At 38.7% G+C, this 144,179-nt stretch overlaps 3 protein-coding genes and 2 long non-coding RNA genes across 5 annotated transcripts; 1 reads left to right on the top strand and 4 right to left on the bottom strand.

Annotated features, from left to right (window-relative positions):
- The first annotated feature begins 901 nt into the window (after positions 1 to 901).
- Positions 902 to 2,796, top strand: LOC119265288. The gene is made up of 2 exons (XR_005131564.1): positions 902 to 1,679; positions 2,076 to 2,796. It is a non-coding gene; the product is annotated as an uncharacterized LOC119265288 (long non-coding RNA).
- A 4,571-nt stretch (positions 2,797 to 7,367) lies between these two features.
- On the bottom strand, positions 7,368 to 19,929 carry LOC108444465 (complement factor H-related protein 1-like). The gene is made up of 9 exons (XM_017725659.1): positions 19,902 to 19,929; positions 19,440 to 19,586; positions 17,619 to 17,774; positions 15,872 to 16,048; positions 13,119 to 13,292; positions 12,858 to 13,025; positions 11,628 to 11,813; positions 9,563 to 9,733; positions 7,368 to 8,013 (listed from the first exon to the last, which is right to left on the bottom strand). The coding sequence occupies exons 2-9, from the start codon at positions 19,582 to 19,584 to the stop codon at positions 7,796 to 7,798; spliced, it is 1,395 nt and encodes a 464-aa protein (XP_017581148.1). The 5' UTR covers positions 19,585 to 19,586; positions 19,902 to 19,929; the 3' UTR covers positions 7,368 to 7,795.
- A 6,804-nt stretch (positions 19,930 to 26,733) lies between these two features.
- On the bottom strand, positions 26,734 to 45,554 carry LOC108444467 (complement factor H-like). Its single transcript, XM_037545080.1, has 11 exons — positions 45,515 to 45,554; positions 44,777 to 44,923; positions 42,961 to 43,116; positions 41,305 to 41,481; positions 38,549 to 38,740; positions 38,286 to 38,459; positions 38,027 to 38,194; positions 32,501 to 32,680; positions 29,732 to 29,764; positions 29,018 to 29,176; positions 26,734 to 27,387 (listed from the first exon to the last, which is right to left on the bottom strand). The coding sequence occupies exons 2-11, from the start codon at positions 44,919 to 44,921 to the stop codon at positions 27,191 to 27,193; spliced, it is 1,581 nt and encodes a 526-aa protein (XP_037400977.1). The 5' UTR covers positions 44,922 to 44,923; positions 45,515 to 45,554; the 3' UTR covers positions 26,734 to 27,190.
- A 6,736-nt stretch (positions 45,555 to 52,290) lies between these two features.
- Positions 52,291 to 89,619, bottom strand: LOC108438779 (complement factor H). The gene is made up of 20 exons (XM_037545079.1): positions 89,412 to 89,619; positions 88,717 to 88,887; positions 88,499 to 88,604; positions 80,116 to 80,192; positions 78,864 to 79,046; positions 76,429 to 76,596; positions 75,991 to 76,182; positions 75,728 to 75,901; positions 75,466 to 75,636; positions 72,848 to 73,033; positions 68,414 to 68,602; positions 68,149 to 68,313; positions 67,522 to 67,701; positions 67,195 to 67,383; positions 60,902 to 61,081; positions 59,493 to 59,672; positions 58,040 to 58,219; positions 55,269 to 55,301; positions 54,585 to 54,743; positions 52,291 to 52,947 (listed from the first exon to the last, which is right to left on the bottom strand). The coding sequence occupies exons 1-20, from the start codon at positions 89,473 to 89,475 to the stop codon at positions 52,751 to 52,753; spliced, it is 3,144 nt and encodes a 1,047-aa protein (XP_037400976.1). The 5' UTR covers positions 89,476 to 89,619; the 3' UTR covers positions 52,291 to 52,750.
- Positions 89,620 to 90,568: 949 nt separating this feature from the next.
- On the bottom strand, positions 90,569 to 99,516 carry LOC108438786. The gene is made up of 4 exons (XR_001858717.2): positions 99,376 to 99,516; positions 96,314 to 96,361; positions 92,755 to 92,831; positions 90,569 to 91,744 (listed from the first exon to the last, which is right to left on the bottom strand). It is a non-coding gene; the product is annotated as an uncharacterized LOC108438786 (long non-coding RNA).
- Between the last annotated feature and the right edge of the window lie 44,663 nt (positions 99,517 to 144,179).

The following is a 144,179-nucleotide window of genomic DNA, read 5'->3' on the forward strand; positions in this document are numbered from 1 at the left end:
ATACACTGCATGTGTGATCGATGGGGGTTTGTCATATTCGAGTGTATTTGCTGTGATTGTCGAACCATGAAGCTGAACCACGGTATGACTGCAGATTTACTAACATCTCACGCCGTCCCAAACCCATTTTGGTGTTGAAAAGTGACCGTCGCAATCAGAATTGGGTAGAATAGTTTGAAAAGTAGTGTTGGTTAAACACAATACACTCTCCTACATGTCTTAATGTGATGTATTTCATTACAATACATAAAGTGAAAAAGAAATTTAACAGTAACTGTATTGTAAATATCGCCTTTACAAGTGGACTCGATATAAACACTTAATTTCTTTATTTTGAATATATGTTGTGTTACATCCTAACGTTGATCCTGATTGATAAAATGCAAAACCAGGATTATGCCAGTTATAGAACTAATGACTGGAAGAATGTAAAATTATCAAAACAAGGCACTAAATGCACAGGGGTAAACATGTCTCTGGCCATATTTAGATGTTTATAAGGTAGAGATGGGGGCAGCAACACTAAAACCTGGCTGCTTCAGCTTAAACTGAGCCATGGTTGGACCTTAAAGTTAGACAGTGATGGCTGTATATAGATTGGGTAGCTGTGTATAGTTGGGCTACATGTAGTTTGGATAACATGAATACCAGGTAGGGCAACAGCTAATTTTGTGTTTTAGTGTGTTACATATCATGTTAATTCAAAATGTAGACACTCTACCTTTAGCTGGATTAGCTTTTATGCTAGCTAATAAGCTATTATGCTAGCTAGAACTGCCCTCCACAAATATTGGCACCCTAGTAAACATGATCAAAGCGTCACGTGACCCAGTGGAAAATGGCAGCTTGAGCTTTCGCTCTGCCCCGTTCACTTTTCTTTCTCAGCGCTATCCTCCCTAAAATGATTTTGAACACCATTTGATTGACGTTAAACATGACTTAAAATGTCTGAGAATCAAGAGTCACGAGCCTTTCCGCTGTTTTCGTCTTCTCGGCCGCCCAGAGGAGCGAGGAAAAAACACATGATCAACACGAGGAACCACCGCGGCCATTAACGTCTCACGAGGTCTTGCTGACTGTGTTTCGTGCGATCGGCTCTCGGCTTCATGCACGTCTGGATATCACTGATGGTTGTCTGGACACTTTAACCTCTAACCTTTCTTCACTGTATGCGGCCCTCAGTGATTTATCTGGAAAAGTTGTCCTAAACGAGTGTAGATTAACCGAGGCAGAGAACTGGGTCTCAGCCATGGAAGACTCCACGGGCGCACATGGCAATCAACTGAACGCGGTCGACAAGAGGTTAGAGCAGCTTCAGGCTAAAGTTGATGACTTGGAGAACCACGGACAGCGAAAAAAACCTTAAAATCGTCGGCCACCCTGAAAGAGTGGAGGGCCCTATGCCTCTCGTCCAATTTCTCTGTGAGATTCTTCCGAAGTGGCTCGACGGTCCGGATTTCGCTCCCAAAATAGAGCGCGCTCACAGATCCCTCGCGCCGGCTCTGCCTGAGAGCAGTCCATCTCAGAGTGTACCGGTTCGCTTCCTTCACTATTCGGATAAAGGGGCAGTTCTCCGAGCTGCACTGCAGAAACGCCAGGTGATGCACGAAGGGAAGCAGCTCCGATTCTACCAAGATCTATCTGCTGAGGTCCTCAGGAGATGGCGCGAATTTAGCGAGGTGAGGAAAGAGTTTTCTGATGGCCAGATGTTCCAAGGATTTGCTTATCCCACGAAACTTCGGTGTATTCATAACGGGAAGATCCGCCTGTTTTCATGGACTGGAGCAGCCAAGGGTTTTTTGATCAACATGGACAAAGATACGTGGATTTTTTGGAAACGCAGCTAATTTGGTGTTCGTCTTTATAGATGATGTTGGAGGAAGCCTTTCCTCCAGATGTCTTATTTGTCTGTAAGGTGACAGAGACTATGTTGCCTGACGTTGTTTTGTTTTAATTCAATAAGCAGCAATTTTATTATTATTATTATTATTATTATTATTATTATTGTTACATGTGAGTGCCTTGTGAATGTTTTCTCTCTCTCTCTCTCTCTCTCTCTCATGCTCCCTCTTTAGCTCTCTTTTCTTTCCTCTTTTCTGTGCCAGTCGGTCTATCTTTCACTTTATAGGTGGATCAGGTGTCATTCATCATCCTCGTTGCGTTCGTCACTTACTGGCCAATCAGAGGGCGCGTCCGTACCAAGAGAGGGGTGGGACTTCGTGTTCAAAAGCTGCGTGGTTTCACTTGCTAGGAAGCCTTCGGCTCGCTTGTTATGTTCACACTATGCTCCTTGATGAGAGAACGCTGTTCTGTGAAGTCTTTTGTGTCTCAGTTGAGCTCTTTACTGTTATATGTATTGCTGTTGTCATTGCTATCTGTTTGGTGCTAGTTGTTTCTGGTTGTTGTTACTGTCTCCCCTGTGTCCGCTGTGTTTGAGCTAGTTTTCACCTGGAAGAACAGTTTAGAACGTGCGCGCACTTACACTGCCACACGCAGGTAGTCTAAGTGTCTAGACACACAAGTTTAGAGGTGGGTACCACCCCCTGTACTTTTGGTCTACTTTAGCTTATAGTAGCAGTCAGCTCTTTTATTTCTGCCAGTTAGACAAGATACACAAATACAGGCTAGTGTAGTTCTTTTGTTATTTTCTTTTCTTTGGTGCTGTCTGTGTTCTCCCCCAGGCTGGTCCAGTTCTTCAATGGCATAGTTTGTTGTCTTGGTGTTTTGTATACGTTTGTGTCCATTGTATAGTGTTGTGTATGACTGTGGATATCCTTGAATTAAATCTGTTTTCTATATACTGTGGTTTCCACACTGGTTGGCCATCTCCACCTGCTCACACCACACATGTTACTGTCCCCACATTCTCTTTTTGGACGACCTTTTGAGGGAATGTAACAATTATTATTATTTCTTTTTCTATCTTTCTTTCAAGATCTGGGTAAATAATGCTTTAATGTACAGTTCCAGAGCAATGCTCATCTTGTTTCATAATTATTTTATGCTGAGTGTGGGGTTTCTTTTTTTCTCAGTTTTTTTGCAGTTGTTGTTGCATGGGTCTGGAGACCAAGTTTCATTTGATGTGTCCTGTCGTTTGGGGACGGAGCCGGTAGAGGCTGGAAAGGGGTTGTAACCTCTCCTACCTTATGTTGGAGGCTAGGTGCTTCGTGGTTGGGGTTAGAGAGTGGTGTGTAGTTAGTCATTAGCACACAGGTGGCAGCACAGACACGGGTGTGGGCTATTATGAAGAACTCGTTTGTTTACTACACAGACTATATTAAGCCAGGTCGCACAGCTGCAAACAATCCATTTATACATAAAAGGAGAAGTAGCACAAAGCTCCTTAGCAGGGTTACTGGAGGACTGAGGCGTATATTTTCCACTGCAGCCTGCGCTCTTCTCAACTCCCCCAACTCTCTCTCTACTCTCGCGAGAGAGGCTCTGCTATACACAAACATGAAAAAGAATTAGCTTCTCTTAAAGGCACAGCACTGTATCTGTTACATTTCTCCCCGGGTTAGAAAAAGGCTGACCCCAGCCGTACACAGTAAGGGACAGACTAGACTCACCACTTGCCACACATGGACAAAAAGAAAAGCTGCTAGAACCACATAGAGATTACATACAGGACATAATGCTGGGAACTGGCATACATGTCGGTATGGCGCCCATAGAAAACTTACAATTATACACCTACAGGTATATAAATAAAAACAAAAAATGCAAGACCTCCAAAGAACCTAAACAGAGTCCTTTCCTGCAACCAAACTTTTAGAGCAGCCCAGAAATTAAACAGCAACATAGACCAGTTATTTGCCCTTGCTCTAAACATTTTTAAACCCTCGAGCACACATTGGAAAGTAGAAAAAAATTCAATGGCTATTCTTCTTTCCCCCTGGTATGAAATTAGAGTTACACTGATTAAAGGTTCTTTCTGTCATTATGATAAGGGTTGGTCCACCAAGACATTGACCAGCCTGATGTGACTCTGGGAACCCATCAGATACAAACTCACAATCAGTCAGGGGACCTTGTATAAGGTGTGGGGTATCAGGCTCAATGACTGGGTCAGTTAAAGTCAAATCAGCAGTGGCAGAGTCAGGGTCGGGTAAATCTTGTCCATGGTCGCCGAATGAGCCAGAGAGGTTACTTGGAGATTCAGCAGGTACATCATCAGAAAAAACAAAATCAACTCCAACATAATCCTAAGGTCTCTCAGGATTAATGGGGACCATGAGGCCTGCAGGCTTTCTCTGACTAGGCTTTGTAAATTGGCAGACAGAACTAGAAAACACATACTTCTTCACATCTGAGGCCATCTTCAGCCAAAAGAATCTGATCCTCAGTCGTGCCAAAATCTTGGTGACTCCCAAGTGCCCAGCCGTGGGATGGTCATGATAATATCTGAGCAATTTGCCCGTCATGGTCGTAGGTGCATATAACTTGAACTGTTTCAGAGGATGTAGACTGCAGTGTGATTTAGGGTCAAGGAAATACAACAGCCCGTCCTGTTCAATGTACTGTGCATCCAACTTGTTTGTCCCACCTTCAGGGGTGTTCTTCAAGTCACGCAATAGGGTGCCAGTCTCGTGGTCATTCAACTGTATCTGCATCAAGTGGGAGCGGTCTTGGAGCAGCACTTGAGCCCAAAGGTCAAGGCCTGCTATGGTGGAATAGTGTGGGAGGATGTCTAAGGGTGCATCGTTCCCCGGCAGAGGGTTGCAAGAGAGCGCATCAGGAACCTTATTCTGAACTCCTGGCTTGTGGACAATGTGAAAATCAAAGTCTTGAAGCCGAAGGGACCATCTTGCCAGTTGGCCAGAAGGGTTAGGGTGAGACATCAGCCATTTCAGGCTACTTTGATCTGTGAATACTGTCACATGGAGACCTTTGACATAGGGCCTAAAGTGTTCAAGAGCCCAAATGCCCCCCAGACATTCTTTTTCTGGTGTTAAATATGGTTTCTCTGCCTTGTGCAATGTATGGTTCGCAAAAGCCACAGCTATGTCCCAACCATCCTGATCTCTCTGCATCAAGGCGACACCCAACCCGGCGTCACAAGCATCAGTGTGTATGAAAAATGGGCGTGAAAAGTCAGGGAATCTCAGGACGTGTGGATGTTAGGCAGTTTTTTAGGGTATTCATGGCAGTTTGACAGTTGCAGTCCCAAACGAAAGGCACATCATTCCTTGTGAGTGTGAACAGCAGGTCGGCAAGCTAAGCATAACCAGAGATAAATTGTCTATAGTAGCTTGTCAAGCCCAAGAACTGTCTAACCTCTTTCACATTCTTTGATGTCTTGAAGTCCATTACGGCGCTCACCTTGGATGGATCTGGCAGAATTCCATCAGGTGTGACATGGTAGCAAAGAAAGACGAGCTCACTAAGGCAAAACTGACACTTGTTCAGTTTTAGGGACAATCCCACTGATTAGAGTCGAGTAAAGACTTCCCTCAGGTCTTTTAGATGCTGTTTGAATGTTGGGGAAGCCACAACAATGTCGTCAAGATACACTGCACAAACTTTGTAAGTAAGGCTGGCGAGGACTGTTGCATAAGCCTCTGAAATGTTGCTGGCGCATTGATGAGACCAAAAGGAAGCACCCTGAACTGGGATAGCCCACAGTGTGAAATGAAAGCAGTTTTGGGCCTTGAATTTTCCTCAACTGCCACCTGCCAGTATCCTTGTTCCAGGTCAATAGTAGAGAGAAAATTTCCTCGAGCCAAGAAATCCAAAGATTCATCAACCCTAGGGAGGGGGTAGAAGTCCCGTACTGTGTGCTGATTAAGTCCGCTGTAGTCCACACAAAATCTTGGTTCACCACAAGACTTTTTCACAATGACCACTGGGGTGGCCCATGGGCTGGAAGAAGGCTCAATAAGCCTCATGCATCTTTTTATCTGGTCCCCAATGAGTTTTTTCTTTGCTGGTGATGTGCGATAAGGTGGGAGGCTAATAGGCCTAGCATCACCTATGTCAATGAAATGCTTAGCCAATGATGTGTGAACAAAATGATTTTTGTTCCAGATTTAGGGAGGCTTTTTCCACCTTGTCGTGAAGAGCGGAAGCTGGAGCCTCGAGACACATTACGCAATCCTCTCGGTCAGCTGAGCTACATGGGTCATCTGACTCAGAAGTTGGGTCTAGGTCATGGTCACAGTACGTTACAGTCCTGGATGAGATATGGATACTCAGCGAAGCATGTTGCATAAAATCCATACCCAAAATCATTGGTGAAGACAAGTGGAAAATGATGACAAACCTGTGGTCGAAATGCTTGCCTTGGAAACCTATGGAGAGCCATATTATTCCTGAGGGTTCACAATATGCACTGCCTGCTAACTGTATAGGTGGGGCAGTCCAAAATTAAGTTTTGGATGCGCCTGGGCTGTCTTGTGTTCCAGAAAGCTTCTGAGGTGAACTCCACATGTCCTAAATAGGGCTGAGTTGAGAAGGTAGCCAATTCTGGGTGAGCCCCCCTCATGGACAGTCATCCACATTCATTTGTTGATGAGTTAAATGATACAGAATCCGACTCCCTTTCATGTGCATATACATCACACAGGCATATTGACATTAAAGATTACACTCACAATTTCTATTTTTGTATGTGTAAGTAACCACAATTGCTAGTGAAATCTGCAGCATCTGTATGCCTGCATGATGTACGTTCAAGTGAAAGGGAGTTGGATTCTGCCGGTGAGATTGAATTCCAGAGTTTGGCACAACAACAGAACAGAAAGAGCCGTGTCAACTTACAAGGTAGAGTAATATTACAGGATTTTAGTACTTATTTATTTGGAGATTGACAAAGACTGACCAAACTTTTTAGTGAAAGATGAATTCATGTCTTTGCATGCTGAATTAGCCTGAAACGAGACAGAGGTTAGATGACTGTTGGCATCTGGAAAAACAACGTCAGGTGTGATACCCGTCCTCGCCACCTGAGGTCAATCTCACCCGAATACTGACATTCTCTCTCGTTGCACCCTGACCCCTCACCTGCAGCTCATTTCACCTGACTATTTAAGGACCTTCAATACACTAACTCAGTGCGAGGTATTGCCAATCTATCTGCATACCAAGCCTTGTCTCCTCATTGTTTATGTTTTTGGATTGCCTTGGCCCTTTTCTGTACCCTTTGATGCTTCTTCTGGATCTCCCTTTGGTGCTTTTGCTGGTTTAAAATGGGAATATGGATTCTAATCAGTCTGGAGAGTCTGCCTCACAAACAAATCTCTGTAAGACAGGAATGACACAGATAAGGTTTCAGCATAGGTCTCTTTTTCGATAAGTTGCTGTGAGTTTCTGTTTATTAACAAAAATGAATTAACTTCTGTAAAGACAAAGATGAAAAGAAACAGGAAACATTCTTAAATGCTTTATTAATTTTGCAGAAAAACAAATATTGAACAACAAAGCAAGCAAAGCTTATGAATAGTTCAAAGAGCTTCTTCTTTAATGCCACTTAAGATGCTAAGTTTGTAAATGATATTTCTCAGGAGATGGATTTGGGATCTTAATTATATCAAACACTGTGTTTTACAATCTTCATTTAATTGGTTTATTTAGCTCATGAAAGTGAGTGAAGATCTCTGGTCATCATCATTTGTTGTGTTTGACTGCACACAATCCATTCTTCTATTAACTGAATGGAAGTTTATCTGAATGTAGTTTGAATGGCAGCCTCCTCAGTTATTTATCACTACACAAACATCTAAACATTAACACAGCAGGTTAAAATGACTGATTCTTCTTTAAGCAGTGAAGAGCACAATTAAATCCCCACAGCACTTTAATGGGAACCTGTGACCCAATATTCACAAACAGGCAAGTCAATGTGTCCATTAGTGCAGCGCTGACGGAAAGGAACACTGTCTTTCCCTCGTCTATATCCTCTTTTACAAGAAAACTCAATAACATCTCCATGAGTTGAATAGATTTTTTCTGTGTCTGTATGCCTCAGCTGTAAATGATGGTCACCCATAGCTTTAAGATCCACAGTGCAGGGTCCTGAAATCAAAGATACATGTTCTAATTAGTAAATTCATGGTTGTGTTTATGTTCAGTGATATAACTGTGACAGTACATAGTGCAGATTAAGACATGGAAAACATACAGATGGAAATAAGAGCATCTGCTTATTATAATACAGTTACTCCTCTGTGTATCACTCTGCTCTATGTGGTTTGTGTAACTCTGGAGTTCCTCTTCCTCATTTTAATTCCTGGATTCCCTGAACTGCACACTTTTTGTGTTCTTCTGGCTCTAATGTGCTTGAGTGAACCTAATGAAGCTCAGTAATGAGACGATGTGTGGAGTCAAGTGTGCTGTCAGAAGATTAAGCACTAAAATGTGCAGAGAAGGAGAACATCAGGACCAGGACTGTGAATCACTGATCTACTTTATAAATTGAGGAATGTTGTATTCTACACCAGGGGACTAGTTGTTGTTGTTGTTGTTGTTCATGACGTCCCTTAAGGGCTGACGTCTAACTACAACTGCCCAGATATACTTTTGTATACATTTATAAAGCTCCACACTAATTGGTCAAGTAATCAGTCAACCATAGAAGTGCACATTATGGGTACAGGATTATTGACTGTAGCTCATCTGTCACGCGGTGCTCAGACGCTCTCCTGAACCCAACAGTGACCCTGAGGTTCCATTTTGTTCATAAACTCATTTTTAACATTTGCTGAAATTGTGTTTATCTTCTCATCCGCAGGTCTTTGGAAGGAAATAAGTCTATGATATTAATAATCACTGAGCAGTAAATGTTTAGATTAATTTGGTTTAGTTACACCTGAAAATGTGTTTTTAAATGGTAATAATTAGTTTTCTAATGCTTAATGTACAAAGTGTCTAATGTTTGAAATACATTCTTTGATTGAAGATGAAAAAATACACGCCCATGAATTTTTCCATATGTTTTTTTGTAATTTGTAATTAATTAATTCATTTATTTAAGCAGTCTCATTTCCTCACTGATGTCATTTTTTTTAAAGTGAGCGAACATGATCACTGGAGCGAAGCATCACAGGAACTACACATTTAATTTTTCTCCTCGGTCTTGAAAATGAGTAAATTAATTTTTGTGGGATGAGACAAACTTTCATTTTTCTACATTCTCTCACAAATTGTGGGTTGGAGTGTCAATTTTTTTTGTTTGTGTTGATGTTATTTGTTTATGTTGACGGGTGATTAGTTACAAAACTAGAGCTGTACTTTTGACATTTTAGTATGTGCTTAGTTTTGTGCGCTTTTTAGTAAATATGCTTCTAATATATTGTATCACTATTACAGTAGAATTGTATGGAACAGTGGGGCACCCATGGCTAAAAGACATCTTCTGTTAATTTATGAAGTTAAAAGATGTAAACACGTCCTCTTCAGCACAATAATAATAATAATAATAATAACAATAATAATAATAATTATTATTATACTACTACTACTAATAATAGTTAAAATAACAAAAAATATTTTAAGTTGTTATTGCACAGTTACATTTTATATTTGACTCACATAAAACAGAAAAGAGTAAAACAGTAGTACTCACTCCAGCACTTCCCACTTCCTGTCCATCTGCCTCGTGTGCAGGTCAGATCACCTTCCTTAACGTAGAATGCAGGACAGGCATAAGCAGCTTTTTCACCGTCCTCATATCGATCCTTAAAATCCTGTACAGCATCTTCAATCTGTGGCGGCTGGCCACAGTCCTGTCTTGTTGCTGTTCACACACACACACACACACACACACACACACACACACACACACACACACACACACACACACACACACACATTATATAAAGGGTTGTAGGTACTTTGTCATGTCCTTTCATGCCCAGTCAAGCAACACACTAAAATTAGGCCTGTTATCCCATGGATTTCATTGGGCTTCAGAACAAACACTGGTTTAGTCTGGACACAACTTTCTTGCAGTTCAGCAGCAACATCCCCAAAGTAGCAAACTGTAGAGGAATGCTTTACCCCTCTGCACTAAAATGTAACTTTATTCTTTTCCTTTTTCTAAGCCGTGTTTGTGTCTTAGTAGTCTTCTGTGTGCAAGTCTGAGACTTATATATGGGCACCTGATTATACACAAATTGTATTTTGATACGTTTAGATTGCCACAAGCCAAGCACTGTACATCTTGGTCGACAGGGCAGAAAATACTTTGTACTTTGTTACTATAATTGCATATTATTACTTATCTATTATTTCAAAATTTTGTCCTGTTATTCCATTGAAACAGAATAGTTGTACTTTTACCTTTAGCTAAAAAAAAAACAACATACTTTTTATACCCTTTATATTTAGATCTTCACAGTATTTGTTACGGACCTCCACAACCCAGAACTTTTAGTTTTTTGTTTGTTTCCAATCAAATTACTGCACATCTTAAGTTGTTTTTATTAAAATTTGAAACCAAATTTATATCACTGTAAAATAAAAAGGCCTACAAATTTGCTCGTTTGTCTTAATGCAAGGACTAGCACTGCCCATTTGTGACTTCACAGTCAAAACATAACACTTTTTATTTTTATAAGTCTGAGGAGGTTTAAACAATACATTTTATTGTTTTTTTAACTTGTACTCAAGTACATTTTTGGCTCCAAGATTTTACAGGTGTCTTGTTTTCATTACATTGATTGATTGTAATGTTTTATCTGGCATTGAAAACATACTCGGTTTCAGAAATAACTCCGCCATGCACAGGTGATCTGAGCAGTTTTCCACATTGTTTTCTGGGTCACCTCAAACATGCTTTGAGCTCCAGTTCTCTGCAATTTCGCAAGTGGTTACTTTCACCATTCCTTCGCACTCATTTCATTTGTCTGTTGTCTCAGTGACCAGGGCAGTTTTAATTCAGTCTTGAGGACCAGGCCCCAGTTGCATAAGACACATTAACCTGTTTTATACTCCTATAAAAATATAACCTTTGTATTCAATGTTTTTCCCCCTTTGAATATTACACCAATTGAGTTTTATGTCTTTTATGTGTTTATGTAAGACTAAGTAAAATGTATAATTTATACATCAAATCATTCCTGGTCCTTGCAATTTTCAGAAATTGTGTTATAAAATTAAATCCATATTGTATTTTAAAATTGAGACTTCCCTCTTCTGTCATATTCAGGTATATGTCTTGTTTTTTAACATTTTGTTAACATTATAAACATACACACATGGCGTCATATTTGAGATTTTACGTCCATTTTATTTCTTTTAATACCTTGAGAGACTAAGATGCAAATGTTAGCTACTTATGAATTACCAGGCTATTGTTTAAAAAAGCAAACTGGGTATCAACTTAGCAGCCAAGCTAGTGCCAAGTTTTCACATCGTTGGTACCACTGTGGTGGTGGGGCTGAGTATGATATCTTTATATGTGCCTGAAAACCCTGGTGGTGCCCCTGCTGACCAGAAAAGGTTAACTGCTTTCTGTTGAAATAAGTAAGCTAATAAATAATAAAAATGCTGTGTGCTGTGGCATTACTTGTTACTACAAACATTTAATTAAAATCCATAGCTCCACTTCAGTGAGACAACAGCTAGGACTATGATGATAATTTTTTTATGTAAAGGCATTATGATTATAATAAGAAGAATCTACTTACATATACATTTTGGGTACGTCCAGTCACTCCCAGTACAGCGGGCAATGTTTTCGTTCTCAAACACAAATCCCTCAGAACATTTATATTCCACAGTTTCTCCTCCTGTGTAGCTGCTCTTGACCTTTTGAGGTTCATTAATGGCGGCATTGTTTATCACCGTATGAGGTTCTGGACATGAAGCTGGCCCTGACATGTAAAGGCATTATGATTATAATAAGAAGAACAAATAAATCAGACTGAGCAGTTGTAATATAATGTAATGTGCAGTACAGTGGGCAGGATGTGGGCAGTTATTTCTCTTTGCCTGCCTCTGACCATGGTAGTAGTAGTTAAATGAAAGTTATTTATGTAGTCAGAGACTTAAAAATGACTTTCAAACTTTAGTCACATTTAATAGCAAAATGATGGAATGTATGTGAGAAGAACATGTACATGAAAGCTACCTGCAAAAGTAGCCAAACGTACTTAGAAATGACCTGTCCTTCACCACTTCTGTTCTCCCATTTTAAGAAGCTGCATTACATACAGAGTTGCACTGTAGAGTCCTTTATCAACAGACTCTCACAACTGTTTTAAAGCCATAGGGGTGTAATAATTAATCATACACATATTTTCAGGCTCAAGATTCAGTTAGTTTATTCGTGTTCAAGTGGCCTGAACGTTTTTTGGGATTAAAGTGTGCAGGGTTGCACAACATATACCCCTCCTTCAGCGGACGCATGTGCGGAGGTAAGCGACTTTTATTGAGGGCAAATCCAAGTCGTAACAGTCCAGGGTCATTGAGCCAACACGGAGAGATTGGGTTTCAGACATGACAAATAACAGACTCAAACCAGCACAGAGCTTCCAACAGCACAAACACAACGAGCAACAACGACCAACGAAGACAAAGGGCAAACACAGGGCTTAAATACACAGGGATAACAAGGGACAGGTGCAAACAGTCAGGGGCGGAGTTACAAAACCAAAACAAACGCACATGGACAGGACTGGGAGGGGCCAATCGTGACAGTAAACAGTGTGTTTTCTGACATTTAAATCATTGATTGGCAATCGCGACAGACAGAATGAATCAGCAATTCATGATACTGTAATTAAAACAAGTAAATAAACAATGCATGACTACACAGAGTGGCCAAAGATGCTGATAGTGCTGTGATCACTTTGCTCATCTTTGGTCTGAATGTTTGGCTGTTAGTCTCTCCAAATGATTAACAAATGGATACTTGCCAGGGCAGGACTGCATATCCTTCCATTTTCCCAGCCAATCACAGGTGATCTCAAACGTTCTAGATAAATGCAGACACTGGTACCGAATACGTGCACCTGGTTTATAAGTTTGGAGTGGATTGTCCAGCTGTCTTGCATGGTCAATTCTTGGCTCAGGACACGCAATCTCTGAAAAACAGGCAAAACTTTTTTTCATATTTTTCTGCTTTGAAATAAGGAAGCTAATTAACCACATGCTTCCACCCACAGACAGAGACTTACCAGTACACAGTGGATTTGGAATCCAGCCGTTCTCTGTACACGTGGCAGTTCCAGTTTGTGAGACATACCCACTTTCACACCGGAATGATTTTTTCACCCCCAATTTTCTGTCCCCACCAAAGTAGTAATCAGGGTAAGACACATGCTGGCCAAAGGGAATATCACAAGTAATTTCTGCAAAGATGTTTAGATGTTAATTACTGTATGTTACAACTGAAGCACCCAGAATGTTTTTGCAGTTTTTATATTTTTGTTTTCTTTACCCTCACACACAGGCAAGCGTTCCCATTCACCACTTTCCTTGCATAGAATGCTCTGTTTGGTCTGTTTTGTTCCAAACAACCAGCGTGTTTCAAGTGTGTTCAAGTAATGATGCTCATTACTAAATCTGCCAACTAAATTAAATATTTTAAAGGTATTTTTTTTTTACGAAAATGACTGAATAACAGGGTTAAAACCTCGTTAATATTCCCTATTAAATTGATATTAATGAAGTAACACATCATATACATATATGACTTAGAGCAGCAGGGAGAGCTGAGAAATTGTTTTAATCAAAATGTTTTCATTCCATTTTCACTAACCTAAAATCTTAAAATCTACTCTAAACATCACTTAAATTGAACCTGCCTGGCTGAGGTCTGTCTGTCACAGTTGAAGAAGTCAGGTGTGTTGTCACTGTTTGTCTCCCATCAGCTCATGTAAATGTAATTATAATTATACACTCTCATATTTGTTAGTTCTGGCCTGCATTATAATTCCTGGCTTATCTTACTTTAGCTACATGTGTGTTTTTTGTCCATCAGCTCTAATCAGTTGTTAGTACTGCAAGGTACTCTATGCAGGAGAATCAGGTGCAGGGCACAGTGAATGAGGCATTCTAGCAAGATTGCAGTCCAGGACCAGTCAAGCAGATGTCACAGCTGTTGTCTCATGGATGTTAATGGCCAGGTGAAACTCAGGGAGCCATTTTCCCTAATCTGGCTGTCTGCTTCCCAAAAATGAGAATTGTTATTGTCTCATGTGTCTTGTTCACCCTTTCAGTCAGGTTTGCCTGTGGATGGTATGCTGTGGATAGCTTCTGAACCACACTCCACGATTTGCACAAGGTGAAAGCCTACAGTCTCAAAGACCACATCCACCCCCCACCCCCCGCAAGTTATGGGAAATATAGGATCTCTTACCAATAACACGTCTGTTAGCTGTTAGCATGAACCCAACCTCCAGTGAGACCAGTAGTCATTAACATACAAAATCAACGCCCAGAAAATGATCTTTCCATCATAGAGGTGTAAATGACAGTAGCAGAAGCACAGGGAACTATATTTCACAAAGAGTATTTAAAAAAAATTATATTATTAATACCAGGTACTATTTAGATGTTTTTCATTATTGTAAAGATTTTCTTTAGTAATTGCAATGCAACCAAACCCAGTCAAGATTATAATGGACTATTCCATGTGCCTACATCATGACTCAAGACGGACTGATATGACGATGGCGATGAAGTGACAAAAGAATCCCATTTCCAAAAAAGTTGGGTTGCTGTACAGAATGTAAATAAAAATAGAATGCAATATATGCAAACCATATATGCAAATACATATGCAAATATGTATGTCCTCTGTTTAAATTAAAATACTACAAATACAACATTTGGAGACTGAGAAGACCAATAGCTGCGATTTTGAAAGTGAAATGTTTTCCCATTTTTGCTTAATATAGAATTTCAGCTGCTTAACTGTTCAGGGTCTCCTTTGTTTTATTTTTCCTTTCAAACTGTGCTGAATGTTTTCAGTAGTCTGGACTGCTTACGGGCCAGTTTAGTACGCCATACAGCTGAAATACATGTAGAATTTTGATTGACATTGTCTTGCTGAAATAAACAAGGCCTTCCCTGACAAAGATGATGGCAGCATATGTTGCCAAAACCTGCATATATTGTTCAGCATATATAATGTGCAGCAGGGAAACCCAAAAATATGGAGGAAAGCAGAGTCAGAACAGAGTACTTCATAGGCCCAGCAGACCCTATATATTCATAGCATTAATGTTAGTATAGATTGATCCTGTGTTGGGTAAGTAATCAAAAAATAATCCACTACAGATTAATTTTTTCCCAATTAATTAAAAAAAGATACTGAAAGTTACTTATTTAAAAACTTTCTTATAACCTTTTTAAACTTTTTCGATTGTTACTTATTACTTACTTATTACTCTCTACTCATGAAATCAAATCAAATCAAATTTATTTGTATAGCGCTTTTTACAATGGATGTTGTCACAAAGCAGCTTTACAGAATTCCAGAAAAGACAAAGTTTTAAGAAGAATGTAAAAAATGTAAAAAACATTTTTCATTAGTTCTTCCTTACCAAATTATCTCTATATTTGCGATATATTTGCTTGTTTCAAGCATATTTTCTTAAAATAATAATCTGAATTATCTGCCACTTTAGTGAGATCATTTCATTTAGTAAGAGAAAAATGTGTAAAATGAAACAATCAGAGAATATTCTTAAAGCATTGTTAAAATGAGAAATATTGGCAATATTGACTTTAAGATTAGTTAATTTTGTTGCAATGTAGACTCCATTAATCCACTAAAAGTGTACATATCGGGGGCCACAGTATCACTAAATCTGCCCCTGCCTTTAAGCACAAACTACTTTATGTTCATTTACTAGAAACAAAACTACTGACAGTGTACAAACAGAGTGGAGTAAGAACAAAGAGACAGTGCTTCTGTACTTACGCAAGCATTTCCCTTTTCCTATCCATCTGCCTCGTGAGCAGATCATGTATGGATCACCATCCTTAATGTAGTTTGAAGGACAGACATAAGTAGCGGTTTCTCCATCCTTATATTGTTCCTTAAAATCCTGTACTGCATGTTCGATTGATGGGGGTGGGCCACAGTACAGTGTTTTTGCTGTTAACAGATAAACACAAGAATTTTATATAAAAGACAGAGAGTAGGTGCATTTGTGATCTTAATAAGTTGACACTGGCAATTATGATGTTTTGTAAAGAAAAATTAGGGTATTTATGAGTAACTAGTTGACAAAATGGAGAACCTGGAACTCTACACAAATCACCAGAAGCCATAAATTCACGCATATTTGTTTATAAATGCCAAATGCTCATTAAGTAAATAAGTAGAAACAATATTCACTTAGTATTATTAATGTCTTTACATTACTCTGCAGACATATCGCCCAATGAATGATAAGCGGGTGTTTCTGATATAGGTGCTTTTGTTTTATGGAAACTTTTATTGCAGTTCAACACAGTGGGAACGTGAGTACTGGAATGAGAGCTTCTCCAATAGCAGTGGCCTTGTTCAGCCTTGTTCCTCATTATCATCTTGGTCCAACTGTTTTGGAACACAATGCAGGCACCAGATTTGGCATGAGTGTATATTCACAAAAAACAAAAACAAAACAAAAATTTTTTTATTGCCGTTTGGTTTGTATAGGCATTTGCCTATTATGACAAAGGGCAGATCCTGCCTTCCGCCCGATGACTGCAGGTATAGGCTCCAGCACCCCCCATGACCCTGACGGAGAAGCGGCTAAGAAAATGGATGGATGGATGGATGGATGGATGGACGGAGAAAGGGCAGGGGCTCAGACATATGCCAGACACCGGTGTATTTAAGTATCATGTTGAATTTTTAAGAGTAAAGACATAAACTGCTTCTGCAGCAATTCTATTTTTTAAATGAATATAAAACAAATATCACAAAAAATATCACAACATTTACAAAAATGTAGACATGCTTCAAGGCCTTTACTGACTTATTAGAACTGGTTGGGCAGGTCAAGAACTGTCCTTTGGATTTTGACTTTGGATTTTGACTTTTCAAACCTTGAACTAGCACTCCACAACTATGAGTTCCTCAGAGCAGCTGGCTGAGGTTCTGAAAATTAAGCTAACTGCTGATGTCTACAAAGCAGAGGATAGCCATGGAATATCTGGAATGTCATTAGAAATGGTAGTTAAGGGAAATTATGGAAGGAACTTGTGTATTGGCCAGAAAGGCAAAGCAAAACCCCCATATAACCGCAAAGGTCCTGCAGGAAGGTTTAGTTGAGACAGAAGTGGTGGTGCACCATTCTGTGCAGCAAACATGATAAGATGATACAGTTACGTATGACTTCATCACAAAAGCCAGAGGTACTTTGGAAACAAGATCCACCTACTTCAAGAAACACAAGCTGAAGCTTTTGGGATGGCTCCCACAGTCCGGTATTAAATTTGTATGCAAGAGGGCCCAAGGATATCATAGAACTAAAAGCGTTCTGCTTAGAAGAGTGGGTGAAAATTCCTGAAACTCCAAGCTGACAACAAAATAATTTGCAAATGTGATACTAAGAGTGTGTTACTAAGTGCTGGCTTAGTTAATGCCCAAACTCATACACTTGTACACATATTGCTGTGATAATCTTGCTCATCTGTGGTCTGAATATTTTGTTTAGTCTCTTCAAATGAATACTTGCCAGTGCAGTGGCGCATGTTGTCCCAGTCTCCCTGCTCATTACAGGTGATGGTAAACCTGTCGGGTTCATATCCATGTAGGCACTCGTACTCAATATGTGTGCCTGGTTTCTTCAGTGTCTTTGCATTTTCGATTGTGGGCACGGGACACATCACCTCTAAAAGACAGACAACAATTATAGTTCTTCTCCACTTCAAAACATAGACATAAGCGCATAGCTTCAAAGATACACTAAGTACACAGTGGTTTTGGAGACCAGCCGTTCTCTGTACATGTGGCAGTTCTAGCTGTTGCCTGATAGCCACTTTCACACTGGTATGATTTACTGACTCCCAATCTTCTGTCCTCACCAAAGTAGAAAAAAGGAGACTGGACATGCTCCCCAGAAGGAATATCACAAGTAATTTCTGCAAAGATATTTGTTTTTATTATTGTGGTGTAGCTGAAGTATCTGAAGGGCTGTTATCTTCACATTCTGCCTTTATACCCCAGCTCTTTCTAAGGCATTAAAGGTTTTGTGCCTGACCGCCATGTCTGTTTCCTTCTTCACATTTGATTTCACAAGAAATCCAAGAATTTAGTGTCTCCCAAATACATGTCAGCAAAATGTTGCTCAAGAACTCAAGAATTTACTAAGATGTAGGTGGATGAGGCCAATTATTCACTAGAACTGCTTTTAGCATAGAATTAATTTACAGCTTTTTCACAACAAGGATTAATTGTTAAAGAACATTTATGACAATGATAACAGGTTTTTTACATTTACTTTTATAAAACAGGCAAGGCTCACTGAAAGAGAAGCCAAAAACTCAGCCTAATGGAACCTAATAGAATATGTTAATGGCTGCAAAGTTAGAAGCACTTGGTTGTTGTTTGGAAATATGTGTACTAACACAGGATAAAACAGCAGAATGTTACTGCTCACGCTACACGTAAACCACAAATGATTTTAATCTAGCAGGATCTCAGAATGAGAATGTGTAAGGACAACCATGAGAAAATGGACTGAATGTGAGTGGGAGATCATAGACATATTAGGATGGGAACAATCTGGGACTGGGTACTGTATTCATGATACAATATGCATCACGAAACAAGCAGCAAGATTATGAAATAACGTGGTAACAAAACACACCATGTACAACAGCCATATTTGGTCAATATTCACTAGTGTGGTCAAGACCATTAGAGGCCCAGTCCAAGTCAGGACCAAAACCGGAGTAAAATTTAAATATTCATTCATTATGCAAAATATATACAACATTATTTTAATATTAATTAAATTTATTACTAAGTTTACACTGCAACTCTGGGAAGTACATGATGTTGAGGCTATTCTATCTTTTTTTTTCAGGGGAGGGGGTGTAATTATCCTGTTTTAGGTCAGATTAAAGAACAGATATTAAGTCTAGAACCTGTACTACACAGCATGCTGAATAAAATTTCTTCATTGAAATAAAAAAAGTTTAATAAAAAGTGAAATAAAAATGTTTTTGTTCTTAGTCCCTGTCCAGGAAACTGACCCCAAATGCCCCGTGTAACCACACGATCATAGCACTTAACTATTAATGATTTAACAAAACAAACAGAATCTGAAGAATTCAGTCTTAAAAACCGAGGAGTACCAAGACTGCTATGAACATCCTCCATATATTAATATCAAATAAAATTTTTGAAATATGCAGGTTATTAAATAAAAACAAAATGTAAATAAAATTCCTCTTTTTTTTGTTATTTAAACGTTGACAATGATATTCTTTCTCTCTGCACTCCTTATTTGATTAAAAACAGTCTGCAGATTACGACAGAAAAAAAGCCTTACCTCTTTGTATTGAGGTATGAACACAGAAAAAGAAGGAAAGGCATTGTACGACTAGACTCCACTTCATTTTGCCAAAGTCAGCCAGTAAGACTGGGCAAGCTCTGCTTTTAGCAAGGTTAATATTTCTCAGTGATGTCCCACCCATTCCTGTAAATCCAACCAGCTCAAAAGTAAACTACAAAAAAAATTTTATCAGCTCCACTTACTGTATAGGTGAACTTTATAGTTCTACACTTACAGACTGTAGTCCATCTGTTTCTCTGCACACTTTGTTAGCCCCTTTTAACCCTGTTCTTCAGTGGTCAGGACCCCCATGGACCCTCACAAAGCAGGTACTACGTGGGTGGTGGATCATTCTCAGCACTGCAGTAACACTGACTGTGCGTGGATCAGACACAGCAGTGCTGCTGGAGTTTTTAAACACTGTGTCCACTCACCGTCCACTCTATTAGACAGTCTTACCTTGTCAGTCCACCTTGTAGATGTAAAGTCAGAGATGAAAGCTGCTGCACAGTTCGTGTTGGTCATCCTCTAGTCCTTCATCAGTGGTCACAGGACGCTGCCCACAGGACGCTATTGGCTGAATATTTTTGGATGGTGGAATACTCTCAGTCCAGCAGTGCCACTGAGGTGTTTATCAGCATGTTAAATTTAGGCTGCCCATTTCTGTATGTATACAAAATGGTTCCGATGTGGTTGGTTGGGAGTCAACATGCAATTTTCCCCTGGGATCAATAAAGGAATCTGAATCTGAATCTGAACATGCACAGTCAAAACCAATTTATAGTTTTCACAAAGTTTTACTCAACATTCATTCTTGTTTCCTTATGTGGGATCTGCTCTTGGGTAAGAACAAAAGGTGTGAACAGTTCTGGAGTTTAAGAACACGCCATTAATGTGATGTAGATTATTTTTGGGGGGCTTTATTGATGAATGAGGCACAATGACACTTGACCATCTCCAGTCACCCTCTAACTAAATTCCTTCTTGCTAAATTTCCTTCAGGATCAATTAAGGATCTGTCTGTCTGTCTGTCTGTCTATCTATCTATCTATCTATCTATCTATCTATCTATCTATCTATCTATCTATCTATCTATCTATCTATCTATCTATCTATCTATCTATCTATCTATCTATCTATCTATCTATCTATCTATCTATCTATCTATCTATCTATCTATCTAACGAGAGCTGCACAAGCAGTAGCTCATGTGGAATATTTGGTCTATGACCAAGTCTGAGTGACCCAGCAGATGATATCGGTCTGTCCAAACTTACGCAATTATGTAATTTCCCTTGTACACTACAGTTCAAAAGTGTGGAATCAATGTTTTCAGTAAATGATACTAATACAGTTGCAGTGAATTGTATAAAATGATTTAAATACAGGAGTTCTGTGTTACACGTTTCAAATAATTTGTAGGACACAGACAATCAAAAAAGTGAATCTTTAATTTTGTCCAGAGTGACAGAAAGACTGTAGGTGGGTCTAAAATGAAATAAAAAACTGTATAACATCAAGTCATAATAAAACGACCATCTACACTGTCTGGCGTTTTATAAGTAATGATCAAATTCCAAAGCTTACATGACAATATATTATTGCAAATAGACTTTTACTGTTCTATTATGGTGTAGAGAGGAAGAAAAATGGAGTAGGGATAATCCTAAAGGAACAGCTTGTGAAAAGTGTTCTGGATGTAAAGAGAGTGTCAGACAGGATCATGAGCCTGAAGTTGGAGGTTGATGGTGTGATTTTGAATGTAGTCAGTTCATATGCACCAGAGGTTGGTTATCAGTTAGAGGATAAAGAGGAATTTTGGAGTAAGATGGATGAAGTGGTAGATTGTTTCCCTAGAGAGGAGAGATTAGTGATTGGTGCAGACATGTTGGTGAAGGGAACAGAGGGGATGAAGAGGTGCTGGGTATGTATGGTGTGAAAGACAGAAATGCAGAAGGTCAGATGGTTGTAGATTTTCCAAAGAGAATGGAAATGGCTGTGGTGAACACGTATTTTCAGAAGCGGGAAGAACACAGGATGACATACAAGAGTGGAGGGAGGTGCACACAGGTGGATTATATCCTTAGCAGGAGATGCCACCTAAAGGAGATTGCAGATTGTAAAGTGGTACCAGGGGAAAGTGTAGCAAGGCAGCATAGGGTGGTTGTCTGTAGAAGGAGATTAGAAACAAAAAAGAGGAAGAGAGTGAAGACAGAGCCAAAGATTAGATGGTGGAAGCTGAAGGAGGAGGATGGTTGCAGGCAGTTCAGGGAAAAATTGCAACAGGCCCTTGGGGCAGTGAGGAGGTACCTGAGGACTGGGAAACAACAGCTAAGGTGGTGAGAGAAACTGGCAAGAATGTGTTGGGTGTTTTGTCTGGTCAGAGTAAAGAAGACAAGGAAAGTTGGTGGTGGGATGAGGAAGTCCAGGAGAGTATTCAGAAGAAGAAGGCAGCTAAGAAAAAGTGGGATAACCAGAGAGATGAAGGAAATAGGCAGGAGTACTGTGAGGCTAGTCGCATAGCAAAAAGAAAGGTGGCAAAGGCAAAGGCTCAGGCCTATGATGAGCTGTATGAGAGGCTGGACAGTAAAGAAGGAGTAAAGGACTTGTATCGTTTGGCTAAACAGAGAGATAGAGCTGGAAAGGATGTACAGCAGGTTAGGCTGATAAAGGATAGAGAGGGAAATGTACTAGTGAGTGAACAGAGAGTGTTGAGTAGATGGAAGGAGTACTTTGAAGAACTAATGAATGAGGAAAACGAGAGAGAGGAGGACAAAAGGGGGGAGAGATAGTGGATCAGGAAGTGCAGAGAATTGGTAAGGTGGAAGTGAGGGCAGCTTTAAAAAGGATGAAGAAGGGAAAGGCAGTTGGTCCAGATGACATACCTGTGGAGGTATGGAGATGTTTAGGAGAGAAGGCAGTGGACTTTTTAACCAGGTTGTTTAACAAAATCCTGGAGAGTGAGAGGATGCCTGATGAGTGGAGAGGTAGTGTACTGGTCCCCATTTTTAAGAACAAGGGTAAACAATAGTAAACAAGACTTTTCTGGTTATCCAGCTCTAACAATGCTTGTGTCTTCAGTTGCTGTAGTTGTTCTGACATGGTCTGATCGTTGTAACCTTCTTGAACCTCCAGCAGTATCTTTTTCAAAATATTCCGTACTGTTGTTTTCGGAGCACCCAGTTGGTCTGCGATGGTTCTGAATGGCGTTTACTTTAATCTCATGTTTAGAACTACTTGCTTTTCCATTGTCAATTCTCTAGATTTTGTCTTCTTTTGTACTTTTTACACTAAAAAAAGACTCAAATGGAAAATCTAGTAACTGCAACCAATCCTACATTCATAGCTCTGTTATGTGTTTACAGTATAGGGAACATGGAACTCCTGAGCAGCCAGAACCACCTGTCATTCATTTGTACCATACACTCAGCTGCAGCGGTAAGTTTAAAAAACATTTATGATTTTGTATCATAGCAGTGATTACAATGGCCAAGATAGTAACATGAATTCACTCCAATACCCAAAATACAATACTTCAAAACTAGATACAACCACAGTTAAACTGGAAGTCAAAAATCACACACCCAAGGCTGGGAACAGGGGTGTAGCTAGAACTTTTAAAATGTGGTGGCCAGGTAAGACCCAAAGATTTTTATATGGTGACACACTGCTAAGAAAAATAAATACTGTATTAAAATGACATAGAGAAGTGATGCATTTGTTTTTCTTCATACATAATTGTACTTGTCCATTATTTGAAATTCAGTTATTGCTGAAAGTAAACCTGAAGACAAAACTCAGTACAGGTTATACATGAGTCTAATGATTAGAAAGCCAGTAATGCATCCCTGTATAAAGGTAACCTGTAACGCATGTATACATTCATGTATATAACATTATATTAGGCTAAAGAAAGTTTGTATTACACCAGAACCCAGGCCGAGTGATAGTAAATAAAGCAGAACGTTTCTACAACCCCAATTCCAATGAAGTTGGGACGTTGTGTAAAACATAAATAAAAACAGAATACGATGATTTTCAAATCCTTTTCAACCTATATTAAGTTGAATACACTACAAAGACAAGATATTTAATGTTCAAACAGATAAACTTTATTGTTTTTTGCAAATATTCACTCATTTTGAATTTGATGCCTGCAACACGTTCCAAAGACGTTGGGACAGGGGCATGTTTACCACTGTGTTACATCACCTTTCCTTTTAACAAGACTCAATAACTGTTTGGGAACTGAGGACACTAATTGTTGAAGGTTTATAGGTGGAAATCTTTCCCATTCTTGCTTCAACTTCAGTTTCTCAACAGTACGGGGTCTCCGTTGTCGTATTTTGTGCTTCATAATGTGCCACAAATTTTCAATGGGAGACACGTCTGGACTGCAGGCAGGCCAGTCTAGTACCCGCACTCTTTTACTACGAAGCCACGCTGTTGTAACACGTGCAGAATGCAGCTTCGCATTGTCTTGCTGAAATAAGCAGGATGTCCCTGAAAAAGACGTTGCTTGGATGGCAGCATATGTTGCTCCAAAACCTGTATATACCTTTCAGCAATTAATGGTGCCTTCACAGATGTGTCGGTTACCCCACGCAATTGGCACTAACACACCCCCATACCATCAGAGATGCTGGCTTTTGAACTGAACCGATAACAATCCGAACAGTCCTTTTCCTCTTTGGCCCGGAGGACACGACATCCACGATTCCTAAAAACAGTTTGAAATGTGGACTCGTCAGACCACAGGACACTTTTCCACTTTGTGTCAGTCCATCTCAGATGAGCTCGGGCCCAGAGCAGCCGGTGGCGTTTCTGGGTGTTGTTGATATATGGCTTTCGCTTTGCATGGCAGAGTTTTAACTTGCACTTGTAGATGGAGTGACGAACTGTGTTCACTGACAATGGTTTTCTGAAGTGTTCCTGAGCCCATGTGGTAATATCCGTTACAGAATGATGTCGGTTTTTAATGCAGCGCCGCCTCAGAGATCGAAGGTCACGTGCATTCAATGTTGGTTTTCTGCCTTGCCGCTTACTTGCAGAGATTTCTCCAGATTCTCTGAATCTTTTGATGATATTATGGACTGTAGATGATGAAATCCCTAAATTCCTTGCAATTGCACATTGAGAAACGTTCTTAATCCTCATTCTTGAACCTCGCCCCATCCTTGGCTTTTCAGGGATGCTCCCTTTATACCCAATCATGACACTCACCTGTTTCCAATTAACCTGTTCACCTGTGGAATGTTCCAAACAGGTGTTTTTTGAGCATTCCTCAATTTTCCCAGTCTTTTGTTGCCCCTGTCCCAACTTCTTTGGAATGTGTTGCAGGCATCAAATTCCAAATGAGTGAATATTTGCAAAAAACAATGAAGTTTATCTGTTTGAACATTAAATATCTTGTCTTTGTAGTGTATTCAATTGAAAATAGATTTTTTTTTATTTATGTTTTACACAACGTACCAACTGCATTGGAATTGGGGTTGTAGAAACGTTCTGCTTTATTTACTATCACTCGGCCTGAGTTCTGGTGTAATACAAACTTTAGCCTAATATAGTGAATTGGGGTTGTATAATACTTTGTGAATTCAAAAGTAATTTTTTATCTGTTTCTGCACATGAAGCCGTCATTTGTACACAAACGTTAGTGAATGAGAAATGTCACTGTTTCAGTTCAGTCAGCAAAGATGCGCATGTAGGTCCATCATGAGCTTTAAGATGACATCTGCAACAGTCAGTCAAGGGTCTCTACATAATCTCCACAGAATGACCTTTCACACAAAGGTCAAAGAAATACATTCTTAGGTGGAAGAAATATATAATTGTTGTCAGAAGAAAAGCTTGTATCTCCATTTTTGACATTTTTCAGTTTTTGACAGAATTTGAAAACATTACAAGGTACGTAAATTTCATGATGAATGGACTGAAAGAAACAGCCCAAAATAAATTGGAAAGACTTCTGGTTCCATTGACTTGAATGAAAAGTATGTTTTTTCCTTCTCCTGTAAAGTTACCATTTTGGAGATACGAGATTCCGACAACAGCGATATATAAAATTCTATATTATAACCTCATTTCCAAAAACGTTGGGACACTGTGAATGTAATGTAAATAAAAACAGAATGCAATGATGTGCAAATCATGTAAACCATATTTTTAAAGTAAAATACTGCAAAGACAACAAATCAAATGTTGAAACTGAGAATTTTTTTTTTCTTTGGAAAATATATGCCCGTTTTGAATTTGATGCCAACAACACGCTCCAAAAAAGTTGGGATGGGGGCATGTTTACCACTGTTTCATCACCTTTTTTTAACAACACTTTGTAAGCGTTTGGGAACTGAGGAGACACAGCTATAGTTTTGAAAGTATTTGAAAGAATGCTTTCTCGTTCTTGTTTGATACAGGATTTCAGCTGCTCAGCAGTTTGGGGTCTCCTTTGTCTGATTTTTTATTTCATAATGCAGCAAATGTTTCTAGTGGTAAAAAGTCTGGACTGCAGGCAGGTCAGTTTAGCACCTGGATTCTTTTAATACAGAGCAATGTATTTGTGTGTGTGTGTGTGTGTGTGTGTGTGTGTGTAAAATACACTGTTTTATATAATATATGGCTTCTCATTTGCATTTAAGAGTTTCATTTAGCACTTGTAGATGCAGTGATGAACTGTTTTCATAGACAGTGTTCCTGAGCCTATGCACTGATTTTTTTTGGCCATGTCCCTTTTAAACAGAGTTTTCTCCAGATTCTGTGAGCTCTTTGATGTTATTATGTATTGTAGGCAATAAAAAGCAAAAGGTCTTTACTATTTTACGTTGAGAAACATTATTCTTGAATTGTTGCACTGTTTGCCTGCTCAGTCTTTCACAGAGTAGTGAATCCCTCCTCAGTCTCTGTGAGATGCTCTTTCATACCCAGTCATGTTACTGACCTGTTGTCAATCAACCACCAGGTGTTTTTTTGCACTACACAACTTTACCAGCCTTTTGTTACTCCTGTCCCAACTTTTTTGGAATGTGTTGTTGGCATCAAATTCAAAATTGGCAAATATTTTTCAAAAAACAACAAAGTTTTGTTTTTACTTACATTTTGAACTGCGCCAATTTTTTTAGTTTGTGATAGGATGGAAATTTAATTACAGGAGATAATCACCCCCCTTCATTATTCTGTCTGATGATACTACATGAAGAGAGCTATAGGCTAGTCGAATGCACCATGGTAGCATTACTAGAAGAGATTTGAGAAATAAAAGTTTAAGCCTAAAAATATTAGTCTGTAACTCAAATCACAAGTCAAATGCTTTATTAATTTTGCTGGAAAACCAATAATAAACAACATACAGCAAGCAAAGCTTATGAATAGTTCAAAGAGCTTCTTCTTTAATGCCACTTAAGATGTTAAGTTTGTAAATGATATTTCTCAGGAGATGGATTTTGGTTGATATCTTAATTATATCAAACACTGTGTTTTACAGTCTTCATTTAATTGGTTTATTTAGCTCATGAAAGTGAGTGAAGCTCTCTGGTCATCATCATTTGTTGTGTTTGACTGCACACAATCCATTCTTCTGTTAACTGAATGGAAGTTTATCTGAATGTAGTCTGAATGGCAGCCTCCTCAGTTATTTATCACTACACAAACATCTAAATATTAACACAGCAGTTTAAAACGACTGATTCTTCTTTAAGCAGTGAAGAGCACAATTAAATCCCCACAGCACTTTAATGGGAACCTGTGACCCACTATACACAAACAGGCAAGTCAATGTGTCCATTAGTGCAGCGCTGACGGAAAGGAACACTGTCTTTCGCTCGTCTATATCCTCTTTTACAAGAAAACTCAATAACATCTTCATGAGTTAAATAGATTTTTTCTGTGTCTTTATGCGTCAGCTGTAATTTACGGTCATCCATAGCTTTAAGATCCACAGTGCAGGGTCCTGAAATCAAAGATACATGTTCTGATTAGTAAATTCATGGTTGTGTTTATGTTCAGTGATATAACTGTGACAGTACATAGTGCGGATTAAGACATGGAAAACATACAGATGGAAATAAGAACATCTCCTTATTATAATACAGTTACTCCTCTGTGTATCACTCTGCTCTATGTGGTTTGTGTAACTCTGGAGTTCCTCTTCCTCATTTTAATTCCTGGATTCCCTGAACTGCACACTTTTTGTGTTCTTCCAGCTCTAATGTGCTTGAGTGAACCTAATGAAGCTCAGTAATGAGACGATGTGTGGAGTCAAGTGTGCTGTCAGAAGATTAAGCACTAAAATGTGCAGAGAAGGAGAACATCAGGACCAGGACTGTGAATCACTGATCTACTTTATAATTTGAGGAATGTTGCATTCTCCACCAGGGGACTAGTTGTTGTTGTTGTTGTTGTTCATGACATCCCTTAAGGGCTGACGTCTAACTACAACTGCCCAGATACACCTTGGTATACATTTATAAAGCTCCACAATAATTGGTCAATTAATCAGTCGACCATAGAGGTGCACATTATAGGTACATGATTACTGACTGTAGCTCATCTGTCACGCGGTACTTAGCCGCTCTCCTGAACCCAGCAGTGACCCTCAGATAAACTCATTTTTAACATTTGCTGAAATTAATTAGCTGAAATCAGCTTCTGTCACTGAGCAGTAAACGTTTAGAATATTTTGTTTGGTTACACCTGAAAATGTGTTTTTAAATGATATTAAGCTCCAAATCTGAGCTATAAACTGGATCTGGATGGTGTCTCTTCCGTAAATTATTTTTATAAAAAATACAAAGAGCCTCTAAGATTTTCGTCTTTCAGCAATAAAAAGCATATGTTTTTAATCATAAAATACATTTTCTGTTCATTTAAAGGGAACATTTACAAATTTACATTTATTTCATGCAGCTACTAAACAATTTGCCTTGTGATTTGGGCATTTAAATTCAGACTGAAAAACCAAAATATACCCACAAGCATAAGAGGTTAAATAACAGCGTTTTTCTAATGTTTGAAGTGTTTACATGTGGAATGGAGGATAAAACCCCAGAGAAATCCAGAAAAAAAAGAAAAGTATCCGAGCTAGTCTGTGTGCATTAGCCTACAAGCAAGCATGATAACTGTGTAGCGTAACAATTTTAAAAGACTGTGATGTGCTGTGTTTTACTGTTGACCGTGTTTTTTAAAGGTATTAGTATCTCATTAGGTTTAGCTTCTGCTGTGGATGCAGTGGATTTTCTCTGGGTTACTTGCGCCTCATGATTACACTGCCTTTGGAACCTTCGGGAACAGTCAACACTGAAGTAAAATGTCTTTATAGTTTTTGATTTCTTTGGTTCATGCAGGATTCTTTGCTGCAGTCTCTGCTATTTGTATTTCTCTCTCAGTCACATGATATAAATGGGACCTGTAAAGTTTCAACCTAACCAATCAATATAACTACATGACATTATCAGTAGCTACAGCAGTCCTAATGTACATCTCTATATATGTAGAAATAACATTTTATGCAGGTGCTAATGCATAGTTACTGTATATTTGTTGAACTTAAAAATAGAAAAGAATAAAATACAACTACTCACTCCAGCACTTCCCACTTCCTGTCCATCTGCCTCGGGTGCAGGTCAGATCACCTTCCTTAATGTAGAATGCAGGACAGGCATAATCAGCTTTTTCACCGTCCTCATATCGATCCTTAAAATCCTGTACAGCATCTTCAATCTGTGGGGGCTGGCCGCAGTCTAGTGTGGTTGTTTGCACACACACACACACACACACACACACACACACACACACACACACACACACACACACACACACACACACACACAAACACACACACACGAAAATGTTATAGAAAAGAACTGTAATTTACTTTGCCATGGCAAGTTTTTTTGGCCTTTGTCAAATTCTTGACAAATTGTTGTTGCCTTAGCTTGTATTTATCACAGATCAGGAGAACTGATGCTGTTACAAAGCCATAAATACATTAGAACAAGTTTAAAACACTGATCTTAAAGGTTTTTATAAAATATCAAAACTAGTTTAAGAAATATTTTCTTGCAGAATTGTACACTAGGATTCATACAGCTTCCAAATAACATCATTTAAACAGTTAATAATATTGTTTAACAACAAAATAATGTGTGTGTAAAATGTTTAATGTAACAGGATAGTGGTGTAGGACTTATCTGAGCTGCTGACCCTGTAAAGCAACACATTTAAAATAACCTTACTAGAAATATTTTACTGATACAGGCTAAAATCTAAGCCCAAAACTGTGAAGAGCTTCTTACCTCCCCCAGAGGGCTTTGCTGTAGTAGCCTTTCCTGAAGATGGTACAATGAAAACAACAATAGGTCAGTGTGAAAATCAAATTGATGTGTGCTTTAAAACACACAATCTAAGACAGTTGTGATTTAGAGTAAGCATGTACCTGAACTTTAATGATTAAACACATCTAATGCCTAAAAAATGAAAATCTAGAAATCAGTAAATGGATGGGGGTATTTTCTGTTACAAGCAATGTTTTTTGTTTCTTTTCCTTTTCCTTTTGTTAATGTGTACTTCCTAACATTACACTGAAAAAAGAAAAATTCAGTTAACATTTTACAGGTTAATTAAAACATCCTCAGTCAGGAAAGCCCAAAATAATCCTACAGTAAACTGGGCTGAGTGGCGAATCTTTACCTGTCCAGCCAATGGTCCTGGAAATAACAATAGTGAGAGTGAGGAACTGACCTGCCAGTGTATTACGTACACACACCTCGTACCTCTCTGTACCTCTCATGTGAGAAACATGCAGACCCTGCAAGATTCTCACGTCAGCTTATAACAGCGTCACATATTTACGTTACACTGGAGACCACAATGCCACTTATTTCTATAAACAATGTGAAATGTTGACTCATCAGGTGATCATACATATTTCCACTAGACATAGGACTATTTCAGATAAGCTTGAGCCCAGTGAATTCTAACACAGTTCTCAACGTTACTGACATATGACCTCTGCTGTGCATAGTACTGTTTCAACCTGCATTTGTGGACGCAGTGACAAACTGTGTTTACTGGCAGCAGATTTGTCAAAGTATTTCTGCAGCTTCATTTAGTGAATGACATTTAGTCAACACTACAGACATAAAGCTGAATCTAAATACTGAAAACTGCCAATATTGATGAGAGGGATCATTTTTTTTGTCCATTTATCTCTAAATTATCAATGTTTTAAAACTTTCTTTGCCTTTTAGAGAAAAGATCTTTTGCTAGGCAACATTGTCCATGTTGCTGTGTGACCAGCAGTCTGCATGCTAATGTTCAGGTTTAAAGGCTGGTAAGCAGTTATGCCTTAATTGTGGCTATTATTACCATTTATAATTAAAGCTGTGTTAGAATTGGGCGTTAGAAAGCACAGTGAAGCTTTATTTTACTGCAAAGGAGGATTATTTATTATTGCCAAAAATCTAATTCTGCTGAGGAACTGTAAGAGAGCAGTAAAAGAGCTGCATGTGGCTCCGGAGCAGCATGCTGGACTAGGGCTTTCTTCAATGCTCACTTTATATCCAAGCGTGTTTGCATCACCTGATGTTGTCTGAACATTTCACAATATTTCTAGTCTTAAATGGCCCTGTGCCAACTTTTTTGGAACATGTTGCAGGTATCAGTTTCAGAAAGATTCAGTTAATGTGGTAAAACATATCTTGTCTGTACTGTTTTTGTTCAAGTACAGGTCAAAGTAGATTTATAAATCACTACTTTCTGTTTTTATTTGTATTTTACCTAGTGTAAGTTTTTTTAACTGGGTTTATAAGATCAAGCTTGTAAAACAGTGTCAGTGATCACAAAAGCCTTCTTAAATGTCAAAATTTGTTCTTATTGAACTTTTTTCAGTTGTAAAAAAAATAATAAAAAATTCTAGGGCCAAATCTTATGGCTGTAAATGATATTTCTGCATTTTTCACCCCAAGCAGTCACATACCTTCTATGTAGATTTTAGAAAACAATTTGAAATACTGAATAAGTGCATATATGGCACCTTAAAAATCGGGAAATTGATGGAGGCAGGTGGAGTCAATAGTAATAACCCTCTGTCACGATTGGCCCCTCCCAGTCCTGTCCTTGTGTTTGTGTTTTGGTTTAGCCCACATGTATTTGTTTTGGTTTTTCTAGTCCTGCCCCCTCGTTTCATGTCTCCGCCCATGATTGTCTCCACCTGTTTTCCAACTGTCCCTCGTTTACCCTTTGTTATTTAAGCCCTGTGTTTGCCCTTAGTGTTCGCTGGTCTTTGTATCGGTCTTTGTTTGATGTGTTGGTCTTTGTAACTCTTTGGTTGTTTGTGTTGCTCGTCATGTCTGCCCCCTGTTCTGTATGTATTGGCTCTTTGACCCTGGACCGTTATGACCCTGATTCTGGATTTGCCCTCAAGAAAAGTCGCTTACCTCTGCACATGCATCCGCTACCTTGCTCCTTGTTACACCCACAAAAAAAACACACTCATTCATTAGTGAAATGTGTGAGATTAAAAGTCCCCAAATTGCATATATTATGTGTTGATATTACTCTCATATTATTTTTTGGAAAAAGATAAAAATGAAGCAAACCTTTGGTTGTAAAAGTATTGTTAGACATTAAGATGTACTCTAGTGGCAAATCCATGAATCACTGACGTCACATGACAAAATATAAATTTTAGACAGACGTGCTGATGAACAGCAGTGTGGGAGATCTTTCCTCACCTGATTCTTCTACTATATAACAGCAGGAGAGAACTTAATGCTGCATGTACAAGTCTGTGCTGTACGTGTTTGAGTCTATGGAGCCCCGAGTTCAAAAGAAAAAGCGGAAGTGCAGCTGCTAATGGGAAAGCATGAACATAACAGTAAGTACATTCCAGCCATTTCACAAACTCCTTGGTTTTGTTTGTCTTTGTGAACACTTGAAAAAGCCAGTGTTGTGCTGGTAGTGGAAAAGGCCAGCTACTGAATGATGCCCCCATGAAATGGCAGTGAAACTAAAAACAGCACACAATAAATAAAATCTCCATAGTCACTATTAAATGTACTTACGTCTGCATTGTGGGTAAATCCAACCTTGCGCAGTACAGCGGGCATGGCTTTCCTCCTCAAACATGTATCCCTCAGAACACTCATATTCCACAGTATCTTTTTCTGCGTAATAGTCCTTAACATTCTGAGGATCCTTCAAGGAGCCGCTGCGTATTCTTTCAGGTTTTAGACATGGTGACCCTGGCATGTAAAGGCATTATGATTAAAATGATGAGAACAAATGAATTAAACTGACGGTTTGTGTTTTTGTGGTTTACAGCAATTGTAACATGCAGCCCAGGGGACACTCAGTAGCAGTGTTACTTTTCAACCATGATGGTGTTTGCTGAAAAATACAGAATTATCATTATTATGATTATCATTAATAATAATAATCAGGCCTGGGCGATATGGCTTAAAATGCAATCAAATTTTTAAAAATCATGTTAGTTGATATCAATAATTATCATGATGAATGTCAAATAATTATTTCTTTCATGTTTAAAGGCTGATTCTTACTCCTGAGTGAAAGTTGAAGAAACCAGACTGCAATTGTGGTTTTGAATTCTGCTTTATGGTCAGAACATGACAAACACTGGCCAATCAGCAGAACATTTTATAAATGGGTCATGGAATAGTGGGACAAATCTACTTTCCTAGGTTAGCAGTTTATACCAGCTGGTTAAAGCAACAGTCTCAGCCATGATTTCTGTAATATTCAAAATTTAAAAAGAAAAATTTATTTTTTGCTGTCTGATCACAACTGCTGGCTATTTGATCACAGGTGCTAAACTTTTAGTTTCACAACAGCATTAACTTAGTACGACCGACAAACATTAGCTGGTTTGGCACTTTAATGATGGATCACTTCGTCTATCACTCCTACCACATTCATGTCAGAGCAACAGTACTCAAACACAAGCTAGCAGACAGGAATTCATTGCGCTGTTGTAATTGTCTGAGTGGTGGAACAACCGCAATACATCTGTCGCTAAAACACAGGCAATAGCTGCAGTTTGATTCTCGTCTCCAACTCTATTTCGTATGTTATCTAATACTAAAATAAGACTGTTTGAGTCCTGCAACACACAGACCACTTTGGCTGTAGTTGTATGGCGCAGATGTGATTTAAAGCTGCTAAAGCTTGTGAGGATGTTAGGAAAGAAGTGAGTTCACTGTTGGCCAGTACAGTTACAAGCCACTTATGTTGTCACTTACGCTTGTTCACAGGAAAACAAATCAACTTTGCCCCTCAAAACTGTAAAACACTGGCCATTGTTTCCCTCACATGAACATCACATTATATATATATAAAGTGAGCCCTTTGTTGTTGACAAGTGTCGCTTTTCTTGCAGTTGAAATGTCACCAGGGCTGTTGTAACAATGGACAAGTGTAAGAATGGCCTATAATTTCAAACATGTATTGAACAGTTCTTATATTAAAGAAAGTGATCATTATTATTATCATTATCGCTCAGCCCTAATAATAACAATAATAGTACTACTACTACTAATAATAATAATAAGTACTTGTATTCACACGTAGGTGCTGTATCCCAGCCTTTGCTTCTGAAGTAAATTGTGCCCCTTCAGTTCAAAATGTTCTTTACATTCATATATCACTGCTTTTTGTGGCTCTCTACTGTAAGATATGATATTCACATTTTCTACTTGTGGAAGAGGCCCATAGACGTCACCTATTAGGCAGAATAATGCAGACATTTTTTCATATTTTGTGGTGAACCAAGGAAGAGAATACAATAATTCTTTCTTAAGCAACTCAAATGTATTTCTCATGTATTTACCATAAAAAATCTCTTCCAACTTTTGCCCTTACATCTTCCATTCTTTTAGAGAAACTTGCTTTCAGTTTTTCAAAGAAATCTTAAGTTCAGTCTTGAAAGTTGGTTGTATTTTCTGCTTCTTGTAATTAAATCATCCTAAACATACACTAAGTACATGAAATCTATCAGTATTTAATTCATCCTCATTTTACTTTTGCATTTGTGTGCCAATTTAACTCTTTCAACTTTCCAAAAACATAAAAAACAACCAGTAGCAGCTGTGTCCTCCCAACACATCTTTAGACATAACAGAAAGCAGTATGTACACTGTAATGAAAAACTCATTGTCTGTAACCAACAGTCAAACATGGTGGAGGATCAATGTTTGGGGATGTATAACATTTGGAATTAATTTAATTTTAATTAATAAAGGCATCATGAATATGGATAATCACCACACAATATTTAAGCTACCGTTACTGTAATTTGGTCAGTATTCAATGTCAACAATTACACAGGCATCAACTCTTATGGTTCACCTACATAAAATGTGGTTTTGTTGCTATGAGGTACACAGCCATTTGTAACTCTGACACAGTCTAATGACACTGTCTAAATACAGTCTAATGTAGTCACCCCAGAGACCAGACATTCAATATCATTGAATACTTTTGGTATAACCTGAATCATGCAGAAAATGCAACCAACTTTTAAGACTGAACTTTGAGGGTCTTTAAAAGAAGCTGGAAAATATCCCTGCAGATTTCTTTGAGAAACTAAAAGCAAGTCTCCTGAAGAGAAAGGAAGCTGTAGCAAAGGAAAATGGTGGGCACATTAAATGCATAATAATGTATTTATGTTTATTTGTCAAGGCTTTTGTGTCATTTTCTGTTAAATCCATGATGCCTAAAATAAAAAAAAAAAACATAATAAAATAAATAAAAAGCTGGGGCTGTGATGGACCTGTAGGATTTGATATAAATATAAATTGTGTCACACACATCTTCTTTTCAGTGTTTATTCCCAGGTGTCATTACTGCTCTTATGATCATCAATATCAGTATGAAGCAGCACTCTACACTTAGAAAAGCCAGGGCTGCAGCGGCTTAACAAAAATATTTGACTTTGTCAAAAGCTGAGAACTTCTCACATGTAGAACTGTAAATGGTAAAAATTAATGCTGAAAACACTGACACTGTACAAATGTTTATTCAACGCTGTGGTATTTGCTTTACTGCATTTAGCAAAGCAACCTAATATTCACCATGGCAACAGTGTTTAAAATTAAGATTAAAGATTAAGTGACCCTTATTAGTCCCACAACGGGGAAATTTCACCTCCACATTTGACACATCCGTGAAGTGAAACACCACATACACACTAGTGAGCATGAGCACACACACACACACTAGGGGGCAATGAGCACACTTGCCCAGAGCAGTGGGCAGCCCAATCCGCAGCGCCCAGGGAGGAGCTGTGAGTTAGGTGTCTTGCTCAAGGACACCTCAGTCATGTGCTGTCAGCATTTAGTTTGCGTAGAAGATAAAATGGTGAACAGACGTACAAGGCAGGCATACTTAATAAACTAGCAGCACAGTGTCTTCTGTACTCCTGCTAACATTACTACAAAATGCGAGCGCCTTAATGTGCAACAGACACAACTGAGACGTCTAAGTAACTCAGTTAGGCTAACCATAATAACTGAAGTTAGAAATGATATATACCTTGAAAGACTTTTTGTGGGAGGAACTGTGTGATGCTTATCGGGACACTGACAGTCTCATACGTTGCATAACGGACCACATACATTTTTGTGTGGACTGTTCAGTGTTTCCCTGACAACAAACCATGGAGTAACCCTGCTATAAAGGCTCTTGTGAAGCAGAAAAACAGGGCCTTTAGATCAGGTACCAAGAAGGAACTGCAAGCTGTCCAGGGGAAACTGAGAAGGAAAATCAGGGAGGGAAAAGTCAGCTACAGAAAGAAAATCGAGGAACAGCTACAGTATAACAACATCAGTGGTGTCTGGAAAAACATTCTCTGAGCACAAGATACCAGGCTGTATGAGACCAAAAGACAAACACACAATTACCCCTGCTGCAATCCACCTTTTGTGTACTCTGGAGGCACTGCCCAGCCCCCTCTCCCACAATTACCCACCTCTTCACAACTCTCACCTCACAGCCACCCACAACTGGTCTCTTTGCTGCCAGATAAACCCCCTACCCACTCCAGCACCCAGCCCCGATCTGTGCCTTACAGCAGCCCAGGTAAGAAAGGATCTCAGAAAGATCTAAGTGAGGAAAGCTGCCAGTCCAGATGGCATCAGCACCAGGCTCCTGCACAGATCAGTTGTGTGGGATAGTTGAACACATGTTCAACATGAGCCTTAAACTCAGGAGAGAACCACAACTATGGAAAACATCTTGTATGGTACCAGTGCCAAAGATGCAGCAACCAAAGGACCTCAACAGCTGCAGGCCGGTGGCACTGACATGAACACTGATTAAGATGCTAGATAGGCTGGTCCTTCTCTGGCCCATCTCTGCCATCTGGAGAGCTCATCTATGGACCCTCTCCAGTTTGCCTATCAACCTGGTATTGGACTGAATGATGCAGTCCTCTACCTGCTACCCAGAGCTTTTTCTAACCTGGAGAAGCCTGGGAGCGCTGAGAGAATCATATTCTTTGATTTCTCTAGTGCTTTTAACACCATACATTCTGGGCTCCTGAGGGACAAGAAGAACAAATAAATCAGACTGAGCAGTTGTAATATAATGTAATGTGCAGTACAGTGGGCAGGATGTGGGCAGTTATTTCTCTTTGCCTGTCTCTGACCATGGTAGTAGTAGTTAAATGAAAGTTATTTATGTAGTCAGAGACTTAAAAATGACTTTCAAACTTTAGTCCCATTTAATAACAAAATGATGGAAGGTATGTGAGAAGAACATGTACATGAAATCTACCTGCAAAAGTAGCCAAACGTACTTAGAAATGACCTGTCCTTCACCACTTCTGTTCTCCCATTTTAAGAAGCTGCATTACATACAGAGTTGCACTGTAGAGTCCTTTATCAACAGACTCTCACAACTGTTTTAAAGCCATAGGGGTGTAATAATTAATCATACACATATTTTCAGGCTCAAGATTCAGTTAGGTTTGTACGTGTTCAAGTGGCCTGAACGTTTTTTTTGGGATTAAAGTGTGCAGGGTTGCACAACATATACCCCTCCTTCAGCGGACGCATGTGCGGAGGTAAGCGACTTTTATTGAGGGCAAATCCAAAATCAGGGTCGTAACGGTCCAGGGTCATTGAGCCAACACGGAGAGATTGGGGTTCAGACATGACAAATAACAGACTCAAACCAGCACAGAGCTTCCAACAGCACAAACACGACGAGCAACAACGACCAGCGAAGACAAAGGGCAAACACAGGGCTTAAATACACAGGGATAACAAGGGACAGGTGCAAACAGTCAGGGGCGGAGTTACAAAACCAAAACAAACGCATATGGACAGGACTGGGAGGGGCCAATCGTGACAGTAAACAGTGTGTTTTCTGACATTTAAATCATTGATTGGCAATCGCGACAGACAGAATGAATCAGCAATTCATGATACTGTAATTAAAACAAGTAAATAAACAATGCATGACTACACAGAGTGGCCAAAGATGCTGATAGTGCTGTGATCACTTTGCTCATCTTTGGTCTGAATGTTTGGCTGTTAGTCTCTCCAAATGATTAACAAATGGATACTTGCCAGGGCAGGACTGCATATCCTTCCATTTTCCCAGCCAATCACAGGTGATCTCAAACGTTCTAGATAAATGCAGACACTGGTACTGAATACGTGCACCTGGTTTATATGTTTGGAGTGGATTGTCCAGCTGTCTTGCATGGTCAATTCTTGGCTCAGGACACGCAATCTCTGAAAAACAGGCAAAACTTTTTCATATTTTTCTGCTTTGAAATAAGGAAGCTAATTAACCACATGCTTCCACCCACAGACAGAGACTTACCAGTACACAGTGGATTTGGAATCCAGCCGTTCTCTGTACACGTGGCAGTTCCAGCTGCTGCATGATACCCACTTTCACACCGGAATGATTTTTTCACCCCCAATTTTCTGTCCCCACCAAAGTAGTAATCAGGGTAAGACACATGCTGGCCAAAGGGAATATCACAAATAATTTCTGCAAAGATGTTTAGATGTTAATTACTGTATGTTACAACTGAAGCACCCAGAATGTTTTTGCAGTTTTGATTGTTTTGTATTCTTTACCCTCACACACAGGCAAGCGTTCCCATTCACCACTTTCCTTGCATAGAATGCTCTGTTTGGTCTGTTTTGTTCCAAACAACCAGTGTGTTTTTGAGCAGGTGATCTCTACACTCTCTCCAGCCCTGAATACATTTTTCCCTGTTGGGCTTGTGCTTGTTCCAGGTGTGGGCGGCCCAAGCAGACAGTTCATTTCTGTGGTAGACAAAATGCAGCAGATTGAAAACCGAATTCATTCATTTCTAGCAAGTAATACAAATATTTATGAAATGTTTTTTTGAACTTTTTAAAAAAATATATTTGAACTTTTCAAATATGTAATAAATATCCAAAGTTTTTTGTTTAGTTTTCCTCCCAGTTTTTCTTCTTTTAGTAATTTCAAGTAATGATGCTCATTACTAAATCTGCCAACTAAATTAAATATTTTAAAGGTTTTTTTTTTTTTTACGAAAATGACTGAATAACAGGGTTAAAACCTCGTTAATATTCCCTATTAAATTGATATTAATGAAGTAACACATCATATACATATATGACTTAGAGCAGCAGGGAGAGCTGAGAAATTGTTTTAATCAAAATGTTTTCATTCCATTTTCACTAACCTAAAATCTTAAAATCTACTCTAAACATCACTTAAATTGAACCTGCCTGGCTGAGGTCTGTCTGTCACAGTTGAAGAAGTCAGGTGTGTTGTCACTGTTTGTCTCCCATCAGCTCATGTAAATGTAATTATAATTATACACTCTCATAGTTGTTAGTTCTGGCCTGCATTATAATTCCTGGCTTATCTTACTTTAGCTACATGTGTGTTTTTTGTCCATCAGCTCTAATCAGTTGTTGGTACTGCAAGGTACTCTATGCAGTAGAATCAGGTGCAGGGTACAGTGAATGAGGCATTCTAGCAAGATTGCAGTCCAGGACCAGTCAAGCAGATGTCACAGCTGTTGTCTCATGGATGTTAATAGCCAGGTGAAACTCAGGGAGCCATTTTCCCTAATCTGGCTGTCTGCTTCCCAAAAATGAGAATTGCTATTGTCTCATGTGTCTTGTTCACCCTTTCAGTCAGGTTTGCCTGTGGATGGTATGCTGTGGATAGCTTCTGAACCACACTCCACGATTTGCACAAGGTGAAAGCCTACAGTCTCAAAGACCACATCCACCCCCCATCCCCCGCAAGTTATGGGAAATATAGGATCTCTTACCAATAACACGTCTGTTAGCTGTTAGCATGAACCCAACCTCCAGTGAGACCAGTAGTCATTAATATACAAAATCGACGCCCAGAAAATGATCTTTCCATCATAGAGGTGTAAATGACAGTAGCAGAAGCACAGGGAACTATATTTCACAAAGAGTATTTAAAAAAATTATATTATTAATACCAGGTACTATTTTGATGTTTTTCATTATTGTATAGATTTTCTTTAGTAATTGCAATGCAACCAAACCCAGTCAAGATTATAATGGACTATTCCATTTGCCTACATCATGACGCAAGACGGACTGATATGACGATGGTGATGAAGTGACAAAAGAATCCCATTTCCAAAAAAGTTGGGTTGCTGTACAGAATGTAAATAAAAGTAGAATGCAATATATGCAAACCATATATTTGCATATGTACGCCCTTTGTTTAAATTAAAATACTACAAATACAACATTTGGAGACTGAGAAGACCAATAGCTGCGAATTTTGAAAGTGAAATGTTTTCCCATTTTTGCTTAATATAGAATTTCAGCTGCTCAACAGTTCAGGGTCTCCTTTGTTTTATTTTTCCTTTCAAACTGTGCTGAATGTTTTCAGTAGTCTGGACTGCTTGCGGGCCAGTTTAGTACGCCATACAGCTGAAATACATGAAGAATTTTGATTGACATTGTCTTGCTGAAATAAGCAAGGCCTTCCCTGAAAAAGATGATGGCAGCATATGTTGCCAAAACCTACATATATTGTTCAGCATATATAATGTGCAGCAGGGAAACCCAAAAATATGGAGGAAAGCAGAGTCAGAACAGAGTACTTCATAGGCCCAGCAGACCCTATATATTCATAGCATTAATGTTAGTATAGATTGATCCTCTGTTGAGTAAATAATCAAAAAATAATCCACTACAGATGAATTTTTTCCCAACTAATTAAAAAAAGATACTAAAAGTTACTTATTTAAAAACTTTCTTATAACCTTTTCAAACTTTTTCAAATGTTACTTATTACTTACTTATTACTCTCTACTCATCAAATCGAATCAAATAAAATTTATTTGTATAGCGCTTTTTACAACGGATGTTGTCACAAAGCAGCTTCACAGAATTCCAGAAAAGACAAAGTTTTAACAAGAATGTAAAAAATGTAAAAAACATTTTTCATTAGTTCTTCCTTACCAAATTATCTCTATATTTGTGATATATTTGCTTGTTTCAAGCATATTTTCTTAAAATAATAATCTGAATTATCTGCCACTTTAGTGAGATCATTTCATTTAGTAAGTGAAAAATGTGTAAAATGAAATAATCAGAGAATATTCTTAAAGCATTGTTAAAATGAGAAATATTGGCAATATTGACTTTAAGATTAGTTAATTTTGTTGCAATGTAGACTCCATTAATCCACTGAAAGTGTACATGTAGGGGGCCACAGTATCACTAAATCTGCCCCTGCCTTTAAGCACAAACTACTTTATGTTCATTTACTAGAAACAAAACTACTGACAGTGTACAAACAGAGTGGAGTAAGAACAAAGAGACAGTGCTTCTGTACTTACGCAAGCATTTCCCTTTTCCTATCCATCTGCCTCGTGAGCAGATCATGTATGGATCACCATCCTTAATGTAGTTTGAAGGACAGACATAAGTAGCGGTTTCTCCATCCTTATATTGTTCCTTAAAATCCTGTACTGCATGTTCGATTGATGGGGGTGGGCCACAGTACAGTGTTTTTGCTGTTAACAGATACAAACAAGAATTTTATATAAAAGACAGAGAGTAGGTGCATTTGTGATCTTAATAGGTTGACACTGGCAATTATGATGTTTTGTAAAGAAAAATTTGGTTATTTATGAGTAACTAGTTGACAAAATGGAGAACCTGGAACTCTACACAAATCACCAGAAGCCATAAATTCACGCATATTTGTTTATAAATGCCAAATGCTCATTAAGTAAATAAGTAGAAACAATATTCACTTTGTATTATTAATGTCTTTACATTATTCTGCAGACATATCGCCCAATGAATGATAAGCGGGTGTTTCTGATATAGGTGCTTTTGTTTTAAGGAAACTTTGATTGCAGTTCAACACAGTGGGAACGTGAGTACTGGAATGAGAGCTTCTCCAATAGCAGTGGCCTTGTTCAGCCTTGTTCCTCATTATCATCTTGGTCCAACTGTTTTGGAACACAATGCAGGCACCAAATTTGGCATGAGCGTATATTCACAAAAAACAAAAACAAAACAAAATTTTTTTTATTGCTGTTTGGTTTGTATAGGCATTTGCCTATTATGAGAAAGGGCAGGGGCTCAGACATATGCCCGACACCGGTGTATTTAAGTATTATGTTGAATTTTTAAGAGTAAAGACATAAACAGCTTCTGCAGGAATTCTTTTTTTTAATTAATATAAAACAAATATCACAAAAAAATAATCACAACATTTGCAAAAATGTAGACACGCTTCAAGGCCTTTAGTGACTCATTAGAACTGGTTGGGCAGGTCAAGAACTGTCCTTTGGATTTGTCAGCTGACGTAATAAATAATAAATTCGTAATAAATTCTCTGACTTTTCAAACCTTGAACTAGCACTCCACAACTATGAGTTCCTCAGAGCAGCTGGCTGAGGTTCTGAAAATTAAGCTAACTGCTGATGTCTACAAAGCAGAGGATAGCCATGGAATATCTGGAATGTCATTAGAAATGGTAGTTAAGGGAAATTATGGAAGGAACTTGTGTATTGGCCAGAAAGGCAAAGCAAAACCCCCATATAACCGCAAAGGTCCTGCAGGAAGGTTTAGTTGAGACAGAAGTGGTGGTGCACCATTCTGTGCAGCAAACATGATAAGATGATACAGTTACGTATGACTTCATCACAAAAGCCAGAGGTACTTTGGAAACAAGATCCACCTACTTCAAGAAACACAAGCTGAAGCTTTTGGGATGGCTCCCACAGTCCGGTATTAAATTTGTATGCAAGAGGGCCCAAGGATATCATAGAACTAAAAGCGTTCTGCTTAGAAGAGTGGGTGAAAATTCCTGAAACTCCAAGCTGACAACAAAATAATTTGCAAATGTGATACTAAGAGTGTGTTACTAAGTGCTGGCTTAGTTAATGCCCAAACTCATACACTTGTACACATATTGCTGTGATAATCTTGCTCATCTGTGGTCTGAATATTTTGTTTAGTCTCTTCAAATGAATACTTGCCAGTGCAGTGGCGCATGTTGTCCCAGTCTCCCTGCTCATTACAGGTGATGGTAAACCTGTCGGGTTCATATCCATGTAGGCACTCGTACTCAATATGTGTGCCTGGTTTCTTCAGTGTCTTTGCATTTTCGATTGTGGGCACGGGACACATCACCTCTAAAAGACAGACAACAATTATAGTTCTTCTCCACTTCAAAACATAGACATAAGCGCATAGCTTCAAAGATACACTAAGTACACAGTGGTTTTGGAGACCAGCCGTTCTCTGTACATGTGGCAGTTCTAGCTGTTGCCTGATAGCCACTTTCACACTGGTATGATTTACTGACTCCCAATCTTCTGTCCTCACCAAAGTAGAAAAAAGGAGACTGGACATGCTCCCCAGAAGGAATATCACAAGTAATTTCTGCAAAGATATTTGTTTTTATTATTGTGGTGTAGCTGAAGTATCTGAAGGGCTGTTATCTTCACATTCTGCCTTTATACCCCAGCTCTTTCTAAGGCATTAAGGTTTTGTGCCTGACCGCCATGTCTGTTTCCTTCTTCACATTTGATTTCACAAGAAATCCAAGAATTTAGTGTCTCCCAAATACATGTCAGCAAAATGTTGCTCAAGAACTCAAGAATTTACTAAGATGTAGGTGGATGAGGCCAATTATTCACTAGAACTGCTTTTAGCATAGAATTAATTTACAGCTTTTTCACAACAAGGATTAATTGTTAAAGAACATTTATGACAATGATAACAGGTTTTTTACATTTACTTTTATAAAACAGGCAAGGCTCACTGAAAGAGAAGCCAAAAACTCAGCCTAATGGAACCTAATAGAATATGTTAATGGCTGCAAAGTTAGAAGCACTTGGTTGTTGTTTGGAAATATGTGTACTAACACAGGATAAAACAGCAGAATGTTACTGCTCACGCTACACGTAAACCACAAATGATTTTAATCTAGCAGGATCTCAGAATGAGAATGTGTAAGGACAACCATGAGAAAATGGACTGAATGTGAGTGGGAGATCATAGACATATTAGGATGGGAACAATCTGGGACTGGGTACTGTTTTCATGATACAATATGCATCACGAAACAAGCAGCAAGATTATGAAATAACGTGGTAACAAAACACACCATGTACAACAGCCATATTTGGTCAATATTCACTAGTGTGGTCAAGACCATTAGAGGCCCAGTCCAAGTCAGGACCAAAACCGGAGTAAAATTTAAATATTCATTCATTATGCAAAATATATACAACATTATTTTAATATTCTAGTGTTAGTCTAAGTTTACACTGCAACTCTGGGAAGTAAATGATGTTGAGGCTATTCTATCTTTTTTTTCAGGGGAGGGGGTGTAATTATCCTGTTTTAGGTCAGATTAAAGAACAGATATTAAGTCTAGAACCTGTACTACACAGCATGCTGAATAAAATTTCTTCATTGAAATAAAAAAAGTTTAATAAAAAGTGAAATAAAAATGTTTTTGTTCTTAGTCCCTGTCCAGGAAACTGACCCCAAATGCCCCGTGTAACCACACGATCATAGCACTTAACTATTAATGATTTAACAAAACAAACAGAATCTGAAGAATTCAGTCTTAAAAACCGAGGAGTACCAAGACTGCTATGAACATCCTCCATATATTAATATCAAATAAAATTTTTGAAATATGCAGGTTATTAAATAAAAACAAAATGTAAATAAAATTCCTCTTTTTTTTGTTATTTAAACGTTGACAATGATATTCTTTCTCTCTGCACTCCTTATTTGATTAAAAACAGTCTGCAGATTACGACAGAAAAAAAGCCTTACCTCTTTGTATTGAGGTATGAACACAGAAAAAGAAGGAAAGGCATCGTACGACTAGACTCCACTTCATTTTGCCAAAGTCAGCCAGTAAGACTGGGCAAGCTCTGCTTTTAGCAAGGTTAATATTTCTCAGTGATGTCCCACCCATTCCTGTAAATCCAGAATTATAATTTTTTAAAAATACAAACAGACAAGTATTGAGGCTATAACACCATATTAGTTCCCTTTGTAGAAAAGCTTCTCATCCAAGAATTTGCAGGAGGTAAGAGGGAAAAAGTAGCTGATTAAATCAAAATGAAGTAAAGGTTCTCAAATTCACTGCATTGCCTGATCAGTTATTCTAAAGTGCTGCTAGATTGTTTCTATGAGACAGTTGTTTTATTTGCAGTCTTTAATCGTATCACATATATATTTACACCAGTGAGACGTAACATTATGACCACCTTGTTTCTATGCTCATTGACCATTTTATCAGCTCCACTTACTGTATAGGTGAACTTTATAGTTCTACATTTACAGACTGTAGTCCATCTGTTTCTCTGCACACTTTGTTAGCCCCTTTTAACCCTGTTCTTCAGTGGTCAGGACCCCCATGGACCCTCACAAAGCAGGTACTACGTGGGTGGTGGATCATTCTCAGCACTGCAGTAACACTGACTGTGCGTGGATCAGACACAGCAGTGCTGCTGGAGTTTTTAAACACTGTGTCCACTCACCGTCCACTCTATTAGACAGTCTTACCTTGTCAGTCCACCTTGTAGATGCAAATTCAGAGATGATAGCTGCTGCACAGTTCGTGTTGGTCATCCTCTAGTCCTTCATCAGTGGTCACAGGACGCTGCCCACAGGACGCTATTGGCTGAATATTTTTGGATGGTGGAATATTCTCAGTCCAGCAGTGCCACTGAGGTGTTTATCAGCATGTTAAATTTAGGCTGCCCATTTCTGTATGTATACAAAATGGTTCCGATGTGGTTGGTTGGGAGTCAACATGCAATTTTCCCCTGGGATCAATAAAGGAATCTGAATCTGAATCTGAACATGCACAGTCAAAACCAATTTATAGTTTTCACAAAGTTTTACTCAACATTCATTCTTGTTTCCTTATGTGGGATCTGCTCTTGGGTAAGAACAAAAGGTGTGAACAGTTCTGGAGTTTAAGAACACGCCATTAATGTGATGTAGATTATTTTTGGGGGGCTTTATTGATGAATGAGGCACAATGACACTTGACCATCTCCAGTCACCCTCTAACTAAATTCCTTCTTGCTAAATTTCCTTCAGGATCAATTAAGGATCTGTCTGTCTGTCTGTCTGTCTGTCTGTCTGTCTGTCTGTCTGTCTGTCTATCTATCTATCTATCTATCTATCTATCTATCTATCTATCTATCTATCTATCTATCGAGAGCTGCACAAGCAGTAGCTCATGGGGAATATTTGGTCTATGACCAACTCTCAGTGACCCTGCAGATGATATCGGTCTGTCCAGACTTACGCAATTATGTAATTTCCCTTGTACACTACAGTTCAAAAGTGTGGAATCAATGTTTTCAGTGAATGATACTAATACAGTTGCAGTGAATTGTATAAAATGATTTAAATACAGGAGTTCTGTGTCACACGTTTCAAATAATTTGCAGGACACAGACAATCAAAAAAAGTGAATCTTTAATTTTGTCCAGAGTGACAGAAAGACTGTAGGTGGGTCTAAAATGAAATAAAAAACAGTATAACATCAAGTCATAATAAAACGACCATCTACACTGTCTGGCGTTTTATAAGTAATGATCAAATTCCAAAGCTTACATGACAATAAATTATTGCAAATAGACTTTTACTGTTCTATCATTGTGTAGAGAGGAAGAGAAATGGAGTAGGGATAATCCTAAAGGAACATCTTGTGAAAAGTGTTCTGGATGTAAAGAGAGTGTCAGACAGGATCATCAGCCTGAAGTTGAAGGTTTTTTGAGAGGAATTTTGGAGTAAGATGGATGAAGTGGTAGATGGTGTCCCTAGAGAGGAGAGATTAGTGATTGGTGCAGACTTCAATGGACATGTTGGTGAAGGGAACAGAGGGGATGAAGAGGTGCTGGGTATGTATGGTGTGAAAGCCAGAAATGCGGAAGGTCAGATGGTTGTAGATTTTCCAAAGAGAATGGAAATGGCTGTGGTGAACACGTATTTTCAGAAGAAGGAAGAACACAGGGTGACATACAAGAGTGGAGGGAGGTGCACACAGGTGGATTATATCCTTAGCAGGAGATGCCACCTAAAGGAGATTGGAGATTGTAAAGTGGTACCAGGGGAAAGTGTAGCAAGGCAGCATAGGGTGGTTGTCTGTAGAATGAGATTAGAAACAAAGAAGAGGAAGAGAGTGAAGACAGAGCCAAAGATTAGATGGTGGAAGCTGAAGGAGGAGGACGGTTGCAGGCAGTTCAGGGAAAAATTGCAACAGACCCTTGGGGGCAGTGAGGAGGTACCTGAGGACTGGGAAACTACAGGTAAGGTGGTGAGAGAAACTGGCAAGAATGTGTTGGGTGTTTCGTCTGGTCAGAGGAAAGAAGACAAGGAAAGTTGGTGGTGGGATGAGGAAGTCCAGGAGAGTATTCAGAAGAAGAAGGCAGCTAAGAAAAAGTGGGATAACCAGGGAGATGAAGGAAGTAGGCAGGAGTACTGTGAGGCTAGTCGCATAGCAAAAAGAAAGGTGGCAAAGGCAAAGGCTCAGGCCTATGATGAGCTGTATGAGAGGCTGGACAGTAAAGAAGGAGTAAAGGACTTGTATCGTTTGGCTAAACAGAGAGATAGAGCTGGAAAGGATGTACAGCAGGTTAGGCTGATAAAGGATAGAGAGGGAAATGTACTAGTGAGTGAACAGAGAGTGTTGAGTAGATGGAAGGGGTACTTTGAAGAACTAATGAATGAGGAAAACGAGAGAGAGAGAGGAAGACAACGGGGGGAGAGATAGTGGATCAGGAAGTGCAGAGAATTCGTAAGGTGGAAGTGAGGGCAGCTTTAAAAAGGATGAAGAAGGGAAAGGCAGTTGGTCCAGATGACATACCTGTGGAGGTATGGAGATGTTTAGGAGAGAAGGCAGTGGACTTTTTAATCAGGTTGTTTAACAAAATCCTGGAGAGTGAGAGGATGCCTGATGAGTGGAGAGGTAATGTACTGGTCCCCATTTTTAAGAACAAGGGTGATGTGCAGAGCTGCAGTGACTACAGAGGTATAAAGTTGATGAGCCACACCATGAAGGTATGGGAAAGAGTTGTTGAAGCAAGGCTAAGGCGAGAGGTTCAGATCAGTGAGCAGCAGTTTGGTTTCATGCCCAGAAAGAGGACCACAGATGCAATTTTTGCGTTGAGAGTGTTGGTAGAGAAGTACAGAGAAGGTCAGAAGGAGCTGCATTGTGTCTTTGTGGATCTAGAGAAGGCATATGATAGGGTGCCAAGAGAGGAACTGTGGTACTGTATGAGGGAGTCAGGTGTAGCTGAAAAGTATGTTAGGGTGGTGTAGGACATGTATGAGGATAGTGAGACAGTGGTGAGGTTGACAGATGAGGTCAGGCAGGAGGCTTCATGGACCATGATGTTTGCAGATGACATTGTAATTTGTGGTGAGAGTAGAGAGCAGGTGGAAGAGAATCCTGAGAGGTGGAGGTTTGCACTGGAGAGGAGATGAATGAAGGTCAGTAGAGACAAGATGGAATACATGTGTGTGAATGAGAGGGAGGCAGGTGGAAAAGTGAAGATGCAAGGAGCAGAGGTCGTAAAGGTGGTTGACTTCAAATATCTTGGGTCAACCTTCCAGAGCAATGGACAGTGTAGAAAAGAGGTGAAGAAGAGGGTGCAGGCAGGATGGAGTGGGTGGAGACAGGTGTCAGGCCTGATGTGTGACAGAAGGATAGCAGCAAGAGTGAAAGGGAAGGTTTACAAGACAGTAGTGCGTCCTGCTATGATGTATGGTTTGGAGACTGTGGCTCTGTCTAAAAGACAGGAGGCTGAGCTGGAGGTGGCAAAGATGAAGATGCTGAGATTTTCGTTGGGAGTGATAAGGATGGACAAGATTAGAAATGAGCAGATCAGAGGGACAGTGAAGGTGGAGCAGTTTGGAGATAAAGCCAGAGAGGCCAGGTTGAGATGGTTTGGACATGTGTTGAGAAGGAATAGTGGATATATTGGTCAAAGAATGTTGGAGACTTTTACATTATATTCTTTGTCATTTAATATTTTCTTTTTGTTCCCAAAATACTAGAAATATTGAGGAACATTCTAAAATACCTTTAGGGCTGTTGATGGTATTAAAATATACTCTATATAAGTCATTACTGTATATAATAAATATTAAATAATAAAACACAAATTAAATACAAAACAAAAGTCTTCTTAAATGCATTTGCAAAAGCCTCAACTGTCCCAAATGTCCAAAAAGAAGTGCCGTATTGTCAGTTACAGGTCAGGTGTATGATTTATTTGCTGAACTTGTCATGTTATTTCCACATTTGGGGAGACTGCACTTGGACTCTCCCTGACTCCACCCACTTACACCTGCATGAGATTGTGGGGCTCATTATGTGTTTTACCTGTGTGTTGCGACATGTCTGTGTGCTGTACTTCAGTTCTGGGAATTTTGTGTTTGTATAGTTCTCCTGCTTGTTTTTTGGACTGTGGACCTGTCTCTCATGTTGCCTGCTGGTCTTTTGACCCCTGCCTGTTTTGACAGTACTGGACTGCCCCAAATAAGACCACTCTGTGTTGCAACTGGCTTACAAGCATTTCTCAAGTTAATCAAGTCAGTCCATATACTTTGATTCTGTGTTTGGTGTAGGAGGCTCTAAATAATCTGTACACAACTGTGTACGTAAACAAACAACTATTTTTTTTTCCCTTGCTCTTTCTTGCTCTCTCTCTCTAGACCAGATTCATAAAGCGCACAAATTTACAGGGGCATTTAGAGCAAACAGAGAACAGACAGCATGTTTTCACATTCGTGTGATATGTAGCACTGCTGTGTAGCATTTTCCCTGACTACAGTGCAATAACAGAGCGATGATGTTTCCTTACACAGGCAGGTCATCAATACATTCTGTAACTAAACCCACTTTTCTGGTTATCCAGCTCTAACAATGCTTGTGTCTTCAGTTGCTGTAGTTGTTCTGACATGGTCTGATCGTTGTAACCTTCTTAAACCTCCAGCAGTTTCTTTTTCAAAATTGTTCTTTTCGGAGCACCCAGTTAGTCTGAGACGGTTCTGACTGGCGTTTACTTTAATCTCATGTTTAGAACTACTTGCTTTTCCATTGTCAATTCTCTAGATTTTGTCTTCTTTTGTACTTTTTACACCAAAAAAAGACTCGAATTGAAAGTCTAATAACTGCACCCAGTTATTCATAGCTCTGTTATGTGTTTACAGTATAGGGAACATGGAACTCCTGAGCAGCCAGAACCACCTGTCATTCATTTGTACCATACACACAGCTGCAACGGTAAGTTTAAAAAACATTTATGATTTTGTATCATAGCAGATTACAATGGCCAAGATAGTAACATGAATTCACTCCAATACCCAAAATGCAATACTTTAAAACTAGATTCAACACCCAAGGCTGGGAACAGGGGTGTAGCTAGAACTTTTAAAATGTGGTGGCCAGGTAAGACCCAGAGATTTTAATATGGTAAGAACACTGCTAAGAAAAAAAATACTGTATTAAAATGACATAGAGAAGTGATGCATTTGTTTTTCTTCATACATAATTGTACTTGTCTATTATTTGAAATTCAGTTATTGCTGAAAGTAAACCTGAAGACAAAACTCAGTACAGGTTATACATGAGTCTAATGATTAGAAAGCCAGTAATGCATCCCTGTATAAAGGTAACCTGTAACGCATGTATACATTCATGTATATAACATTATATTAGGCTAAAGAAAGTTTGTATTACACCAGAACTCAGGCTTAGTGATAGTAAATAAAGCAGAACGTTTCTATAATACTTTGTGAATTCAGCAGTCATTTTTTATCTGTTTCTGCACATGAAGCCGTCATTTGTACACAAACGTTAGTGAATGAGAAATGTCACTGTTTCAGTTCAGTCAGCAAAGATGCGCATGTAGGTCCATCATGAGCTTTAAGATGACATCTGCAACAGTCAGTCAAGGGTCTCTACATAATCTCCACAGAATGACCTTTCACACAAAGGTCAAAGAAATACGTTCTTAGGTGTAAGAAATATATAATTGTTGTCAGAAGAAAAGCTTGTATCTCCATTTTTGACATTTTTCAGTTTTTGACAGAATTTGAAAACACTCGTGGCCTTTTACAATGTACGTAAATTTCATGATGAATGGACTGAAAGAAACAGCCCAAAATAAATTGGAAAGACTTCTGGTTCCATTGACTTGCATGAAAAGTAAAGTATGTTTTTTCCTTCTCCTGTAAAGTTACCATTTTGGAGATACAAGGTTTTCTTCCGACAACAGCGCTACATCACATTCTATATTATAGCCTCATTTCCAAAAACGTCGGGACACTGTGAATGTAATGTAAATAAAAACAGAATGCAATGATGTGCAAATCATGTAAACCATATTTTTAAAGTAAAATACTGCAAAGACAACAAATCAAAGGTTGAAAATGAGAAATTTTATTGTTTTTTTTTCTTTGGAAAATATATGCCCATTTTGAATTTGATGCCAACAACACGCTCCAAAAAAGTTGGGAAGGGGGCATGTTTACCACTGTTTCATCACATTTTTTTAACAACACTTTGTAAGCGTTTGGGAACTGAGGAGACACAGCTATAGTTTTGAAAGTATTTGGAAGAATGCTTTCTCGTTCTTGTTTGATACAGGATTTCAGCTGCTCAGCAGTTTTGGGGTGTTAACAGGTCTGGACTGCAGGCAGGTCAGTTTAGCACCTGGATTCGTTTAATACAGAGCAATGTATTCATGGATTAATGGAGCCTTCACAAATGTACAAATCACCCATACCATGTGCACGAATGCCCCCTAGACCATTGTTAACACTGGCTTTTGAACTGTGCACTAATAACAAGCTGATTGATCTTCAGCCCGGAGGACACAATATGTCCATAGAAAAATGGCATAGAAAAAGAAAACACTGTACAATGAAATTTTCCTCCAACAAAAAAGCAAACATATATATATATATATATATATATATATATATATATATATATATGTACACATGTGTTTGTGTGTGTGTGTGTTTTATATAATATATGGCTTTACCAGCCCGAAATGTGTTGTTGGCATTAAATTCAAAATTGGTAAATATTTTTCAAAAAACAAGAAAGTTTTGTTTTTATTTACATTTTGGACTGCGCCAAATTTTTTAGTTTTTGAGAGGATGGAAATTACAGGAGATAATCACCCCCCTTCATTATTCTGTCTGATGATACTACATGAAGAGAGCTATAGGCCAGTCGAATGCACCATAGTAGCATTACTAGAAGAGATTTGAGAAATAAAAGTTTAAGCATAAAAATATTAGTCCGTAACTCAAATCACAAGTCAAATGCTTTATTAATTTTGCTGGAAAACAATAATAAACAACATACAGCAAGCAAAGCCATGAATAGTTCAAAGAGCTTCTTCTTTAATGCTACTTCAGATGTTAGGTTTGTAAATGATATTTCTCAGGAGATGGATTTTGGTTGAAATCTTAATTATATCAAACACTGTGTTTTACAGTCTTCATTTAATTGGTTTATTTAGCTCATGAAAGTGAGTGAAGCTCTCTGGTCATCATCATTTGTTGTGTTTGACTGCACACAATCCATTCTTCTGTTAACTGAATGGAAGTTTATCTGAATGTAGTCTGAATGGCAGCCTCCTCAGTTATTTATCACTACACAAACATCTAAATATTAACACAGCAGGTTAAAACGACTGATTCTTCTTTAAGCAGTGAAGAGCACAATTAAATCCCCACAGCACTTTAATGGGAACCTGTGACCCACTATACACAAACAGGCAAGTCAATGTGTCCATTAGTGCAGCGCTGACGGAAAGGAACACTGTCTTTCCCTTGTCTATATCCTCTTTTACAAGAAAACTCAATATTATCTCCATGAGTTGAATAGATTTTTTCTGTGTCTATATGCCTCAGCTGTAATTTACGGTCATCCATAGCTTTAAGATCCACAGTGCAGGGTTCTGAAATCAAAGAAACATGTTCTAATTATTAAATTCATGGTTGTGTTTATGTTCAGTGATATAACTGTGACAGTACATAGTGCAGATTAAGACACGAAAACATACAGATGGAAATAAGAGCATCTGCTTATTATTAATACAGTTACTCCTCTGTGTATCACTCTGCTCTATGTGGTTTGTGTAACTCTGGAGTTCCTCTTCCTCATTTTAATTCCTGGATTCCCTGAACTGCACACTTTTTGTGTTCTTCTGGCTCTAATGTGCTTGAGTGCACCTAATGAAGTGATGTGTGGAGTCAAGTGTGCTGTTAGCAGAATAAACACTAAAATGTGCAGAGAAGGAGAACATGAGGACCAGGACTGTGAATCACTGATCTACTTTATAAATTGAGGAATGTTGTTTTCTACACCAGGGGACTTAGTGTAGTGACTAATTACAGTTCATGACATCCCTTAAGGGCTCACGTCTAACTACAACTGCCCAGATACACCTTTGTATACATTTATAAAGCTCCACAATAATTGGTCAATTAATCAGTCGACCATAGAGGTGCACATTATAGGCACATGATTACTGACTGTAACTCATCTGTCACGCGGTGCTCAGCCGCTCTGCTGAACCCAGCAGTGACCCTGAGATTCCATTTTGTTCATAAACTCATTTTTAACATTTGCTGAAATTAATTAGCTGAAATCAGCTTCTGTCACTGAGCAGTAAACATTTACAATATTTTGTTTGGTTACACCTGAAAATGTGTTTTTAAATGATATTAAGCTCCAAATCTGAGCTATAAACTGGATCTGGATGGTGTCTCTTCCGTAAATTTTTTTTTATAAAAAATACAAAGAGCCTCTAAGATTTTCGTCTTTCAGCAATAAATTGTAAGCATATGTTTTTAATCATAAAATACATTTTCTGTTCATTTAAAGGGAACATTTACAAATTTACATTTATTTCATGCAGCTACTAAACAATTTGCCTTGTGATTTGGGCATTTAAATTCAGACTGAAAAACCAAAATATACCCACAAGCATAAGAGGTTTAATAACAGCGTTTTTCTAATGTTTGAAGTGTTTACATGTGGAATGGAGGATAAAACCCCAGAGAAATCCAGAAAAAAAAGAAAAGTATCCGAGCTAGTCTGTGTGCATTAGCCTACAAGCAAGCATGATAACTGTGTAGCGTAACAATTTTAAAAGACTGTGATGTGCTGTGTTTTACTGTTGACCGTGTTTTTTAAAGGTATTAGTATCTCATTAGGTTTAGCTTCTGCTGTGGATGCAGTGGATTTTCTCTGGGTTACTTGCGCCTCATGATTACACTGCCTTTGGAACCTTCGGGAACAGTCAACACTGAAGTAAAATGTCTTTATAGTTTTTGATTTCTTTGGTTCATGCAGGATTCTTTGCTGCAGTCTCTGCTATTTGTATTTCTCTCTCAGTCACATGATATAAATGGGACCTGTAAAGTTTCAACCTAACCAATCAATATAACTACATGACATTATCAGTAGCTACAGCAGTCCTAATGTACATCTCTATATATGTAGAAATAACATTTTATGCAGGTGCTAATGCATAGTTACTGTATATTTGTTGAACTTAAAAATAGAAAAGAATAAAATACAACTACTCACTCCAGCACTTCCCACTTCCTGTCCATCTGCCTCGGGTGCAGGTCAGATCACCTTCCTTAATGTAGAATGCAGGACAGGCATAATCAGCTTTTTCACCGTCCTCATATCGATCCTTAAAATCCTGTACAGCATCTTCAATCTGTGGGGGCTGGCCGCAGTCTAGTGTGGTTGTTTGCACACACACACACACACACACACACACACACACACACACACACAAACACACACACACGAAAATGTTATAGAAAAGAACTGTAATTTACTTTGCCATGGCAAGTTTTTTTGGCCTTTGTCAAATTCTTGACAAATTGTTGTTGCCTTAGCTTGTATTTATCACAGATCAGGAGAACTGATGCTGTTACAAAGCCATAAATACATTAGAACAAGTTTAAAACACTGATCTTAAAGGTTTTTATAAAATATCAAAACTAGTTTAAGAAATATTTTCTTGCAGAATTGTACACTAGGATACATACAGCTTCCAAATAACATCATTTAAACAGTTAATAATATTGTTTAACAACAAAATAATGTGTGTGTAAAATGTTTAATGTAACAGGATAGTGGTGTAGGACTTATCTGAGCTGCTGACCCTGTAAAGCAACACATTTAAAATAACCTTACTAGAAATATTTTACTGATACAGGCTAAAATCTAAGCCCAAAACTGTGAAGAGCTTCTTACCTCCCCCAGAGGGCTTTGCTGTAGTAGCCTTTCCTGAAGATGGTACAATGAAAACAACAATAGGTCAGTGTGAAAATCAAATTGATGTGTGCTTTAAAACACACAATCTAAGACAGTTGTGATTTAAAGTAAGCATGTACCTGAACTTTAATGATTAAACACATCTAATGCCTAAAAAATGAAAATCTAGAAATCAGTAAATGGATGGGGGTATTTTCTGTTACAAGCAATGTTTTTTGTTTCTTTTCCTTTTCCTTTTGTTAATGTGTACTTCCTAACATTACACTGAAAAAAGAAAAATTCAGTTAACATTTTACAGGTTAATTAAAACATCCTCAGTCAGGAAAGCCCAAAATAATCCTACAGTAAACTGGGCTGAGTGGCGAATCTTTACCTGTCCAGCCAATGGTCCTGGAAATAACAATAGTGAGAGTGAGGAACTGACCTGCCAGTGTATTACGTACACACACCTCGTACCTCTCTGTACCTCTCATGTGAGAAACATGCAGACCCTGCAAGATTCTCACGTCAGCTTATAACAGCGTCACATATTTACGTTACACTGGAGACCACAATGCCACTTATTTCTATAAACAATGTGAAATGTTGACTCATCAGGTGATCATACATATTTCGACTAGACATAGGACTATTTCAGATAAGCTTGAGCCCAGTGAATTCTAACACAGTTCTCAACGTTACTGACATATGACCTCTGCTGTGCATAGTACTGTTTCAACCTGCATTTGTGGACGCAGTGACAAACTGTGTTTACTGGCAGCAGATTTGTCAAAGTATTTCTGCAGCTTCATTTAGTGAATGACATTTAGTCAACACTACAGACATAAAGCTGAAACTAAATACTGAAAACTGCCAATATTGATGAGAGGGATCATTTTTTTTGTCCATTTATCTCTAAATTATCAATGTTTTAAAACTTTCTTTGCCTTTTAGAGAAAAGATCTTTTGCTAGGCAACATTGTCCATGTTGCTGTGTGACCAGCAGTCTGCATGCTAATGTTCAGGTTTAAAGGCTGGTAAGCAGTTATGCCTTAATTGTGGCTATTATTACCATTTATAATTAAAGCTGTGTTAGAATTGGGTGTTAGAAAGCACAGTGAAGCTTTATTTTACTGCAAAGGAGGATTATTTATTATTGCCAAAAATCTAATTCTGCAGAGGAACTGTAAGAGAGCAGTAAAAGAGCTGCATGTGGCTCCGGAGCAGCATGCTGGACTAGGGCTTTCTTCAATGCTCACTTTATATCCAAGCACGTTTGCATCACCTGATGTTGTCTGAACATTTCAAAATATTTCTAGTCTTAAATGGCCCTGTGCCAACTTTTATGGAACATGTTGCAGGTATCAGTTTCAGAAAGATTCAGTTAATGTGGTAAAACATATCTTGTCTGTACTGTTTTTGTTCAAGTACAGGTCAAAGTAGATTTATAAATCACTACTTTCTGTTTTTATTTGTATTTTACCTAGTGTAAGTTTTTTTAACTGGGTTTATAAGATCAAGCTTGTAAAACAGTGTCAGTGATCACAAAAGCCTTCTTAAATGTCAAAATTTGTTCTTATTGAACTTTTTTCAGTTGTAAAAAAAATAATAAAAAATTCTAGGGCCAAATCTTATGGCTGTAAATGATATTTCTGCATTTTTCACCCCAAGCAGTCACATACCTTCTATGTAGATTTTAGAAAACAATTTGAAATACTGAATAAGTGCATATATGGCACTTTAAAAATCGGGAAATTGATGGAGGCAGGTGGAGTCAATAGTAATAACCCACAGTCACGATTGGCCCCTCCCAGTCCTGTCCTTGTGTTTGTGTTTTGGTTTAGCCCACATGTATTTGTTTTGGTTTTTCTAGTCCTGCCCCCTCGTTTCATGTCTCCGGCCAGGATTGTCTCCACCTGTTTTCCAGCTGTCCCTCATTTACCCTTTGTTATTTAAGCCCTGTGTTTGAACTTAGTGTTCGCTGGTCTTTGTATTGGTCTTTGTTTGATGTGTTGGTCTTTGTTAGAACTCTTTGGTTGTTTGTGTTGCTCGTCATGTCTGCACCCCGTTCTGTACGTATTGGCTCTTTGATCCTGGACCGTTATGACCCTGATTCTGGATTTGCCCTCAAGAAAAGTCGCTTACCTCTGCACATGCATCCGCTACCTCGCTCCTCGTTACACCCACAGAAAAACACACTCATTCATTAGTGAAATGTGTGAGATTAAAAGTCCCCAAATTGCATATATTATGTGTTGATATTACTCTCATATTATTTTTTGGAAAAAGATAAAAATGAAGCAAACCTTTGGTTGTAAAAGTATTGTTAGACATTAAGATGTACTCTAGTGGCAAATCCATGAATCACTGACGTCACATGACAAAATATAAATTTTAGACAGACGTGCTGATGAACAGCTGTGTGCGAGATCTTTCCTCACCTGATTCTTCTACTATATAACAGCAGGAGAGAACTTAATGCTGCATGTACAAGTCTGTGCTGTACGTGTTTGAGTCTATGGAGCCCCGAGTTCAAAAGAAAAAGCGGAAGTGCAGCTGCTAATGGGAAAGCATGAACATAACAGTAAGTACATTCCAGCCATTTCACAAACTCCTTGGTTTTGTTTGTCTTTGTGAACACTTGAAAAAGCCAGTGTTGTGCTGGTAGTGGAAAAGGCCAGCTACTGAATGATGCCCCCATGAAATGGCAGTGAAACTAAAAACAGCACACAATAAATAAAATCTCCATAGTCACTATTAAATGTACTTACGTCTGCATTGTGGGTAAATCCAACCTTGCGCAGTACAGCGGGCATGGCTTTCCTCCTCAAACATGTATCCCTCAGAACACTCATATTCCACAGTATCTTTTTCTGCGTAATAGTCCTTAACATTCTGAGGATCCTTCAAGGAGCCGCTGCGTATTCTTTCAGGTTTTAGACATGGTGACCCTGGCATGTAAAGGCATTATGATTAAAATGATGAGAACAAATGAATTAAACTGACGGCTTGTGTTTTTGTGGTTGAGAACAATTGTAACATGCAGCCCAGGGGCCACTCATTCGACTGATGAATGTCAAATAATTATTTCTTTAATGTTTAAAGGCTGATTTTTACGCCTGAGTGAAAGTTGAAGAAACCAGACTGCAATTGTGGTTTTGAATTCTGCTTTATGGTCAGAACATGACAAACACTGGCCAATCAGCAGAACATTTTATAAATGGGTCATGGAATAGTGGGACAAATCTACTTTCCCAGGTTAGCAGTTTATACCAGCTGGTTAAAGCAACAGTCTCAGCCATGATTTCTGTAATATTAAAAATTTAAAAAGAAAACATTTTTTGCTGTCTGATCACAACTGCTGGCTATTTGATTACAGGTGCTAAACTGTTTAGTTTCTCAACAGCGTTAACTTAGTACGACCGACAAACATTAGCTGGGTTGGCACTTTAATGATGGATCACTCCGCCTACCACTCCTACCACATTCATGTCAGAGCAACAGTACTCAAACACAAGCTAGCAGACAGGAATTCATTACGCTGTCATAATTGTCTGAGTGGTGGAACAACCGCAATACATCTGTCGCTAAAACACAGGCAATAGCTGCAGTTTGATTCTCTTGTACCTCTTCTGTTTTAGTTTTGTTTAAATCAGTGCTACAACTGGAATGAACCCACTTATTTCTTTCACTTTTGTTGATTGAGAAAGCACTAATACTAAAATTAGTGTAAATTTTTTGGCAAAATATAAAGGAAACCTTTGGTTGTAAAAGTATTGTTAGACATTAAGATGTACTCCAGTGGCAAATCCATGAATCACTGACGTCACATGACAAAATATAAATTTTAGACAGACGTGCTGATGAACAGCAGTGTGGGAGATCTTTCCTCACCTGATTCTTCTACTATATAACAGCAGGAGAGAACTTAATATTGCATGTACAAGTCTGTGCTGTACGTGTTTGATTCTATGGAGCCCCGAGTTCAAAAGAAAAAGCGGAAGTGCAGCTGCTAATGGGAAAGCATGAACATAACAGTAAGTACATTCCAGCTATTTCACAAACTCCTTGGTTTTGTTTGTCTTTGTGAACACTTGAAAAAGCCAGTGTTGTGCTGGTAGTGGAAAAGGCCAGCTACTGAATGATGCCCCCATGAAATGGCAGTGAAACTAAAAACAGCACACAATAAATAAAATCTCCATAGTCACTATTAAATGTACTTACTTCTGCATCGTGGGTAACTCCAACCTCGCGCAGTACAGCGGGCATGGCTTTCCTCCTCAAACATGTATCCCTCAGAACACTCATATTCCACAGTATCTTTTTCTGTGTAATAGTCCTTAACATTCTGAGGATCCTTAAAGGAGCCGCTGCGTATTCTTTCAGGTTTTAGACATGGTAACCCTAGCATGTAAAGGCATTATGATTAAAATGATGAGAACAAAATGAATTAAACTGACGGCTTGTGTTTTTGTGGTTGAGAACAATTGTAACATGCAGCCCAGGGGCCACTCATTCGACTGATGAATGTCAAATAATTATTTCTTTCATGTTTAAAGGCTGATTTTTACTCCTGAGTGAAAGTTGAAGAAACCAGACTGCTTTTGTGGTTTTGAATTCTGCTTTATGGTCAGAACATGATAAACACTGGCCAATCAGCAGAACATTTTATAAATGGGTCATGGAATAGTGGGACAAATCTACTTTCCCAGGTTAGCAGTTTATACCAGCTGGTTAAAGCAACAGTCTCAGCCATGATTTCTGTAATATTCACAATTTAAAAAGAAAACATTTTTTGCTGTCTGATCACAACTGCTGGCTATTTGATTACAGGTGCTAAACTGTTTAGTTTCTCAACAGCGTTAACTTAGTACGACCGACAAACATTAGCTGGTTTGGCACTTTAATGATGGATCACCCCGCCTACCACTCCTACCACATTCATGTTAGAGCAACATTACTCAAACATAAGCTAGCAGACATTTGGATTTCATTACGCTGTCGTAATTGTCTGAGTGGTGGAACAACCGCAATAAATCTTCTGTTTTAGTTTTGTTTAAATCAGTGCTACAACTGGCATGAACCCACTTATTTCTTTCACTTTTGTTGATTGATAAAGCACTAATACTAAAATTAGTGTAAATTTTTTGGCAAAATATAAAGGAAAACTTTGGTTGTAAAAGTATTGTTAGACATTAAGATGTACTCTAGTGGCAAATCCATGAATCACTGACGTCACATGACAAAATATAAATTTTAGACAGGCATGCTGATGAACAGCAGTGTGGGAGATCTTTCCGCACCTGATTCTTCTACTATATAACAGCAGGAGAGAACTTAATGCTGCATGTACAAGTCTGTGCTGTACGTGTTTGAGTCTATGGAGCCCCGAGTTCAAAAGAAAAAGCGGAAGTGCAGCTGCTAATGGGAAAGCATGAACATAACAGTAAGTACATTCCAGCCATTTCACAAACTCCTTGGTTTTGTTTGTCTTTGTGAACACTTGAAAAAGCCAGTGTTGTGCTGGTAGTGGAAAAGGCCAGCTACTGAATGATGCCCCCATGAAATGGCAGTGAAACTAAAAACAGCACACAATAAATAAAATCTCCATAGTCACTATTAAATGTACTTACTTCTGCATTGTGGGTAAATCCAACCTTGCGCAGTACAGCGGGCATGGCTTTCCTCCTCAAACATGTATCCCTCAGAACACTCATATTCCACAGTATCTTTTTCTGCGTAATAGTCCTTAACATTCTGAGGATCCTTCAAGGAGCCGCTGCGTATTCTTTCAGGTTTTAGACATGGTGACCCTGGCATGTAAAGGCATTATGATTAAAATGATGAGAACAAATGAATTAAACTGACGGCTTGTGTTTTTGTGGTTGACAGCAATTGTAACATGCAGCCCAGGGGACACTCAGTAGCAGTGTTACTTTTCAACCATGATGGTGTTTGCTGAAAAATACAGCATTATCATTATTATGATTATCATTAATAATAATAATAATCAGGCCTGGGCAATATGGCTTAAAATGCAATCAAAATTTTAAAAATCATGTTAGTTGATATCAATAATTATCATGATGAATGTCAAATAATTATTTCTTTCAAGTTTAAAGGCTGATTTTTGCTCCTGAGTGAAAGTTGAAAAAACCAGACTGCAATTGTGGTTTTGAATTCTGCTTTATGGTCAGAACATGACAAACACTGGCCAATCAGCAGAACATTTTATAAATGGGTCATGGAATAGTGGGACAAATCTACTTTCCCAGGTTAGCAGTTTATACCAGCTGGTTAAAGCAACAGTCTCAGCCATGATTTCTGTAATATTCAAAATTTTAAAAAAAAAATTCATTTTTTGCTGTCTGATCACAACTGCTGGCTATTTGATTACAGGTGCTAAACTGTTTAGTTTCTCAACAGCGCCAACTTAGTACGACCGACAAACATTAGCTGGTTTGGCACTTTAATGATGGATCACTCCGTCTACCACTCCTACCACATTCATGTCAGAGCAACAGTACTCAAACACAAGCTAGCAGACAGGAATTCATTGCGCTGTTGTAATTGTCTGAGTGGTGGAACAACCGCAATACATCTGACGCTAAAACACAGGCAATAGCTGCAGTGTGATTCTCGTCTCCAACTCTATTTCTTATGTTATCTAATACTAAAATAAGACTGTTCGAGTCCTGCAACACACAGACCACTTTGGCTGTAGTTGTATGGCGCAGATGCGATTTAAAGCTGCTAAAGCTTGTGAGGATGTTAGGAAAGAAGTGAGTTCACTGTTGGCCAGTACAGTTACAAGCCACTTATGTTGTCACTCACGCTTGGTCACAGGAGAACAAATCAACTTTGCCCCTCAAAACTGTAAAACACTGGCCATTGTTTCCCTCACATGAACATCACATTATATATATATAAAGTGAGCCCTTTCTTGTCGCTTTTCTTGCAGTTGAAAATGTCACCAGGGCTGTCGTAACAATGGACAAGTGTAAGAATGGCCTATCATTTCAAACATGTATTGAACAGTTCTTATTATTAAAGTGATCATTATTATTATCATTATCGCTCAGCCCTAATAATAACAATACTAGTACTACTACTACTACTAATAATAATAAGTACTTGTATTCACACGTAGGTGCTGTATCCCAGCCTTTGCTTCTGAAGTAAATTGTGCGTCTCCCCTTCCGTTCAAAATGTTCTTTACATTCACATATCACTGCTTTTTGTGGCTCTCTACTGTAAGATTTGATATTCACATTTTCTACTTGTGGAAGAGGCCCATAGACGTCACCTATTAGGCAGAATAATGCAGACATTTTTTCATATTTTGTGGTGAACCAAGGATGAAAGAGAATACAATAATTCTTTCTTAAGCAACTCAAATGTATTTCTCATGTATTTACCATAAAAAATCTCTTCCAACTTTTGCCCTTACATCTTCCATTCTTTTAGAGAAACTTGCTTTCAGTTTTTCAAAGAAATCTTAAGTTCAGTCTTGAAAGTTGGTTGTATTTTCTGCTTCTTGTAATTAAATCATCCTAAACATACACTAAGTACATGAAATCTATCAGTATTTAATTCATCCTCATTTTACTTTTGCATTTGTGTGCCAATTTAACTCTTTCAACCTTCCAAAAACATAAAAAACAACCAGTAGCAGCTGTGTCCTCCCAACACATCTTTAGACATAACAGAAAGCAGTATGTACACTGTAATGAAAAACTCATTGTCTGTAACCAACAGTCAAACATAGTGGAGGATCAATGTTTGGGGATGTATAACATTTGGAATTAATTTAATTTGAATTAATAAAGGCATCATGAATATGGATAAACACACAAAAATCACCACACAATAACACTGAAATTAACTGTAAGATGAATAGTTAGATAGTTAAGCTACCGTTACGGTAATTTGGTCAATGGTCAATGTCAAAAATTACACAGGCATCAACTCTTATGGTTCACCTACATAAAATGTGGTTTTGTTGCTATGAGGTACACAGCCATTTGTAACTCTGACACAGTCTAATGACACTGTCTAAATACAGTCTAATGTAGTCACCCCAGAGACCAGACATTCAATATCATTGAATACTTTTGGTATAACCTGAATCATGCAGAAAATGCAACCAACTTTTAAGACTGAACTTTGAGGGTCTTTAAAAGAAGCTGGAAAATATCCCTGCAGATTTCTTTGAGAAACTAAAAGCAAGTCTCCTGAAGAGAAAGGAAGCTGTAGCAAAGGAAAATGGTGGGCACATTAAATGCATAATAATGTATTTATGTTTATTTGTCAAGGCTTTTGTGTCATTTTCTGTTAAATCCATGATGCCTAAAATAAAAAAAAAAAAACATAATAAAATAAATAAAAAGCTGGGGCTGTGATGGACCTGTAGGATTTGATATAAATATAAATTGTGTCACACACATCTTCTTTTCAGTGTTTATTCCCAGGTGTCATTACTGCTCTTATGATCATCAATATCAGTATGAAGCAGCACTCTACACTTAGAAAAGCCAGGGCTGCAGCGGCTTAACAAAAATATTTGACTTTGTCAAAAGCTGAGAACTTCTCACATGTAGAACTGTAAATGGTAAAAATTAATGCTGAAAACACTGACACTGTACAAATGTTTATTCAACGCTGTGGTATTTGCTTTACTGCATTTAGCAAAGCAACCTAATATTCACCATGGCAACAGTGTTTAAAATTAAGATTAAAGATTAAGTGACCCTTATTAGTCCCACAACGGGGAAATTTCACCTCCACATTTGACACACTAGTGAGCACGAGCACACACACACACTAGGGGGCAATGAGCACACTTGCCCAGAGCAGTGGGCAGCCCAATCCGCAGCGCCCAGGGAGGAGCTCTGGGTTAGGTGTCTTGCTCAAGGACACCTCAGTCATGTGCTGTCAGCATTTAGTTTGCATAGAAGATAAAATGGTGAACAGACGTACAAGGCAGGCATACTTAATAAACTAGCAGCACAGTGTCTTCTGTACTCCTGCTAACATTACTACAAAATGCGAGCGCCTTAATGTGCAACAGACACAACTGAGACGTCTAAGTAATTCAGTTAGGCTAACCACAATAACTGAAGTTAGAAGTGATATATACCTGGAAAGACTTTTCAAACAACTGTGTGTGAGGAACTGTGTGATGCTTATCGGGACACTGACAGTCTCATACGTTGCATAACGGACCACATACATTTTTGTGTGGAAAACCCACCAAGACTGTTCAGTGTTTCCCTGACAACAAACCATGGAGTAACCCTGATATAAAGGCTCTCGTGAAGCAGAAAAAGAGGGCCTTTAGATCAGGTACCAAGAAGGAACTGCAAGCTGTCCAGGGGAAACTGAGAAGGAAAATCAGGGAGGGAAAAGTCAGCTACAGAAAGAAAATCGAGGAACAGCTACAGTATAACAACATCAGTGGTGTCTGGAAAAACAATCTCTGAGCACAAGAAACATGACCCCCAGGCTGTATGAGACCAAAAGACAAACACACAATTACCCCTGCTGCAACCCACCTCTTGTGTACTCTGGAGGCACTGCCCAGCCCCCTCTCCCACAATTACCCACCTCTTCACAACTCTCACCTCACAGCCACCCACAACTGATCTCTCTGCTGCCAGATAAACCCCCTACCCACTCCAGCACCCAGCCCCCCTGCTCCGATCTGTGCCTTCCAGCCCAGGTAAGAAAGGATCTCAGAAAGATCTAAGTGAGGAAAGCTGCCGGTCCAGATGGCATCAGCACCAGGCTCCTGCACAGATCAGCTGTGTGGGATAGTTGAACACATGTTCAACATGAGCCTTAAGCTCAGGAGAGAACCACAACTATGGAAAACATCTTGTATGGTACCAGTGCCAAAGATGCAGCAACCAAAGGACCTCAACAGCTGCAGGCCGGTGGCACTGACATGAACACTGATTAAGATGCTAGATAGGCTGGTCCTTCTCTGGCCCATCTCTGCCATCTGGAGAGCTCATCTATGGACCCTCTCCAGTTTGCCTATCAACCTGGCATTGGACTGGATGATGCAGTCATCTACCTGCTACACAGATCTCTTTCTCACCTGGAGAAGCCTGGGAGCGCTGAGAGAATCATATTCTTTGATTTCTCGAGTGCTTTTAACACCATACAGTCTGGGCTCCTGAGGGACAAACTGGAGAACACAGGGGTGGATGACCACCTATCAAATTGGATTCTGGACTACCTCACTAACAGACCACAGTATGTGAGGTGATGGGACGGTGTGTCTGACATGGTGTTCAGCAGCACAGGGCTCCAGAGGGAACAGTCATGGTACCATTCCTCTTCACCCTGTACCCTGCAGACTTCATGTTCAGCTCACCAAACTGCCATCTACTAACGCCCTCTGTTGACTCAGCAATCATCAAACTCATTACAGATGAGGACGACAGAGAGTACAGAGAATGAACGCAGGACTTGTGGACTGGTGTCTGAGGAACCACCTCCTGATCAGAGTGGGGAAAACCAAAGGGATAGTGGTGGTTTTTTGCAGACACAGTCACCTCCCTCCATCAGTGAACATCCAAGGAAGGGACATTGAGGGAGTGGACTATAAGAAGTACCTGGGTTTTCACCTCAACAATAGACTGGACTGGTCAGAGAACACTAGTGCACTTTATAGGAAAGGCCAGTGCAGACTCTACCTGCTTAGGAGTCTGAGGTCATTTGGAGTGCCGAGGGCACTCCTGAGGACCTTCTTCGAGACTGTTGTGATATCAGCCATCTTTTATGGAGTGGTCTGCTGGGGCAGCAGCATCTCAACTGCAGACAGGAAGAGACAGAGTCATTAAGAGGGTCAGCTCTGTCCTGCGAAGCCCCCTAGACCCAGTGCAGACGGTGGGAGAATTGAGGACGCCAGACTAGCATCCAAGCTGGAGAACAGCTCTCACCCCATGCACGACACTCTGACAGCACTGGGCAGCTCCTTCAGTGACAGGCCCAAGTGTGTGAAGGAGCGCTATTGCAGGTCCTTCCTTCCTGCTGCTGTTAGACTGTACAACCAGCACTGCTCCCAGTAGATCCCTCCTTAACCTTAGTCCTCACACACCTACAGTATGAATTCATTACATACACTGTGAATTCATTCATTTTAGTATTATATATATATATATATAATATATATATATATATATATATATATATATATATATATATATATATATATATATATATATATATTGTCTATACAGTAACAAGTAACAAGCCATAAAAAACTTGTTTATTCTCTTCTTGTTACTTTTTTTTTATCTTAAGCCAACACGTTTCCACATGATCCACTGACATAAGGCAACGTCTTGCCCCTCATCTAACATTAAACTGTTAGCACTACCATTAGCTGACCTACTGATTTAACCCGCAGTGAATAAGAGAATGACTGAGGCAGTTTGTTTTTTTACTAAAAATTAACATCTATAAATGGCCTCTTCTGTTTGCTTCCTTGCCAATGAATTTGTTGTATAGCCCTGTTTCTAAGACCAAAATTGATTCTCTGAGGTTATTTTGAAGGTGCCTTCAGGTAACAGTACCTAAAGAAGTTAATGAAGTGGCCTTTTTTGGTTCCATGTCAGCTAGCTAAATAATTTCCATAGGTTCATTCCATAATTTCCTCCAGCCTGAAAACAGCATGTTTAGCTGCACTGCAACAGACGCAGGTGCCAACGTTTTATGCAAGTTTAGTCATATGTATTTCTATCCCTGCACACGCAAGTTTAAACTTAATGCATTAAGTTTAAATAGTGGAAAAGGCAGCTATGGAATGAAACCACCATGAAGAGGCAGTGAAACAGCACACAATAAACACAATGAATACAGTCCTAACGCACAGCATCGCTATTAGTATTACTACACTAGTCTAAAATGTACTTACGAATACATTTTGGGTAAATCCATTTCCCGACAGTACAGTGTGCGGATGTTTTATCCTCAAAGACGAATCCCTCAAAACATTTATATTCCACAGTATCTCCTCCTGCGTAGTAGTCCATGATCTCTTCAGAATCTTTAATGATGCCACGGCTTATATTCGTTTCAGGTTTTTCACATGCAGAGTCTGACACTAGCAAATGAAGACATTATGATTAAAAAGATACAATGAAAAAAATAAAACAAATGATACTGATCCTTTTTTGGTTTTGTAATAACAACAACAATAATAATAATAATAATAATAATAATAACAAACGTATGTACTCACATTTACATGTAGGTGTTTTATCCCAGTTTTTCCTTATGTAGTAAATTGTCTGTTTCCCCTTTAGTTCAAAATGTTCTCGACATTGAAAGCTCACCACTATTTGGTGTTCCTGTTGAGTGTATTCAGTGATGACTGCATTTTCTACTTGTGGAGGAGCACTATAGTGATCACCTGTTAGACCTAAAAATGCATTTTTTAAGAAATGTTTACTTTGTGGTGAACGAAGCAATTTAGCAATTTAACATTAGCTGTGGATTTTCTAAGTTCAAGAAAAACGTCCTCCATTTTATTCTATTAATAAATGAGTCTCAAATGAAGTTTGAGTTAAATTGAATATTCTATGGAAAAAGGTCAAACAACATTAAAATAAATTGTAAGAAGTTAACTTGGTTACTTAAGCCAACTTGAATTGTGACCTGGCTTTTAATGAGTTGACACGACAAGACAGACTGTGATTTAGATTCTTCTCAAACTTCTTTAACATCTACAAACAGTTTGCTGATTACTGTTCCTACATGCCTGCAGACCTGCTGTCTATGTCAAAATTCAAGTATTATTATTTTTTCTGCCATCGCATCAAGTCTCAGGTGATTTAATGGACTGAAGTCATAATCAAATGTAACTTACGTTCACATTTCGGGGGCTTCCATTGTCCATTTTTACATGTGATGGAAGATATGTTTGTTTTGTAGCCAAAATCACAATAGACAATGACTGAATTCCCTTCACGATATTGGTCATATGCTAGTTTTCCATGTGGAATGTTGGGAATTCGGCCACACTCATTTCTTTCTGTTAACAGAGACCAAAAAGACATCAAACCCCAAATTAGCCATTCCTTTCTGTGCTGTAAATGTGGTGCTATGAAAAAAAGCAAGGAAAATAGACTCACGTATACATTGTGGTGTGTAGTCCAAAGCATCCGGACTACAGCTTGTTTCTCCCCACCATGTGTATTCAAATGTTTTATAATCTGCGTCACATGAGTAGTAAATGCCAGTTCTGGGAGGATCTGTGTCCTTTGTGAAATAATGTGTGAGTCCATGTTGCAAACGGAATGAAGCACAGACGTTCGGTTTAGCTGGAATCCAAACACAGGACAAACAATTAAAATGGAATATTTTCTATTAATCTCTCAAGATTATGCTGCTCCTCTTTACCTCTTGATCATTTCCTTATAAAATCCTAGGAGCAGGAGTGAGGAGCAGCTAGTTAGATATCTGTGTTTGGCATTGATGGCTCTTTAAATAAGCACAAAACAACTTGTCAGAAATAAAATATTAAGTTTTTACTATTAATACCGTTTTCCCACTAAAGCCTAGAGACAGACTTCAGTTGAGCAAGTGTGCTATTTCAGCCTCTCTGTGAACCAGTCACCTCTCTGTGAACCAACTTACATATTCAAAGGAACTATTTACAGGAGTGGATTCATCACTCAGCATCACATTGTCGCTTATCACACAGGCAGACTTGTTAAAGAAATGGTTCAGCAAAAAATCTAATTTACACCGTTTCCCACTAACTCCATGTGTAAGTCATCAGACAGTTCAGTGTGTGAAATTTTGCTTATTGAATGCTGAAGCTACAAGGCTAACATTGCCAACAAACACTAGAAGTCAATAGGCACTTAATCCTGTTCTGTAAATACATGCCAAAAACGTCTCTCCACCCACTCAAACTGTACCCAGATCTTCATTCAGGCTGCCGAGACTTGTTGATTTGGGTGAATTATGAAAAAGAACAAGACTTCACTGTGTAACTAAACACAGCCATTTTAGACACCAGGATCTTGCAGCAGGGAATGCGCCATTTAAACAAGATTAGAGGAGAAATCTACATCTTCATCATGAGAGTGTTTCTGTCACGATTGGCTCCTCCCACACCATGTGCTTTTTTGTTTTGGTCTTCCAGATGCATTTGTTTTGATTCATGCTCCTTGTTTTGTGACTCCGCCCCTGACTGTTTTCACCTGTCCCTCGTCTTCCCGGTGTGTATTTAAGCCCTGTGTTTGCCCTTTGTGTTTGCTGGTCTTTGTTTGATGTGTTTGCTTTGTTTGATGTGCTGATCCTTGTATTGGTCTATGTAGTTGTTATCTGCTGTTTTGGTGATTCTGGTTTGTTATGTCTGTTTACCGTTCTATCCGTGTTGGCTCTATGACCCTGGACCATCTTGACCATGACCCTGAATTTGCCTTTAATAAATCTTGCTTATCTCCGCATATAACAAATTTTTGTTTTGTTCACCATGATTGTGTTTGTGTTGAAATTCACCAGTACAGCTTGTCTTGCTTTGATGGTGATTTTAAAGATTTTGAAGTTTAGGCAGTCTTAAAAGGTTTTGCTCTATTATCAGGATGTCACTTGTCTGAATTCTGGGCATACTTCAGCCCAAAAAAAGTCACTCATAATTGGCACAAAAACTAAAGTACAAGTTTTACTTTTATTGATTTTGCTAAACATGTGGATATAACATTAAAATGATGGAATTCATGGGCATTTCAAGGCCAGTTTTACAGGCACTTCAGCCCCATACTGAATGTTATTTAGCCCCCCTTCCCAAATTAATTAGTACATTACTAGTTAAAATCATCTACAGTTTATTTTTAATTCATTCTTCATTATTTAACCATATCATTGCCTCTCCAACTTCACAAAATACTGTGATAGCAGGACATGACCTGAAGACAGGAAACTGCCACTCTAATGACTTTGCAGCTTATCTAAGAGCGGAGATAGCAGTGCTTAACGTCGGAACCTTTGCTTGATCTGTACCTGTTGTAACTTGACAGATATACACTGACATACCAAAAGTCATGGGATAGCAGTATATAAATTGACTAAAGAGCTCGGTTTGGGAACGCTAATATTGTTTAAGTTGTAAGTGTTATCTTGTGAGTGAGGCTCAACACTGGCTAGCATACTCATGGCAAGGTGACGTGAATTATCAAAGTTTGAATGAGGCATGATAGTGGGTGCCAGCCGGATGGGAAATTCCATTTCTGAAGTTGTGTGGGCATTTAACATTCCTTGAGCCACAGTGTCATGTGTATCCCAGGAATACATCATAGAAAGCATTACCACCCACAGAGGATGCAGTGGCCATGCACAGGTGCTTAATGATTGTGATTGGTGGCGCCTGGCTAGAAATGTCTGTGCAAGAAGGCAAGCGAGTCTGGCAGAAATCACATCCACATTTAATGCAGGAGGCCAGACATGCATATCACGCAGGTCAGTGCAGTGTTCTTTAGCTTCCATGCGACATGGAAGCAGAAGACCCACAAGAGTTCTTCTCTTAACACCACGACACCAGACACAGCGCCTCACCTGGGCTCATAAAGTTGCTAACTGACCCCTAGAGGACTGCCAACATGTGGTGTGGTCCGATGAGTAATGATTCCATGTTCATGTCCCCAAACAGGGATATTCCAGAAGGATAATTCACCATGCCACTGGGCCATTAGAGGCTAGAGGGGCTCTAGAGGGGGTGCTACATGATACTAGATCTTGTCCCATGACTTTTGGCATGTCAGTGTAGTATTTAAGTTTTAATATATTTTTTATATCTTAGTATTTAATGCTAAGTTTTTGCTTATTACAAACCACAAAGACCAAATAGCCATTTATTTCTAAATTTTCTGGTAGATGTTCCACTAAAAGTTCATGATGAACAGACATTTTTGGACATGTTCTCCTGGAGGATCATGCCCCCAGTGCAGGCTTAGCTCTCCTGTACATAAATATCTGATGACACCTAGGTGGAATGTTCTGTATATGAAGAGAACGAACTGGCCTGTATACACACAGAATATTATCTTCAACAGATATTCAACAGAGAGGAATGATGAAATTGTGTAATGTAATGGAAAGTGTACTGGTAATTTTTTGGCCATTTAGTTTTCATGGATTTGTTTAACATACAGCTTTCATTTGGTAGACTTGATATATGTATTAATTTTATTTTCAAGTAAACATTGAAAGTACACAACTTGCTTTTCCTTAATGCATAGATTTTTTCCATGGACTGCAAAAAGTGCAAGGTAATGCCATGTGTGTTTTCATGGCAGCGTATTTACTGAATGATTCTGAACTTTATTGTCATGTTAAAGCAATGGTGTTTAGCGTTTGTCACTGTGGATCGATGTTACTAGTTAAGACATGTTAAGTACAAACGTACACAAAACTGTTGTAGCCCAGTCCAGGTGTTGTGCGGAAATCCAACTCCCATTCACATGCATGCATGTCACACAGACATATGGATGCCTCAGATTACGTCTGCAGTTGCTATTCTTTCTCTTTATAAATAAGTAATAATGCTGAATTTGAGGTCTTGGCTGCTAGACTACTTGAGGGGTGAGTTGTCACGATTGGCCCCTCCCAGTCCTGTCCATGTGTTCATGTTTTGGTTTAGCCCATGTGCGTTTGTTTTGGTCCAGCCCCCTCGTTTCATGACTCCACCCCTGATTGTCTCCACCTGTTTCCCGCCTGTTCCTCATTTACCCTGTGTATTTAAGCCCTGTGTTTGCCCTAAGTTTGTGTTTGCTGGTCTTTGTATTGTTGTTCTTTGTTCTGGTTGTATGTTTGATTCTAGTTCAGTTATGTCTGTCCCCCGATCAGACTACATGAACCTGGACCATTTAGACGACGACCCTGGATTTGCCCATAATAAATTTGCTTATCTCTGCATATGCATCCGCCTCCTCGTTCCCCGTTACATGACTGGGAAATGACATAAATTTGATTTTTTGCCAAACTGTTTTACATGAACAGTAACTGTTTATTATCATTTTTATTATTTTATTATTAGTATTATTATTATTGTTATTATTATCATGTACTTAGTCTGTCCCAAGCAACACAGAAACGTACACAGAGCTGATCATCTAAGAAAATAAACATTACATTTTCTGGACTGCTTCCATTTCTTACTCTATTCTTTTTTATTCAAATTTTGCAGTACAGTTTTCCTTTGGTGATGTTAGGCTTCTGTCTCTTTACACTGCCCATTTGCTACTTGTCTGTTTTGCCTCTGAACCAGGGCAATGATGGAAATATAAGATTAAACATAAATTACAGGCTCCTTTTAGCGTTTAATCTCAGGTGTAATTATCAAGCAGCATCTGCTCTGTTCACTTAGAAAAGCCAGTGCTGCACCAGTAGTAGTAAAAGTCAACTACTGAATGATGCACCAATAAAACTGCAAACAGCATAAAAGAAACACAACACTATTACACTAGTATAGTACATGAACAAACAACACTATTAATAATACAAAAACAAATAAACTGCCATAATAAACAGTCTAATAATAATAATAAACATGTACTTACGTATACAGTTTGGGTACGTCCAGTCACTCCCAGTACAGCGGGCAATGGTTTCGTTCTCAAACACAAATCCCTCAGAACATTTATATTGCACAGTTTCTCCTCCTGTGTAGCTGCTCTTGACCTTTTGAGGTTCATTAATGGCACCATTGTTTATCACCGTATGAGGTTCTGGACATGTAGCTGGCCCTGACATGTAAAGGCATTATGATTATAATAAGAAGAACAAATAAACCAGACTGAGCAGTTGTAATGTAAGGTAATGTAATGTGCAGTACAGTGGGCAGGATGTGGGCAGTTATTTCTCTTTGCCTGCCTCTGACAATCATAGTAGTAGTTAAACGCCAGTTATTTATGTAGTCAGAGACTTAAAAATGACTTTCAAACTTTAGTCCCATTTAATAACAAAATGATGGAAGGTATGTGAGAAGAAAGTGAACATGAAATTTAGAAAAGCCCAACATAAAGAAACAGAACAAAATAATCTGTTCTCTACTTTTGTTCTCCCATTTTAAGAAGCTACATTACATACAGAGTTGTATAGAGTCCTTTATCAACAGACTCTCACAACTGTTTTAATTCCTTAGGGCTGTAATGACTAATGATGCACATATTTTCAGGCTCAAGATTCAGTTAGATTTATATGTGTTCAAGTGTCCTGAAGGTTTTTTTAGCATTAAAGTGTGCAGGGTTGCACAACACATACCCCTCCTTCAGTATATTTTCCTGATAACACACAACCTTGAGTATTGTATTACCTTTATACAACAGTTAAATAAATGAAGTAAGAAATAAATAAATCGCCCATGAACATAGCATTTCATATGTTTCAATATTAACAATTCTTCTGCCAAATTATAGTTTGTTACGATTGACCCCTCCCAGTCCTGTCCATGTGTTCGTGTTGCTTTCGTTTAGCCCATGTGGGTTTGTTCTGGTTTCCTAGTCCAGCCCCCTCGTTTCATGACTCCACCCCTGATTGCCTCCACCCACATGTCCCTTGTTTACCCTGTGTTATTTAAGCCCTGACTTTAAATCTGTCCGTGTTGGCCATCTAACTTTGGACCGTTATGACCCTGATTTTGGATTTGCCAATAAACGTCGCTTATCTCCACATATGCATCCACCTCCTCGCTCCCCGTTACATAGCTCCTTAGCAAGGAGCTTGGTGCTATGTCAGAGTAATGAACTCTGCTTACTCGCTGCACTGTTTGCTGTAAGCCTCGCCTTTTGAAGTACCTTTGAAATATCAGGTTTAGCTCAGTGTTGTCTTCTTTAGCTAGATCAGTATTAATGTTGTTTTGTTTCAGCCAGTCTGTAAATCATCTTACAGCCCATTTTGCATGGCGAATGGTATATGGGTCATTTCTGGCTGATTCCAGATTGTTTAGGTTTTCTTCTGTCACAGTTGCCGACTGAAAAGCTGCTCAGTGGTGATGCCAGTTTGGAAATTTAGTGTAGTCTCATCTTCAATGTCTGACCAAATCGACTGTTGGTCAAATGTGATCTTAAAAATGTAATTTTTTTGTTTGTGTGCAAAGTAAAAAGTAAAAACATTCAAATGGCTTGAGCATCTCCTGCCGCTGTCAAAGTCATTGCTTATCAACAGCGTCTCAGTGGAGTGATACAGTGTTTGTGAAAAAATGTTATGGTGAAATTACAGCACGGTTAGAACGACTCTCAACTAATCAGCTTGCATGGCTGGATCTAACTGTTGTATTGTATAAGGTACTGTAATATAAAGGCACACACTGGGAAGAAATATTCTACAAAAGGACCGGGCGTGAAAAGACAAGGATACACTCTGTTCACGATAAAGCATCCATAAACATTTCTATGTAATCACAGTCATGTGCTAACCTTTAGCTACGATCCACAATACTTTTTCTTAAAACTCTACATTTTTTTGAGTCAGCACATTGCTAATGTTGCTTATTTTAGAAGCTTTCGTGCTTGGCTCCTATCAAGATGAGCTGTTCTGCCACCATCAAGATGCATATTTGGATTGCACTGATTGGTCAGCCTGCTTTCAAACACATCTGTAAAACACAGAGAATTTAGCTGGCTAAGATGAAACGTTTTAGGCACCATCATGGTACAAATGTTTAAGATGGCATTAATGAGTGTTTGCTTGTTAAAACTTGATGTTTTCTCATCAGCAAAAAAATCTGCTGCTGTGATTTCTTGTTAAACCAAATGGTTGAAGTTTATCATACAAAGTCAGCCAATTGTAGCTTTCCTTTACTATTACAATAGCTTATTATCGTTATTATTATTATTTTTATTATTATTATTATTAGATGACTGATAACAATAATAGGCTTTATTTTCTTTTAAACATGACCTAAGCACAGCATCAAAATCGGTTACCACTCATTCATGTTTTGCGAGGGAAGGATGCAGTACAGCTTTTAAAAGCACAACTACAGAGAAAATTTCAAAAGTGCTGCTTTGTGCTGCTGACATTTCAATCATTGATTGGCAATCGCAACACATGGAATAAATCAATGATTCATGATACTAAATAACTGATTAACACAAGTAAAAAAAACAAAGATGCTGATAGTGCTGTGAATGTTTGGCTGTTAGTCTCTCCAAATGATTAACAAATGAATACTTGCCAGGGCAGGACTGCATATACTTCCATTTTCCCAGCCAATCACAGGTGATCTCAAACGTTCTAGATAAATGCAGACACTGGTACCGAATACGTGCACCTGGTTTATACGTTTGGAGTCCAAAAGAGTCCAGCTGTCTTGCATTGCCAATTCTTGGCTCAGGACATGCAATCTCTGAAAAACAGGCAAGACCTCTTCATATTTTTCTGCTTTGAAATAAGGAAGCTAATTAACCACATGCTTCCACCCACAGACAGAGACTTACCAGTACACAGTGGATTTGGAATCCAGCCGTTCTCTGTACACGTGGCAGTTCCAGTTTGTGAGACATACCCACTTTCACACCGGAATGATTTTTTCACCCCCAATTTTCTGTCCCCACCAAAGTAGTAATCAGGGTAAGACACATGCTGGCCAAAGGGAATATCACAAGTAATTTCTGCAAAGATGTTTAGATGTTAATTACTGTATGTTACAACTGAAGCACCCAGAATGTTTTTGCAGTTTTTATTGTTTTGTATTCTTTACCCTCACACACAGGCAAGCGTTCCCATTCACCACTTTCCTTGCATAGAATGCTCTGTTTGGTCTGTTTTGTTCCAAACAACCAGTGTGTTTTTGAGCAGGTGACCTCTACACTCTCTCCAGCCCTGAATACATTTTTCCCTGTTGGGCTTGTGCTTGTTCCACGTGTGGGCGGCCCAAGCAGACAGTTAATTTCTGTGGTAGACAAAATGAAACAAAACAAAGAGGAGAGGATCTCACAAGGATAAACAACAGGTAGATTCACAGAGACTAGTTATGAAGATGCAAAGACTAATGATTAACATATTTTGTTACTAAAAGAAGATTATGGATGAACGCCGGTACTGTAATAACTTATAATGTGTTCACATATGTTCAGAATAATGTATTTCATCTTTCATTAATTATACTATAGAAAGAAATCAAATAGAGGGGTTTTACCTTCACATTCTGGTGTTATACTCCAGCCATTTCTGAGACACGTTGGGATTCCATGTCTGGGCCTGTATTTTTTTTCACAGTAATATTTTAACTGTTCATTCTCTTTGTATTCCTCCTTAGCGTCTTTAATAGTCCCATGTAGTATTGCAGGCTGCTTACATCTTATTTCTGTAAGAAAATTAAGCATGAATTTGACTTCACCCCAATCCAGAATTTAAATGCTGCAAGTGGCGATGAAGAGATAAGCTGACTGATACCTTGCAGAGTTAAGTGGAATCTTAATATAACTTTGGGTAACACTTTATTATGATAGCCCCCTGCATATAGTTTGTAGATGCCTTTTATTTACACTTACAGTGAGGGGAAACAAGTTGTCAAATGCTTTTGTTTTTGTTATTAATATATTTCTGATGAATACATCCACTTTAAATTTATGCACATTACACTCACTGGCCACTTTATTAGGTAAAATCTACAAGTTCAAGTTCAATTACAAGTACAAGTTCAATTGCTTGTTAACACAAATAGCTAATCAGCCAATCACATGGCCACAACTCAATGCATTTAGGCATGTAGAGGTGGTCAAGACAACTTGCTGAACTGCAAACCGAGCATCAGAATGGGAAAGAAAGGTGATTTAAGTGACTTTGAACGTGGAATGGTTGTTGGTGCCAGACGGGCTGGTCTGAGTATTTCAGAAACTGCTGATCTCCTGGGATTTTCACGCACAACCATCTCTAGGGTTTACAGAGAACGGTCCGAAAAAGAGAAAATATCCAGTGAGCAGCAGTTGTGTGGACGAAAATGCCTTGTTGATGTGAGAGGTAAGAGGAGAATGGGCAGACTGGTTCGAGATGATAGAAAGGCAACAGTAACTCCAATAATCAACCAAAATCTCTGAGGAATGTTTCCAACACCTTGTTGAAAGTGTGCCATGAAGAATTAAGGCAGTTCTGAAGGCAAAAGGGGATCCAAACTTTTACTAGCACACAAGCTCAAAAATCAACAATCAAAACATACAATGCCAAGCTTTTGGAGGTTGGGGGGGTGTTGTAAAATGGGCAAAAATTCCCACACACTCTAAAATCTTGTAGAAAGCCTTCCCAGAAGAGGAGATAAAAGTACTGGGACACCTACAAATTACACCTAAAGGAGCTCTCATGACATCCCATGCTATATCAATAGGCATTACTGTAGAGTCGTTTCCTTCTTCCTTCACAGCTTACACTCTTCTGGGAAGCTTTCTACAAGATTTTAGAGAGTGTCTGTGGAAATTTTTGCCCATTCATCAAGAGTATTTGTGAAGTCAGACACTGATGTTGGACGAGAGGGCCTTGTTCACAATCTCTGTTTTAGTTCATCCTAAAGGTGTTTGATGGGGTTGAGGTCAGGCCTCTGTGAGGGCCAGTCACGTTGGAACAGGAAAGGGTCTTTCCCAAACTGTTTCCACAAAGATGCAAAGGTACAGTTGTGCAAAATGTCCTGGTATGATGAAGCAATAATATTTCCCTTCACTAGAACTAAGTGGTCTTGGCCAACCCCTCAAAAACAACCCTGTAGCATTATTCCCACTCCACCAAAATTTACAACTGGCACAATGCAGTCAGGCAGGTAATGTTCTCCTGGCATTCACCAAACCCAGACTTGTCCATCAGACTGTCAGATAAAGAAGCGTGATTCATGACTCCACACAGTGTGTTTCCAGAAATCTCACAAACTGACTAATGGCAGAGATGGTATCCTATGACAGTGCCATGTTTAATGTCACTGAGCTCATCAGTATGATCCATTCTACTGCCAATGTTTTTCAATCGAGACTGCAAGGCTCTGTGCTTATTTTTATTCACCCATCCACCTAGCAATGGTTGTGACAAACATCTGAACTCAGTAATTAAGAGGTGTGTCCCAATGTTTGTTTATATAGTGTGTGTGTGTATATATACATATGCACATATTAATAGGTAAACAGTGTGTGTAAATTTGAAATATATTAAGTAACAAAAACAAGTGTCTGAATACTTGTTTCCCCTTATTGTGATCTACTAAATTCACCTTAAATTTATCTAACCACAAACCTCACTCACTATTCTAAACCTCAAACTGAAACCTAATCCTAACCTAACCCTTGTCTTAAACCTAACCTCTGTGCTAGTCCCAGCTCTAAATCAATCTGCTGTTTAGAATTAAGTGAATTCAGCCAGATTGTTTGTTAATTACTTAAACATCTTTAGAGTATCTATAGGGGGCTATACAAATAAAATGGGGCCTAATTTTGTGTTTACAAATACTTCAGCTAACATACAATACTAGGATATATACTGAAACTGAGCAGAATGTTGCTGTTTACATACACACACCACCTACAATGATTATAGTGTGGAATGATCAGGCAAAGACTTAGACTGTATTAGAGAGCAATCAACCAGAGCATCTACCTATGCATTTTGGAATAGATTCACTCCAAGTTCCCCGTTCCGTGCAATGAATGTTTTCTGGTCCATCGAGCATCATCTGACGAGATGCACACTCAAAGTGAATAACATCATCAAAGCTTGCTTCCTCAGTGTTGCCTGTTGCAATCAAATCTCCAGATGTTTGAATTGCTGGGCACTTCACCACTGCAAAACAGGTCAAATCAATCAGATATTGAAAAAAATGTGGAAGAAACTTCAGTGGCCTGATTCTGTGCCATTTATTACATGTATATATAGACTTTATAACTTTAACTATACTATAACTATACTATAACCAACTACAGCTATACAATATATGAAAACTATACTATAACTATTTCTAAGTACTATAATTGTTTAGGTGTTGTTCAGGTTTTTCCTATTATTGAAACTACTTTCTCATGATTAAATAAAAAGCTTTCATAGAGACAATAATTTTCTGCTTCGTGTGGAGATTTTTTTTAATGTAGCTGGGCTCTACATGATGGTGGTTTGTGAGCAAAGTTGTCAGCAAAGTCCAGAGTCTTTTAGAGAGCCTAGAATTCTGCTTGAGAAAAGTCACATTTACCTTTTCAAAACGTATGCCCAGAACGTTATATTCTTTTGGCAGAATTTAAATTACCTTAAATTTGAGCCTAACCTTCGCTCAGCTATGCATCAGATTTCATATTTTAATAATTCATTAATTTAATTTAATTATTTCTTTTAACCATTTGTGCTTCAGGGCACAAACAAGTATGGTCACTGGAGAGAGTCTTTATATCAACTAAATATAACATTTTTATACATATTTTACACAAAATGATAATTTATGTAAAAAATATTAGGTTAAACATTGAAAGTGCAGTGACATAATATGCAGCAAAACATGCAAGACATTAACATGTGACCTGGAGTCACAATTCTTGAAATAACTTTCAGGCTTACTAAATCAACCTATGGCTTCATCTATTTGTAAAACACATGGCACATGATATTTTTACACACTTGAAAGATCCTCCACAGACCCTGTAAGCAGATCTGCTTGCACTTTTTTGGCAGGTCCTTTTGGTTGGTCTTTCTATACATGCAAACCTTTAGTAAATCAGAACCTGAGAGTTTAAATTTAGTACTGCCTGACATCAACTCTGGTTAATGAAATTATTGGTACAGAAGTAACACAACATGTAAAAAATTGCAATATAACGTTAAAATTTAAAAAAAAAATTATAAAGATATTATTTTTTTACTTTACCTTCACAGACAGGGACAGCATTATCCCACCCTTGGCTACGACAGTTACGAATGTTGACCCTGCTGGCCATTATGTACCTTAAAGAACAAAACGTTTGGAAAATTTCAGTAGAAGCTCAAGTATATTTTCACCAACTGTCATGGTTGGTTCCTCCCACTACTCCATGTGCTCCTTTGTTTTGATCTTCTATGTGCGTTAGTTTTGGTTTTCTAGTCCTGCCCCTTGTTTGGTTACTCCTCCAAATTACTATAAACCCCCAAGAAAACTGCACTGATAACCCAATGAGTAATCTTGAGAGTTTTAAGAAAAGAAAAGGTTTAGTATAATCCATCTGAATATTAGAAGCCCACTACAAAAAGATAGAATGGATCATCTTAAAATACTGGCTGCACAGTGTGATCCTGATATAATAGTTTTAACAGAGACCTGGCTTAGACATTGTACCAATGATGAAGTTGTAGCTTTAAATAATTGTATCCTCCATAGAAAAGACAGAGTTTCAAGGGGAGGGGGAGTTTCTATTTATACCAGAGTAAATTTACAAACTACTGCTTTATGTGCAGTATCTAAAGAAAAATGTTATGAGTTCTTAGCCCTCGAGGTTTCACTCGGAAAAAACAATTAGCGGATCTTTTATCCAAATTTAGTGCTTCTGAATTGCTGGTCCTAGGTGATTTTAACCTCAACTGGCTTTCTAATGCATCCGATCACTTAAAGGAAATATGTGGCAATCTTACCCTAACACAGTTAATCAATGAACCAACTCGCCCAAATCTGAAAGAACCCACCAAGTCAACCCTGATAGATCTAATACTGTCCAATAAAGCTGACAAAATTACAGCTTGAGGAGTTTTTGAACTTGGCATAAGTGATCATTGTCCCATCGGATGCATTAGAAACAGTTGTACAAACGAAACAGGCTCTCTGTTGGTGGTTAGAAGAAATTTTAATAATTTTAATGAGCAAACTTTCCTTTCTGACTTAGCAATGAGTGAAATCCGCTTTACACTAGAAATCTCAGATATTGATGGGGCACTAAACCACTTCAGTAACACTTTCCTAACAGTGGTAAACAAACATGCCCCATTCAAAAAGTCAAGAATAAGAGACAGATCAAGCCCCTGGTTTATGGGTGAGGTTTCCTCATTGTTTAAGACCAGAAATAAAGCTTGGTCAACTGCTAGACGCTCAGGGGAGAGAGACCTTTGGCTTACCTTTAGACAGCTGAGAAATAAATGTACCTCTGCTGTTAGAAAAGCTAAATCAGAATATTACCTTAGCTTAATCACCAGCACTACAAACCCTCAAAACTTCTGGAAAATAGTAAATTCCCTTAAAAATAATTGCCCTCCTTTTCCAACCAAAGTTTTAGTTGACGATCAGCTGATTTCTGCCCAGAAGGAAATATGTCAAGCTTTTAACTCACATTTTGCTGCAGCCGGCCACATCTTTGATAGAAATAGCACAAACCTATCGAATAACACTGATCTAAACTCTGCGGATTTTAATACACATGGTCTCTTCTCACTCCAGCCATTTTCTCCATACTTAGTTGCTAAAGCCCTGGCTAAAATTAATCCACGAAAAGCCACTGGAGAAGATGGGCTGGACCCCTTTTTATTGCGTCTCGCAGCCCCGATTATTTTAGAATACATTTTATACATTTTTAATCTTTCAGTTTTATCTTGCAGGATTCCCAGGGTCTGGAAAACAGCTCATGTACAACCCCAATTCCAATGAAGTTGGTACGTTGTGTAAAACATAAATAAAAACAGAATATGGTGATTTGCTAATCCTTTTCAATCTATATTCAATTGAATACACTACAAAGACAAGATATTTAATGTTCAAACGGATAAACTTCATTGTTTTTTGCAAATATTCACTCATTTTGAATTTGATGCCTGCAACACGTTCCAAAGAAGTTGGGACAGGGGCAACAAAAGACTAGGAAAGTTGAGGAATGCTCAAAAAACACCTGTTTGGAACATTCCACAGGTGAGTAGGTTAATTGGAAACAGGTGAGTGTCATGATTGGGTATAAAGGGAGCATCCCTGAAAGGCTCAGTCGTTCAGAAGCAAGGATGGGGCAAGGTTCACCACTTTGTGAACAACATTGTTGTTTCTCAACGTGCAATTGCAAGGAATTTATGGGTTTCATCATCTACAGTCCATAATATCAAGCGAAAAGCGAAAGCCACATATCAACAACGGATTCTCTGGGCCTGAGCTCATCTGAAATGGACTGACGCAAAGTGGAAAAGTGTCCTGTGGTCTGACGGGTCCACATTTCAAATTGTTTTTGGAAATCATGGACGTCGTGTGCTCCGGGCCAAAGAGGAAAAGGACTGTCCGGATTGTTATCAGCGCAAAGTTCAAAAGCCAGCATCTCTGATGGTCTGGGGGTGTGTTAGTGCCCATGGCATGGGTAACTTGCACATCTGTGAAGGCATCATTAATGCTGAAAGGTACATACAGGTTTTGGAGCAACATATGCTGCCATCCAAACAACATCTTTTTCAGGGACGTCCCTGCTTATTTCAGCAAGACAATGTCAAACCACATTCTGCACGTGTTACAACAGCGTGGCTTCGTAGTAAAAGAGTGCGGGTACTAGACTGGCCTGCCTACAGTACAGACCTGTCTCCCATTGAAAATGTGTGGCACATTATGAAGCGCAAAATACGACAGTGGAGACCTCAAACTGCTGAGCAACTGAAGTTGTACATCAAGCAAGAATGGGAAAGAATTCCACCTACAAAGCTTCAACAATTAGTGTCCTCAGTTCCCAAATGTTTATTGAGTGGTGTTAAAAGGAAAGGTGATGTAACACAGTGGTAAACATGCCCCTGTCCCAACTTCTTTGGAACGTGTTGCAGGCATCAAATTCAAAATGACTATTGACTATTATTTATTTGCAAAAAACAATAAGGTTTATCCATTTGAACATTAAATATCTTGTCTTTGTAGTGTATTCAAGTAAATATAGGTTGAAAAGGATTTGCAAATCATTGTATTCTGTTTTTATTTATGTTTTACACAATGTCCCAACTTCATTGGAATTGGGGTTGTAATTCCTCTGCATAAAGGTGGTGAGACAACAGATCTGAATAATTATAGGCCAATCTCAAAACTGTCGTGTTTAGCAAAAATGTTAGAATCTCTAGTGAACCAGCAATTGAAATAATTTCTTCATGAAAATTCTGTTTTATCTAAATATCAGTCTGGGTTCAGAGAAGGTCACAGCACTATCTCTGCTACGACCCTGGTTTTAAAAAATCTTTATTCAGACATAGACAAGAAGAAACATTGTGCAGCTGTTTTTATTGACTTAACAAAAGCATTAAACACAGTTGATCACACTCTTCTTTTATGGAATTTAGGAAAAAGATTGGCTTTGATGCAACTGCTCTGGAATGGACCCAAAACTACCTCACTGATTTAATTATAAATCAGATTTGGTATTGGTAATACTGATTTTAGTACTGTAAATATTACTACCCTGGCAGGATCCACTATTGAGAGAGTCACAGAATATAAATACCTTGGCATATGGCTGGACGATAAACTCAGTTTTAAACCACACATAAATAAACTAGTCAGTAAATGCTGACAGTAGCTGGGTTATTTTTATCGACATAAGTCCTGTTTCCCCATGCATGCCAGAAAAAGATTAGTTAAAGCAACTTTACTATCAGTGCTGGACTATGGCAACATTATCTATAAATATGCTCCCTCCAGCTCTCTCAAATTACTGGACCCAGTGTATCACTCTGCCCTGAGGTTCATTACTGGAGATCCATACAGAACTCACCACTGTGAGCTGTATGCAAAAGTTGGGTGGCCCTCTTTAACGGTACGAAGGGAAACACATTGGTTGATTTTTATTTATAAGACACTCTCCGGTCATTTGCAAGAATACATCACTTCATTGATTAATACAAATAACAGTAATTATCAAACTCGCTCTAGTAATTGGATCAGCTGCCAGGTACCAAGAGTTTTCACAGAACTGGGAAAATCTGCTGATAGTTACAGTGCACCAGTGAGCTGGCATTCACTACAGGAAACACTAAAACTCGGCTCACTGGTGTCACACAGTCATTTTAAACTTTTAATATCAAACCACCTTCAGACAGCCTGTACCTGTTTTACTTAATCTTATTTATTCTTAACTTTAATTTTTTGTTTTAGTTCCCCTTAGTTCTTTATTTATTTTTTACCTTATTTATTTGTTTTCTCTCATTTTATTTTTAATAGTTTTGTATCATTACTTTTTAATTTGTATTATTGTATTATTACCGTACTCATCTCTTATCTTCCTTTGATCTTAATTTCTTATCATTTAAACCAAGTTTTATTTTTATCTATTTTTATCTTTTATTCACTGTTATTTTAAATTTTCTTTTAATTTAAAATGATTAATTGTAGTTATTATTTTCTTTGTCATGTCAATCCCTGTTTTTGTAAATGCTCGGCTACACTGAAAATGAGGGTTGCCCTCAATGTACTTCTGAGTCAAAATAAAGGTTGATTGATTGATTGATTGATCCCTGTTGTATTTAAGCGCTGTGTTTGCACTTGGTCTTTGCTTGAATCTTTGTTTGTTATTTGCTGTGTTGTATGTTCTGCTTGTTCTGTTGCATTCTGGTGTCTGTTATGTCTGACCCCCAGTCTCTCCGTATTGGTTTCTTGAACCTGGACTGTTACAACGATGACCCTGGATTTGCCCTTAATAAATCTCGTTTATCTCAGCACGTGCGTCCTCCTTGCTCCACGTTACACCAACGCAGATCCAAGCCACTATAATGAAGCTAGTTAACATGCTATTTCAATACAGTGGTGATAACTAAACATATTCCCCGTACATCTGAACAGTGCTTTTTTTTTGGTTTGCTTGTTTCTGATCAACAGAGGTGTATAATTATTTAGCTGTATATTTAAGCTGGTTTTATGCTTTCAAACAAATTAACAACAAAGTTCATCAAACCTTACATTTCTATAACCTACTGAGTTAACTAGCCAGCTAACCCCAAGAGCTGTTTTTAAATGGCTGTTGTGTGACCATTTTTAAATTTTTTTCATCAGCCTGCTGTTGATGTGTTCTATGTAGCTACATCAGTTTTCTCCTCTCTTGATGCTCCTAATTTCATTTGGGATCCAAAGGATGAAGACTGTTACGGACAGGGAAAGCAAGATGCGGTCCACGATTAACTTGAGCAGGATAAGTGAGGTGCTGGCTATATCCATGGCTACATGAACATTAATTTTCATAGGCTTAACATATATAAAAAATGGATAAAAAAGTCACATTTACATAGATTAGACCAGAGATCAACACAGAGGTCAAAATGCTATAGACAAATAGGGCTTAAAAATGCAGGGGAAAAAAATTACATTTGGAAAAAATGTCCAAAGATAATAAAAATGCTGCACATAGGTGAATTACACATTTCAGATGACTTATAGAACGTCTGTGTTATAGAACAAACAATATGCCATCAGAAAATATGTACCACTAATTTGGCTATCTAGAGTTACTGAATGTTGATTAAACTTTTTTTTTTTTAAATTACATATGATACATTAAGGCTTGTTATTCAGTAACTACAGGGATTTTAATGCAAACTGGCTGAGCTATTCTTAGGTCAACTTAGGTTTAAGTATTGTGTTCCTGTCTAGACAGGGAACTGAACTGCAGGGCAAAGAAATTGTCCAATAAGACCACTGTGAGCCCAAACTTCCTCCTTGTAAATCCACATTCAGAGCATTTGCTGTTTGCGTTGTGTTGCGAAATGGATGTGAGGCTGCAGTGGAAGACTGGCAATGAAATAATCCTCTGTGTTAGTGCAAAGGGCTGCTAACTCGCCAGCCATAAACAATAATGACACAAAAGTGAACATAATTACGTCAGATAATTATTTACTTGTGGCTGTATGAAAAACAGCGTAATGACTTAATTTATTTTAACTTGAATATTTTCCAACTTCTTTTTATCCCAAAGCATTAAACAGCCTGTTTTTGTTGCTGTGCCTTTAAGGCCTGTAAATGAGCTGAATGTAGGCTGAATAGATTAAGAGACCCTTATTAGTCCCACAACAAGGACATTTTCACCTCTGCATTTAACCCATCCATGAAGTGAAACAACATATACACACTAGTGGACACACATACTAGGAAGCAGGGAGCACACCTATCCACAGCATACGGGGAGCAGTTGGGGGTTAGGTGTCTTGCTCAAAGACACCTCAGTCATGTACAGTCGGCTCAGGGGATCAAACCGGTGACCTTGCGGTCACAAGGCTGGTTCCCTAACTTCCAGCCCATGACTGCCCCAAGCCATAGCAGAGCCTCCAAAAACAGGAAAAACTCGTCAATGTTCAATTACACGGAAATCTTTAGTAGGAGGTGAAAGATTTGCATGTGAATGCAGAGAAAACTGAGCTATGGCCATATGGCATCACAGAAACAATTTGGGGAACAAGACCATGTGCTGCCACCAGAGGGAGGCAGAGAGCAGCCTTCCACTCTCAATCAGGGCAATTCTGAACAGCTGGTCAAGCTGTACTACAGGAGCTCTCTGGAGTTACTCAGTGCTCAGTCTTGGATTGTCTTTGTAGTAATCTGATAAAGGCATAAAGCCCCCTGTGTTTTTCTTGTTTTTCCTGCTTCCCATCAAGCCCCCTTAAGTGTGTTTCTTAGGGATTGTCAACCCTTTCAAGCCTACCTTAGTTTTTAAGTTGCTCTTTGGTTTTGTTGGGAGAAGGAAGAAGAGAGAAGGAAAAAAGATTAAAAAAGATAGAAGGAAAAAAGATAGAAGGAATATTTCTTTGCCCTGCTGAGCAAGTCCTAAATTCCTCTTCTCGATTGTGCAACCAGGTTTTGTTCTATAGCTCATCTGCTTAGGCACTGGTCTCTGAACCATGGGGTCATGTTTCAAATCTACCACTGAGTGACTTCTTGTTTGATACTTTAAATTCTGTTTTCTTAAATAACTGTGCTGCGAGTACAGGCCTCTGCAGCTGGGTCAGTTTATGACACAGGTGAGTGGCTTGCCCTGTAGTGACCTAGTCCCTGGGGATAGAGGACTGTGTTTAGTCCCCACAAAGGGCCTGCCAGCCCTCCATTTCCCACATTCTCCTCCTTCCTGCCTCCACGCATTATACTGCTAATTCAAAAATTCAAAACAGACTGTTTTTGCAGCTTGGTTTCCATATATGGACCATTTTAACTGGGGAGGAAATGGTGCTTTTTTTTGAACAATTAGAAATGTTTAACCTTTATATTTACATTTAGGGTAGTTCAGTTTTGGTTTTTTTTGCCCTTTAAAGTACCAACAAAAGAACTATAATTGTACTCAAGTAAAAGAAGTATGACTCAAAGTGCTATTAAAGTGAAAATTGTACTGAAGTAGAGCAGTAAGAGTAAATGTACCCCATTTTGTTCCACCTGGTTCAAACTGTGCTGCTGTTTCACCTGACAGTTACAAACAAGTCTGTGATGAATTGGTCCCCGCCCCCCTAATTTCTACTGGCAAGGGAACCATACAGTTCCTGAGAAGGGTTTGCTGAATGTGGTAACCCTTTTTTCTGGAGTGCCAGGCATACTGAACAAAGATGTATGGGCGAAGCTGGAAACAGTGCAAACCATTAACTGTCAAAAATGATTACAGAAGTGTCGCATGTCATCACTAAAAAACAATAGCTACCATATTTTTAAAAATTACTCGTTAACTAAAATAGCTTGCTTTACTAAACCAAATGAGTAAAACCAAATGAAAACCTCATGAGGCTCCATGACAGAATCCAAATCTACTTTTGTGGGTACCTTGTATAATAAGAAACAGACAGAGATGGTGTATGATCATTTGTATGATTTTCAAAGTGGAAAGGACAGACGAATAAGATTTTGATAATGTACAATAGTGAAATCCTTTTCAAGCTGCCTTGGCTTCATCATGTAGAAGTTAGGTAAAGCACCTATGTTCTCTTTGCCTTTGTTTTCTTTGGGTGACCGAGATGATGTGTGGGCAGAACCTTAAGATCAAAGTCCTAGCAAGGCCTGATTAGGTGTGAGTTAATAGCAGTATTGATGACTGGCGCACAGGCAGAAAGATTTATGCACATCAACAAATGGAAATCAAATAATGCAGAATTTCATCAGTAACACTGTAATGACAGATGATTTTAGATCCAGAAATGTAATCTAACACAGTAGCTTGGTGCTTTTTCTTTTCTTTTTTTGGCAAGGCTTTATTAGTTGTTGTGCTGCCATCATGCGGTCTAAGCCTATAATTTTAACAACATTCGTGACTATTTCTGCTATAAATAAATAAATAAAATAAGGAAATAAAGGGGACTGCTTTATCTCACAACACTCTTACCCTGGTCTGCAAGTGTATTCCACGGTAGCTCCAAACACAAACTCTGTGTCTCCTTTGAGTACAAAGTCTCCATTTGGCGTGTCTCCTGGGTGTCCACATGGCCTTTCTGTGGAAATTAATTTCATATGCAATATGAATTCTCTATCTTGAGTCACATCGCACTATTTGTAACAGAAGTATCCAGATATACTTACTGGTATACTATACGGTATACTTACTTCTGCACTCTCTGCTTGTGTCTTTTATCCATACACCCTTGTCACAGATAAGTTTAAGGAATCCAACGTAGCCTGTCTCACAGTTCACTCTCACTGAATCTTCGGAATTATACTTTTCAGCGAGGCGACTTTTTTGAATATTTGGAAAGTTGAGCTCTTTCCGGAAACATTCTGGAAAGCATAAAGGAAACTTTTTGCATTTTGACAACTACAGAATATTAACAATGTGGGAAAACGTTGTTACAGTAAGATTCTTTCATTTCAATTTAATTTCATTTAAAAATCTTCATAAAGTACTTTCAAAATTTAAATGTAAATCTCTCATCAAAGCTAAATAAATAATTTAACATTTGAAACAGCTTCTGAATGAAATGTGACTCATGCTCAGTTCATGAAAATACATTGTGACAAAATTCTGCAGGCTCACACGTTCACAAAAGATTACATTTGTATCATAAAGAATACTAGCCACCTATGTCAGATTGCATAGGACCTAGTATTTCTTCCTATATTATGTATGTAAGAAACTAAAATATTTCATAAATATGCTCCCAAACTATGCAGGTATATACAATGGGCAAACAAAGTTATCAATGCAACAATGAAACTTTTGAAGTCAGTAAGAATTGGAAAGGTCCACAGAGGTAATTCTATAATGTGGCACAAAAAATAAACTGCTTTTATAAGCACCTTACCTTGCGCTGAGGTGAATGAACAAACCAAAAGGGCAAAAATGAAGCTTTTGACAACTGCTTGCATTTTAGATCCCAGCCTTGCAGCACGAAGACTCAGCACTGGGAATCTCTGGGTCTTGTTTTTGATATATTAACTGCGTAGATCACTGTGTGGATCAATGTGAGTCCTCAGTTAATCATTTATCAGAGCTGAAACAGCCCTCTGCACACACTTGGGGTGTTTCTTCAACAACTGTATGAGAACCTAGATTTCTTCACTACTTCATCAGATGTAGAAGTGTCTGATATAGTTAGAAGGGTGATGCAACACCTACAAAGCTGTCGGTTTTGAGAAGTAAAATGTTAGGAGTCATGTCTGTGTGTGCAAGATTTCTGCACTACTTCTTCATTAGATGTTAGATGTGTTAAAGTTAAGAGGATGACTGCAAGAATAAGCTTCAAGTGATGCAACATGTACAAAGCTGTCAGTTTTGAGAACTGGACTGTAATGAGTCATGTCTGTGTGTGCCAGATAGGGATAAGGTTTTAGGAAATGTTAAAAAATAATTTTGAAATACCAAACCCTCAAAGGTTTTACCTTAGGTGTATACATAACATACAAAACAGTTATTTGGTATAAATATTACTATTCTCATGTTCTTAGCATGACAAAATCCATTTTAAGACTTAAATTCCATCTTGAGCGTACAGAGACTGTCTTACAGCATACACAGACATGTACTTTATACTAGGCCTATCACAATCATGAAATTTTAGGTGACTATTACCATGAATAATTGTGTTTATTTAAAAAGACAAACTGATTTAAAATGCAAGCTTAAAATGATCAAATTGGCTGACAAGCTATGCCACTTTGTCTTTGTCAATAGCACTTAACTGTAGACAGAAACAGCTTCAGCTGAACTTACATTTCTCAGCGCTGCTCTCTGAAGCGGTTAAACCACCAGCCAGAAGTTAGAACCATTTTTGTCTTTGTGAAACCCATGATAGATTTCAGTAAATGTATTTTCTTCTTTCTTTTATTCACATGAATTTGCGTGATAAACTGCTGAAAACACATTCAATTCAATTCTGTTTTTTGTAATGTAAATATGACAGATTAAACACTGTAGAAAATAACTGCAAATTGCAAACCACTCAAATAATGGTGATCAAGCTATTAAATAGTGATAAAGCATTGAGAAAATGCCAGAAAATACCACATTTATGTGTGTATAACTTATTTCCTTTTCCAAAATCAATTGTCATTTGCCTGGAAGTACTCACAACTACATATAAGTGTATCTATTATCACTCCTGTTGTCTTTAAATTTACTGACATCCATCATCCTTATGGTCGAACTGACCCCAGCAATTCAAACCTCTGGGAAATATCAAAGTTCTCATGAGAATTATGTTTCCCCTCCCCTATTAAATGTGAGGTATCAGTGGTTCTCACACTACTGTAGGTGTATTTATGTTAGGTCAGTGTCCTAAAACAAAGCAAAGTTTATTGAAGATTATAAAACTGCATGTTATTGTGATCAATCTCTCATTCAAAGCAAATGTGCATAAATTGTTGATATTTGTTTTATACAACTAAAACAGCAACTGACCCCCAAGAACACTGATGTGTACAAAATGTATACAGGACATTGAAAATGTATCATCGTCATCATTCTGTTAATATTATGTTTATTCATTTGCTCACCCTGTTGTTATGTTTACCCAATTCAATAAATATGAAGCAAAAAAAAGTTTATCATTTTCTTTATATTAAACACTGAATGGGGTCTGAATGAACCAAAAGATAATAGGAGGATTCATTTAATTCTTGGGTTCTGCAAAATGAAAACAGTTGCATTTCACAATTATTAATAAATTAAGGATCGGTTTCCTAGACAGTGACTAAGTGTAATCCTGGATAACATTTTCCTATCAATGGAATATCAATTCAGCTTGCTGTGTAGTACAGGACTAGGCTTAATTCATGCCGGTAGCATAACATGGGAATTCAGCTACTTTACGATGCACCCACAACTGCTGACACAGGTATTTTACTAAGCACACATGGCTTGTATAATTTCCAATAGAATGTGACACTCCAGAGCAGCTGCGCCTGAACTAAAGGTCACCATGCTCAACTCCAAGCGTAAGCCGAGGAATACAAAGACCCCTGCCATTGGGCTGTGGAGCAATGGATCTGTGTTTGCTGGAGAGAGGTAGCTCTGTCTGTTACGTTCTGGATGAGCTGGAGTGGTGTTTGTAATCCAGAACTAACCATCCAACATCAATGCCTGACCTCATTGAGGCTGTGGTGGCTCAATGCAATCCTCACAGCAATGTTGCAACATCTAGTGTAGAGAGAAAAATGGAGGCTGTTACTGCAGCAAAGTGTACTTTACTATGAAATTAATACAAACAAATAACCTTGGATACATTTCTGACGGCTAGATGAATTCAGTCCTTCAGTCGTCATCTAGCCGAATTCTCGATCATGGTTGAATCGACCTGCAGTCCGACTGGCTAATGAAATTTCCCCTCCTATTTTCTGATTGACTAGTTAAAGTTTTCATCTTGCAATCTGATTAAAAAGCTTAATTATGTATCTTGCACTCTTATTGATCAGCTGAGTTTTAATACTGCTCTTTAACTGGCTATCTGAATTTTCCCTCCTGCGATCACCTGAAAGGTTATTTGAATTATATATTTAAAATACCCATCCTGCTTTCTGATGGGCTATTTGAAGTTTGCCTCTTGCTTTCTGACTGGACATTTAAACTTTCCCTCTTGTCATCTGAATGGTTACTTCAGCTGCCATACTTGTTCTGCTAGTTGTATTTTCAATTCTGCAACCTGACTGGCTAATTTAATCTTTGCTCTTGCAATGAGATTAGCAAGCCTAATTATGTACTCTGCAATCTGATTGGCTAGTTGAATTTTATTTTGACATATCATTTAACATGTTGTCACAGAGGTTCTCAATCTCTGTCATAAATTACAGTTCCTGACTAATTCATCTTGAAATATTATTTAAACCCAAAATTTGACTTTACATTTAACATGCGCATGTTCATAAATACTGTACATCTCCAACAACATTATCAGCCTATGATTTGCAGACATCATTTTTATTAACAGCATTTGCATCTTTGCTTTCAGCTGCAAAAGTACAAGCAGCTTGTAAATAGAGGGTCAATATCCTTTTGGTTGCACGGCTAAATGATTACCAAACTCCAGTAAATGGCCCCATGTCACTTACGAAAATCACTGTTTATTTAGTGATAGATAAGCAAAGCTTTAGTTCAGGTCTGTTTTTGGACCATTTTGAGAAACTCTTTGGACATGCACTACTCATTGGTACCTTTAGCACCTCAAATAAACCCCCTTCTTCTTTCTTCTTTGGTCAACAGTGAAGTGATTCATCCAGAACATCCAGATCTACAAATTATAGAGAGCACAAAGTAAACCAGAAAAGGACACAAACCACAACAAAATCTGTAAGAGATCATTGTCGCTCATGAGCTAAGCCTGTGACGATTTAAATGACAGTTTGAGTGAAAAAAAAACTTTTTGTAAATTAAACCTGTAAATGGGACAGACTGTGGGTTTTTGGTGGGTTTTGCACAAAGTTCACATAGACTTGGACTTGTGGCAAAGTATAACGATGCTGGAATTATTCCAACCAGGTCCTGCGCTAGGAAGCCCTCTTTGCATTTTACAGGTCTTTGTAATGAGAAGAACACTTTTACTGTACAAACAGTAATTCAGGTTTCATAAGTAAAAAAGAAAATGTGTTGTTTAATTTCTAATCAAGAAGTCCCAACTGAAAAATAACAAATGTAAATTCAATTGTCAATCTTACAAATAAATAAACAAAAAAATGCTCATACATGTAAGAAACAAATGTATGTATGAAGATTTTAGTGGTCAGATTTTTAAAAAAGAAACTGAATTGTCACGTGTTACCCTGGTAAAGCCAAGATGATTTTAACATGTAATTTCCAAATTTCCAAAACAAGTGAGTATTCAGAATAAGCACCACTTATCATAAAAGTTAATAAATTAATAAATCTTTTGCTATTCATTCATGCACAGGGGTGTCAGCAGTATTTTTGGGCTGCCAAAATTTCATGCATGGACCCCTTGCTGCACCTCATTTGCCTTAGCAGAACCTGCCATAACATTAAACATGCCACATTTTCATATTTCACCACATTTTCACTTTTGTCATGCTGTCTTGTAAGTTACATGACTTCAAATCATTGCACTGCATCTAACTGTAATGTCTGCTAAATGCTACAACAAGCATAGCTCTTAGTGAACTGTGCTTTTAGTATGTACTTCTATTTGACAAATTTACTCGTATGCTATCACAGAGCTTGCTCCCATGTTCACTTTAGTGTTAGGGGCTGTCACAAAAAGGAAAAGTTATACCACCCCCAGTTCACCACTGACCACAGCTAATTTCCACGTGGTTACCCAAAATAAGAGCACCTCACTTTCATTAAATGTTTTAAATTTCAGTGGATGAGAGAAAATCCCATCTTAACACAAAACAGAGAGTGTATTGCACTACTGAATTCTGAGGGGCAAAAGCTCAAAAATGCAGTAACTTTGCTATAAGACATGGGGTTCTGTTTAGATAGCTCTGCATCATTCCACTTACAGATGTTCCTCAGTCCTCCAACAGACTATGACTTTCTTTCTGCAAAGACATTCTAAAATGTCCTGGTCAATATTACTAAGTTATAATTAATGATTGTATTGTATTGTAATAACTGTTCAATTCTTTAATTAAGTACTCACTACTGCTATTATGTGTCACTGTATGTATAACAGTAAACATGGAAAAGAGAAAGAAAATCATAAAATAGTCTGAGCTGACCTTTTAAGTCACCAGTGTTGTTTGTTGTTGTTTAAATAAAAAAAACAAATAAAACTCATTTATGGCTCGTTTTTACATTACTTTGCTGCCTCAGGCTTTTATTTCTGGGATAAGGACCCAAAACATCCCTCAAAAAGCACCCAAGAATGGATAAGAAGAAAACTGGATCATTCTGACGTGGCCTGCTGAAAGTGCTGAAATCTTAACTTTTCTGTTTAGTCATCATGACAATTTCAGTTAGGACTGAATTTAGGACAGTGGCTTTTACGAAATAAAAGTTCATATGTTGTATCCATTAACTCCAGATCAAACAGTATTAAAGAAACATCCTAACTACACAAGATTTCCTAAATTCTGTCATAACTTTAAGACAAAGCCAGTGGCCTCCTTAACTTCTGTTTTCATAGTTTTTAGGCAACCGTTTTAGGTAGCAAAGTTCACCATAAACGTAATGATATGAAATGTACATAAATATATTTACATAAATATTATTAATCTCCAGTTTATTGCAGTTTAGTTTTGTTTTGACCTTTTTATGCTGGTAACAATACCTGTCTAGCTAACTAACCTACATTTTTAACATTATTTTGATTACACGTTTATGTTTCAGCTGTGCCTGTATGGTGGGTCGCTAGGTAACAGAAAAGCCAGTTGATTGTTGACTTCCCTCAAGTAGTTTTATGATTTCCTAACTGGAGAAGGGATAAAATGCTGTAAGATATATTTTGCTTCTGTAATACAAATTTGTGAAAAGCATCATAGCCTCTCAGATGTTAAGACAAAGTTAAGACAAAAAAGGAAGTTTCTGTAATACAACCCATAATCTGAATCCAAAGGAACATCTGTGGAAAAGGGTTGAAGTTGAGAGAAAGCTATCAAACCTGAGGGAAATGTAGCAGTTTGTTTACAAAGAGAACTGCTACAGAGCATGCTTGACTGCAATTATCTCCAAAGGCTGTACTACGCAATATTAAGTCAAGGGTGCCAATTTTTTTGTCATCCCATTTTGATTCATTTTATTGTTTAAAATCATCATAATAATAATTGTTAAGTGTGAAACAAAGAATGGTGAACATCAAATTCTTTGAGTTTTAAGTTCCAGAAAACATCTGGAGTGCTAGAACACCGTTGTGAGGATTTGACTGGTACTGAGGTACTGATGATCAGTTCTGGACTACAATCGCTACTCCAACTCATCCGAGCAGTATTTAGAATTTAGAACCATTTGTTACCGTGTTTGCACACTGTGAAAATATACCTCTGCATTTAACCCATCCGTGCAGTGAAACACCCACATACATGCACATTAGTGAACACACACTAGGTGTGTGATAATTATATTTTGTTATTCAGTGATGGGGGGGGGGGCATCCTACCCACCCACCCAGAGAGAGCAAGGCCAATTGTGCTCTCTTGGACTCCTGGCCACGGACAGCTGTATCACCAGGGATTGAACTTGTGATCTGATAGGGCCAACGCTTAGACGGTTGCATCACTTGGGAGTTCCATTATGTTGAAATCTTGATGCCATCTAAATATTGATTTCTGTTCAGTTGTTGAAGCCAAGAGTGTTATAGCTGTAATCAGTTGGGGGTGCTAATGTTTCATAATGCACTGTATACTAATTCTCATTGCTGACCATAGATGGTTATACAAAAAACATTTGCTTGCACTCTGTAACATGTTCTGCAAGGAGGTGTTGAGTGGACAGGCACACGTCTCCAATTTGCTCTAAATTAAAGATAATATCAGATTTAAGGACTGGAAGTGATTTGTGGATCATTTCAATGCCATGCTATTAATAGTAGTTTGTGTGTTGTGTGTTTAAGGATAAAGTAAAATAATAGAGCAAAAATAAACAATGACAGACAAAGTTTCAAATTTCTTATAAAGTAAAACTTCTTACACATTTACGTTGTTGCCTCTCCTTTGCAATTTTTTGGAATATCTATTTATCTAAAACATAACATATTCTTCTGTCATAATTGTTATTTTTTATTAAACTCTGATTTACAAGATGCAAAAATGTTCTCACCTGTCCGCCCTTCGTTGGAGCTGCTGCCTCTTTACTTCAGGTGTTCATCTACAGGTTGAAAATGAAAAGTATAAAATTATGATCAATGTGACCCTTTCACTGAGATGAATTATTGTAAACAACAATGTATAGCTTAAACTAAAACTACTACTAATTGTTTTGAAATAACAATGAGACATATGAAAACACATACCTGTCTGTAACACTATGCATTATTATGTGGTATTATCTCTTTTGCTGGTTTACATTCTTACCAACTCTGAAGTTTCTTAAAATTCATGCTTCCATCAAGATAGCTGGCTCATCAGCATAGGCGATACTAGAGATTTATGGATGAGGCTAACCCTTTACTAAAGGGGTCTGGGAGCATGTTCCCCCAGGAGGATGTCTTTTAAGGGCCCCAAAATGTCTGTTCATCATGAAACATTTAGAGCATGTGGAAAATAAAAAAAGGCTTTTTGGTCAAGTTGGCACAGAAGATTTGTTTCTTCAGTGTATTAAGCACAGATCTTTTACAAATTAAACACTATATCTATCCACCTACACAGATCAGATATCAAGTAAAGGAATTAAGCAAAACAATACTATCTCCTCTCTCTTAGATAAGCTGCAGGTCCTAAATGCACTTCAAATGCACAGATTATAGATTAGTACAGGCTCAGTTTGTGCAACCAGACAGAGTGTGATTTTCTTCTGTAGTTGTGCTTAAATGTTTAATAATCTGCATGACATGGTCATAGTGACATCTGCCAATACATCCCCTATGCCGCTTCTCTCTCAGGGTCGCGAGGGGGGTGGGATGGGGTTGCTGGAGCCTATCCCAGCTGTCACTGGGCAGAAGGCGAGATACACCCTGAACAGGTTGCCAGTCCATCGCAGAGCAGACAGACAGACATATACATACACTCACACTCAGGGGCAATTTACCATGTCCGATTGACCTGACTTCGTGTCTTTAGACTGTGGGAGGAAACCCACACAGACAACATGCAAACTTCACACAGAAAGGACCCGGGTCGCCAGGCTGGGGAATCGGACCCAGGCCCTTCTTGCTGTGAGGCGACAGTGCTCCCTACTGCAGCACCGTGCCAGCCCATCTGCCAATAGAAAAATGATATTTTCACATTTCTTTTAAATGAAGCTGTATGAAGTGAATAACCTTTTCTACCCCTTCTCCCCCCATCACCCAATGTGATGCTAGTCAGTCCAGACGTCTGTTAGCTGGCGTAACAGATGCATTCGACTGTCCTGTGACATGGCATGAGCGGCAGTACGAAAAGAAGCGGTGGCTGGTTTCAAAGGTCTCGGAGGAAGCCTGTGCTGCCTTCACCCTCCTAAGGCTGATAGCATTGTGTGATTGGGGGAGTCATAATTAGTGGGTGGAATTGGAGACGATTAAATTGGGGAGAAAAATCAGGTAAAAATCCCAAATAAAAGTATTCATTTTGCCCGAAAGCTTCACTGAAACACTCTTTTTCTGCTCCTTCAGCTGTCAAGTCTCCTTCAGTTTCTTTCTCTCCTTCTGGTTACTTGTGTTTAATACGGTTGCTGTTATTAAAATCAGATTTACAAGAACTCAAGGATCAATGAATTCATATTTTTGTTGAATCTGGCAAAAATCGTCTCTGACTGGCCTTTTATGAAGCTGCCACCTCTTAATTAGCTTAGCCAATGTTACCGTCCACATATTAAAGAATTCAGGAATATAAAACTACATTACACACAACATCAGTATTATCTGGATATATTAAAAACAATATGTGGCTAATAAAGGTGTGATTTCTTTAAAATATTTGACAAACATGAAAACAAATATTTTTTTTTTTCTTCGTAAAATAGTAAAAATAGTTGGCTCTTAAGCCAGCTAGGTTAGCTAACTAGCTAACGTTAGCTAACATTTGTGTTTTATGGCCTAGCTAAAAATGTACTGACCACAGTTCGTACAAATCCAAATTGTAGGTAGATATTTTCTCTCTGTAACTAATTACGGTTTCAGACTGTATATTATATATTTTTAAATAAGACATTTTGGTCATTTCAGTGAACTTTCAGCTAAAATCCTGTCCCAGCTTTAGCGGTTGCCGACGTACGTTACTTCGCAGGGTGAGTAGCACCAGAGATCCGCCCCCAGGTCTGCTATGATTGGCTTACAACTTACAAGGAGTGATATGATTGGCTGACCTGGCGGTGCCCCTTTTCTCAGGGCTTAACAGGATCGCCCCCGGGTAGTGTTGGATTGCAGGAGCAGCAGCGCCTCCCTTGGTTTGCGCCCTGCTATCACAAGCATAGTGTGACCCTGGAGACACGACGGCACAGCTGGATGATGAAAAATAAATACACTGGCCTAGAGATGCCCTTGTTCATCAGTTAGTGGCCTATCCTCGTTCCTTTACCTCACGTATATAGAACCATAAACGCCCAAAAGAACCCTTTGCATGATTAAATGGAGAGTTCTTCAGACTGATTTAGAATGTGCTGTACATGGTTCTGTAGACCCTTTTTGAATAGGGTTCTAGCTAGCACTAAAAAGGGTTCTACTATTGTTACAAGTCAAGCGTGTGGCTAAAATCTGGTTACAACTTTGGCGCTTGTACAGCTTTGTGTACAGAGTAACAGACCCTCCCCCAAGCCTGATTGGTTTACAATTTACGAGGTCTGATATGATTGGCCGAGCCGTGAGAACGTAACTAAATAATAAAGAATAAACGGACAAACTGTTGATGACTAGAGCTAAAATGGGAGATTAGCAGAGCGACCCCCTGAGTTTTGGAGCATTTCACTGCTTCTTCCTTGAGAGTTTTGTTGCCTTTTCAGCGCCACCTGAGGTTTTTTCTCTTGTGCTACTGCTGTCCATCCTGGTTCACCGCAGCGCGGAATCGGAACATGCGAATCTCGAGCTTGGACTCCATAGCCGAGTGTGTTTTTAGCCAACCTCTTAAGGAGGGGCTGCGGATGAAGCTACTAAATTACTACAAATACAGACTGGGTTGTATCGTTGACAGTTAATCGCTGTGCTCTTGTGTGTATATGCATACCCTGTCCATTTTATAAGCTCCACTTACCGTATCTGATGTGTGACTGCTGGAATGAGAATAGCCCACCAACCAAAAACATCCAGCCAGCACGTTCTTGTGGGCAGCGTCCCGTGAGCCCTGATGAAGGACGACCAACACAAAATGTGCAGCAACAGATGAGCCACTGTCTCTGACTTTACATCTACAAGATGGACCAACAAGGCAGATGTGTCTCACAGAACTGACAGCGACTGGGCACAGAGTTAAAAAAAAAAAAAAAAAAACTCCAGCACTGCTGTGTCTGATCTACTCGTACCGGGACAACACACCACCACATCAATGTCACTGCAGTGCTGAGAATGATCCGCCACCCAAATAATCCGCTCTGTGGTGGTCCTGTGGGGGCCATGCCACTGAAGAACAAGATATAAGGGAGCCACCAAAGTATGCAGAGAAACAGATGAACTAGAGTCTGTAAATGTAGAACTACAAAGTTCACCTTTATGGTAAGTGGAGATGATAAAATGGACAATGAGCGCAGAAACAAGGAGGTGTACTTAGTGAAGTGGTCGGTTGTTGCATGTTGACCAGACCAAAAACGCTGCTTTACAGACAAAAAACAGAATTCTTCCCACCTTGTTATGAGTCACAGAGTGCAGCATTCATGGCAGCCACAAGAGGGCAGCAATGACTTTGAAATACTTTGCAGTTACAACAGCTCTATGGGCGCACACAATTCAGAGTATTCAAGTGTAATAAATGGAAGAAGGATTTTTCTGTTCTGATTTAATATGAATTATTACAAATATATACCCGTTATTTTACTTATTATTATTATTAATAACAATAATAAAAACAACAATACCAATAATATTAATGATTATTTTTTATTATTGTTATGTTATTGTTATTATTGCTATTATTTTAATTATTACTATAGAGTTCTGTGAAAAGTTTTGAGACCAGCATGCATTACATGCATTAGAAAAAGCATACATTATTCATTCATTGTGTTATTAATTTTTCAGCATCATAAAAAATAACAAAATTACACAGACAGAAGCCTCAACATATAAAAATAATATAATTTTATTTCCAGTGTTTAATATGTATTGTATTTGTTTGTGTGTCTACCCTGCAATGGACTGGTGACCCATCCAGGATGAATCCGCCCAATGACTGCTGGGAAAGGCTCCAGCACCCCCAACACCCAGAAGGATAAGAGGTTTAGAAATGTGTGTGTGTGTGTGTGTGTGTGTGTGTGTTTAATATGGGCACCCTTTGGCTTCAGACTGGAATTTAGAGTGGCCAGTCCACTGTTCTAAAAAAAAAAAAAGCACTGTCTATCTACAGCGCACCTATGCCACCGTGCCACCTATATATGGCAGCAGAGTCCAGGCGGCGGCTTGTGGAGCTCCCGGTCTGTGCGCAGAGGGCAGAAAGAGAGAGAGAGCACAGCAGTTAGCAGATGTGGAATCTCGCACAAAGCTACTCACCCGACTGAGGTTCCATGGCTGTTTAAACCGGCGTCGCCTCAGCCCAGTGAGTGGCTACAGCTGCGTCGATTATGTGGGGCCAGGTGCAGGTGGTTTCTCGCCCCGTCTGCTGGGCCACGCGGTTGCTCACTGTCCAAAACAGAGTGCTGAAGGAGGCATTCAGCACTCCAGCGATCAGCCCGTGGATGGCGTGGCTTGGAGGAGCCGGATTGGTGACACGCTGCTGGGGTCCGTCTGGACCTGGATTGGCCTGTTGAATCCGGGCTCCGCAGGACGGGTTCGGAGGTAAGACGGGCCTTCAGGTGCTTGAAGGCCATCTCAGCCTCGGGGGTCCACTGTACGGTCTCTGGCTGGCCCTTCCTAATGAGTTTAGACAGGGGGGAGGCTATGGAGGAGAAGTTAGGGACAAACCGCCGATAGTATCCAGCCAACCTCAACAACCACCTGTTTTTTGGTTTTGGGCCTGGGGCAGTTAAGTAAACTAAACTCCACCTTTTTTACTGGGACCGTAGGAGCCCTCTCCCAATACAATACCCCAGGTAGTGGGCCTCTGTGAGCCGAAGGTGGCACTTCTTGGGGTTGGCTATGAGTCCAGCCTCGCGGAGGTGACTTAATATCCTCCTCAGCTGTCCGATGTGCTCAGACCACGTTTCCGAGTGGACGATGACGTCGTCCAGTTAGGCCGCCGCAAAGGCCTGCAGCAGCCTTAGGACCACATCCATGAGACGCTGGAAGGTGGCCGGGGCCCTATGCAGGCTGAACGGGAGAACCCGGTAGTGCCAATGGCCTGCAGGGGTGGAAAAAGCCGTCTTTGGGCGGGCCTCCAGCGTGAGGGACACCTGCCAGTATCCCTTGGTGAGGTCCAGGGTGGAAATGAAGCGGGCCTTGCCTAGACGGTCAATCAGGTCGTCCACTCGGGGAAGAGCGCAGGAGTCAAACTGCGAGACTTCATTTAATTTCCTGAAGTCTCCACATACCGTCCGGTTTGGGAACCAGGACGATGGGGCTGGACCACGGGCTGTTGGACGGCTCGATAATACTGGCGGCCAGCATCCACTCTACCTCCTCTATGGGCAGGCCTCAGGGACACGGTATGGCCGCTGCCGAACGGTCACTCTCATGGGAGTCCGTATGTCATGCTGGATGACCTGGGTCCGGCCGGGGATGGTGGAGAACACATCCCGGAACTGCTCCACCAACTCGGCAAGTTCTTGATGTTGGGAGGGAATGAGTTCTTCGCCCCACTAAATTTCCGCTCTGGCCGGGGTTTCACTTGTGGCGAAGCCAGAGAGTCTGGGGGCCGGCTCAACCCATCTTTTGAGCAGGTTGATGTGGTAGACCTGTTGGGACATCCTCCTACCAGGTTGGTCAAGACAGTAGTTGACGGGCCCCACTTTCTCTCTGACAGTATAGTGACCCTGCCAAGTGGCCAGGAACTTACAGGTGGACCAAAACCAGGACATGGTCTCCTGGTTGGAATTCTCTGGGTTGGGCAGGGCGGTTGTAGGCTCGCTGTTGGGCTCGCTGAGCCTCCTCCATATGTTCGTGGACGATGGGGGCCATCGTGTCAATCCGTGTCAATTGAGTCCCCGAGGCCGGCGAGAGTCAAGTAACTCGAAGGGGGAAAACCCGGTTGAGGCCTGGGAACCTGCCGGACGGCGAAGAGGATGTAGGGAATCAGCAGGTCCCAGTCCCGCCTGTCTTGAGCAACCACCTTCCCGAGCATGCACTTCAAGGTTTGGTTGAAGCGTTCCACCAGTCCATCAGTCTGTGGATGATAGACGGAGGTGGGGAGGTGCTTGATGCGCAGGAGTTTACAGAGATCGGTGATGATGTCCTTAGGGATCCCCACACGGCTACAGAGTAGGAACAACTCCTGGGCGATCGCCTTGGAGGTGGCCTTCCGGAGAGGGACAGCCTCCGGGTAGCGTGTGGTGTAGTCCACCATCAACAGGATGTATTCGTGGCCCCGGCTGGACTTCGGCAGCGGTCCAACGATGTCCATCCCGATCCACTCAAAGGGGACTCGGCTTGAACCTGCTGAAAGAAAGAGGAGAGAGGATTAGTGACACCCTGGTTCTCACCTTTGCCACTCGCTTCCCCGCTATCCTCCTGCTATCCTCCAATAGAGCTTACCCCATCTTTGGGCGGGTCCTGTGGCGTCCGTTGTCAGGCCGGGACCGGGTGGTGGCCCTGGCTGAACATGGGGAAGTCCCGCCTCACTAGCAGGGGCACGCAGGAGACCCCGTGCACGCAAGCCAGCCAGGGACCACAGGAGAGGGGAAGTAGGTTAGCGGCTCGTAGCCATGTCGTTTAGATCAAAAGAAAAAAAACAAAGCAGCAGGGGGGAGTCCTGTGATGAGCGCAGCTGGAAGGGAAGTCCTGGCAGCAGAGTCCAGGTGGCGGCTCGTGGAGCTCCCAGTCGTTGGCTCAGTCTGTGTGTGGAGGGCAGAAAGAGAGAGAGCACAGCAGTTAGCAGACGTGGAATCTCGCACAAAGCTACTCAACCGACTGAAGTTACGTGGCTGTTTAAACCGGTGTCGCCTCAGCCCGGGGAGTGGCTACAGCTGTGTCGATTATGCAGGGCCATGTTTCTCGTCCCGCCCCCTGGCCACATGGTTGATTGCTGTCCTAAACAGGCAGGGACAGGTTGCCTTCAGCACTCCAGAGATCAGCCCGTAGCTGGTGTGGCTCGGATTGGAGAGACGGCCGTCTTATATATATATATATATATATATATATATATATATATATATATATATATATATAAACTTTGATTACATTGGCTTACTTAAAGAATGTTTCTTTTTAATATAAGTCAATGTTATATAGTGTCATATTGTCACGATTGGCCCCTCCCACTCCTCTATGTGCTTTTGTTTACCTTTTTGTCCTGTCCTGTGCTTTTGTTTTGGTTTTGGTCTGGTCCATGTGTTTGTTTTTTTTCACAAACTTGCCCTCTTGTTTCCAGACCCTGCCCTTGATTGTGTCCACCTATGTTAATCACTGGTGTCATATTAACCCCTTCGTTGTCTCTGTATTTAAGCCCTGTGTTTTTCCCTCGTTATTTACTGGTCTTTGTATTGTTTGAGGTGTTTGACTTGTTTAGTAGTGTTTGAAGTATAGTGAAGTGTTTGGTGTTTGTTAATTTCTGCTTCCATTGTGTGTTCATCCCTTTGAGCATTTGCATTATATCTGTCCCTCCTTTTCCCTGTGTTGGACCGTCTTGACCCTGAGTGTGGATTTGCCCATAATAAATCCCGCTCATCTCGCACATGCGTCCCCCATATATATATATATATATATGAGACACGAAATAACACTGACTTACATTAAAAAGAAAGAAACATTCTTTAAGCAAGCCATTGTAACCTGAGTAATTTTGGTATGTAAATATATACAATGTAAAAGGCAACAAACTGAAAAACAACAAAAATGGAGATTCTTATTCTGACAGCAGCACATTTATATTAATAACGTGAAAAATGAGCAAAAATGTTTTGACCCAACAAATGTCTGGATTTAGTTCCATCTGTGGCTGGGCCAGTCTCTCCAGCCATAAAGGGAAGGGATAATAAGGAGTGGGAGGTTGACTGATGACCTGCGTTATATGTGGTTGAGGGTAGTTGAGGAGAGGGAGAGAAAGAGAGAAGAAGGCAATGGAGAAAATATTCATGAATCACGTTAAAGGGCTTTAACGAACTTTTGTTATACACAACCACATTCATCAACTGTTAATGAACAGTAAGGTGGTGTAGCCATTCTAATGCAGAAAGCTTGATACACCCTCTGTTTGTGTAGAAGAATCAAAAACCCTGCCCTGACTCTAGGCCCCGGGCCCTCATTCCATTACACTGACACTTGAGTGTTCTCCACTTCTGTAGCTTTGGAAACATCCAATTAGATCATTGTTCTAAAGATCAGTGTTTGTACATCTTGGAGTAGAACAGAATGCATATTTCTACAAAGTGGATTGCATTCCGCATTTAACAATACTGACCACTGCGAATTTCACTGAAGCTTTAACTGTTATATGTTTACCACTGCATACTCTTAAACATAAAAGTTAAAGTTATAAGGGGGTTCTTTGATCGATGTCATAGAAGAACTACTTTTGGTTCCCATAAAAACCCTGTGTAAAAGGGATTTATGAATGTTTGAAGAATCTTCCCTTAATGTAAAGCTTTTTTTGTAACAGCTTAAGGGTTCTTCCTAGAACATTTACATTATGTGCTGTGAAAAAAATATTTGCCCCTCATTGATTCTTGAATTTTTGCTAAATTGTCACATTTACATGTTTCAGACCATTCAACTAATTTTAACATAAGATAAAGACAACAAGACTAAACGGAAAATGTAGCTTTTAACTGTTCATTCCATTTACTGAAGATAAAGATTTTTCAAAATTATAATATTTAAAAAGATTTGAAAAAGTAGTTGTCCTGCTGCCCAACCCAAATGTACTTCAGTTTTAGGTAACAAACCAAACCACCTTCAGGTTTTATGAATTCATGGTTACATAAGTTATGACAAGTTGTCCAAGTCCTGCCGAAGCAAAGCAGCCCCAGACCACACTACCACCACCATGTTTCACTGTAAGGTATGATGTTTTTATGGTGTAGTGTAGTGTTAGCTTTAAGCCAGATGTAACAGGATCCATGTCCAAAAATTTGTACCTTTGACTCATCAGCCCAAGAATATTATTCCAAATGTTTGGAATTGGATGTTTTTGTCAAATGCAAGACAAGCCTTTGCATTTTTTTGGTCAGCAGTGGTTTGTGCCTTTTTTGTAACTTTTCCATGAGTCGTTGATGTGCTCTTAGTGAAATTTTGGTAGGCCAGCCACTCCTAATAAGGTTCACTACTCTTTCAAGTTTTCTCTGTTTGTGGATAATGGCTTTTACTTTGGTTTGCTTGAGTCACAGAGCCTTAGCAATGGCTTTGTAACCCTTTCCAAATTGGTAGATTTCAATGACGTTCACATCTGTATTTGAATCTCTTTAGAACATGGCATCATATGCTGCTTTCTGAGAACTTTTAGCTGCTTCACAGTGCAAGACAGATTCTATTTAAGTGATGTTTAGATTCAACATGCCTGGCAGTAATCATGATTGGGTGTAGCTAGACAAAATGAACCCAACAATCAGTTGAATTTGGTTAACTGGTAGATTTAGCAGCTAAGGGGACAATCACTTTTTCACATAGGGCTTGGGTGGCTGAACAACATTTTTCTTTCAATAAGTGAGATCATGATTTAAAAACAGCATTTTGTGTTCACTTGGGTTATCTTTGTCTAATATTAAAAGTAGTTTGATGATCTGAAGCATTAAAATATGCAAAAAATAGAAGTTGAGAAGGGGCAAATACATTTTCACGGCACTGTAGGTGTTCTTGAAAGTTTAAAAATGTTCTTCACAGACACATATATCATTTAAAAACAATTCTTTAAAGAACAACCTATCAAACATTTTATAGGGAACCAAAAGTGATTCTTCTGGCATTGTTGCACATATTCAGTGTGCTTTAAAAGGTGTGGTATTGCACAGCTGGATTTCAGACTTCCACACAATCTTTATGGAGGTATCTTATAAACACATTACACTTAAGACATGTACAAACAAGATAACAAAAAGTTTATTTTTTCAAAGTTCAGCCAGAAAGAACCCATGGTTTCCTAAAGCAACACCATAGAAGAAACACATTTGGTTCCCTAAAGAACCTTTTAGTGTGTGTCTATTAAGATCCATTTTTTGTAAATTATATATGCGAGCATGAAAAATCTCCACCTAATTTAAATGTTCTGTAGAGGCTTTCTGCAGAGCAGTAGGAGAACAAGAATATATATATATATATATATATATATATATATATATATATATATATATATATATATATATATATATATACACACACATATACATACACACTTGTAGTTTGATGATTAAAATCACTTAATAGAGCAGGTGTCATATTATTACTCCATCTGTAAGGGGGAGCTAGGAGGCGGACACACACGCTGAGATAAGCGAGATTTATTATGGCCAAATCCAGGGTCATAGTCAAAACGGTCCAGGGTCAAAGAGCCAACACGGACAAAACGGGGTTCAGACATGATAGACCAGAATACAATGAACAATACAGAGATTCAAACAAAGCCAACAAACAGAACGATACATCAAACAAAGACCGGCAAACACAAGAGGCAAACACAGGGCTTAAATACACAGGGATAACGAGGGTCAGGTGAAAACAATCAGGGGCGGAGTAACCAAACAGGTGGTAGGACTTAAACCAAAACAAACGCACATGGACAAACCAAAACAAAAAGGCACATGGAGTGGGAGGAGCCAATCGTGACACCATCAAATCTACAGAGAATAATTATCATTCACAGGAAACAAGGACAGTGTCACTGATGTGCAACGCCACAAGAACTGAAAGTTAGTGCAAACAGCGCCTGCACATGGAAGATCCTCAGCCTGCTAAATGTGAGTAAGCTGCGTGACTGAGTGACTGACTTACTGAGATACAAACCGCATCCATGAGATGCTTCACATCCAGAAATATAAACTCAACAAACCATCTATGTGGTATATGTTGTAGCTAAAACAGATTTTTCATGCTGCACTGGGTTTAATTTCTTGTTTATTTTGTCTGCATATTATGTCCTGTGCCTCGCAGTGTCATGCATTCTGCGAAGGAGCGGGACTTCATCTCCCAGAGTGCTAGGGGAGACCACATGATCGATCACGTGATAGGGGACTCGGCCTTTGAAAACTCCAAACCCCAAGATTCTCAGACAGGTCACGTGGTTTCCCCATGCACCTATCAGCGCTCTCAGTCGCCGGATTATTGAACTCTTCACCTGATGCTCATCCCCTGCTAATATTTAAGCAGGGACTCAGGTTGAGAACTTCGCGAAGTATTGTTTAGACAATCACTGAGTGTTCCCTGATTCTGCGTATTTTGTGTATCGAACCTTGGATGTATTTTCCTGTGTATGATTTGTGTTTTTGCCCCTTGGATACTGTTGCCCTGTTTCGGATGGTTTCATGTTATCGATTACTGGACTGGATATTATACTGTGAGTTGTGTTTTACCCTTTGGACTGAGTGGAAGATTAAAGTCATCGCACTTTATCTGCGAGCGTCTGCCAATCTGTCTGACCGTCACACGCAGTTATATTTTAAATGACCTATGAAATGTATTTTAAGACCTTGTTGGACATAAATATAAAAGTTTGGCTTGCACTAACCTTTCTTATATGTATATAAGTCATTTACAACAGTTCAAGTGTACTTAGAAGGAAATAGCTAAAGTGAAGTTGTAATTCTGGAAAAATAGGGAAAATACCCAGATTACATGTCTATACAGGTCCTTTAAAATCAATATTCTTTCCAATGAGAGGCTTTTTTCATCGGAAGACTGAAAAAAATCATACTGCCTGAAATGTAGGATGCAAGTACATTCATTAAAGGTGGTACAAACAAAAGGTCACAAAATACGATAATGCACAAGACACAAGGAGCAGATAAGGATAAGATGACCAGATAACTAGAAAATGGGTATACAGCAAAGTCAGGAAGTGTGAATGCAGAGGAGGGAGATAGATATATATCTATATATGTATACACACACATAGGCAGGAGTGATGCTGATAATGATACACAGGAGCTCTGAGTCAGGAGGAGGGTGAATGGGGTGGAGCCGCAGGGGCTGTGGTCATGGCAACTGTGACACCTGCCTTACTACATGATAGGCTGCAACCATTAATCCTGCAGTCTGCAGTATACGTCAAACCTTGATGTTCATTTATGGAATATCGCCTAAAAATATGTAATTTAATCCATTAGTATCCTAATTTTTCACAGTAACCTAAGAATAAAGTAGGTCACCTGGGACATTAACTAAAAGCTTTATATGAAATCATGAGCTAAATGAAACAATTTAATCTAACTGAAAAGACACAGTGAACTTACCATGTGCTTTTTCATAGATCCTAAGAAAATAGGTGAACAGAAGTCAAGTGATGCAACAATGTGATTTTTATTTAAAAATAAGAGATTTTTTGTTACACCAGTACACAATCTTTAATATATATATTTTATATTTATTTGCCATTTGTTTTCTTTGCCATTTAAATTATATATATATATATATATATATATATATAATTTAAATGGTATATATATATATATATATATATATATATATATATATATATATATATATATATCACACACACACACACACACACGTATAGATTACTGTACACGTACAGTTAAAATGATGTCTTTTCTAGCTGTTTTTTCTTTTGTGAGGACAAGCACTTTTGTAATTACATAATTTTACATAATATCAATATTGGTAAATTGATGGTTCAAGAAGGTGTAATTTTTCTACAGAAATTATTGTTTTATTTTAGAATATAAATAGATTGTAACCCTAACATGTCTTTCAGGTGTAATATATCTAAATGCGAGAGACACAAAAATGGATGTTTCTATTGACTAATCAACTCATAATTTTAAGAGGTGTTTTGAAGGCAAAGAAATTAAGCATAAGTAGGACTACCATGCACATTCAGGTATGAAGTGGAAACCATCTGAATTTTGATTGGCTGCTATACAATAATACAACAATACAATTGGCCACAATACAAAACTTTACAGAAAACGAATCAAATTTCATTTTCTTAAAAAATTCAGCTTAAAAATGTTTATCTTTGTGTTTAGGCGTTTGGTCAGTCTGGGCATATCTAAGTCTCTGTGCCTGCAAGGCAGGCATGTTATAAAGCACATGCTGCAGACAGTGCTTTTCTTTAACATGCACAATTTTTACAGATTCAGTGCATTTTTGTTATATACTAAAGGCCCTTTGACATGCAGCAAAGTCAGGGTTTAGATTCTTTATCTTTTTTTACATTTACATTTATATCATTTAGCAGACGCTCTTATCCAGAGTGACTTACAAGAAGTGCTTTGTCTAGAGAAAGTATGTTTGCTAGTTACCAATAGGTTAGAGAGAAAGCTAGTCCTGAGCTCAGATACTGCTAGAAACAAAAAGTCACTGTTGATACCCAGAAAAAGGAACAGAGTTGAACACAGAACTCTGTGCAATACAATATAATACAATACAATACCATGCAGTAATCTACAATACAGAGTGCAATACTATAAAATATAATATATAAGTGCAGCACAATATATTGCAATCAATACTTAATTCAATGCTCATTTAAGTGCTGTGTAAAGAGATATGGCTTCAGTCTGCGTTTGAAGACAGCAAGAGACTCTGCTGTACGGACAGCCAGGGGGAGTTCATTCCACCACTTGGGTGCCAGTACGGAGAACATTCTCGATGCCTGTCTTCCTTGAAGGATGGTGGGTCAAGCTGAGCTGTACTCGATGCTCGAAGGGCTCGTGGTACAGTTCAAGATTTCACCATTGTCATCGATTAAGTAGGGACTGGCCCATTTTTGGATTTGTAGGCCAGCAACAGGGTTTTGAATCTGATGTGTGCAGCTACAGGAAGCCAGTGAAGGGAGCGCAGTAGTGGGGTGACATGGCAGATTGAAGAAGAGCCATGCAGAAGGCTTTCTGGATGAGTTGCAGAAGCTTGATGGCCTGCATAGGAAGACCAGCCAAGAGCAGGTTGCAGTAGTCAAGCCTTGAGATGACAAGAGACTTCACTAGCACCTGGGTGGCCTCTCGGGTGAGGAAGGGTCAGATCCTACGGATTTTGTACAGGAGATATCTGTATGACCGAGTTAGGTTCGCGATGTGAGTCGAGAACGATAACTGGCCATCCAAAGTCACACCAAGTTTTTAACTGTATGGCAGTTTTTTCAACTTACATAACTTCCATAAAAACGTTGCTTTCATTTTATTGGTAGTAAAGAGTAATGTGAGCAGTCTAATTTGTCACTCTCTAGTGCATAGCTTTTGCTCCTTCTGCTCTTTACTATGCACCTCTGGACACGACCTTAAGTAATCCTCAACAGAAATCCAATGTGCCTGGGAGGTTTCAAACCATGAGAGAGCTATCAAATCTCACACCGAACAAAGTGCAAATCACAAGCGCAGCAGCGACACGAGCTGAATAGCGATGGGGGAAGTCACATTCAAAGCACACTGTGCTCTCGCTGATAAGTCAGAGTCCATTTGGAAATGACTGCATCCGATCCCATTATCACCAGCACAATTTAGAACGTGGCAACATCAGATGAACGGCTGTGAAAAGCTTGGTGGACCCGGCTTTAAATATCAAATATAGGGACGGTCCTTATCTGCGCCTCAGAGATATAGTCAATAACTTTTGTATTTTTGGCACTCGCTTCACACAGGCATCTGTAAAAGGCTTGCAGAGTTCAGGGGATAATCTGAGTGAATATGAAGGTGCTGAACTAAGCCGGCATGGCAGTTTAATGATGTACTATGCAAGTGAAACACAGTAGTAGTTTTATATATAAAGCACTGAATTCTATACATCTTTTAAAACATCAAAAATCAAATCCATTATCATGCAACAAGTGTGATTTGTATGTTTTGTAGGCAAATCTACAGTCCTGAGCAAACGTCAGAGACCACCCTTTATTTATTTATATTCATTTCCAGTTAAAATGACCAAGTTATTCATTTTTCAGCATCAGGGAAAAAACAAAGTTGTTGCATGTTCTGCTTCTCACAATCTAAACACGTTCAGTGACATCTGGTGGTCAGTCCATCATTCCGAGAACACCAGCAGCTTCTTTGTTTGCTTTGCAAATTCTTCTTTCCTTTTCTCCGTAGCATCTTGACAACTACACATCCTTTTAGACTCATAGTGATGAGTTCTCACAGTGGAAGGAAGGACAGAAACACTTCAGATCTGATCCAAGAGTGGAGTTTGATGTTTCTCTTAAAGATGAAAGCTTTGAGTGCTGTTTATCTGAGGTGGAGAGTTTTGGTGGTCTACCAGGTCCTGCCCAGTGTGCAAACTTCAGATTTTTTTTTGTCTTATGTTTACTTGACTTTCCTCTCATGCAAGAGGATTGTCTTATGGTCATATGCAAAAATCTGGGCTTTGACAAAATTACATGTATTGATTTGTTATAAGTTCACACATCCTCTACAGAAAACACACTTCTGCACATTTTGATGCATGATTACTGTTTATTTGCTGAACTTAACATATGGGAGGTAAAATATAATGTGACGTGTACAAAAGTTATGGAATATTTTATATTTTTTTTATTTCTTTCAATATGTTAGACTCAGGAAATAAATAGAAATTGTACACTAAAACATGCAGAAAATGCCATGTTGGTGTTTGTTCCCTGTACAGATTGTGCTATTGTGCTCAGTTGTAAACTTAACAAAACATGTAATTTGTAAAAATGTTCACGTTTGCAACTTCTGCATACAAATGTGTATCTACTCTCCTGAAAAATGTCTCCTGACAAATGCATAACTTGGCCTTAAAGGCTGTTTTGACTGAAAATTACAGAAGGGATCACTCAAAGCCTTCAGACAAGACAATGATTTCTGGGAACTTAAAATACATATCTGTAATTTTTAGTTAATTTTATTCAGTAGAATTATGCTTGTATTTAAACTTTTTTACAGTACTACACTTGTATCAGTGTTAAGTTCTGGAGTCAATCAGTGACTCAGTTGCACATTACAGATGGGAAGACAGACTGCAATGACAAAAATATCACCACGATCAACTGAAAAGCTCATCCACTGTGCTGTGCTTAGCCAAACTGTCATTTTATATGGAAATATTCCAGATATTTATCTTTATCCTGAGGCTTTAACTTAAACAGCAGTGTTTAGTGCAATTAAGCCTTTCTTTAGGCGATTAAAACTGCTATCATAAATGCTAATTCTGTTAGCATCGCTACGATCAAGCTAACCATGGTTCACCTACACAAATCATAGCTAAAAACGCAGTCAGCTAATGACTAAATAGACATTCAGGTACATTACATTTGATCCTTTCAGTCTAGATTCAGACTTAAAGTCTGTAACTAAGTATGTCTGAAGGGACTTCAGCATGTTAGCTATTAGCCTGTTAGCAGGTCAGGTACTATGACATACTTTGTTCATAAAATTAAAATGCATTGTGTTCTACTGTGTTATTATACTAAATATAGGGTATGATTTTATATTGTAGGTACTTGGAAGCAAACATTAACATCACAGTGTATAAGTAAACCAGGGACAAATGCAACTGGTAGCTAAGTAACTATCAGGTTGCTGTGAATGTTCTCCACTACATTTCAAAGTCAAATATCTTTTACTTTATTCTCTACTACATTTTGAGAAATCTGTCGTTCCTTTTGGTTTATGTGTGCATAAAAATGTAACATGAAAATGAAAGAAGCGCAAAGCAAAAATGCCAATCAGGGCACAGTAGCACTTTGTTTTGATCATACCAACTAAGGTTCAACATCAGTGCAATGTAAAATATTGTGAGGGTCTAACTTTGTGTAAATAGACCACAACCTAGAATTATGTACACATATGCAGTCGTGACTGACGCGTCTTTTTTCTGAATTTATACAAACACTTTCATTTTATAGTAAATTTGTTTTTGCTAGTTTATGTTTATGAATAGAAACCTACAGATACAATATAGTAAAGGAAACTCATTTGTGAACCTGAGTTTAAAGCTTTTATTAAACTTAAACTTCTAACTAAGTTGCAAATAAATCTCGAACTGAACCTTGTTTGTAAAATATTATTTCAGAGCCACTCAGTTCTACCTGATGGAATTTTTTTGTATTTAGTGTTTTATGCTTATGATTTACTTTAATAGACATCAGCATCACTAATTAATGACATTCTCCAGTCACCCTCCATTTTAAAACTTGCCGAAAGCGAAGCTGGAGGTGTGACACTGTTTCTAGTCAGGAAGCATGGTGAACAGTTGATGCTTAATGTTTTTTATGGTGCATTGTGGGAAATGTAGTGCATGGGAATGATTTTGAAAATAAGATACCGTAGTAAATGGCTGATTCCTTGAGTTAACAAGTTGATAGAATCCCATAGGGACGCTAGCAGAAATGAGCATATAGAGGTGTTCTTTTTCATGTATTTGTTTTAACATTTAAGGCCTGAACTGATAGTCACGGTTCACCTCTGGAAGTTTAATAATTGAAGGGCGGTCTCTGACTTAAGCCCAGTGCTGTATCTGGCAGACGCCATACTCTTCTCGTGCATCAGTTTGCAGCTCATATGGCTTTTATTTTTACTCATTTGAAAGTACAACAGCATCCAATGTTCTCATCTAGATTCTGTGCTGATTCAGTCTCCCTCACAAGTGCACTCTGTGTACCATCACTGAGGCGTTCTGCTGCATTCCCCTGTGCTGAGACACCCTTGAAATTTTTGGTTAATATACTTTTGAGTGGCGTCTGTTGCCTCTCCTAAGACAACTCGTGGTGGTCTTTGAGTCGAAATAATTGCAACTCATTTGTCTCACTGAGGAGTTTGCCCAGGGTTCAAGGGTGGCCAGTTAATTACCAAGCTTTACAGAGGATTTCTAATTTGCCAGCCGCCTCCAGCTTACTCCACCATCACCATGAACAAGCAAAAGCATGACATAAACACTGTACATCTGCAAGTCTCCAGAGGGGCTTGCGCAGCTCTTGATTACAGGACACGCATGAGTGTAGGATGTAAAAGGTCAGAGCAGTGAAATTTAAAAAGCACTAAAGGAAAAAAAATGCTCATGTTCCCTAAATTATAATTAGCATGCAGCTGTAGGTGATAGTAAACGTAATGTTTACAGTAAGGTGGTTCATTTTCTTGCAGCATTCTCTCAGTACTGTGCAAAAGTCACTGACCACCCTTCATTTAATTCAATTAATTTCCAGGCAAAGCAACCATTCATTTTCAGGAGATATTTCTGAGACAACTGGATATAAGATAATCCACTTTTATAAAGAAGAGAAATGTCAAAGGAAAACAAATGAAAAGCAGAAGTTAAAAAAATAGTTCTTAAAAACCCTTTATTTAGATCTGAAGCAAGAGTGGAGCTTGGTGTAAATCTACAGGCAACTACAGGTGTAAATCTACAGGCTTTCTGTCTATCCTTCCACTGTCAGACAATTCAGTGCTATGAGCCTGAACGAATGTGTAGCTGTCAAGAAACCTGTTCTGAGAAAAGAGAACTATTTACAAAAAAGCTGCTAATTTGAAAAGTCGTTGTTGAGGTTTTTCTGCTAAATATGTTTTCTTTTTCTTCTGATACTGGAAAACAAATAACTTGCACTCAATGGCCATTTTCACTAGAAACTAAATAACTAAATACATAAATAAATTGTGGTCGCTGATATTTGCGCAAAAATGTTTGGTATCACTGGTTTCATTAATGTAAGATCAGTTTGTTGAAGAAACATATTGCTGCTGTTGGAAGAAAACCTCGTATCTCCAAAATGACAACATTACAGGAGGAGGAAAAAACACACGTTATGTTTAACGATCAGAGGGACAGTGGAGGTAGAGCAGTTTGGAGATAAAGCCAGAGAGGCCAGGTTGAGATGGTTTGGACATGTGTTGAGGAGGAATAGTGGATATATTGGTCAAAGAATGTTGGAGATGGAGCTGCCGGGTAGAAGGAGAAGAGGTAGACCTCAGAGAAGGTTTATGGATGTAGTGAAGGTGGACATGGAGATGGTTGGTGTAAAAGTAGAGGAGGCAGTGGATAGGGCAAGATGGAGGCAGATGATCCGCTGTGGCGACCCCTAAAGGGAGCAGCCGAAAGAAGAAGAAGAAGTAAGTCAATGGAACCAGACTCTTTCCCCAAGTCATTTTTTTGGTCCATTCATCATGAAATTTACACGTAATGTGTTTTTTAAAATTATGTCAACAACTGAAAAACGACAAAAATGGACATACAAGGTTTTCTTCCAACAACAGCGATATACAAAATGATTTAATATGATGGTAATATTTAACATGAGTAACATGAGCTGTAGTTTATATAATGAAGAAAGATCTTAATTTTGAATAATGGTTATCAAATCTCAAGACGGATAAATTTTCAAGAAATTACTGTAAATAGATAATTATTTGTTTTTGAATAAGTCCTTGCTTTGCCCATAAATCATGAAGTACTGAATAAAACATCTTAAAATATCTCCTAGTATGTAGCTTTTAGTATTTTAATCTACACTGTATAGGTTAGTATTGAATTAAATAATAAGCAATTATTAATGATAAACATGCATTATGTGTAACTACAACCCCATTTCTGAAAAAAGTTGGGATGCTGTGCAAAATGTAAATAAAAACAAAATGCAGTAATGTGCAGTTCATGTAAACCCTATATTTCAATGAAATATAGAATTGCCACCTTCGCTGCCAACTTCTCTGGGCCTGAGCTCATTTAAAATGGACTGAGGGGAAGTGGAAAAGAGTCCTGAGGTCCAACAAAATCAGCATTTGAAAATTTTTTTGGGACATGGGCACTGTGTCCTCCAGGCTAATGACCACTCAGCTTGTTATCAGTGCACAGTTCAAAAGCCAGTGTTCAGGATGGGGGCATTAGTGCACATGCCATGGCTGATGTGCGCATTTGTGAAGCCTCTATTAATGCTGAATGACATATAGGTTTTGGAAACATGTGCTGCCATCCAGGTGACATCTTTTTCAGGGAAGGCCTTGATTACTTCAGCAAGACAATGCCAAACCACAGTCTGCATGTATTACAGCTGCATGGCTCTGTGTTAAGAGTCCAGGTGCTACACTGGCCTGCCTGCAGTCCAGACCTGTTACCACTGAAAACATTTGGCACATTATTAAATGAAAAATACAATTAAAGAGATCCAGAACTATTGAGAAGGTGAAATTCTATATCAAACAAGAACAGCACGTAAAAGAAGAGGCATTGAACCAAAACACAGTGGTAAACATGCCCCCATTCCAGCTTTTTTGGAACGTGTTGTTGGCATCACATTTAAAATGGGCATATATTTAAATGAAAAAACATAACAGTTCTCAGTTTCAACATTTGATCTGTTGTCTTTGTAGTATTATCCTTTAAAAATGTGGTTCACGTGATTTGCACATCATTGCATTGTATTTTTTTGGAAATGGGGTTGTATAATACATATGTGTTTATATATATATAAACACATACATTTTATATATACACGTAGTATATAATTATATAAAAGTGTTTATAGTTTTACCAACTAACACTGTGGTTATGGCTTAAATTTTTTTTGTCAGTTCAGCTGAAACAGTGCAATCAGGTTTTACATTTCTTTTCTATATTTTCAATAAAAATACTCAGACATATGTTTTATAATATTTGTTCTGCTCATGGCTATTTTTAACATTGTGCTGAAGGTGCTGCTGTTGCAGGTCTGTGAGGGCACACAGGGGGAAATGGGATGGTGTGGTTTATTCTCACTCTGTAGGAGAGCTGTGTGGAGAAGCTGGAGTCTGATTAGGATCTGACTGAGGAGCTGTCACAGCAGACTGAGCTCATCTGCTGCAAGACAACCACAATCAAATTCGTCAGAATATTGCGATTATTGTTATATGTATAAATATTCAAAAGGTAAATATTTAAAATGATGCCGATGATGAATATTACTATTATTATTATTATTATTAGTAGTAGGACTAGTAGTAGTAGTAGTATTAGTTGGAGATGTTGTAGTAGTAGCACACAAATTAAGCAAAAAATGGAAAAAAAAGATAATTAGGCCAAACAGTAATCATTTTTCTCACCCTTATTGTTTGAGGTTTGAGGAAATATTCATAACACGAGTCTTTAATTTCAAATATTTCATTATAAGGCAAATCTTAAATCTAAAGTATTCAAATTATTTAAAAATATATCTTATTATTATTATTATTAGTAGTAGTAGTAGTAATAGTAGTAGTAGTAGTAGCAGTAGTAGCAGTAGTAATGGTAGTAGTAATAGTAGTAGTATTAATAGTTGTAATGTATTAAAAATACATTATTATTATTATTATTGTTATTATTATTATTATTATTAATAATAATAATAATAATAATAATAATAATAGTAAGTAGTATAGGAGCAGTAGTATAGCAGTTATAATAGCACTGTTAGGAGAGGCATTATTAATAGTAGTAATAATGGTAGTAAGAATAGTGATAGTGGTTGTAGTAAGAGTGCTAACAGTTGTTTCAATAGTAGTAGCAGTAGTTTACAAATTTACAAATTACCTTGGAGAAAACGTGAAAAAAGTGGTAATTAGGTAAAAACTGCTAAAACAGTTGCCTTCAAACTAAAAAAAATACTCAATTTCAAATATTTCATGTGTTTCATATTCCGCATTCCACTGCACCTACTTTTCTAGTAATATCTAGAAAAGTAAGTGTGGTGGAAACCCTTGTCACTAAGATAAGAAGTTTCAGGTGTAAGGGCTCAGTGTAGCTTCATTTTTTTGGCAGCTGTAGCAGCTGGACAGACAGGAACACAGCAGCAGAATCAAATGTAATAGCTGGAGAGCGGAAGCAGAGTGGGATTCATTGCTTTCTGCTTTCAGTCATGGTGGGCACCACCAAACACTCGATGCACTCAATTTCAGCATGGCAGAGTTCATGGAGAGTAATTGAGACTGCTCTTGGATTCACTGAGGTTTATGGCAGGTCATTGTCTCTGATTTTACTAAATGACTACCCAGCATATCAGCCTCTGTGTGATTGCCAGTGGAGCGAGGTGAGTGAGGACATCCAACAGATGTATGGCAGGTATCATATAGTGAAAGAAGCATGTGGAGTCTTTTTTCTCCCAGCCTGACAATACTGCAAACTTACCTTCCTATGCTGCACCTACAGGTGTGTTCTTTTGTAGCTACTGTTGTGAGGTTGCATAAGCCTCAGGTAATGCTGGCAAAAAATGCATTTGACTTAATGAGAAATTATAGCATTTCAGTGTTTGTCAAGCGTAATGCTACAAGCGTAATGCTACACCATCGCGCTTAACACCAACAACAAAACAAAACAAAAAAATGCTATGAAAGAATACATTTGTGGGCGGAGTCTGATGCTCTCTACTAGTGCTAACAGCTGCCGGACTACACTGCATAGCCCCAGTGGTATCATGGCTGAGGCAATGAAGGGAAGAGCAACACATTTTTTTCTTCTCAGCTCAGGGACTTGTGCCACCCTCAACAAAAGCCAGCTGGTGCTGGTTTAGCGTCAGCAGTGTGGGTTCTTGCCGATTCCCACGGCACTTATCTGCACTTGGGGCTCGGATGTTGCCTCTCACCACTCTCGTTGCCACCTGGCACATTCTCTCATTAGAATTTTTGTATATATATTGAGCTCATTCCCGACATCCAATAATAAGTTGCTTTGTAGCTCCATGTAAAATGCTTTTTTTCAGATGTACTGCGAAAAATGGAAAAATGATACGTCTGTATCATCTGATACACATTTCAGTCTATATAACCATAATACACCATCCATGAGGAAGTAACCATTAAAAAAAATGAGTGAAGGGGTCTTGAAGAGTATATCTCAATTTTTACTTTATTTCTTGTAGCTTTTCCAACAGCTTCACCAGCTTTTCAGTATGAAATACGATTAATTTACTCAAATGGTCAACGGAAAGTAATTGTCTTGACAAGATTAGACACCTTCCTTCCTTTTTCTTTGACATGTGCCTGTGATGGTCATAGGTGCTTTTATCTCCATCTCTCCTTTATCCCTGTCAGACTGCATTTCCCCTTTTCATCTCGTGAACTGCCAGTCAGCACTTTCAAACGAGACGCAGCAAGGCACTCACTTAATGCATATGTCAATGAAGTCCGAGCTGTAATTGCTTTGCTTAAGTGTGCGTTTCAGTATCATTTGTTATGGTCATTAAAGTTTTTGTGAACATTTCCCAGAATAAATTGGGCCTTGTAGTAGCTTAAGCTTTTGTGTGATGCCTTCACTGCATACCTCATATTAATGTGTACTACTGTGCAAAAATATGAGACCTAAATTCATTTAATTTGCAGTCAAAATAGCCAATAAGTACATGTTAATGATACAGTTTCCTGATTGCCTGACTCATAGTTATCGCCAGATGCTAGGTTTCCTCCCTGGTGATGCTCTTCTATGCCTTTACTACAACTATCTTCAGTTCCTGCTTGTCCTTGTGGCGGTTATCTTTGGTTTTGCATTTAATAAGTCAAAAGCATCCTGCTGTTTTTGTTAGCAGCCGCATTGTCGATAAATACGAGGGAACCAGTTCTGTTGGCAGCCGTACATGCCCATGCCATAACACTACCTCCACCATGCTTCACAGAAGAGGTGGTACGCTTTATTTTATTTCACCCTAATATGCTGTAGTAGCTAAAATAACAGTAACTTTTTTGGTGTCTAAATATTTATGAACCTAGCTCTTAACCAGTTGGTTGAGAAAATAAGCTGAATTTAATGTAAACAACTGTGCACTCAATCATGTAATTAACTCCTAAGGGGTGAACGATATGAGTGACTTCACAGGCTTCAAATTGCATGTACAGAATGAGACCATGTTCTCAAGTGTTTCTTCTTGTGTTGTCTAGAGTTAAAGCTGAACTGAATATAGAACCAAAGTGCACTCTCTTGACTCTTCTGGCTGTAAATGTTGGTACACTGGGAGAATGGAAGAATGCCAATTACCATCTCCCAACAGGCCTGCCATTAGGCCACAGTTGTGTTTTAATTGGTCTTAACAATCCCTGTCAATCTGCTTCTGTTTTGGTCCGCATGCCTCGTTTAACTGTACTGGCTACGGATGAGCTGTTCATCCTGTTTAGTTTGTTTTGATACACTGATGGTGGTTCCCAGTGCCAGCAATAAGTATGTGGACAGTGGGTTTGCAGCGCTGTATTCCAGCACATTGGATTGGAAAGGAATAAATGAGTATACATTTAAAGAGCGAAAGCTTTAATTCAGAATTATTGCCACCTATGTTGGGTAAGTCCTATAGGGATAGCCATTAGCATGCATTGAAATGATCAATGGCAAATGAATTCCTACTTAAGAAAGAGCACTGCTAGTGTAGTGATGAATTAATACAACATAAGGAATTTCTAAAGTAAGGTGCATTTAGGAAAAGTTACTAAAGAAAATGTTTTATATAGAGTAACCGTTAATAACAGAATCAATAACATGGCTGCAGAGCGGTAGTTAATGACAAACATTTACAGACTGAGGCTCCCCTAAACAACCTCAGTCCAGCTCAGGTAAAACTCTTCTTAGTGTGGAACTTTTGCATGTACCATTTCTGCTTTGTCATCTGTGCTTGGATCCTGACAGACCTCAGTTCCTCTGAGGAGTTGTAGCGCAGGTGAGGAAGTGAAGAAAGCTTCTGTCAACATGGTTTATGCATAGACCTCTTCTACAAGGTGGCACATTCACTTCCTGCTAAACCAGACTGAAGCCTCCTCCAGCTACAAAGCAGCATCTGTAGCTAGCTGAGATATTTATAAGAGTTACCTTGAATGACATTCTTTCATTCTAACTCACTTATTGTCAGCTCGGTTTTTTCCGTGCCTTAACTGCATACAGTCAAATGTAAAAGTTTGGGCGCTCTGGTCCAATGACATGTTTTGTTGATTTTCTGAGAGAAAATACAACTGGATTCTGGGAAATTAAGTCCATGAGTGAGTCTGCGATGGAGGGCTGCGTGACAGAAAAAAAAAAACTACATGTCTTTCATTTTTAGTTAACTTTTATGATAATCATCGTGTGTGTTGTGTTTAAACTCTGTGTTGTAATAATTTTACTATATGATTGGAAACAAAAGGGTTGAACAGCCAAATTATGGCATAAAATCAGAATCATAAATATAAAATCAGAAATATTTAATCTTTCTCTCTCTGATAACCAGATAGATACAACCAAGCAAGCCCTTTAATTGGCCAGGACTTCAGGAGCTGAACTGAAGGCTTAACATAAGGCTTAATGTAAGATTACCCACTAACATAAGTGGAATGAGCCAATCCCATTCATCCTCACAATGGAGCCAATGCTATGAGAAAAAAAAACATCTCACATGGGCTTCTAGAAATCCTAGATGCATTACTGTCTGTGAATACAAGTGGTCACTAAACTAACACATTTTAATCAGATAGAAATGGAAAACAGGAGCAGCTCTACACCAGGGCTCTGAAAGAGTCACTGTAAAACTGCTATGAGATCCCATAGGGATGCCAACAGCATTATTGGCATTAACATAGAGGTGTTTGTTCCCTTTTGTTTGGCCAAGTTTTGACATTTATGGTCCAAAATGACAGCCTAGCTTTGATAGTTGCAGTTTGTCACCGAAGCCTGGCAACAAATAGAAAAATCATCTCAACATGTCAACACAGTAGAGCCAACATCACAGGGAAAGCTTTAAATGAGGCTAAAAGGCTTAAATAAAGACCCAGATAAACCAGACAAATAAGCATAAGAGGGAAAAACATCTCTATTCAAATAATGCGCACATCAGACAAAATATGGTTTCACTATTTTATCATTATAACAACTACTATGCTATAGTTGCTATAATTTATGATTGTAATTCCTCTCTATAGCAATTGCAGCAAGTCACTTGATGCTGACTTGGATTGATTCACAGGCATAGCAGACATTGAGTCCATCAGTTAATCTCGGGCAGGTCCAGGGCATCGGATGTTCTCAAGCATTTTCACCCACACACAATGCAAACAAAAAGAAGGATATCTTAAAATAAGGAGTAGATGCATGGAAGTGGGGATCGTCTATACTTATGATTACATGGAACACACTAGCCACGTTTACATGCAGCCGTATAATAATGCATTAATAACCCCGACCAATAGCTCGGTTGGAATAGAATTTGGAATACAATATCTATCCAATGTCAGTTAAGACATGATGTCTGCAGTTTTCTTTAGTTTTGCACTGAAGCTATGAGGCTAATCTGGCTAGCAAGTAATGTAGGTTTATACCCAACCAATCTTCATTATACTTAAATCATCACTTCTCCCAAAACACATTAAATTCTTAATTACTCTCAAATAGAGTTTAGAATGTACACAACTATAGACAAAATTAAGGCTTCAAGATGACTTCCATTAATGTTTTAAATGCTACATGACATACTTTTGTCCATTTTTATAAACATCAACATGTCTTACAGTAGCCATGTTTACCTACAGCCTAATGATGCATTAATAAAATTAAACGGGAATAAAATGAGCCCATGTATACACCTCAGTCAGAATAGTCCGATTGAGGCCATTCGGAATGCAATCTCTGTCCTATTGAACGAGGTGGGTAATCCTGTAAATAATCTGTTTAACAGAAGAATAATAACCATGTAAATGGCTGTATCCGATTACATTCTCAATCGGAAAGTTCTACACATGTACATTTTTACTGTTCAACATGGCAGGAGCAGAGACTGGTCTTAAAAAGATGGTGGTGGGACAGGCATACAGCTTATGTGTCTCAGAACACGACTCCTTCCTCACGGCCTTCTTTAAAAAGTTGATGTCAAGAACATTTTCCTGAGTGTATAACTTTAAAGCCATTAAAAACACAAGCATTTGTCTCACTCTGACTGAACTTACGTGATGCTTGTTGTCATGGTAACGTCTACACTAAGCAGTACTCTATGCATGCACGTCATTTCATATTGAATTGCTTGTAGTACACGTGTAAACAGAGATTTTCCATCAGACTGTTAAGTAGAGTGAGCATATAAACACCTCAGTTTTGATCTATAATAGGAATGTATTAAACTGGATTGGCAAAAATCTGCATGTAAACACAGCCAGTGACCAGGATCAATCGCAAATAGTACATATTTATGTAAAAATCAATGAGTTACAATCTCACCCCCTTCAAGCAATACCAACACATGACTACAACGGCAGTGCCAGTGCTATTAATACCCAGTGGTACTGAAATCCAGTCATCATGGGGCTTCACAGTAAAGTGTAATGGAAATAAAACGTGTCTGCTCTCATCTTCCCCATCTTCGTTTCCATGGGACCTGAGCTGACACCAGTAAAGGCAGGCACATTGTAATTGAGCCAACTTGTGAAAAAATCAATCCAGCTTGTTTGAAGTCTCAACCAAGAGTCTAATCAACCCTCTCTCTGTTAGGAGCGCTTTCATCATAGCTACCATTTCACAGTTATTATCAGAAGCATCAATACCTGCTCAGATCATTTGTCATTAATCTACTCAGCTAAAATACTGAATATTGGTGCTTGGGAAAGGAGAGCATGATTTCAATGTACTTTTATTGTTTTATTTTTAGTACTATTATTAGTATTAGTAGTGTAAAAATGACCACAGGACAGTGATGTATGGCAGAAAGAACAACCAGTTGATGTAAATACATGGCGTAGGGTGGGTATGCATGTGAATGTGCACAGAGACGGGGATTCATGGCTTGACTCGGATTTGCTATTAACTGAAGGAGATAACATGCAGTAAAAGCATTGCCCCCTTGCCCCAAATGTAATCAGTCAGTTAAGACATGATGTCTGCAGTTTGCTTTAGTTTTGCACTGAAGCTACGAGGCTAATCTGGCTAGCAAGTAATGTAGGCTTATACCCAACCAATCTTCATTAAACTTAAATCATCACTTCTCCCAAAACGCATTAAGTTCTTAATTACTCTCAAATAGAGTTTAGAATGTACACAACCATAGACAAAATTAAGGCTTCAAGATGACTTCCATTAATGTTTTAAATGCTACATGACATACTTTTGTCCATTTTTATAAACATCAACATGTCTTACAGTAGCCATGTTTACCTACAGCCTAATGATGCATTAATAAAATTAAACGGGAATAAAATGAGCCCATGTATACACCTCAGTCAGAATAGACAAGTCCGATTGAGGCCATTCGGAATGCAATCTCTGTCCTATTGAACGAGGTGGGTAATCCTGTAAATAATCTGTTTAACAGAAGAATAATGACCATGTAAACATTTGTAATCGGATACATTCCCAGTCGTAAAGTTTAAGTATGTTCTGTGCAAGTTCGTTCTCGTCACAGTGAAAGTTTATAATGCTCAACGTGGCAGGTGCAGAAACTGCAGAGGAGACAAAGTTTATGGTCTGAGCATTAAAAGACGGTGGCAGGACGGACGTCCAGCTTATGTGTCTCAGAGAGTACAACGTCCTCCTCTCGCCCTTCTTTAATAAGTACATGTGAAGTACATTTTCCCAAGTCTGACATCATATTAAAGCCATTAAAAAACACAAACACTACTCACTGCTGCTCATCTCACTTTGACTGGACTCACGTGATGCTTGTAATGAATAATCTTGGATCTGATTATTTGTAGTGATCATCTAAACATAGATTTTCCATCGGATTGTTGAGTGAGCATATAAACACTTCAGTCTGAATCTATAATTGGAATGTATTCAATTAGATGGGCAAAAATTGTGCATATTAACATAGCCATTGTCCGAAACCACCTAATCAAGTCTATTTGAGATTACCTAGCAACTTGATGCAAATGTGTAATACGTCTGTCATAAAGTGCTCTCACAGTGCTAACATCCATCCATCCATCCATTTTCCAAGCCGCTTCTCCGTCAGGGTCGCGGGGGGGAGCTGGAGCCTATCCCAGCAGTCTTCGGGCGGAAGGCAGGATACACCCTGGACAGGTCGCCAGTCCATCGCAGGGCCAGTGCTAACATGTGGGGTATAAATGTGTGTAAATTTGGGCTATAAAAAATACATAAAGGCTAAAATTTATGGTGGCTGTGATTATATGTAACTCATTAAGGTGGCATCAGAAGCTAAATTCCCTGCAAAGCTATGAAAAATCTGAAAAGACAAGACTCAATGAACCCCTTAATTCTCAGACATATTACTCAGTAACTACCTGGACTACAATGCAAACTGGCAGAGTTCTTATTAAAGCACCAGGGAACCTAAATTACTCTTACCACCTCACAATATAATGTGGAAAGTATGTTCTGTGCATAACTTTCCAATGTCCACTAAAATGTATTTTCTCAAAATTCTCGCCTTTCAATATTAACTGGGCATTCCGATTTTTGGAATATCCTAACCAATCATAAGGCTGAAGGGGTTTGCCTGCCCACACAGCTTTAACTAAACTGTTCCACCTGTCTTTCTCTGTTAAAGCAAAGTAAGAATTTCACTGTACAGTGTAACTGCCTGTTCTGCTGTGCACATGACAATAAAACTCTTGAATCTTGAAAAGTCATAGAAAACAACTGAGAGAAACAACTGACTACAAACGACTGCTAACAACTGACACAAAGCTAACATTCGAGTGAACAAACCTAGCTAACAATGATAGCTTATCTTTGTATTTGCCTGTCTGTCATTCAACTGTTACTCAGCTGGCCATGCCAGTCTACTATGATGTACATCCAGGACTAAAGCAAAAAAGTGACCACATAAAAGCTAGATAATGTGTTAATGAGCCGTGGACACAGCACACTTTTGTGTTTAGCTAGCGTAGCATGCTGGGAGTATTCACGTGAGGGATGCTCATTAGACAATTTTTTTTTGTTCAGACTGCTGGATGTTTAGTATAACCCTCAATTTTTGTTTTAAAAGTTTGGACCTAACGGTGGGTCCTGGCCATTTTAAGGGTTAACTGAAAAATATTTTCTGCATGCTTTTACGACTCTTGCATTTGCAGCCATTCTCAAACAGCCCCCTGCTGGCAGAGCTCTGAGCTTTAGCTTTCAGAGCTGCCATTGGATAAATACAGCCATGCTGTCACTGCATCTCACATTTCTTTCAGAGAAGTTCACTGATAATTCTTGTGGTATAAAATGGCACGGCTGAATGGGTTTTAAAAGCTCAGAATGAAAAAAAAAATATATATCTTAGCTTCTCTTGGCCCTTTTGGTCAAGAGGCCGACGCTACAAAAATGCTGCCGATTATTGTGCACCCTGTTACACCTTCCCAGCACGTATGAGCTGCCTCTTAAGCACAGGAGTTGCTAAAAGCAGGCCCTGAACTCTGGGGAGGCTTGCTCTTTCTGTACGCTCAGTGCGAGAGCACATGTTGTCACTGTGCCAGAAAAATTACAGATGTGTTGGAGAAGGGTGAGTCATGGCTGGGTGTTGCGAAATGAACCTGTCCTTTACAGCGGCTGACATGCCTTGAATGTTTTGAAAACCAGGCTCTAGAGAGAAGTACTGCTGCTATTTATAAGCATGCTGCTGAGGACTGGCCATCCGCTCTGTCGTAAAGGTCAGGCTCATTAAACATGCCCTTCATGTAAAGGAATCGCAGAACCAAACTTAACTACTTGAGAAGGGCATCTTTTGACATGGCATATGTATCCTACATGAATGTGTAGCATACAACATGGTGGAGTGTGCATGAATATGGATGAAGGTCTCAATTGTGAACTGTTAATTAATCTGAACTGGGTATCAGAAAAGGTGTCTCGCTGCACAGTTCATCATATTGAGTTCTTAACTTTAATGACATCCTTTATTATATTAGTACTATTATATTACCTTTAATATACTGAGATTTTATTCCAAGTAATTTTGAACTATTTCTATTCGTTTATTAGTCATGAAGTGCTTATAGAATTTGAAGAAAAGCTGAAATTTTTCAATTGTAAAAATTCCATCCGTCCATCAGTTTTCTAAGCCGCTTCCCCCTCAGGGCCGCAGGTAATTGTCAAAAATTGAAAAAAAAAGTTTTGAAAAATGAATATAGTTTTAAATTGTAGCAAAGTGGCACAAACACTCCAAAAATTACTTAATGTCTATAATTGTCACGATTGGCCCCGCCCAGTCCTGTCCATGTGCGTTTGTTTTGGTTTAGCCCCCTTGTTTCATGACTCCGCCCCTGATTGTCTCCACCTGTTTTCCACCTGTCCCTCGTTTTCCATGTGTATTTAAGCTCTGTGTCCCTTGTGTTTGCTGGTCTCTGTATTGGTCTCTGTATTGGTCTCTGTTGTTGTTGGTTGTTATATGCTGTGTTGGATGTTCTGTTTGTTCTGTTTTGCTTGTTCTGTTGTATTCTGGTTTGTCATGTCTGCCCCCCGATCTATCCGTATTGGCTCTATGACCCTGGACTATCTCGATCCTGATTTTGGATTTGCCCTTAATAAATCTCGCTTATCTCAGCACATGCGTCCGCCTCCTCGCTCCATGTTACAATAATGGCAGGTGCTATTAGATACTTCATACTACTCATATGCACGGGAAATTTATTTCCATATATCTTTCAAAATATGTAAGTTAATATATTTCTGTATGTTTGACATATGTCAATATTACAAAATGACACTATTGCATAAATTCCATTTACATATATGCATATATTTAAAATATATAAAAATGACAGTTAAATGTTTAATACGTATACTTTAAACCATCATCTATCTTGCAAATATATTTAGCATATATTTTAATATGAGCAAATACATGTACATATATATATTTGTAATTTATTTGTTATTCCAATTAAACAACACACAAGTGCCTTGAGTACATGCTAAATAATTGATCTCTTTTTTTGTTCATTTATCTCATAATTTTTTTTAACTAAAGAAAGTGGTTACGAGGTTAAACTCTGAAAGATGTGTTTTACTAAATAAAGTTGCTCTGACTAAACAAACACTTACTGAAACTGACATACAACTAAGAATGTCCCGATCTGATCCACTGGATTGAAGCCAATTCAGGTATATTTTAATAGATCAGACACCAGGTTAGCCTTGCACAGTGGTGAACCATTGCAATTGGAGCTAAATCTTCAGTACATAAATGTTGAAATTCTGTCAAAACATGAGGAAAAAAACTTGACTACAATAATGTTACTTCGTAACATTCACATTTTGTGCCCATTCTACAATCATTTGAAGCATTTAAAAGACATGCCATGTTTTACTTGAGGCTTGTGATGGATATATTTCCATGTATTTTACTTTGTAGCAGTTTCACAGTGACTCAGTAGAGAGGCTGATAAAGAGCAGCTACAATGACGTTTTTTCCATCAAAGATGTTCCCCACACAGTGTAGCTCCAAAACATGCTTTTGGCTGACTCCTCTGTCACTTTGTAAATACTGATAGTTAATGAAACACATCAATTTAATGGGCAGTAGTGGGCTGGAGGTTAGGGAACTGGCCCTGTGACCGGAAGGTTGCCAATCCCCAGCACCGACAGTCCATGACTGAAGTGCCCTTGAGCAAGACATCTAACCCCCAATTGCTCCCTGGCCGCCATGGATAGGGCAGCCCACTGCTCCGGGCAAGTGTGCTCACTGCCCCCTAATGTGTGTGTATTCACTGTGTGTATGTGGTGTTTCACTTCACAGATGGGTTAAATGCGGAGGTGGAATTTCCCCAGTTGTGGGATTAAAAAAGTATCACGTAAGTTAAGTTAAGCAACTCTTGAAGTCCTAACCACTAGGAGAGTTTGCTTAGCTTTGGTAAATATACACCGATCAGGCATAACCACCTCCTTGTTTCTATGCTCATTGTCCCTCAAATAACCAACCAAAATCTCTGAGGAATGTTTCCAACACCTTGTTGAAAGTATGCCAGGAAGAATTAAGGCAGTTCTGAAGGCAAAAGAGGGTCCAACCTTTTACTAGCAAGGTGTATATATATGGAACGTCACCACAACTGCACATAATTTAATGTTAACGGCATTTTGGCCCCAAAAATGACCACAACAGACCTTTGAAATCTCTGGCACAAATAAAATTTTAATTAAATCATTCAATCACGGAGTTTGCTAGCAAGGACTTTTTTATTTAAATAATCTGCTCAAATCGTCTTAATTCACTCCATGTCCACTGTATATAAACTGTATAGACAGCACAACAGACACTGTTTCAAGCAAGACTAAGCTCTGTACAACCTATCTCCTCCTAAAAATTTGGCTTCACTTTTGCTGCCATCAGTAAAAGACATGCCTCAGCGAAAGAACGGAGGATACTATTTTTCTTTCCGAGTTCCTCGTCATCATTTATTCTAGAACGTTCCACTCGCCTGATCTTTACCTGCCTCAGCTCCCTTCTACTGGAGGGGCAGTATATCATTGTGTCATTTCAATAAATAAATTAGTTCCAGCCAAATTATTCTCTAACTTGACCATGTAAGAGCTTTTCTGCTCTAAAGACGTTATTGCGTACATCACAGACAATGGGGAGAGGTGAGCCATTGCTAGAGTAATGAGAAGTTTGGAGTGTCCTTGAAAAGCAAACAGCTGGATAACACAATATAAATAGGAAAGTAATATTTAAAAAGAGCCTCGAAGATGTGGAGTGAAATATGGGGAAAAAATATTGTTTAGAATTTATGTTAAAATTTTAGAAGAATCATGGAATTTTAACATAGACATTCTAAGGCGTTTGCATTCATAGGATGTGAACCATAAGTAATTGAACAGGTTAACATAATCTTAAATAAAATGTTTAGGACAGGGATGTAAACAGTTACCCGAGTACACAGTTAACTGTTCATGGTGCCAGTTTTCAATCATGGCAAGAAGGAGAAAATATACAGCGACTTTTCTGTCAAGCAACCATTCTATTTTAACAGTGCAGTAAAATGTTGAGAGTCTGCTCACAATTGCGAGTGTATTAGATGACACTTTTTTTTTGTTAATTTTACTTTCTTTTTCCTTTATTTTGTTCTTTACCTGTACTGTTGTATGAACTTTATTCTGTATTTCCAAGTTTCCAGTATCATATACTGAAAAGTTTGGGGTTTTAATTGTCTTATGTCCAGTTCAACCCACTCGTTAGGCCTTCCCGAATCATGTGATATCACCAGCACTAGGAAGGTGAAGGCTAACACAATCTTCCTCTGAGTCATGTGAAGCCACCCACTTCATCTTTCCGAACTGCCGCTAATGTAACGCCATTGGAGGAGGATACTGAATGTCAGTTTTGTTACATCAGCTAACCGACACCTGTGCTGGCTAGCATTAGGGAGAGGTAGGGCCACCCTACCCACACAGAGAGAGCTATTGTGCTCTCTTGGTTCAATTGTACTCTTCCAGCTATAGATGGCTGTCATCACCAGGGATCAAACTCACAGTCTCCTGATGACAGAGCCAATGCTAAGGCAAGGGCACCACTTGGGAGCCTCAGTCTATCAGGCCACAGACGCATATGTTGTCATAATGCCAAGGTCCAGAATAGATTAAACCCAGAATCTGGTAAATCCCCATAACCCCAGCTTCCTTCCTTTTGGCGGAATGGCAAGTGAGATATTTTACAGCACATGGTGAGCAGTTAGAGCCCATTGTTTTGAAATAAATGTGTCCAAAAATCCAAGAATGTAACATTAAGTATTGTCACTACTGATACATTTTCTGCAATTAAGTAAACTTTTCTGTCTTTTAATGAAGTTTTTATGATTTTATGTGTGTAGAGCTGTTCAAAGCTGCACTGGCTAGTCATGTACTGGATAGCATTTTTGAATTATACTGAAAATGATTTCAAACTTGTTGTCATGCTTCCGTCGAACTCTTTTCAGGACTACATTTCCCAGCATACTCTGGGCGATCATGTGACCGCTCAGCCACAACCGGAGTCCAGCTCAGACTCCATTTCCCAGGAGTCTCCAGTGGATCATGTGACTCTTAACCTTGACTCACACACCTATCAGCGCTCAAGTTCTCCTGAGTTCTAACCATGTTCACCTGTGTTCATTGTCATATGACGTTAGATGTAGTATATAAGCTACATTCAGAGAGTACTGTATATCTGAGATCTTGCTAAGTGTTTTTTATGCTTGCCTTTCTGTGTTTTTTGACCATTGTTTGGATTACCTGTTTCCCGTCTTTTTGCCTTGCCCTTTTGATACCGTTACCTGTGCCTTTTGATCTGTGTTTTGACTCTTGGACTATTTACCATTTACGATTTTGCTCAGTCCCTGGTGTGAGATTAAAACTCTCATTTTACAATCTGCTAGCGTCTGATTTCTGTTGCAGTGTCACACTTGTTACTATGGAAACATTTATTACTGAACTTTTGATAAAGTTTAGGTAGTATTATAATATCAATCATTTGTTTTAATAAAATGAACATAATTCAGGCATAGGGCTAGTCAAAGCAATGTCTGAAGTGGGGTTTCAACCTGGTCTTTGAATCAATTTGGTATAATGATCCATATATGTAAATTAGCTCTGTTCTGATTGGCAGTCCTCCAGAGTATGTCATTCAAAAAACAGTCTGGGGTTAAAATACTCCATATAACTTCAGTATAAAAGGGCAAGACTAAAATGCAATGTCTTTTCAGGATATATGTACAACCCCAATTCCAATGAAATTGGTACGTTGTGTAAAACATAAATAAAAACAGAATATGATGATTTGCAAATCCTTTAATCCTATATTCAATTGAATACACTACAAAGACAAGATATTTAATGTTCAAACGGACAAACTATTGTTTTTTGCAAATATTCACTCATTTTGAATTTGATGCCTGCAACATGTTCCAAAGAAGTTGGGACAGGGGCAACAAAAGACTGGGAAAGTTGAGGAATGCTCAAAAAACACCTGTTTGGAACATTCCACAGGTGAACAGGTTAATTGGAAACAGGTGAGTGTCATGATTGGGTATAAAGGGGGCATCCCTGAAAGGCTCAGTCGTTCACAAGCAAGGATGGGGCGAGGTTCACCACTTTGTGAACAAGTGCGTGAGCAAATAGTCCAACAGTTTAAGCAACGTTTCTCAACGTGCAATTGCAAGGAATTTAGGGATTTCATCATCTACAGTCCATAATATCATCAAGAGATTCAGAGAATCTGTAGAAATCTCTGCAAGTAAGCGGCAAGGCAGAAAACCAACACTGAATGCCCGTGACCTTCGATCCCTCAGGCGGCACTGCATTAAAAACCGACATCATTCTGTAATGGATATTACCACATGGGCTCAGGAACACTTCAGAAAACCACTGTCAGCGAACACAGTTCGTCGCTCCATCTACAAGTACAAGTTAAAACTCTGCCATGCAAAGCGAAAGCCATATATCAACAACACCCAGAAACGCCGCCGGCTTCTCTAGGCCCGAGCTCATCTGAGATGGACTGACGCAAAGTGGAAAAGTGTCCTGTGGTCTGACGAGTCCACATTTCAAATTGATTTTGTAAATCATGGACGTCGTGTCCTCCGGGCAAAAGAGGAAAAGGACTGTCTGGATTGTTATCAGCGCAAAGTTCAAAAGCCAGCATCTCTGATGGTCTGGGGGTGTGTTAGTGCCCATGGCATGGGTAACTTGCACATCTGTGAAGGTACCATTAATGCTGAAAGGTACATACAGGTTTTGGAGCAACATATGCTGCCATCCAAGCAATGTCTTTTTCAGGGACGTCCCTGCTTATTTCAGCAAGACAATGCCAAGCCACATTCTGCATGTGTTACAACACCGTGGCTTCGTAGTAAAAGAGTGTGGGCACTAGACTGGCTGCCTGCAGTCCAGACCTGCCTCCCATTGAAAATGTGTGGCGCATTATGAAGCACAAAATACGAAAACGGAGACGCCAGACTGTTGAGCAACTGAAGTTGTACATCAAGCAAGAATGGGAAAGAATTCCACCTACAAAGCTTCAACAATTAGTGTCCTCAGTTCCCAAACAGTTATTGAGTCTTGTTAAAAGGAAAGGTGATGTAACACAGTGGTAAACATGCCCCTGTCCCAACATCTTTGGAACGTGTTGCAGGCATCAAATTCAAAATGAGTGAATATTTGCAAAAAACAATAAAGTTTATCTGTTTGAACATTAAATATCTTGTATTTGTAGTGTATTCAACTTAATATAGATTGAAAAGGATTTGAAAATCATCGTATTCTGTTTTTATTTATGTTTTACACAACGTCCCAACTTCATTGGAATTTCGGTTTCCTAATTCGATCATCAATTTCAAGTCCACGTCGTAAGTCATTTAAGTGTAAATCCATTTTGACTGGGTCAGTCAAGTTGAAGTTCTTGTCCCCATCTCTAGTGCAAGCTTTTAGTTAGGTAAAGGATTTAGTGATGTTATTCTTCTTGTATCACAGCATGTTTCTACTATTTTTTTAATCTGTTTGATTGATGTTATTGTGATGCTTAATAGTGTTTGCAATTAAATGAGCACATTATATTCACATCTAACTCCAAGGAACAGTGGGTGGATTAAGACCGCCTTCCTTACTCTCATAACAATATATCTTTCATATTAGTTTCAATGTAATTACTTGCCCTAAGATTATTAAATGAACAATAAGCCTGGACAGTGAGGGGCCTAACTACATAATCTTCATACAGGAGAAGAATAAGCAGGATGCTTTCTGTGGACTGACTGCAGTTACACCTGAATGGACTTTGGACATTTCACTGACAGCTCAGACCCACAGCAAGTAAGCAAACTGCCATAGAAAGCCAGTTCTGAAGTTTTCCAGAGGGTGTATGTGATATCCATGCTCTCCACAGCTGTAGGATTTTTTTATCATTTTTATCTGCTACCCATTCAGTCCCATTTCCAGAGGTGCAAAGTAATGAATTGCAACTGCTCAATACTGTGCTCTGTATAGCGGTCCTGTAATTGCATGCCCCCCTCTTATTTTTCCTCTTGACCATTGATAAGCCTGATCTAATCTCAACATATTTATTGTATGGTTATGCCCTGTCTAACTAAAATTCATCTGAATAACAGCATCCTTGGAATGTATTCTACTGCAAAGTGTTTGGAGTAATTTAATCTAACTATTTGACACAGGATTATAGTGACATATGATCTATTTATGATTATGAGAGGCTTGAGAAGAGAGAAATTTGCTTGTGAAAGTGAAAAAATGTTGGCAATAAAGGCGTGTTGGGTAAAAACAGATATCAGGAGTTCAGTTTTTGCAGTCGATCACAGCCATAGACACCAGATACTATATCTCATCAGTGAATTCCAGACAATTATACAGCAAAAAATACAGTACAATACTGTACTGTACAGAGTACAGAGCATCTTCTTGGCTTTAGTCCACCTTAAATAAACTAAGTCTACACTGATAAGGCTCTGATACTCATCCATTTTTGTCTGTAAGGCTGTCATCATGCCAGTGTTTATGTGGCTTTATGCCGTCATTGGTTGAGTGCTGCTATGAGGCGTGGAACGTTTTTTTCAGTGTAGCCCTTGACCTTTGGGGCAACAGTTTTTCCCCTAGACACGGAGCAATAGGCTCCCTTTGGTGTACTGCCCCAAAATACTGTATTAGATACTTAGATTTGTAACAGAAAGCCAAACACAAAGTTGATTTTTGAAGTTTCATTGCTAGCTAGCATTAGCAAAACACTAGAAAATTCATCTGTGAGTTCAGCAGCTGGACATAGTTAAGTACACATTGATTTTATTACATGCACCACTCGTTTATGATTTTTATTGCTGTTCTTCAGTCATAGCAATTTTATAGTATGAAAGAATTTAAAAAATTTGACGTAAATTATACAATCTGTTAAAATCACAAGATCCCTCCTTTAAAAATGGCTGCTTTTCCAGTTTATGTCCACTAACTGTTGGTTTATGCATCATCATTCTGTAGAGGTTGCACTCCCATACAGTTGTACACAAAAGGTAAAATGACATGTTTCAATGATGCTTTAAGTGAAAATAAGTGAACATCTTCTACAGAGAGCAAGCTTCTGCACTTTTTAATGTACAATTATTGTTTATTTGTTGAATTGAGCATACTAGGGTGAAAATAAAACAAAATGTGGCCTTTTACAGCACATTTTATATATTTTTTATTTTTTTTCCACTTTCATTTTCAAAATCAACAAAGTATCATTTGACGTGAGATGTTCAAAGTTTTGCATATGACTGCACTCATATATGAGTACAAAAGTTGTTTAGCTTTATGCTAGATAGTAGCCCCCATCTACTTTTATTTGAGTTTATTTCTTATAAATATTCAATTTGGCATCTTTAACTTTTGATAACTATTGTAGATATATCTCTGCTTATAAAAAGTGAGTGTAAATAACGTATTGGTGAACTAATCTTAGCTAAAAACAGCGGGTTTCTTTTTCTACTGTATATTCATTTGATTTTATTGTTGTAAAGAAGCCTGTAAATAAACCCTAAAGCTATCACTTATACAGCCATATGCAAAAGTTTGAACACCCCCAGTCTAATACATATGCCATAGCTTTTGCACAGGCCCACATTTAATGTTTTTTTTATTTCTAATATGTTGCACCCAAACTTTTGCATGCAATGATATGTTCTGTTGCAAGTGCTTTTTAGTTAGCTAGCTAATGTGGGCTGATGTTCAGGTAATGAATGCAAGCGTTTAGCACAGGGCTCCAGAAACATGCATAAAACCCCTTTGCCTGTTATGGCGCCACAGCAGAGTTAGATTTGTAGGTAAAAATAAAATAATCCTCCACTGCAGTAAAGTTCTGCTGATCATTCTACCAGTTTTAACAATAAATGTTCTTAAATGCTAGAGTTAATGTATAACTGCTAATTCACCCTTTAACCCTGAAGGTTGGTGCGCAGATTGCTGGTCACACAGCAATGACAATAGTCTTGCCTAGGTAGTAGGTAACGAAAAGGCAAACAGAGAGATTTATAATGAACTTTGATAATTTGGTATCAAGCGGATTTATTTGCATTCATCATCATCCTCAGTTAGTTTCCTGATACGTTTAATCTGCAACGAGAAATTGTCAAACACTAAAAAGTCACAAGGCTGAAGTCAGTTTCTCATTTGCCAGCTTGTTGTTCAGCTTTTCCCGTCACACCTTAAGTGGTACAACAGTTACACAGGCACCATTTAAGGTGGAACAGGAAAATTCAAACAAGAAGCTGGTGAATGAGAAGCCTCGTAAAAAGTCAAATGCTGAGAGGCGTTTTACAAGAAACTGTTCTACTTTTGCAGAAAAGTTTCCTGCTGGAGATGTGAGAAAAGTGGCTATAGCTGAGCTAAAGCTTAAGCAGAGCAAAGTAAGTCTCTGTTTTTCTTTATTTTTTTTAACCCATGCTAGTACATCAGCACATACTGAGACATATTTACAGCCCAGGTAGTAAAATGGATATAACATATTGTAGCTCACGAGGTGGTTTGATTTTTGTTGAAAGGACAAAAAGGCTCTTCTTAACATTTGGGTTGCCGACCCTTGATTTAGCACTTCGCTATTAGCATCCAGTGGTTAATGAAAAAATAGAGCACAAAAACATGCAGTTATCACACATCACAACACAAGTAGAACATGCCAGGTAGAAATAACTGCCGTGCAACATCTCATAAAAGGAACACACATTGAATGTAGACCTATCAAGGCCATTAGCTCTTCCATTTCTTTTGCACTCTCTCTCTCGCCGACTACTAAGGATCTTTTGTGTGTATTTTAAGCTCCTTGAGATACTGCAGCTTATGTGTTTGGAAAGAAATCAGATGATTGTCATGATTACTCTTCTCTTTTATACAACCCCTATTCCAAAAAAACATGTTGAAACATGTAATGTTATTGTAAAATGTAAATTATTGTAAAATGTAAATTAATGTAAATAAAAACAGAACGCAATGATTTGCAAATATTATAGACTCATATTTTATTCACGGTAGAACATAGAACATATCAGATGCTGAAAGTGAGGTATTTTACCATTTCTTGTAAAGAAAATAATATGAAGACGGCAGCATTTCTGAATCATGTTAACATATGGTTTCTTCTTGATACAGAATCATACCTGTTTTCAATGCACTGCTGCCCAAGGGCCCGAAGATCACAAGCATCCAATACTGACCGTCGGCCTTGTCCCTTGAGTACAGGGATTTTTCCAGATTCTCTGAATCTTTTGAAGATATTGTGTACTGCAGATGGTGGGATATCCAAAGTCATTGCAATTTCCATTGAGGAACATTTTTCTGAAATTGTTCTACAATTTTTAGATGCAGTTTTTTGCCCATCTTTTGCTTCTGAGAGACTGCCTCTCTAAAATGCTCTTTTTATACTCAATCATGTGAGTTAGTTGCAAATTGCTCCTCCAGCTGTCTTTTCATAAGTATCACTTATTTTTCCAGCCTTTGTTGCCCCTGTCCCAACTTGATGTGTTGCTGCCATCAAGTTCTAAATGAGTTAATGTTTTTCATGAAATGCCTCACTTTCAACATCTGATATGTGTTTTGTATTCTACTGTGAATAAAAATATGGGTGTATGAGATTTGCAAATCATTGCATACTGTTTACATTTTTTTTCCTTTTTACACTGAAGCCCGTCAGTTAGGCAGATGTTGAAGAGTCATACCACAATGCCTAGAAGTTCCAACATCTCTCCATCTAAAATCATCTAAATCTTTTTATTGTTTTTAATAAAGATGCAACCAAGTACAAAGTACAAATAACAAACAATAAGCCAGAAAAATAAATGAATATATAAAAAATATATGGATCCATTATTGATCAAGTCACAATTCTAGTATGATTAAGAACATTCTTTATAAACTACCTACACTTTACCACAAGGCAGGATTAAAAACAGCATGTAAGTCCCTCTTACACTCTGGTTCCTCTCTGGTTCCGAAATGTGCTTCTCATTAAAAATACAGTAGGTCCATTACACAGTAATGAGATCATGTTAAATTTCCATTAGCTAGAAAGGGTGAGGGTAAGGACTGTTTGGGTGGTGTTGAGCCTGTGGCTGCTTCTTTGCATTAGGCAGTGGCGTTTGACATAGTGAGGGTTGTTTTCTTCCTGGGATAGAGCTTCTTACATTGCTGCACTCTACAAATAGAGAGGGGGGAGAGAAGGTGAGAGAGAGAGAGAGAGAGAGAGAGAGAGAGAGAGAATCCATACACATAACACTTCAGCACTTCGGATATGACAACTCTGTTGAATTAAAGGAAGGAGGTAAAACAGCTTGAAAAATCTGTAGTGTAAATGGATCTTTCTACTGAACTGGCTCAAAGTCAAAGCTGAAAACATTTTGTTTTGGGCTTTTAACTTGGACTTTAGACTAAAATCCTTTTGCTTTGAGTGACCCTATACTCTAAATATGTTTACTTTATTAAATCAATTGATTGAATATTCCATTTTGTCACAACCAAAACAATCATAAGTTGTCATGCAGTCTCACTTCTTGCTGTCAAGTGCAGGGGTGTGGCTAAAAGACTCCGCCTACGAAATAAAACTCTTTGTTTCTGTATTTTTTTATTTAAAAATTAACATTATCATTTTCACAACGTCATGTGTAGAGGTTAGGGACTAGGACTGCCACCTCACAATAGAAAGTGCTCTATTAATGATGGTTGTATATAGAGTCATCTAAAAAAGGTCTCCATTTTTGCAGATTTTAATTTTTATTACATCATTTAAGTATACCAGCTGTCCTTAACGATGTGTTTTATGATGAATGGACCATTAGAAATGCTCTAAAATCACTTGGGATAAAATCTCTTTGCATAAACTTACTATAAACTGAGATACTTGTTTTTCTTTGGACAGTGACAGAATATTTCACTTATTACTATCTCTGTTAATGCCTTGGGTTCAAATAGATCATAACATCACTCTCCTCAATATCTACACTATATTGCCAAAAGTATTCGCTTGTCTGCCTTCGCATGCATATAACAGCTTCAACTCTTCTGGTAAGGCTTTCCACAAGGGTTAGGAGTGTGATTATGGGAGTTTTTGACCATTCTTCCAGAAGCACATTTGGGAGGTCAGACACTGAAGTTGGATGAGAAGGCCTGGCTCGCAGTCTCCGCTCTAATTCATCCCAAAAGTGAGTTGAGGTCAGGACTCTGTGTAGGCCAGTCATGTTCTTCTACACCAAACTCACTCATCCATATCTTTATGGACCTTGCTTTGTGCACTGGTGCGCAGTCATGTTGGAACAGGAAGGGACTGTAGTTGGGAGCATGAAATTCTCCAAAATCTCTTGGTCTGCTGCATTAAGAGTTCCTTTTACTGGAACTAAGGGGCGAGCCCAACTCCTGAAAAACAACTGCATACCATAACCCCCCTCCACCAAACTTTACACTTGGCACAATGCAGTCAGACAAGTACTGTTCTCCTGGTAATCATCAAACCCAGACTCGTCCATCAGATTGCCAGATGGGGAAGCGTGATTCGTCACTCCAGAGAAAACGACTCCACTGCTCTAGAGTCCAGTGGTGGCACTTCACACCACTGCATTTGACACCTTGCATTGCGCTTGGTGATGTAAGGCTTGGATGCAGCTGCTCAGCCATGGAAACTCATTCTATGAAGCTCTTTACGCTGTTCTTGAGCTAATCTGAAGGCTACATGAAGTTTGGAGGTCTGTAGCGATTGACCCTGCAGAAAGGTGGCGACCTCTGCGCACTATGAGCCTCAGCATCCGCTGACCCTGTGGTGTCATTTTACGTGGCCTACCACTTTGTGGCTGAGTTGCTGTTGTTCCCAATCGCTTCCACTTTGCTATAATACCACAGACAGTTGACTGTGGAATATTCAGTAGCGAGGAAATTTCACGACTAGACATGTTGCACAGGTGCCATCCTATCATGATACCACGCTAGAACTCACTGAGCTCCTGAGAGTGACCCATTCTTTCACTAATGTTTGTAGAAGCAGTCTGCAGGCCTAGGTGTTTGGATTTATACAACTGTGGCCATGGAAGTGATTGGAACACCTGAATTCAATGATTTGGATGGATGACTGAAAACTTTTGGCAATATAGTGTAAGATCTGAAAAATGCATTTTTTTTTACTGTGGGACTGCAATGTGAACTAATTCGGTAAAGTGGTCCATCATATAATTTTGCTAACTAGCGCAACAACCAATCCTGGAATTTTTTAAAGCTATGTGATCTGTAACTTTGTAAAACTTTAGCAAGATCAGCTGACAACTTCAGCATTAATAGCGAGTGTGCTATCTGGCATACTGGCTAGACCACAGTTTTAAATCCTTTGACCTATTTCATTTAAAATGTGCATGTACTGCATGTATGACATCAGCTCTGACCGTCAAACTGTAGATTTATTCTGTAACAAAATGTTATTTGAAGCTGTGTTAAATCTTACAGGCTTTAGTAGGGTTTATTTTTTTACAACGTAATGCTTGCAGTTTATACCAAGACTAAACTACGATTCTCCACTAAAGACTGAAATTTGCATGAATGGATTTGTGAACATCCGTGTATGTGCCTACCAGTGTGTATGAGTGTTGAGGTGACCACCGGTGAAAATCTGTGCATGTGAAAATGTTTGCGCAGAGGCAAAGTTAGAGTACAAACATATCAACCAACTGCTTGGGGCCTGAGTGAAAGGCTTAGCTAGTCACAGGTCAGCAACCCAAATGTTAAGAAGAGCTATTTTGTCCTTTCAACAAAAATCAAACCATTTTGGGAGCCACATTTTACGTCCATTTTACCATTTTGTAAATATGTATCAGTATGTGCTGATGTACTAGTATAGACTAAATATAAATAATAAAAAGTAAAATATGAAAGAAAAAATATATAAAAGAAGAGAAAGAAAAATAAAAAAACAGACTTTGCTCTGCTTTACGCTTTAGCTCAGCTGTAGCTGCTTTTCTTGCATCTCTGCATAAAACCTTGCCACAAAAGTAGAATAGTTTGAAAATGTTTTTTTTTTTTTTTTTTTGTTTTTTTTACGAGGCTGAAGTCGCTTCTTATTCACCAGCGTCTTGTTCAAATTTCTGTTCCATCTTAAATGGTGCCTGAGCTGCTAGAATGTAAGTGCCGCACCATTTAAGGTGGAATGGGAAAATTCAAACACGAAGCTGACAAATGAGAATCTGACTCGAGCTTTGCGACTTCTTAGTGTTTGAGTTTCTTGTTGCTGATTAAATGTATCAGGAAACAAGTTGATAGTTTATAAATGCAAATAAGTTTCCAAATTATCGATGTTCATCTTAAATCTTAGGCGGGATTGTTATCCTGGCTATGGTGACCAGCAGTCTGTGTGCTGACCTGGAGGGTTAAAGGGTGAATTAGCAGATATACATTAACTCCAGCGTTTGAGACCATTTATTGTTAAAACTGTTAGAATGATCAGCAGAACTTTATTTTACTGCAAAGGAGAATTATTTTATGGCTACTTAGCAATTTAATTCTGCTGAGGAGCCACAACAGGGCAGTAAAAGAGCCGCATGTTGATGACCGCTGTGTTAGCTGAATTCTGGGCTCTGATTGACAAGTTCAATCCTGTAGTCTTAGTAGCCACAAGAACCTGATACTCTGATTGCCAAGTTGAATTCTGCACTCTGATTGGCTGCGTGAATCCATTTCTTTGATTGAATAGTTGAAACCTGCAATCTTACTCTACGTTTGGGGGCTCACTAGAAGGTTCTGTATATACCAGATGGTTAACTAGTAAATACAGCTTCACTCAGTTTGGTTGCATTTTTCACAGATATGCCCACCACAAGACTGTGTGTTAGAATAATAATGCATAATGGTCTCTTGAATACGTATACTGCTTTTTCTGTGTGTGTGTTAAGAGGCATACATCTAACAGAAGCTCATCAGGTATATATTTTACATCTTCACTGCAAGCTTGCCATTTTCCACTCAAGTAAACGATGAAAGGTCGCATTATACATCACATCTCATAAACTCATATATCTTCTAGAGTTTACCACTTGAACACAATTGTGTTCGAGGGCAAATTACAAGTGGAAAAATGTGCATTTCCTAGTTTCCGTAACACCACTCGTACACAGCTACTTGTCTTGTTATCTGATACTACTGAAATCTTGCCATTGGATTTGTAGAATCTTGCAGTCTGATTGGCTCAGTGCATCCTTATTCAAGACCATGCAACTTTAATGGTAGCTGATAAAAAGAGCTCTCATGCATCAGGTCATGGCAATTAGCGCAGGCCGCTGCCGTATTTAATTTGGATCAGTTTGTGACACTTGTCCAGGAGATAAAACTGACTGGAGAGGTCTTTTGTGCATTCCCTGCTTTAACTAATTGTACCCACCATCTCATCCCAGAGACAATTCTGCAATTAAAACTTTATTGCTGAATAATGATTTTGCTGTGACTCAACTTTAATGACATTGGGAGTTAAAGAGGCAGTCAGATCACGCTAAGTTACTCAAAGCAAACCGTTATGCTAATTATTTCTGCCTCAGAAAACAGCCCCTGCTGAAACATGTCACATATGCATACGCTCACGACCTGCGAGGATTTCAGGGAATTCATCAACATTCTTACAGCTTGTAGCTGGTTTCTTACAAAAATAAGGGGATTTATTTTAGAAAATAGAAAAGTGCTGTGGTGCACGTTCAGCTTTTGTAAAATCAGTGGAGTCTTTCTGTCTAAATAAGCATAACAATAGCATAGCACGCCTCTAATTCTTCATAGTCTACACTAATTTAACAGGAAAAGGGACTATTTGTGTTGTTTGTTGTTTGTCAGTTAAAGGTGTATGTGGTGTGTTTATTGTGTTGTTATGGGTCAGTGTGGGTTGGTGGTAACCATGTGGTGACCTCTACAGTGCTTTGTATGGGCCTTTTTGCCCTGGTGTTGCCCTGGACTCCCATGTTGCTCTGTGATGACGCTACAATGTATTTTGGCTAATTGCATATAAAAGAGTGGAAATTTGAGTTGTGAGCATATGTCACAGAATTCACACCTATGTTATTTTATTCACCCTATTGGTGACTGTAATTTAGCAGCATTTGGAAGAAGTTGAACATCACAGCAAGAGCTAGCCAGGATATTATACAGCCTCCACATGATGGGGTTAGTTATCATCCTAATATAAACAGTGAGAGTGTAAGCCCACTCCTGCCATATAAAAAGAATAATACATTTTTCTATGCATACGTGCATCAAAAACATGCTACAGATATGAATTATTTATATTTATTTCAATAAATAAAAAGATTACTGCGCTGGTATTTGCTGTTCTGCTTTATGGTCAAAAATAAATATATTACAACACAGCATATTTTCATTTTGATGAATATATGTTTATGGATTTAAGTTAAAAAATAACAGAATTTATTGAATTAAGTTTTTTGCAGTAATTTTATCATATTTTGCAGCAACTGTTAACGCTAGTTCCTCAGTCCAAATCAAACATCACATAAGCTTAAAACAGCCATGTTGATAAAGAGGAGGTCTGCATGGGCTTGATTAATTTCCGCACCCACCCCTCAGGTTCGCCTGTGCCTGCAAAATCTAGTGTCGTTCACACCCGCCCCCAAAACCTAGTGCCATTTTGTCTGCGCCGGCCTGCTTGAACCACACTCCATGGTCATGTGTTGGTTGGTAGAGTGTAGTGGGTAACACCTCTGCCTTCTACGCTGTAGAGTGGGGTTCAATCCCCTGCTTGGATAAGCACCCTACACTATACCAATAAGAGTCCTTAGGCAAGACTCCCAACTCCACCTTTGCCTACCTGTGTAACTTGATGAAACTGTAAGCTGCTCTGGATAA

Source organism: Pygocentrus nattereri, chromosome 15 (genome assembly GCF_015220715.1).
Source record: "Pygocentrus nattereri isolate fPygNat1 chromosome 15, fPygNat1.pri, whole genome shotgun sequence".
NCBI lineage: Eukaryota > Metazoa > Chordata > Actinopteri > Characiformes > Serrasalmidae > Pygocentrus > Pygocentrus nattereri.

Bases quoted from the DNA above. Each gene is read 5' to 3' on its own strand.
- LOC108438779 (XM_037545079.1), bottom strand. From the start codon at position 89,475: ATGCAAGCAGTTGTCAAAAGCTTCATTTTTGCCCTTTTGGTTTGTTCA. The intron at 88,605-88,716 runs GTAAGTATACCG...TAATTTCCACAG, and splicing joins CACAAGCAGAGAGTGCAGAA to AAAGGCCATGTGGACACCCA. The intron at 61,082-67,194 runs GTAAGTACATTT...TTTACATGCCAG, and splicing joins GATTTACCCAAAATGTATTC to GGTCACCATGTCTAAAACCT.
- LOC108444465 (XM_017725659.1), bottom strand. From the start codon at position 19,584: ATGGGTGGGACATCACTGAGAAATATTAACCTTGCTAAAAGCAGAGCT. The intron at 16,049-17,618 runs GCAAGTATTCAT...ATCTGTTAACAG, and splicing joins CAACATGCGCCACTGCACTG to CAAAAACACTGTACTGTGGC. The intron at 9,734-11,627 runs GTAAGTAGATTC...GTGTGTGAACAG, and splicing joins GACGTACCCAAAATGTATAT to CAACAAGACAGGACTGTGGC.
- LOC108444467 (XM_037545080.1), bottom strand. From the start codon at position 44,921: ATGGGTGGGACATCACTGAGAAATATTAACCTTGCTAAAAGCAGAGCT. The intron at 38,741-41,304 runs GTAAGTACAGAA...TGTCTACCACAG, and splicing joins AGGAAAAGGGAAATGCTTGC to AAATGAACTGTCTGCTTGGG. The intron at 29,177-29,731 runs GTAAGAAGCTCT...CAACCACACTAG, and splicing joins AGCAAAGCCCTCTGGGGGAG to ACTGCGGCCAGCCCCCACAG.